Below are 141,098 nucleotides of genomic sequence, written 5' to 3' on the forward strand. Positions count from 1 at the left end.
CTCTGTAGAGCCTGTCTTCTCTCTTGACGGAGACTTGCAGACAAGTTGAATCTGAGTGTACAATGTAGAGCCAGACATCCAAGACACCATAAACATCAGACATCAAGTATTCCAGCTGCGTGACCTAAGCAGATTTCTTAACCTCTCTGAGACTCAGACTTTTTTCCATAAATGGGGATAACAATTCCTACTCATGGTCGGGCATGGTGGCTCATGCCTGTAATCCCAGCACTTTGGGAGGCAGAGGCGGGCAGATTACTTGAGGTCAGGAGTTCAAAACCAGCCTGGCCAATATGCTGAAACCCCATTTCTACTAAAAATACAAAAATCAGCCAGGTGTGGTGGCAGGTGCCTGTAATCCCAGCTACTCAGGAGGCTGAGGCACAAGAATCACTTGAACATGGGAGGCAGAGGTTGCAGTGAGCTGAGATGGCACCTCTGCACTCCAGCCTGAATGACAGAGTGAGACTTCATCTCAAAACTAATAATAATAATTCCTATTCATGAAGAGTTTAAGTCATGCACGTGTGCCTGGCCCATAGGGAGGACTCATTGACTACTATTGCAAATCTTTACCTTCTCTCCCCAGTACACAGCCTAAGTCTACCACTGATGCTCATAGCTACGGGTGACCTTGAGCACTAAAGAGGCTACCAGACCTTGGCCTGCTCCTTGGAAGTCGCTGTGAGGTTATTTGCAGACTCTGTTAGTCGATGACTTAATTCCTCAAACAGGGCCCACCCCAATGAAATGCCTGCCTGCTCAGCCTGTTTTAAAGAATATTTACCACCATTGGCAAGGTTCAAAGCAAGGACCAGTTAATGACTATCCCTAATGGGCCTTCAATCTAAGGCAAGTTTCATCTTGCTATGCAAGGAATGGAGCTTCCCTTAGGTGAGGTTGCAGCAAACAGCCTCGCCTTGCAAGGAGCAGTTTGGCTTAAGGAATAGGAAGCTCATGGGAGCCACACTGTCTGTGTCCTGGGTCCCCAGGCTCAGCACTCTTACAGCAGAAATATGCAGTCAATGTATGGACATTTGCTACAGGGCACTAATAAGTCCCATCATGAATTTAGCCTGTTAATTAATTGGAACCACATGCCCACCCTCAACCATCACTGGGAATGCTACCGGTTTGTGATATATATTATTGAAGCTTTTTCTACTCACACAACACTCTTCAAAAATCCTGCTATTTGTGTAAAATGTTGAACACTACATGACACTGAGGTCCCATCCCAGCCCACGTCCTTGCATAACTGAAGATTCCCTTGAAATGGCAGGCGAGTTGGTTCAAGGTGTTTGGAAGTCACTGGGGTATATAGGGCCTGGAGCTGGTCCTTCTGTAAGAAAAGGGATCTGAGTGGTGGAATTGAAGCACCTTGTCTGCATTTGACGTTTTTGTAAAGTGCACTGCATAGCATCATTATCTGTGCAATTGTCTCCTCTTCCAGGCTGAACTGTAAGCTTCTGGAGGGCAGGATGGGTCTCCTCTGAGGCCCCGTATGCTTACCAGCTGAGTACTTTGGCGAGCTTCTTTCATTTCCTCATCTGCTAATTGGCATCCTAATGGTTCCTGCTTCATCAGCTGCTGAAGCGTTTAGTGACTGCTGCCTTCATCCAGGCTGTGTCCTGCAGGGTGTCTGAGTGCTTGACATGCGTGACCTCATTTAATCTGGGCAATATCCCAATGAGATGGGTACTACTATTATCCCCATTTAGAAATGTGGAAACTGACACAGAGGGAACCTAAACAACTTGCCCAAGGTCACAGATCTACCAAGTGCTGCGGCCAGAAATGAACCCAGGCAGTTGGTCACTGGAGCCCAGCTTTCTGACCCACATCCCACTGCTCCCTGGTTCAATGTAGAACAGATGTGGAGATGTCCCATGGCCTCTGCACCCAGCCGTCCATCAATGGTAGCCATCTGGCCATTATTTATGTCCTCTACAGTACTCAACACATATCATAGGTTGTCCAATAATTTAATATTTAGTGAATGGCTTAGTGCCACTATTCACCAAATCTTGATTGAGTTCCTACAAGGCACCAGACAACTCGCTATTCTAGACACAGGGAAGGAAGCAGCAAAAGACTTGCAAAGCCTCTGTCCCCCTGAAGCTGCCACTGCCGGCAGCACCCGGAGAGTCAGATGTAACATCAGACATCATCACATCATGTCAGAAGGTGATAGGAAGAAACATAAAGCAGCCCAAAGGGAAAGACATGGACAGGAGTTGAAAGGGGAAGAATTTACGGTTTGTTTGAAATGTGTTATGTTTTAAAGTGGGAGGAGGAGTGAGAAAAGCCCCAAAGGGAATGTATTTGCGAGTTTGTCATACTTTGGTAAAATTAAATACCACCACACAGCAGTGAAAATTATACTAGGGTTTTGAAATGGCAACCGAAAGAGATGGCTGATGAGGTTGCACTGGGGGTTGGAGTGCTTATACCACATCCACTCGCCCCAGCTGTTGGAGCCTAGGGCTCAACGTGAGGACCAAGGCCAGGCCCCTGCAGGGACTCCCCACATCCCCCTCACCAGCAGCTTAGCTGACTCAGCAAGGGGCCTCTTGGATGTGTCTTTTGCCTATTTTTGGGTGAGTGGTAAAAAGATCAGCACAGCCTAGTATGTGAAGTCGTTCATCTGTGACCAGCACATAAGAACCCATAACCCCAAGATGGAATCTCAGCAGGGTCACAGTGGGGATGCTGTACCCCTAGGAACGGCAGCCAGACAGCCGGACACAGTGAGAAGCTGACCCATACGGCAGTTCACAAGCATGTGATGATAGGGACAGCTTCCCTCGTTGCATGTATTATGCAAAAGAGGGTGGGAGTTTCAGTGTTGCAGATAAATGGATAAGAAGAAAAGGGAAACAGGTCTCTGTGCAATTATCTCCAACACTGAGTCACAAGCCACACAAGTCCCTTGCCTGCTGGAGGCTGTGACCTGTGGGCTGATGGCCCTGGTTGGTGACCTCAGATGCTGCCTCTCGGCTTCTCTGTCTTCTTCGAAGATTCCCAAGATTTCAGTGGTGACTTCATTAGCGTCCAGCTCCAGTGCTCCAGGGGATTCAGCTGTGCAGTGTCCAGCTTGAAGTTGGCTAAGGAAATCTGCATGGAGAGCCAGAGCTGGGATTTAAAAGCAATAGAAACAGCAGTTTCTGACTCAGGGCTTCCCCTTGGGCTGTGGATAATGTTAAGATGGTCGAGGATCTCACCAGGGGTTCCTTCCCCCAATTCAGGTACCTCACCCTCCCCTTCACAAACTGATGGGTTGAAAAGACTCTCCAAGAGGGTAGGGGCTATCCCCACCATTTGCTGTCCCAGTGATCAAGGTCCTTTTGAGCTGGCACCAAGATTGCCTGCAGAAGTCATAAGAGGAAACTGACAGAAACATAGCAAGAAAGTCCAGAGTGTTCAGAAATAATCAAAACACCCCCAAGGAAGTTGGATTTCATGTGCAACTAACAGGCCCCTCTTCGTACGCCCTGCCCTGAAGACGGAAGTGTCAGCTGCCATAGCTGAGTCCCTAAGAACGCGTCATGTTTGTCCTTTTGCCTCTAAAAGCTGAGCATGTGGCTCACTTGGCTGTCCCCAAAAGAAATCCTTCTTGACAAGAACATTCTAATTCTATTAGTGAGGGGTTTGAGCCAGGGGTTCTTGGCTCTTCCTTGTCTCACTGGGGGAGTGCACCAGGACCAGCCATGACACAGTGAGGCAGAGGGCTGAGGCCAGCGCTGGGCTCTCTAGGAGCTGGTGGGGCTCCACGCAGCAGGATTTGTTGATGACATGAAAATGCTCCCCACCACCCCACAAAGGAAGCATCAGGGCTCCTGTCCTAGGAGAAACCCTCTGAATAAGATGAATAAGCTCTGCAGTGTCTAAGCCTGGCCTGGATTTAAGTCCTGGCTCCACCACATTCTTGCTGCAGACCCTTGGGCAAGTTCCTTAACCTCTCTGAGCCTCAGTTTCCTGGTGTTTAAAATGGAGATAATAATAGTACCGACCTCATATGACCTTTATGAGGACTCGTGGGATAATGCCCATTGAACTCCAGCCAGAGCCTTTCCTGTTGTAAGTGCCTCTAACCGACCATTAGCCTTACTCAGTCACCACAGTGAGGGGCTTCCATGTTCTAGCGACTGCGCAGCTGTCATTTATCAAGCTCTCAGCGGCACTAGGAACTGTGCAAAGTGCTTCATACACATTGTCACCTCATTTAATTCTTTTTATTTTTTGAGATAGGGTCTCCTTCTGTTGCCAAGGCTGGAGTGCAGTGGTGCCCCAGCTCACTGCAGCCTTGACCTTCCAGGCTCAAGCAGTCCTCCTGCCTCAGCCTCCAGAGTAGCTGGGACTACCAGCTCACACTACCATGCCTGGTTAATTTGGGGGGGAGTATTTTTGGTACAGATGGGCAACCATGTTGCCCAGGCTGGTCTCAAACTCCTGGGCTCAAGCAATCTACCCACCTCGACTTCCCAAAGTGCTAAGATTACAGGCATGAGCCACCCGGCCTGGCTGCCTCCCTTAATTCTTACAAGGAATCATGATGTAGGACTGTTATACATCAGTCAGAATGAATCTAACAGTAGATCACAGATCATGCATTAAGTGGATTGGACAATAAGGACAATGTATCTTCTCCCGGAATGTGATGTCCCATGTCCATGCAGTCCCAGCTGAGACCAGTGTCCCCATAAACTCTTCAGGGACCCAGGCTCTTTCCATCTCTGTGCTCCCCCATCTATGCCACCAGCTGGAGCCCTCATGGTAACAGGGTGCTGCTGCAGTTCCAGGAACCACATACAGTCTGGACGACATGCTGGTGGAAGGTGTCTGCTCCTGGATGTCTCTTTCTTAGGGAGTGAGCCTTTCTCCGAAGCCCGTGGTACACAGGCCCTCAGGTCTCGTCTGCTGGGATTGGGGCATATGCCTCGACTCGGCCCGGCCCACAGTTCACTAGAAAGAAATTAGCCGGAGCACTCATCTTCCATGGTGGGAGTTGGACTGACTTTGCTGGACAAAAAAGAATGGGAAAAGGCAGCAGTAGATTTAGTTTTCCAAAATGCACACTCACATTCTACCCGTTGAGCACAGAGAGATGAAGAGCATGTCCAGTGTGACATTGCTGGTAGGTGGCAGCTGGAGTGACTCACAGCCGCAACACACAGCCTGACCACTATCTTCCTCACCTTTCCTACCTGGAGTATTCAAGAAATCCTTCCCTCCCCGAAAGTCATATTCCAACATTTTCTTTTTGAAGTTTTGGTTTTCATAGACAGAAGAAATCCTTCCTTCCCCAAGAGTCATATTTTCCAACATGTTCTTTTTGAAGTTTTGGTTTTCATACACAGGTGTTTAATCCATCCTGAATTGAGTGTTGAGTATGATATATGGCTGGAATCAATTTTTTTAAGGTATGGAAAAATAGTTGTCCCAGCATTATTTTTTGAAAGACCCATTCTTTTCCCTTGTCCTCAAGGCCACCTGAGTCACTGAGCAAGTTCCCATTGTTTCATTCATCTATTTCTCGATCACTATTTCAATATCAGCCTCTCTCAATAACTAGAGCTTTGTAAACAACTCGATGTCTGGTATGCCCTCCCTTCATGTTCTTCTCCAAATTGCCTAAATTATTCTTCGCCTTTGTTTTTCCATATGAGTTTTGGAATCAGTTTGTTAAGTTCCACTGGGAATGCAACATCCTGGCTGGCCCAGGATGTGCCGTGGTGTTTACAACTAATTGATCACAGCCGGTTACAGATTTATTTGTTCCTTCCCCACTCCCACTGCTTCACTTGACTGGACTTAAAAAGAGAAATGCAACATCCAAAAGTAATTGCTGCAATTTCAGTGAACTTCAGTAAATGTGGATACATTCTTATCTTTATAATATTGAGTCCTACATCCATGAATATGGCCATGTAGCTCCACTTATTCTGATCTTCTTTCATGTCCTTAAATAATGTTTCGTGATTCCCTCCATACAGGTATCATCAATATTTTCTTAGCTATGTTCCAAAGACCCACATTGGCTTGAACAGAACCTTAACAATTGTGTGATCCAGTGGCCCTACTTACAGGTGGGAGACCTAGACAGCAGTTGGCTCTCAGTAGAAGATTCCATCCAAGTGCCCACAGGAATGGTGGTGAATCACTGGGAGCTGTGGGCATGAGAGGCAGGGGTAGTGAGGGTGCAGAGGACCTCATGGACAACGTCATCCCCAGGAACGAGCAACACTCATCAAGGCAGAGGATGGGAGGCGGCATTCGAGGTGAGGGTGCAAGGGTCTGGCGTGGGAGATCACAGGCAATGGATGATAAGTGTGTGGCATTCTCAAACTCTAGGGAGGCAAAACTGAGTTGACAGTTAAAATCCAGGATTGTGAAAGGGAGTGAATGTAACCTTTGGCCAATACAGACAGATCTTTTTATCAAACTGATGGAAATGGACAGACAAAAGATGTAAACAGAGTTTGAGCATGTGCTCATAGTGATGAGCATTGTCATCACAACTGAAAGACAAAAAGCAATAATAATAATAATAGCAATCATGATGGCTAATGTTTACGAGCACTTAATATGTGCTAGGACCTGTTCTAAGCTTCTTGCATGTATGAACTCACTTAGTCCTCATAATAATCTTGAGGTGGGTACCTTACCATCAGCATCTTACAGATAGAGAAACTGAGACCCAAGAAGATGGAGAACTTGCCTAAGGCTACCAGCTGGTAAGAGGCAGAACTCAGGTGTGAATCAGGCACACTGGCTGCAGATTCTATGCCATTAACCACCAGGAACCAAAGTGAGTTTTCTGTAACTGGGAATGGGAGTTAATCTCAGGGACTCTCGAGACTGCTGGTCTCGTCTGCTGGGATTGGGGCATATGGGATTGAGGCCTGAACCGATCTTTTGAAAGACATACCAAACTGACTCCCCATCAAACGTGGTAGAAATAAAAGCGGCTGATCACTGGAAGCCCAGTGATTGTAGGACAATCATCCCAGAGGTCTCCAATCAGAGGTTTGGTGACTACTCCCCTCTTCCCTCTGTTTTCTTTCCTGAAGTTATCCTGTCTCAACAAGATGCTAATGAGTTAACTGAGAAGGTCTGAATTGCTGATCTTTGGCTCTCCTTCCAGACACCTGTGACTTGCTTTGGCCAAGCAAAAATGTGCATGGAAGTGACAGGTGTCACTGTGTGACATACCACTCTCCCTTTCCCCTGATGTTGTGACTGCAAAAGTACAAGTAGAAGTGGAGGCTGCCTCACCCTGGGTCTCAGAGCTGATAGTGCTTCTTAACCCACTTAACCCTCAATAGAAGAGCTGGCACTAGCAGACAAACTCGAGTGACAGGAAACGTGCAGGGATGCAGAGTGTCACTGGGATAATCGAGTTCAAGGGGTTGCCCAGCTGCCAGCACCACCTCCATATGTAGAGCTAATAAAATAATTACAAAACACATGGATATGGTTTTCAAGGTAGTCAGAAGAAAGCAGTATGGGTGATGGAAAGGACACTGCTACCCCCAAACAGAAGCTCCGGGCATGATTCCCACCTGTGCCACTAAATCAGGCAGCATGGAACTTTATTTAAAGACTGGTGGGCTGAGCACTTGCATGGGGCACATGGAGGGAAATTCGCAGAGCCCTTACAACAAGACCATAACCAAACCTACCAGACCCATTGAACTCTGTTTTTATTCAGCAGCAAATCAGGAGTTCCAAAGACGCCAGTAACAAGGGTTTCTACTTTAAGAACCCCCAAACTCTTTGAAGCTGAGTCAAGGGAAGTGGGAAACAAAGTCATAGACATACAAAATTTCTTGTGGACCCCATTACATGAAGCTCACACCTCTTTTGCTTCTCCTGATTACAAAACAACCTCTACCTTATAAAATAATTTAAGTATCTCAGAAATATGGAATGCAGAAGGTGAAGTCCCCACAATCTAACCTACTAATGTGGTATGTGACATAACCAGCTTTTTCAGCCGACGTACCTCCAGGCAATATGGTGGTTCTGTTACCAGCTGTAGAGTTTTCCACTGCAGTCACAGGGAGAATTGATTGAGTCAATTTTGTATTGTATCAGCGAATATTTGAGTGTTTGCAATTTTTTTGCTTTTCCAAATAGTGAAGCATGAATAATATTGTGCCAACTTCGATGGACCCCAAACACTTTAGAAGAGATGTTTGGTGCCTCCAGAGTCCTCAGAAATGATGGTTTCTACCACTGATGGAGCACTCACCACGTCTTTACATAGTTGATGCATTTAGCCCTCAACCCTATGAGGTAGGAATGGTCATTATTCCCACTTCACAGATGAGAAAACTGAAGCTCAGAGAGGCTGAGAAACATGCTCAGGGGGCACAGAGCCAGTAAGTGGTGGGGCTGAGACCCGAACCCAGGCATCTGTAGAGGAAGCCCCTGCACTCTTCTATGTGATTGTTGCAGCAATTTGGAGAAAAGGCAAGGAGTGGGTGGAGAGTGACAGACAGAAACCAGGGAGAGGTTAGGGACAAGCCTGGACAGAAGTAAAAGCATTCACAGGAGGAAAACATTAAAGTTTGCCTTCTTTTCTGGGCTGGAAAAACAGAATGCAATAAACTATTAGGCAATAAGGCAATGGCTTGCATTATGTCCCCATTAAGGAGCTTCATAAAGTCACAGCAGAGGAAGGCAGAGCCTGCTGACTTGCTGAGGGGTCCTGGGCACAGTGACAATGGAAATTCATGCCTCTTTTGCAATGCTCTGGATGTACAGGTCAGCAAAGAGGTAGAACAGCCTTGTGGTTAGTGTTTCAGCCTGCAGATCTGGATAACCAGGGCCTCAGCTTTTCCTGAAGACTAGCAGCACCTTGGAAAGTATGATCACCTCCAGATTCCTCCTCTGTTCAATGGGGATTCCAACAATGCTTGTGACCATAAGAAGGCGCATGTGCCTCCCTTGGCACCGTGCCTGGTGCCCAAGAACTAGAGATACTTTTATTATTTTCTGCCAGTGTTGCTCTTCCCTCTGAAATGCTCACCAGGCCCTGTCTCCACTTCTGTGCTTAGACATAGTGACCCTGCCCTCTTGGTACTAAGCGGCTGGGTTGGAGAGCCCCTCAGAGGTAGGTCAAGAGGTTGGCTCTGCCCACTCACTTGCTGTGTGACCTTGGGCAACTGTCTCGACCCCTCTGAGCCTCAGTTTCCTTATATGGAAAATGGGGGTCATATAGACCTACATCCCCCATAAGGTTGAGACAAGGATCAAATGAGTAAATGCACGAACAGCTCTTAGCATGGCAGCTGGCACGCGGTCAGTACCCTTTGATATTAACTGTTCATACTGCTCTTGATTCATTTGACTAACACTTATTTGAATGCATATTGAATGCCAGGCAGTGTTCTAAATATTGCAGGCAAACCAGTGAACAAAACCAGACAAAGTCCTGCCCTCAGGAAGACCTTATTCTAGGGGGAAGCGAGGGGACAACAGCTAAATATCCATACCGTCAGGTGGGGAGCAGCACAGGAAAGGCATTAAAACAGGGTGGGACTGCTTATTTAGGGTGACTAAGAAAGGAGGTGACACTGAGCTAGTCACTCATGTTTTTGGCTCTCCTCCCAGACACCTGTGACTTGCTTTGGCCAACAAAGCGTGCATGGAAGTGACAGGTGTCACTGTGTGACTTGCCACACTGCCTTTCCCCTGATGCTGTGACCATGAAAGTGCAGATGAGTCTGTGGCAACTTGGGTCTCAGAACCCCCTAGAATGAGGTTGGAGGTGTTGTGTGTGTGAGAGATAAACATTTGGTGTGTCAGGGCATGGAGGACTTGGGGTTGTTTGCTGCTGCAGCAAAACAGAGTCTGATACAAGTCCTGTGTTTTAAGGTAGCACTTGAGCAGAAACCTAATGGAAGTGAGGGCCAAAAAGCCACGGGGCTGGGGTGGGGAGGGTGTCACAGGGCTGGGGTGGGGAGGGTGTCACAGGGCTGGGGTGGGGAGGGCGTCACAGGCTGCGGGAACAGCAGGTGTGCAGGCCCTGAGACACAAGCATACCTGGTGTCCTTGAGGACCACCAAGAAGGCCTGTATGGCTGGAGCTCAAGCAGAGATGTCATGAGAGAATCACATGTGTACCGGGGAGAAAGGGACCCGATAAACTCCTTAGGCTGTTGCAAGGTTGATTGTAATGATTATTGGTATTGGGGAGGGGAATCTCCAAGCCAACCAGTCCCTCTCCTCCCAGACCTGTTTCCAGTACTGCATTTTATTTTATTATATATATGTATATAAATATATATATAAAATATATATGTAAAATAGAGTCTCGCTCTGTCACCCAGGCTGGAGTGCAATGGCACAATCTTGGCTCACTGCAACCTCTGCCTTCCGGGTTCATGCCATTCTCCTGCCTCAGCCTTCCGAGTAGCTGGGACTATAGGTGCCCACAACCACGCCCGGCTAATTTTTTGTATTTTTAGTAAAGACAGGGTTTCACCGTGTTAGCCAGGATGGTCTCGATCTCCTGACCTCATGATCCGCCCGCCTTGGCCTCCCAAAGCCAATACTGCATTTTAAAAACAGCAAGAGGAAAATGTAAGAGTCAGTGTGCACCCCCACCACCCCTACAGGCTGGGGCATCCTGGGCAATCCCCCAGCCCCAGTGGACCCATGGCTCCAGGGGGCCTTGTCCTTGCTGGCTAGGGAACCCAGGTGGCTTCACGCTTGGCTGCAGGCCTCGTTTGTTTGGGGCTCAGACAGACTTTCCGAGCCACGTCTGTTTACGGAGGTGACTCTTGCATGTGCCTCCCAGGGCTGCTCCGTTTGTCCAAGCATCTGTTCAGCTGATTTTCTCTATTTATTTCTCCAGTAAACAACCAGGTCAAAGGCAGGGCTCTGTCATAGTTCCACAAGTCCCGTTGCCTGTGCCAAGACCTAATAGGATGCAGAGATAGGGGGGTGACCTGAACACAGCAGAGCGCGACGCTCTGGAATCTCCAAACTGTGTCTGAGTGCAGGCACCCACGGCACCCAGAGGTGTGGACCAAGCTGGCCATTCTCAGGGGCATCTGCTGCTTTGGCCGCCAGCATCTGCTTCCTCTCTTGCTGCAGGTGGCACCCCAGTGACCCCATAAAGGACCACTCTCCACTTTCACAGTCCAGGGGGTTTCAGGGTGGGCCTGGAGCCCTCTGCCCCACTTGCCTCCTGGAGGAAGTGCATGGCCTAGGTCCAGCCATTAAATGTATTCTCCCCACAGCTGCCCACCTTTTGTGATTGGCTTCACAGTGACCTTGTGACCCAGCTGGGCCAAGGCATGTCATCTCCAAGACTTTTACGAGACCCATTAAGAGAAAGGTGGGGGTCTTTCTGCCTGGATCACTGGGATGGCAGGGTGAAGGCAAGAGCTGCTGGCGACCATCCTGGCCACCGTGTGGGGAGCCCTCCTGAAAACGCAGACACACAGAAGAGGGCGAAGGGCAGGGATGGAAGGACACAGGTTTCCGAAAGTAATAGTTGAGTTCCTGGATCCAGCTCACCCTGAAGTCCCTGGATTTGGAGGATAAGTACTTTGTTCTGGTTTCCCATCCCCTGCAATCAACAGGGCCTGACTGACTCACATACACACATCAGTTGATAGACGGATAAATGTAAGGAAGTGGGCTGCGGTGGTGGAACAAAAACTCGGCAGGATGGAACCTGCGAGAAGGCGAGTGTGTGGCGGAGGGCCAGGCGGTCTGAGAGTCACACATTTCTGGCGGCTTCCCGCCTCCCTCAGCATAAAAGCCAAAGTCCTCACCACGGCAATCAGTCCCTCCCAAGCCTCATCTCCGCCTTCTGCCCCTTGTGCCCCCTGTCCTAGCCACACAACTTCTATATTTGTTTTCTATGCTGTGTAACAAACTGCCCCAGATTTAGCAGCTTAAAACAACACCTGTTTATAAGTTCACGGTTCTGTAGGTCACAAGTCTAGTGCAGTGCGTCTGGGTTCTCTGCTCAGGCTGAAATTACATATTGCCAGCTGTGCTCTTACCAGGAGCTTGAGTTCTCTTCTGCGCTCATTTCTCTAACTGCAGGATCCAGGTCCTTGTGGTTACAGGACGATAGTCCCCATTTCCTTGGTGGCTTTCAGCCAGGGGCAGCTCTCAGCACCTGGAGAGGCCAGCTGCATTCCTTGTCTCATGGCTTCCTCTATCTTCAGCCAGCAAGGGCCCCTGGAATCCTTTTCGTGCTTCCAAACCCTCTGACCTCTCCTGCACCAGCCAGAGAGGTTCCTCTGCTCTTAAAGGGCCCCTCTGATTAGATTAGGGCCATGAGGATCATTTTCATATCCTAAGATCAACTGACTTGGGACTTTCATTTCAACTGCAAACCCTTCGCAGCAGCACCTGGATTCCTGTTTGGTTGAATAACCAGAGAATGAGAATCTGGAGCCAGCTCTAGAGTTTTGCCTACCATGGCTGCCTTGGTATTCCTCAAACGCCCCAATCATGCCACCATGCAGGCCTTGTGCGTGCTGTTCTCTCTGCCAAAAAGGTTCTGCCTGCAGCTGGCCACGTGGTTCGCACCCTCACTACATCCCTTCCTGTACAAATGTCCAGGTCTCTGTCCAAATGTCCCTTCCTCGAGAAGCCTCCCTTGACCTCCTTACATAAACATCACCCTACAGCCCCTTTACCTGCTTGATTTTTCTCCCAGAGCTTATGTGATGTTGCAAATCTATTTGCTGTCTCCCCACACTGGACCAGAAGCCCTGGGAATAGGGACTTTATTTTGTTCACAGAGTCTGGCACAAATAAGTATTTGCTGACTGAAAGAATGAATGTAGTTCTTCAATTTCTTGGCAGTCTCAGTAGTCACCCTGGGGTCTTTCCCATGTTTATTTGTCAGCCCCTGGCCCCAGGGAGAGAGAGTGAAGCTCAGATGGAGAACCTAGGCATTGGAACCAGACTGCCTGGCTTCATGTCTTATGGGCCAGCCCTTTACTTCTCAAAGTCTGTTTCTTCCTCTGCAAAATGGGGATTATATGGCCGGGCATGGCGGCTCACGCCTGTAATCCCAGCACTTTGGGAGGCCAAGGCGGATGGATCACGAGGTCAGGAGTTCAAGACCAGCCTGGTCAACATGGTGAAACCCTGTCTCTACTAAAATACAAAAATTAGCCGGGCATGGTGGCGGGCGCCTGTAGTCCCAGCTACTCAGGAGGCTGAGGCAGGAGAATCGCTTGAACCCAGGAGGCGGAGGTTGCAGTGAAGTAAGATCGTGCCATTGCACTCCAGCCTGGGCAATAGAGTGAGACTCTGTCTCAAAAAAAAAAAAAAAAAAAAAAAAGGATCATATTAGTATGAACCTCACAAGGTGTCTGCAAGTGCTAAATAACATAATTCAGATAAAGTATCTGGCATCCAAATCAAAACCATAAGGTGACATTGTGTCATACCCACCAAATGGGCAAAAAGTAAGAAATTATCAGGGCTTGGCAAGAATGGTGTGGTGAAAACTCTTCCACTGGAAGTGTGCGTTGGTTCAACTGCCTTAGAGATTCAGTTGGCAAACTCCAATGGAGGTGAAGATGCGTGTATCCTACGTCCTGCCCAGGAGACAAACACAGGAATCTTCATCACAGCATTGCTGGCAACTGCATCTACTGATCCACATACTGCTTACATCAAGGAGATCTCACAATGCTCACTCACAGATGCCACTAGCAACAATACGGCTTCAACCAGCTGACTACTAGGCACTAGAGCAAGCACTTTACAAAATAATCCCATTTCATCTTTATTCCCATTTTACAGGTGAGAAAATGGAGGCTCAGAGAAGGATAAATCACTTCCTCAAGATCAAACACTTGGGAAGAGGCAAAGTTCTCATTGGCATCTAGGACTACAGGGGGAACGGGGGAGAGAGAAAGGAGAAGGGGAAATGGCAGAGCAAACAAAATGCCAGCATCCACAAGCCTCAGAGTGCTCTCTTCTGTAAAAAGCTCAACACCGAGCTCACCATGTGACCCAGCAATTCCACGCCTAGGTGTCTACCCAGGAGAAATAAAAACATGTATCCACACTGCAACTTGTACCTGAATGTCCATAGCAGCATTATTTATAATAACCCAAAACTGGAAACAACCCGTGTCCAGCAACTGATGAACAGATGAACTACATGTGGTCTCTCCATGCAGTGGAATAGCATTTGACCATAACAAGGAATGAAACACAGATCTATGCTGCGTGGCAGCATCTTGAAAACACTACACTCAGTGAGAGAAGTCAATCACAAAAGGCCACATACTGTATGACTCCATTTATGTGAAATGTCCGGAACAGACACATTCATAGACAGAAAGTAGATGAGTGGCTTCCAAGGGCTGGGGGAAGGGAGAATGAGGTGAGACTACTAATAAGTACAGAGTTTCTTTTGGGGGAGACAAAATGTTCCAAAATTAGATTGTGAGGATGATTGCACAACTTTTTCAATATACCAAAACCCATTGAATTGTATACTTTAAAAGAATGAATTTTATGATGCGTAAATTAGATCTCAATAAAGATGATTTTAAAATGTTTTCTGAGGGGCTGGGTGCAGTGGCTCATGCCTGTAATCCCAGCACTTTGGGAGGGTGAGCTGGGTGGATCACCTGAGGCCAGAAGTTCAAGACCAGCCTGGCCAACATGGTGAAACCCTGTCTCTACTAAAAATACAAAAATTAGCCAGGTGTGGTGGTGCACGTCTGGATTCCCAGCTACTCGGGAGGCTCAGGTACGAGAATTGCTTGAACCCCGGAGATGGAGGTTACAGTGAGACGAGATCACGCCACTGCACTCCAGCCTGGGGGACAGAGCAACACTCCATCTCAATAAATAAATAAATAAATGTTTTCTGAGGATCCCTGGTTTTCAGAGTGTTCAGGGAGTTGGTGGGGGTGGGGGACGTGTCATGAAAATATAAGTTTAGTGAATGCAGGCTAAGCAAGTCCAGCAACAGTTTTGATACAGGTCTTCTCAGAGACTTTAATTTGTGGATATAACTAGTGATACTCCCAAAAGGAGTATGTACTAATACCAGATAATGCTTATTGAGTATTCGCAGTGTTCTAGTCATCTATTAGCTTATTTATATGTATATTAACTAATTTACTCCTCACATTAGCCCTCTGAGATGGACCCTATTATTCCACTTTAGAAATGGAAAAACTGGGGCACAGAGAGGTTGAGAATCCTGCCCAAGATCACACAGCTAACAAGAGGCAAAGCCAAGATCTGAACTTAAATAGCCTTGCTCTGGGATTCACGCTAGACTGCTTATCTTGGTACAGTGTACAACATTTCCAAAACATGTTTGACCATAGCTTACTTGAATAGGAACAATCTCAAAGGATCTGCCTTCTCTCCATCCTTGAGGTCTGCCTCCTGGATCTAGAAGCATCTCTCACTGAGACAAGTGCAACATCTTCCCCATCTCCTTACCTCCACTCTCCCTCCCCACACTGCACTCTCCTTTTTTAACACACACGACATCCTTCCCTTGCTTCAGACCCTCTGATGGCCTCCCACCACTCTTAGACCAGCGTTTCTCAACCTCAGCACTATCAATATCTGGGACTGATGAGTTCTCTGTGGTAGGGGCTGTCCTGTGCTTTGCAGGACATAGGCAGCATCCCTGGCCCCTTCCCACTAGATGCCAGGAGCAACTGCCCCCAAATGGGTGGCAACCAAAAATGTCTCCCAACATTGCCAAATGTCCTTTGAGGGGCAAAATCGCCCCCACTGGAATCACTGCCTTAGAACAGAGTCCTGTTTCCTCACTGTGGCCGATAGGCGCCCCCGCTCATCTCTCCATCAACGTTGGCCTGCTCTCTGCCCTTTAAGTTCTCCCAGTGAATCTCTCCGCAGGGCCTTTGCATAGTTCCTCGCTCCCTCTGCCTGGAGCTCGTCCCCTCAGATCTTCTTCATAGCTAAGGCTTTAGATCCAAGGTCCTCACCTGAGACAGGTTTCTTCTGCCCTCCTCTCTCCCACCTTCATTGCACTTTCCTGCCCAGTCACCCACTTTCCTACCACACAGATTGTTTTTCCCTCTAACACATTGTGATTGAACTTAAATTGTGTATTTTTTTTCCTTCTTGGTTTTTCTTTAGACATGGGGTCTCCTTCTGTCACCCAAGCTGGAATGCAGTGACTTGATCATAGCTCACTGCAGCCTCAACCTCCCGGGCTCCAGTGATCCTCCTGCCTCAGCCTCCCAAGTAGCTAGGACTACTGGCATGAGCCACAATGTCCAGCTAATTTTTTAAAAAAATGTTTTGCAGAGATGGGGTCTCAATGTGTTGCCCAGCCTGGTCTCAAACTCCTGGGCTCAAGTGATCTTCCTGCCTCAGCCTCCCAAAACGATGGGATTACAGGCATGAGCCACTGTTCCTGGACTTTTTTTTTTTTTTAATCTGCCTTCCCCAGCAATGTGTGTGCAGGAACTTGGTGATGCCAAGCTTGGTTGAATCTCCAGTACTAAGAAGGGCCCTGGGAACCATGAAGGTGCTTAAACCATTTGTTGGATGAATCATAAGCCTGCCAATGTGTAAATTGGGCAGCCCTTCTGGTGTGTGCCTGGGAGTGGAAGAGACAGAGATGTGGAAAGGAAAACACCTTTTGGGGTTTCATCGCCTTGGGTTTGAACACTGGACATGCCTTCTGGTCCTTTGCAAAAGTGCCTCTTTCTCCCAAAACCAGTTGCCAAGAAGTCTTAAAAAATGGAAAACAAACAATAAAAAAGAAAACGAAGAAGCGAAGGGAGAGAAGGAAAATTACTTCAGTTTTAAAAGTCTCCTTAAATCAGAGCAAGTCTCTGTTTAATGTTGACTGATTTTCAAATAAAGCAGAGATGAGGTTTTGGAGCTGGCTGGAAAACACTTGTGATGGGGTGTCTCTAGGTCAGGGCCTCAGGATTCCAACCAAGGGGGAGGGTGGAGGAGAGCAATTAGCAGCTCAGCGAGGGTGTGAGGAGGAAAGAAATAAAAAGCAGAGAGGATGAGTCAGGCTGGGCTGTGGCACAAAGCCACCCTGCGTGCTAGCAAGCAGAAAGCGAACCAGGTCGGGGAACCTCCCCTGCAAATCCCCAGGGCGACTCAGTGCAGCAGAGGGAAGCTGCTTTTTCTAAAGCCCTCCTCAGCTTTCTCCATCTGGGCCAGTAGTCTGTGAAGGGATTTTGCAGGCTGCAGAGATTTTGCTCAGCATGACTTATCCTCCCAGGCTTGGCTGCTACTTCAGTGAATGAGAGGCTGAGATTGAGGCTAGCTCTGAAGTTCTCAACCTGGAAGCCCCAGCCACAGGAGTTCTGGAAGGTTACAATGGAGGTTCTAAATATTTTAAACCTAGGCCGGGCACAGTGGCTCATGCCTGTAATCCCAGCACTTTGGGAGGCCAAGGTGGGCGGATCACCTGAGGTCAGGAGTTCAAGACCAGCCTGGCCAACATGGCGAAACCCCATCTCTACTAAAAATACAAAAATTAGCTGGGCATGGTGGTGGGTACCTGTAATCTCAGCTACTCAGGAAGCTGAGGCAGGAGAATCACTTGAGCCCGGGAGGCGGAGGTTGCAGTGAGCCGGAGATCACACCACTGCACTCCAGCCTGGGCGACAGAGCAGGACTCTGCCTAAAAATAAAAAATAAATATTTCAAACCACCTACGAAATATTTTTATGAAAAAAAAATCAAACCAGAAACAGTTAAGCCTCCAAATTCAACTCTCAATTTATAAGAAATACCTGAAACAGAAAAACATAGTAAATTATATCACAGGGATGCAATCCCCAAACTCCTAATTGCACAAAACTCTCTGGGACTAATGACTCAGTTTCTTCAACAAGTAAATTGCAAGGAAAGAAAACTGGAGAAGAACCTATAGAATTTAGGAGACTTAAGAGTCATATCAACCAACAGCCATGTGTGGATGGACCTTATTCGCATCTTGATGAAAACAAACTAAACAAACGTAACAAATGCCGCATGGTCTCGCTTATATGTGAAATCTAAAAAAGCCAAACTCATAGAAGTGGGAGTAGCATGGTGAGCAACAGAGTGGGGGCTAGGGGACTGGGAAGATAGGGGTCAAAAGATATAAAATTCCAGTTAGACAGGCTGAATAAGGTCAAGAGATCTACTGTACAACATGGTGCCTAGGTAGTTCATGACAAGCTATTGTATTCTTGAAAATCGCTGAGAGTAGATTTTAGGACTACCTGTGTGTGTTCTCACCACAAAAAAATGATAAGTATGTGAGCTAAGGTGTATGTTCATTAGCATGATTTAGCTAATCAAGCTAAATATGGATACAGATTTCAAAACAACATGTGGTATAGGATAGATATACACAATTTTTATTTGTCAATTAAAATAGATAACTTTTTTAAATGAGAAGAAAACAATTGCTGAAACAATTGGGGCAATTTCAACAGATAGAATACTTGGTGATATAAAGAATGATTGTTAACATACCTTTTAGTATGAGAATGGAATTATAATGTGTTTAAGAGTCCTTTTTTTTTTTAGAAACATGCTGAAACACTTATTAATAAAATAATATGATTCTTGGGATTGGTTTCAAAATAATCTGGTGTGAGGGTAGGTAAGGAGGTGGATGTGGGTGACAAAATGTTGGCCATGAGTTGACAGTCATGGAAGCTGGTGTTGGGTCCACAGTAGTGCATGACAGCACTCTCTAAAAATAAGTGAACATCCTGCTTTTGTTAATAAGATGACCCATAGGCTTGCAAATATTTTGGTGATCTTCTTAACATTAGATTTCATTTTATTCACACCAGGATATGATCTGCTTTACATCACACATCCTGGTACATGATCACTAGCTACAACAAGCAAATTAATTCATCAATACTAAGTTGCCTTGACTTTGAGGCAATATCGTATAGCGGCTTAGATCAAAGAAACCCTTCCTGTCAGCACCTTATCACTTGCATCTCTATGAAACCCAGAAATTTTTATACTTCTTGGTACTCCACTTTCTCTGCTGTAAAATGGGAGGGGGTAAATGAGATTTTATGCCTGAAGCACTGGGCCCAGTGTCTGACCGTCAGCGAACCTTAGTTCCTATTATTACCAGAAGCAGCAATACCAGTCTGCAGAGTGAAGTCTTACTCTGGACACGTTGCTAATTTGGGCATGAATAGAAAAATGCCTGGGATAAAATACAAGGAATAGGTAACAGAGGTAACCCCATGAGGAGTCACTCATTCAATCATTCCATGTGCCACGTGGAGCTGTGGGCACATGGTAACCAGGAGTCAAGACACAGGGGTGTAGCCCAGGAAGATGTTCAGAGGGCGATCTGAAGGCTGCAGGAGAGTTAGCCAGGTTGGATTTGGGAGGGGAAGGGAGGGGAGTAGGGAAAGAAAAAGGACAAGGGGTCCCAAGCTGCTAAGGGAAAGGCAAGTGCAAAGGCCTTAGAGCAGGAAGGAACAATTCCAAGATGCAAAGGTTGCAGCGAGAAGAGCAGACCAGACCAGAAGCAGTGGCTCACACCTGTAATTCGAACACATTGGGAGACTGAGGCAGGAGGATCGCTTGAGCCCAGGAGGTCAAGGCTGCAGTGAGCTTTGATGGCGCCACTGCACTCTAGCTTGGGTGACAGAGGGAGATCCTATCTCAAAAAAAAAAAAAAAAAAAAAGGAGGACCCAAGAAGGTGGAGCCAGTGCAGCTGCAGTGATGGGGAGCGGGGAGGTCTCTTTCTCTTTCGCTCACATCTCACACATTTCTGAATTATGTCCATATCTTATGAGAAGCATGTAGCAGTCTCACAATTTTCGAAAGCTAAAAAATGCAAAGGAAAAATGGCTATAAACCCTCAAGAAGTAAAGAAAATATTATGGCCTTTTCTCTACTTCTTGTCTAACAAGAAGCTACCATATATTTTTCTTTTTTCTTTTTTTTTTTTTGAGACAGGGTCCGCTCTGTGGCCCAGGCTGGAGTGCAGTGGCGTGAATCTCAGCTCACTCTAACCTCCGCCTCCAGGACTCAAGCGATCCTTCCACCTCAGGCCACCACACCTGGCTAATTTTTGTATTTTTTGTAGAGACATGGTTTCACCATGTTGCCCAGGCTGGTCTCAAACTCCTAAGTTCAAGTGATCTGCTCACCTCGGCCTCCCAAAGTGCTGGGATTACAGGCCTGAGCCACCGTGCCCTGCCATGAATCTACAAAATGTTAAAATTCACTTACATTTGCTAGAGAAGCCACCTTGTTTAAATGTAAGAAGTATGCTATCCTCTCCTGTCTGGTTTGTTGAAAGGGCCTCCCCATCCTTGCCTCCCTTCTTTCCCTTTTTTGGATGTGTTAGAGGTGGAACAGATCTTTGCACCTAATTTAAACAATACTCCTTTCCAGCCTGCACAAAGATTTTGGCCCTCTACTGTGTTTCTGGGACTGAGTATGAGTTTGGAGGAAACACCGGCTAGTAGGGTTTGCGGGGAAGCTTCCTGGCCCATAGGGAGAACTCAGTATTGAGACTGCCCTGCAAGTTGGCATTTGTCAGTTTCATTTGCAATGTGTTGCTAGGAGCAGAATATGTTTTTCTGGTTCTTGCTCACAGCCTGGGGCTGGGACTGTTGACTTTGATGTGAAGGTGGTGCACACAGCTGCTGGGGGAGGGCCTGCGAGTCCTGCCGTGGAGCAGGATACCTGCAGGGCACAGGCAGAGCCTAGCTGCTGGAGGGTGAGCTGCCCCTCCTGCTTTTGTCAGCGCAGTGGGAATCCCAGCCAAGTCCTTTCAAGTCGCACCTTGCACTTTGCGGTTTCTCCTCTTAGGAATGCCAGGTTTATTACGGGTTTGCTCACTTCACTTCACTGTTCTGATCCTCTCCTTGTGCCCCCACCCAGCTCAGGACCTTTCATTCTGTGTCAGATCTAGCAAGGCTGCTGGCTTCTGATTGAGTCTAATGCTAAGTGATACCAAAGGCTGTGTCCTCAGGGGACAGGGAAAAGTGGACAGAAATGTTTCTAGTCCCAAGGGAGAGGCACCTTCCAGCAGACAAGCCTTGACAGTGTCATTGACCTCCTGGCCTGCAAGATCCTTTCATTTGTTTGTTCCTCTTTGGGGATGATGCATGAGAACCCACCTGCCGCGCACCCTCATTTGAAAGATGAGAAAACTAAGACCACCACCAAAGAAGCCCCCAGAGAACGATGACACACTCCAAGCCAGACCCCCACAGGTGCCTCATATCCACGCGGTTAAGAGCATGAATTTGGAGTCAAGGTTTAACTCTCAGCTCTGTCACTTACTGGAGGTCCAATCTTACACAAAAGGGTTAATTTCTCCAAACCTCAGTTTCTTCATATGTGAATTGGGTGTACTATTTTTCACCTCTTAAAGTCACTGATTTATTTTCAGTGCATTTCTTACCCTGCCAACTTAATTATGTAAGAGTTCATCTGGCCAGGTGCAGTGGCTCACGCCCATAATCCCAGCACTTTGGGAGGGTGAGGAGGATGGATCACCTGAGGTCAGGAGTTCGAGACCAGCCTGGCCAACATGGTGAAACCCCGTCTCTACTAAAAAATACAAAAACCTAGCCGGGTGTGATGGCACTTGCCTGTAATCCCAGCTACTCAGGAGGCTGAGGCAGGAGAATTACTTGAACCCAGGAGGCGGAGATTGCAGTGAGCCGAGATTGTGCCACTGCACTCCAGCCTGGGAAACAAGAGCGAAACTCCATCTCAGAAAAAAAAAAAAGTTCACCTGATTGCCTTTAGTTCTCCCCTCCTTTTAGGCTCCGAGCTCCCTAAGAGGAAGGGGTTTACCTGCCTTGTTCACAGCTGTGTCCTCGGTAATAAACCTTGCCCGGTGCAAGGTAGGCAGTGAGGAAGTATTTGTGATTAACAGCAATGTAAAGCCATCAACACAGTGCTTGGTACATGCAGAACAGCCATCAACACAGGCAACCATCCCTGTGAACAGAGGGAGCGCATTATTTATGATGGGAAACTAGTTTTAGTTGGAAAATTATCAAATTACCAGGAACGGAAAGAACAAAACAGTTCTCCCAAGTAGCTCTTCTGGGGCCAAGCCCCAGCACCCCACCCATGCAGGACCAGGCCTCCAAAGGCCTTGGAATCACCTTGTTCCAGGGTCTCGCTCCACTGTCCTCTCCTCCTTCCCAAAGTCAGGACTCCTTTCCTTGGGCTTCAGAATTCCTATCTTCTGCCCTAGAAGGCTTGGAGCAAGTGGGGGAAAGGCACCACTCACCAAGTCCGTCAGGGGACGACATGGTATAGAGGGAGAGGAGCTACATAAAATACAAGATGCCAGTTAAGTTTGAATTTCACATAAACAATGAAATAACGTTCCTTTCTCTGCCATCGTGGTGTGTGCTTGACTCCACTCCTCGCCATGTCTTTCCTACAAGACTTTTGGGATTAAGCAATTCCTGGCCAAGAAACAAAAGCAAAATCGTCCCCAGTGGATTCGGATGAAAACTGATAATAAAATCAGGTACAACTCCAAAAGGAGACATTGAAGAAGAACCGAGCTGGGCCTATAAGGAATTGCACATGAGAGGGCGCACATATTTATGCTGTCTGAAGGTCACAGTCATGTTACCACATCAAGCTGAAAATGTCACCGCTCTCTGGAGAGTTGTACATGTTTTATTGAGAATATATTTTTTCTCTCTGAATCTGTGATGAATGCGTTGGTTGGCTGGGTTCAGTAATAAATATGTGAGACCTTTCACTTAAAAAAAAAAAACACTATTTTTTTTTTTTTTTTGAGAAGGGATCGCCCTGTGTTGCCCAGCCTGGAGTACAGTGGCTATTCACAGGCACAATCCTAGCGCACAGCAGCCTTCAACTCCTGGAGCCTCTAAATCCATCCTCCCGCCTCAGCCTCCCTAGTAGCTGGGACTAAGGGTGAGTACCACTGTGCATGGCTACAAAATAACTTTTTAGTAAAAGTATATCCCAAACTTTATATGAGACGTAGTTACTCTAAAAAAAAAAAAGGATTTGCTGTTTATCTGAAATTCTAATTTAACTGGTTGTCCTGGATTTTCTTTGCTAAATTGGTCCGCCCTACAGAGTGGGAGGGCTGGGATTTTAACCCAGGCCTGCCTGCTCTGAGCGGACCTTTCCTGGCTCCTGCAAAATTCGGATGACACGTTAGGAACTTCCTGGGGTTCTTAAGGGAATTAGAAGAGGGACCTGAGTGCAAAGGGCTTTGGAGGCATTCAATTGCTATGAAACGTTAGTAAGGACAGGGATTGCGTTCACCTCAATCACAGCTGAACCCAGTGCCGAGAACTGTTATCCCACACAGCTGGATCTTCATCATTATGTGTTTTAATGAAAAATCGCTGATATTGCTGTCCCTAAATAGCCAACCCCCAAAATAATTAAATCACCTCAAGGGACTCTAGGTCCAATATCCGCAGCACGCCACACAAACATCTCTCAGCTCAGCCACGCAGGGCCGCTGCCTGCGCGACCCACACTCACGGAGGCGCCCGCCTCAGGGCCTCACAGGTGGGTCCGCGCCTGAGAGCCCTGCGCTTGCGCACTCCACGCCGTGCTCTACGCATACGCCTGTCCAGCCCCGCCTCTGGGTGTGTGGCGTGGGCACGCCGGCCGCTCAGAAAGCGCGGGAAAGGCACGCAGCCACGCCCCAAGGGCGCAGCCTAGGACAGGGGCTTCTGGAGCTTCTGGCAGCCGTCTGCGCTCATGGCCTTTGCACCTATGGGGCCCGAGGCCTCGTTCTTCGAGGTTTTGGACCGACACAGGGAGTCCCTGCTGGCTGCCCTGAGGAGAGGTGGCAGGGAGCCCCCAAGTGGGGGAAGCCGCCTGGCCTCGAGGTACAGGAGCTGGTGCCGAGGCGCGACGCAGCCACTCTGTAGAAAAGTCGGGCGCTCTTCCTGGCCCCGGGCTGCCTCCTAGTGTTGAGGCTGAGGAGGCACCCCTTGGCGGGCCAGCCAGGAACCCCCAAAAAGAGCCTTCCTGAGTACCCGCGACCTGCTTTGAACCCTTATTTTGAACTCAAAAAAGAAAGCCAGGTGGCAGCCCCCCTTCTGTGGCTTCTAGGATGTTCCCCTTCTAGAACGTTCCAGAGGCTCCCTGCAGCTGGGTTGGAAGGTTTCGTAAGATCCTTATAGGTTGGGGAGTTTGGGGTACAGTTAGCTTTGTATTTTTTAAACGTTTTTTGGGATAAAATTTTAGGTTAAACTTTAAGGGTTTTTTTCGTTTTTTATTTTTTGGTTTTTTTTTAGAAAGAAAATGAGTTGTATGTCTTCTCTCAGTAAGCGAATGGTTTTCTCAGAATTAACAAGGACATCAACACATTTTAAGTGGTTTATAATAAGACAACATGTTTAATTGTTTTGCAAGTGGAGAGAATGTACATATTTTAAATGATTTATTTAAAATCAATTACAGGAACCCTCCAGCTATCCATGTTAGAATTAACCACAGAAAACATGACTACTTTATTGACCATTTTCACTTAAAAATACTTTATTTTGTTTCCTCGACTTGCTTTCTTGGTTGATTGCTCAGCAAAGTTTTTCAGCCTTTTATTTTTAAGCCCCAACCAACCACCAAAAAATCTGAAAAACCTACAAGCAAACCAATTTTTACAAAAGAATTTATTTTGAGGGAGAACTTGGGAGAGTGAGGGAAAAGGAGAGTGGCAAGTCCCTTGTTAATATCGCAGATGTAGACGAATCTGATTGGATCTTAAAGTTGGTTACAGTATTATCCTGCAACACTTTTTTTCTCCAAACTAGGAAAAATGAGTATTTGGGTCAGTTTTTACCTCCCAATATTAGAATAGATTAAATGTTTTAAAATTCATTTTCTGAAACACAGGTTTTCAGTAAAAACTCTGAAGTTCCTGTGGAAATTAAAACTCTCAACATTTTGCCCGTTTTCTAGAGTGCATTTTATTTCTCTTCCTAGACAATAAGCTAATGGTGTTTATAACAGAACAACATTTTTTGAAGCTGATGGCTTGTGAAATTAACAGTCAGCTGACAGAAAACTGGGCTTAGTCTTCGCATTTTGCTGTAGAGTGGCGTAATAGCTGCCAAGTCAACCGTTTGTTGCAGAACTCACAATTTATTCTTTCCAGGGTAGTGATTAAACGTTTTCCTTTTTGTATCGCTAAATTTCAAAAGAGCCGATTTTAAGGCATGAGATCAACTAGGGTAATGTGCGACCACAAAAGGTGTTTCTTTTGAAATTTTTGCATTGCATTTTTGGGAAAGAAATTCAAAGCCAATATTGTATCACTTTTTAATTAAAACATATATCAGTAGTATGTCAAGTCTAGTTTGTATTCAAGTTCAGCTAGATTACAGTAGGTTAATATGAAGTGTAGATAAAAATACAGTTGTAAATTTAGTCATTAATGTAAAAGGGAGACCTTCATTGGTAATTGCTTGAGAAGTAAAATTACAAGCAAATGAAATTTATTTGTAAATACAGTTGTTTTAATGCAGTAGTAAAGGTTTAATGGGAGAGATAATTATTGACATGGATTACCTAGTCTTTTTTTTTTGTCTTTTTTTAAAACCCCACCCCAATTACCTAGTCTTAAAAAAGAATAAAATAAAAAGTTACTTTAGTATTGATCTGGGAAAATCTTACATATTATAAAGTCAAAATTTATGATTAAGATGGAATCATGCTGTGTTTATTGTTTCAGTTCTGAGGTTCTTGCATCTATAGAAAATATTATCCAAGACATAATCACAAGCTTGGCAAGAAATGAAGCACCTGCATTCACGATAGACAACAGATCAAGCTGGGAAAACATAAAGTGGGCATTTTGCATTTTCATTTTTTAAATGCAATATCTATGTTATTATTCAAATTATTTGAGTTAGAGTTCTGGTCATATTTTTTTCATTTTATTGCCTTTACCTTGCCCAAAAAAAAGGATTTAGGAAGTTCACAAAATACATACCATACTGAGAGGTTATGTAAACTAGAAGTAGGTGTGAAAGATGAGGCAAAGGAAAACAATACTAGCACCAACAGAATGGAGCACCAGAAGAGGTTAGAATTCCAAATGCATGTGATAAAGTCTCATAATTTTGCTAAGAATAGGCACCATACTTGGAGCTAAGCTTTCTAGCAGTCAGAGGGGGAGATGTCATGGGTGCAATTCTCACATATGCCACAAAAGCAAACCACTTGCTCAGGGGAAGTATAACCAATCCTGATACCAGACCAAAATAAAAGTATCCTGAACATAGAGCACATTTAAGGCTTTCTCCTGACAGATCTTCTGCCCCTGCTAAATCATGTGTCCAAAAAGGGTAAAATCAGCAAACAGCTTTATCAGAATTCTTGAACCTAGTTATACAGGTTTTTTCCAGCCTCTCATATTTTTTAAGAGATACAGAAACAAAATGAAAGGAATTTTGAGTCTCCTTCATCACTGTTGTTTTATGATCTATATAAGTAATATAAGCTGTATACTTTTCAGTCATGTTTTGAAAGATGGATTTTATCTAGCTTTGAAGCAGCTTACACCTGACATATCCACCTGGTGCCTTCTGCCACCTTTAGGGGAAGCTTGGCAGTTCAACTTAACAACCTAATAAAATTGTTATTTTATGTAATGTAATTTTGCAGGTAAATCAGAAATGAAACATTTCAAAGCTTATTAAATTGAGTAAAATTATTAAATGAGTAGGTTATTAAAATGAGTAAAGTACTAATTGTGAAATATTTGAAAACATTTTACATACACTAAAAATCTTCCCAGTAAAAAAGTATGCACACACACACAAACACACCCCCACACCCCCTAATCAAAGGTGTTAGCTCATTTATGTTAAATGGTTTATCTTAGTGCCTCTGTATGTCACAAACCTAATTTCCTAGTTATCACCTGGAATGATCTATGCTCTCAAACCAGTTGATCCTAAAGCTTTAGTGCTTAAATTGAGAAGAAATGTGGGTTTTAAATGATGTGCCGAAGACCATAAGTATATATTGTTTGGTGTTTAGAAGTTGTCTTTTTCACTTTATTCCTTTGCTTTAAACAAAATGACAGGTTTGAAGATTCTGTGGGTCTTCAGATGGTATCCCATTGCACCACCAGAAAGATCAAAAGTGATTCACCAAAATCAGCTCAAAAATTTGGTAAGTTAATTGTTCTTAGCTTTTGGTAATAAAGGATAAATAAATTTTGTTATCTTCTCAATTTTATTTGTTCCTAGTTAAATAATTTTACCTGTTTTTAATAGATCACTTTCATACATAAAATAAATTTCTAGAATTTTTCATTGTCAATAACTATGGAAGTAGGTTATCAACATAAACATTTTTCAAGGTATATGGTTCAGTGCATAATTATCCTCTCAGTTTTGCTGTCCATAGAGCAATTAATTTTAACTGATTCTGCAGGTAATTGTTCTGTACTTAACCCTCCCATTTTGGAAAGATAATTTTTTAAATGTTAACTAAAATTAAGTTAAAATCCTTGATAGCAGTATCTTTTGAATCAGTAAGAGAAATGATGAGTAACTTGTTTGTTGAATTTTATTTTCCAGCTCTAATCCTTAAAATATTGTCCATGATTTATAAATTAGTACAGAGCAACACTTATGCAACCAAAAGGTAAATATATTGTTCTAGTAAATTACTCTTCAAAATGTAATGTGAGAAATAGTTGGATTAACTTTTATTATATGCTTTGAAAAGTTACATAAGACTAAACTATAGCTCATAATTTACTTTCTTTATATGTTGTGTTTTCATCCAGTTAAAGCTTTCTTCAATTAACACTGTAATACTTGTCATATTCAAAGAGAATATGGTTAATTAAAAATATGTATTTTAAATTTTCATAGGGACATATATTACACTGACAGTCAACTCTTTGGTAACCAGACTGTCGTCGACAATATTATCAATGACATTTCTTGCATGTTAAAAGTGTCAAGGAGGAGTCTACATATAGTAAGTAGTACCTAATACAAAACATTTTATTTTAAAACAAAATGTTTGTATAAAACATAATTTTTTTTTTTTTTTGAGACGGAGTCTTGCTCTGTCGCCTAGGCTGGAGTGCAGTGGCGCGATCTCAACTCACTGCAAGCTCTGCCTCCTGGGTTCATGCCATTCTCCTGCCTCAGCCTCCCAAGTAGCTGGGACTACAGGCGCCTGCCACCACGCCCGGCTAATTTTTTGTATTGTTAGTAGGGACTAGGTTTCACTGTGTTAGCCAGGATGGTCTCGATCTCCTGACCTCGTGATCCGCCTGCCTCGGCCTCCCAAAGTTCTAGGATTACAGGCGTGAGCCACCGCGCCCAGACAAAACATAATTTTAAAACATAATATAGTCTTCTTTTGCTATTATTTGATGCTTGCATTTTTCACACTATAAATTTAAGTAATAGATTCTCAATATATTCCTTTGGGTGAATGGACCAAACTGATGAATTACCAAATATTTTTAATTCCTAAATCCCTTACATATTTTCTCTTTCATCTCTTAAATTTCAATCCAAGTGAAAATGCCAGTAATTTAGCAGATGAACACAAGGAGTGACTTAGTAGCATAAAACATATTCGTGAAGCAGGTTTCAAATATGTCTATTATTTTTTGCAGTTATCTACATCAAAAGGTTTAATTGCTGGCAACTTAAGATATATCGAGGAAGATGGCACCAAAGTGAATTGTACCTGTGGTGCAACGGTAAGAAGCATCATTGAAGTTTTCACAGCTTTAACTCTTCTAGCTCCTTCAGTTTTGAAGCATAATTTTATTTCTTGCTTTATTATGTAACCTAGAGCTTAAGATTTCAAAATAAAACTGAAAGATGGATAGGAATATGCTTTACAGAACTGTACATTACATAGTTTCAAATTATGCTAATTGTCAAATGTCAGATTGAAATAAACATACAAATATAACTCTTAAAAATGCACTATTATTTTCAGATAAAGTGTGGCTTGGTCATTTTAGCATGTTATTTAGTAATCTTCATAAAATTTTCTGGTTCTGAAAGTAATATTTTTAATACTAAACTATTTGCTGGGCTTTGATACAAAGAGAGCCCACAGTACTAAACTTAGTACCCCTGTTGGGAGAATTGCTGTGAGTCATGTGCCGGTTTTCTTACTGAGGGGTAAAGCTGTTTTCTACTATTTTTTAACAGAGGAAGAAGTCTCTGATGACTGGTATGGTCAAAGAAAAATAAAAACAGAGGGCTTTGTGATAAACTAAAAATGTGGTTATTTTGCTTTTTATGTAAGATAAAAACTTTTTTTTTAAAAGGCTGTTGCTGTGCCATCGAATATTCAAGGAATTCGGAGTATCCTTTAAGTGGGAAAACTATTTAAACTTTTGGAATGTTCATTCATTCATTAATTCCTTTGGTAAGCCAAGCCTTCATAATGTGTAAGGAACAAGTTAGGCCCTGTAGCAGTCAAGATGAACACACCATGGTCCCTTCTTTAGGACTCTTTTAGGAGCTCGCCATCTAGTGGAAGAGACAGATATCTGAATATATGAATAGATGTGTTTATATGTTTGAAGGTACAAACTAAAATGTTCTATCTACAGCTGCTTTTGAATTATCTATATGGCACCTTAATTTAGTTGGTGATTAAATTGAAATACTCTTGCTTTCAATTTATCAGCCTTAACTTCACAGATTTAGTTACAGATGCAAAGTTTGTATTAATTGTAGAAAAAGATGCAACATTTCAGCGGCTCCTAGATGACAACTTTTGCAACAAATTGTCTCCTTGCATCATGATTACGGTATATTATCTAACTTTACTACAATTCCAAGACTAATGTATACTGTTATGGTGATTGGTAAGAGGATTTACAATATTATCTACACAATGTCCTGTTTTCAATATAATGCATCCTTTGGGATCATAGAACGGGAATTTCCAATGTGTTTATTTAAACATCCTCAAAGCTGGCTATCACCTCAAGTTCATTTTTTTTTTAATAGAGACAGGGTCTCGCTCTGTTGCCCAGGTCGAAGTACCATGGCATGATCATAGAGCACTGTAACCTTGATAAGTTCATGTTTCTAAAACCACACTCAAAAGCTTTCTTCCTTGAAAAGCTGAGTGTTCCTGCCACTTGTCCTGTGGCTATCAGTGCAGACACTGCAATGAGGTCCACACGTCAGAGTCAGTTTGACTTACTCCTCACATCCCATGGTCACCAAGTCCTTTTGAATTGGCCTTGGGAATCTCTTTCATTTCAGCCCTTTCTCCTTAATCCTTCCCCTTTCATTCTTACACAAGACAACCACCTGGTAGCCTCCAGACAGGCCCCTGACTTCAATTATCTCTCATCCCTGCCACACCAGACTTGTCATTTCCCTCCTTGCCAGTTCAAAAACTTTTGGTTTTGTCTGATACTTCTACTCCAAATCTGGATGCCTCTGTGGAACTGGTCAGCCCTTCTAAGACTCCATTCCGCCTCCTCTCCAGGGCAGCGCTCCTCACTGCCTCCATAAACATCTCTCGCAAATGCCTCTCAAGAAGAGGCTGGGACTCGAGGGCCATATTAGGAAGAGCCATTTTTCACCAGGTCCTTTAACCCTGTTTGACTCCTCTACTGTGTTCATGTGCTATTATTTTTCCCAAAGAACATTATGAAAATACACTAAATACTCACGATGAGCTAGGACCCCTGCTAAGCACTTGACATAGTAAGAGTTCACATTTACTGGTGTTTATCACATGTCAACTTGTATAGGCTCTCAATGGCCTTAGGAGGTAGGTACTAACATCATCGTCACTTTAATAATGGGGTACTGGAATGCAGGAAGGTATTTTACCACGTCTCTATGGCTATTCAAAACCAGGACTGGATTTGAATAGTTGAAATCCATGTTGCTATAATACCATCACTTGGTGTGATAGGCATATTTATGCTGATTTTATAGATAAAGCCATGGCCTAAAGAGACTAAGAAACTTGCCCAACATCACACCACTGATGATGGGCAGAGAGGGAATTCAAACTCGGAGCTGTGACCCGAAGCCCATTCTGAATCTCTAGGGCTACTCTGCGCTCTTCCTCTGCTCTCTGTTTCATTTGGTTTTCTGCTTTTCTCTAACATTGTTGTAACACTCTTCAATTTACTTTTCTACATAATTATTATTTTAATGACTTCATAATATTATCCCACCATTTAAGTTTTATTAAACCCTAAATTTAAGCCAGGTACTCTTCTAAGTGCTTTATGATTATTAAATAATTTAATTCCTATAATAATCTCATATGTTGTTACAGAGCACCAAACCACAGAGTGGTTTTGTTACTCATTCAAGTTCATGCTGCTAAGAAGTAGCAGAGCTGAGATGCGAGCTCAGGCTGCCTAGCCCCGCAACTGCTGCAGATCACCACTGTACTATGCTGCCTCTCCACATCCCTGTTGTTAGATATTTTGGCTATTTATATTAGTTTGTGCCATTTTAAATAACACTTCAGTGAGCATCTTTAAATATGTAGGATGTTTATTATTTCTGTTTTTGCTGAAATATTTCCTTAGGACCATTTCCTAGGACTGGCATAATTCCCAGTCCTTCACTCTGTTTGTATATAATGTACATTTTTTTTCACAGTCAACACCAGTCTTTCAGCACCTGAAATCCAAGGTAGGAAGATGTAACCTTTTTTTTTTGGTGCTGTGACTCAGATATGAACCAGGGTTGCTGTGGCCACATGCAGAGTACTAACCGTTGTATGAGCATAACCTATAATTTATTGTTACTATTACTATTATTATTATTATTATTTTGAGGTGGAGTTTCACTCTTTTTGCCCAGGCTGGAGTGCAATGGCATGATTTCGGCTCATTGCAACTTCCGCCTCCTAGGTTCAAGTGATTCTCCTGCCTCAGCCTCCCGAGTACCTGGGATTACAGGCGTGTACCACCACACCTGGCTAATTTTGTATTTTTAGTAGAGACGGGGTTTCACCACGTTGGCCAGACTGGTCTCAAATTCCTGACCTCAGGTGATCCCCCTACCTTGGCCTCCCAACGTGCTGGGATTACAGGCGTGAACCACTGCATCCAGCCTAACTTTTAAATTATTAATAAGAGTATAGTTGTAACCATTTTATTCTACTAAAGTTAAAATTCTTAATTTTCATCTTGCTTTTAGGGAAAGGGAGTTCCTGATCTAAACACAAGACTTTTAGTCAAGAAACTGTGGGATACGTTTCATATTCCTGTTTTCACTCTTGTAGATGCTGATCCACATGGTAATTTATCACTGGACTATTTACAACAATAGTCATAACTAAATCATATTTGTTGTTGTGTTTTCTTCTTTTTTTTTTTTTTCTTTTTGAGATTGAGTCCTGCTCTGTCACCCAGGAGTGCAATGGCACGATCTTGGCTCACTGCAACCTCCACCTCCTGGGTTCAAGTGATTCTCCTGCCTCAGCCTCCTGAGTAGCTGGAACTATAGGCACATGCCACCATGCCTGGCTAATTTTTTATATTTTTAGTAGAGATGGGGTTTTACCATGTTGGCCAGGCTGGTCTCGAACTCCTGACCTCAGGTAATCTGCCCACCTCGGCCTCCCAAAGTGCTGGGATTACAGGCAGGAACCACCGTGCCCAGCCTGTAGTTGTGTTTTCTACTCTCAGGACACTTTTATGAAACATTTTAAAAGAAAACGATTACATTAAAATTAGGTCTATAATTATTTGACACAATTTATCGTTACTTTGTCATATTAAACTGAGAATGATAAATTTTTCACTGGTGATGTCCACAAAATTAAAATTATGGATAGATAAAATTCGAGAGTACAAATTAACCTGTAATATGTAAGGAGACTAATTTTATAGTTAACTTTCTTTTAACAGGCATAGAAATAATGTGCATCTATAAGTATGGATCTATGGTAAGTATAGAAAAGCAGTTTTCCTTTTTTATTATTTAGACATTTTATATTCATTGAAGTGATTTCTGCATTTATTAATCACCCCCAAGTAGGCTGAGAGCGCCCAAAGTGTACCTGAGGGCCTAGTATCCTATTCTAGGAGCAATCTGTGTGTCGGTGGCTGTGACTCCAGCTCCCAGTATGACCAGTGCAAACACAGATGACAGAGTGGGATTAGCTGTGGGCAAGCGGCATTATTATCCTGCACTCTCTTGGCATACTGAAGGAACTGTGGGGCTCTGGGGTAACAACAACGCTGTCTGATCACCAAATATACTCGAAATATTATATAGAGCCTTGAATTCTGACTTTTCTAATCCCTTTTCTCCCACCATAAGGAGAAATGGAAACAATAAATGTCACCACCAGTGTCTACAATTACCATATACCAGTGGTCTCACAGTGTGGTCCTAAGCCAGGAGCATCAGCATCATCTGGAAGATTCTTAGAAATGCAAATCTCAGTCCCCATCCAGAACTACTGAGCCAAAATCTCTAGGGGTGGGATCCTCCAAGCATTCTGATGCATGGTGAAATTTATAGCAGATGAAAAGGATGGTGGAGCAGGGTGTAAGATGGGGAATCATGAACAATAAGAAATGTAGGTCAGAGGGCTTCATTTATAGTTTGCTTTAGAAAATTAATACAGAAACACTATATAGAAGTTGTGGTTGTTGTTTTGTTGCTGTTTTGAGACAGGGTCTCACTCTGTCATCCAGGCTGGAGTGCGGTGGTGCAGTGACAGCTCACTGCAACCTTGGACTTTTGAGCTCAAGCCATCCTCCCACCTTGGTCTCCCAAAGTACTGGGATTACAAGCATGAGCCACCGCACTTAACCCAGAGAAGTTTTAACACCTTCACTAAAAGTCCAGCTTAGCATAGCCCCTGATGGTTTTCTTACTTCTGTGGGCTCTGGGCATGTGAAGCCAGCTTTAGTACTTGTCCTTCTTAGTAAGTGAAAAATTTGACTGAAAAACAAGAATGCTAGTTTTCTACAATTTAGCCTCACCTAATATACTTTTGTTCTTTATTTTAGTCTATGTCTTTTGAAGCTCATCATCTCACAGTTCCAGCTATTAGATGGCTTGGTCTTCTCCCTTCTGATCTTAAAAGGTTAGATAGTATAGCAGAACTAGGATATTTAAAATGACAGTTCATTGTCATATGTAACAATAAGCCTAAAAAGTCACTACAAGGGAAAGCTCTTAATGTTTTTTATTTATATTGTCCATGATGACTTATGATTATATAATTATGAATTAAATTCATTAATGTTTCTGTTTCAACTACTAAAATATTTAACACATGAATTTGGTTAATGTGTTACATTTTCAGCTAGCTAAAACTTTTTGTTTTACTTTTATGGTTAAGACATTTTATACACTTTTTATACTTAAAAGTACAATACATTGTAGGCCGGGCACGTGGTGGCTGACGCCTGTAATCCCAGCACTTTGGGAGGCCAAGGTGGGCGGATCACTTGAGGCCAGGAGTTTGAGACCAGCCAGGGCAACATGACAAAACCCTGTCTCTACTAAAAATGCAAACATTAGCTGGGTGTGGTGGTGGTGTATGCCTGTAATCCCAGCTACCAGGAAGGCTGAGGCCCAAGAATTGCTTGAACCTGGGAGACGGCAGTTGCAGTGAGCCACGATCGCGCCACTGCACTCCAGCCTGGGTGATAGAGCTTGACTCTGTCTCCAAAAAAAAAAAAAGTACAATACAGTAAATCCAATTAAATTGTAAGTGTTGACAACATCATTTGCCATATGAATCAATTTTGTCATAGATTTAAATTTTTAACTTCAAAAGAAAAATATCATTTTAAGAGTATTAAAATTTGGGAACTTCAAGTTTGGCAAGTTTATTATATATGTTCATTATAGAAAAAAATATTAAGCAACAAGTTAAATATCACCTACAGATCAGCAGCCTTACCTTTGTAGATTTTTTTTCTGTGCATAGCCATAACTTTTTCACAAAACTGAGATCATACTGTTATTTTATAATCTGCTTTTTTTAAAACACAACAACATAATGTGATCACTTTTCCATGTCAATAAAGTACATTTCTTATTTTAGCATCTTTTGTTGCTGAGTTTTAACTCTAGATGTGCTAGTGTTTATTCAGCCATTCCCTCATAGCCATTTAAGTGGTTTCCAAATCTCTATTCTGATAGGTCATGCTTTGATGGAGTCTCTTGTAACTAAATCTCTACGCACATCCTTAATTAGTCCCTTAGGCTGAATTCCCAGAAGAACTGGTGGGTCAAAGAGGATCCCCATAATCAGGGTTTGACTGTTGTCTGGATAGATTAAGTTTCTTGCTTTCTCTGAAGAGTAAGAGTCCACCTGTCCCTCAGCTTATGGCATTAACATTTTTTTTCACCTCTGCTAATGTGATATTTTAAAATGTTTTATTGTTGTAATTGGTCAGTAAGAATGAATTTAAACATGTTTATTGGATTTCTTTAAGTGGTGAGCAATCCTTGATAACAGTTGCTTATTTCCTAAATATGGAATGTGAACAGGTTTTGAGTGATCAGCCACTTCCTATAAAATGAGGGTCCAAGAGGAAACATTTCATTTTTTATTTTTGAATATTCACACTCCACTGGATTAACATGTTCAATTTAGTGTATGTGTGTCATGGTCAGAATCCCTTGGGGGTGATCTGTTTGTATAAAAACAATTTTAACACAAATTCAAGACATATGATCTGATAATTAGTAAGGTGAATGGCTTCAAGAAACTCTAGCTGCATCTCATAAATTCTATCAGTGCACTAAAAAGCCACTCCAAATGAATATACGATCAAAGGAAAAACACTATGGTAGCTGCAGAAGCCAGGCTGCAAGGGAAATCCTCTAGGCCTCCCTTTCAATCAAATTGTCACCCCCATCCAAGAATTGCCCCTGGCAAATGGTCATAATTATGGACACATTGAAAAAGACTCTCCTGGGAAATCTAGGATTTGTGACTTCAAAAGGTAGTCCACACCATAAATCCAGGACCTCTCATGCTCTATTTTTAAAACACATACCATGATAAAGTTATATTCCACGTTTTTCAAATTTAAAACTAGATAGGTAAGAATGTGTTTGTGTGTGTGTAAAGTGATAAAAAAGAGTGTGCGTGTGTGTAAAGTGATAAAAGTGAGACACTAACTTCCATGGCCCAGAATCTTCAAATGAATTATGAAGAATTAAATACTCAATGGAACCTAAAGTCCCTCAGTGAATCTCAGCCGTTGGCCATGCATATTGGATCTCACTGCCAGAAGAGTGTGAAGCTCTGAGAGGCTTAATGTACATTATTAAGCTGCCCTGGTATCTATATACCTGATGGTAGTGCTATTGGCATTTGTTTAATAACCAATATCGGTCTTCCTGTCATCCTGTCATCATCCCACGAGTGTGACATGAAGGAAAACAAAAACTTTAGAATCTTACTGTGGAAACACAAACTTCCACTATGAACTTGAAAACTTGCTGGTCTAAGACATGACAGATCCCTTCAATCCTGGATGTAAGAGGTAGATCTGTACTAATTTTCTTATTTCTGAGTTTCTTGAAGTAGTACCATAAATACAGGCAAAATACATGACATTCAAGTTACAGAAACACTTTTTTACTGATTCTTTTCACCTACTTTTTTCCAGATTAAATGTACCTAAAGATAGTTTGATTCCACTGACAAAAAGGGACCAAATGAAACTTGACAGTATCCTGAGGAGACCTTATGTTACCTGCCAACCATTTTGGAGAAAAGAAGTATGTTTCCTTTTACAACTCAAATGTTGCATGTTTAATTGTCTTTTACTTTAGTAGTGGCTATTCACATCGTATTTTGAAAATATCCCTCTTGAAATTTTATATGACACGACTAACATAAGTGTTGTTTGGCAGTAAATAGTTGTTGAAATTGAGTCATATGAATGCTAATAGATGAGATCAGTGAATGGAGCTGGCCTGTTTGTATCCTTATCATGGTTATATACACATTCTTGATGGCTGTATCATAGTTTGTGGGATTAAAAAAAGGAAGAAGAAATCATAAAGATTTCAGACTATCCCTAATTATTGAAGACAGCATACAGAGTACTCTCACTCCAGATATTTTTAGCTGTAGCAGCTCTGGAATATTCTGGCTGACCCTTAAGACTATTGTCCCTGGTTTTGGAGAATAAAGCAATTCTAGATTACTAGTTTGTTGAATTGACAGAAATGCAACTAAGAACTCTGGTATGAGTATATTTTACTTTTATTGACAGATGGAAATAATGGCAGACTCTAAAATGAAGGCAGAAATTCAAGCTTTGACTTTCCTCTCATCAGATTATCTTTCCAGAGTGTACTTACCTAACAAATTAAAATTTGGAGGATGGATATAAAAATAAATCAGAAGAACTTCTGATTGCCAGAGGCTTTTCATTAGTTTTGTTTTGATTGGCAAATACTATTGTGGAAAGAACATATATTATATTCTTAATTCTGTAAAGGTGAAATAAAATAACTTTCCGTTAATTATATTTTTTTTGTCAAAACAAATGCTGTACTCCAATTTTCTTTACAGGGCCTTATTCTTGCCTCTATAGAGACAGATTTCTGTCCTATCTTCTAAAGCAAATTATAAAAGAATATGTTATTTTGACCCTTAAATTATTTTTGAAAAAATAATATTTTATACATGTCATCAAAGTCTACAAAACACTTTATTTACCTTCTACGATACAACTAATGTTAACGCATAAAGTATCTTCCTGGTAACAAAAATCATAATGATCTGAATTTGAGATGTTGCAAATGAATTGTGGTGTCCAGTAGTTTCTTCTTACATTTTCCTTTGCCTTTATACTTTAGGGGTCTTACTCCATTAATTCATTTGTTACATTAGTAAAATTCAGTATGAATAAATATTTGGATTGATGTAGTCTTCAGTGTTTTGCTTTATTTTGTATTGAGCCTAATTTTTATTGATAATATTATTTATTTGAAAAGTTTCTCGAAGGTCTTGAGTGCTTCTCTAGTCTGTCTATAGAACAAAAAACTTCTTCAGTTTTAAGATCTACAGAAGCCTCAGATTTTAATAAGGTACTTCTCCAACAGTAAATATGTGACCTTTTCCCTCCATAAACCTATCTTAATTTTGCCAGAGATGAGTTTTATGATTTTATTCTGTACTTTCAGTAAACCTTTAACTGCACTGAAAGTTTCTTGTGCTTGCAAGCAAGAATAAGAATTTATAGAAGCACGGAAATATTAGGTTAGCTATTTTATAAAGAGAAATGATAACAATAATAATAATATATACCATTTCTGAGAACTTACATGTGCCAATCACTGCTGATTCAGTATCTCATTTAATTCCCCCAAGGACCTTGTAATTACTGGGTAACTACACCATAGTTTTCAGGTGAGAACACTGAGGATGCTATTTGTCCAAAGCCACAATAATACCAGGGGACAATAATACTACCTACCTCAAGAAAATGTGGGTCTCAATGCAAAATGTAAATGTGGGATCCCTTTTTATTAAGAATTTCAAGATGATAGCAGCAGAGAATTAAACCAAGCACAGGCCCTTCTTAGCCTGGGGTCCTGGGTGACTGCACAGGTGGTACACCTGTGAGGCTGGGCCTGCCCAAGAGGTTGTATGTAGTAAGGATTGAAGAAGGTAATATAATAATAAAGGAAAATACATACATAGCACTTACTATGTGCTAGGTATTTTTGTAGGTACTTTGTAAACAATAACTCATTGCATCTTCACAGAAACCTCATGAGCTAGGTACTTTTAAAAAATCACCCCCATTTTACAGGTGAGAAAACAAAGGTACAGAAAGGTTAAATAATTTTCCCAAGGACACATAACTAATAAGCAGTGGAGCTGGGACTTCAAACCAGAAAGTGTGGGTACCATGGCGCTAGTACAGGTAAAGTACTTCACGTGTGGTCTGTGTCCTCACTGCATGGAAAGGTCTGCAAGTCTTATTGTTGGCTAGTGTCAAATCAAGATCCCCCGATACCATATCTACAATTAACAAATATGTTATATTCCCTGGTCACATAGGAACCACACATTTCATTTTGGGAACATTCTGGTATGCTGTTAATTTAACTTACTCATGAGACTATCAAAAATTCTAAAAACATTTTTATAAATAAGAAAAAATTTCCTCTGAATTTATACCATCCTTACTCCTTTAACGTGTAACAGTGTCACTGAACTTTGGTATGCTTTGTAAAGGAAGAAATTACTAACTTAAAAATATGTTTAACCCACGACACATCTGGCTTAGGATATACTATCAAAATGGGAAGGAGTGACAAATCTACGATAGTCATTCAAATTTAAAAATAAATTTGAAAAAGACAGATACCTCCAGTTTGGATAATTAAGTCATCTCAAGTTTATTATTGCAAATTTACTTAAAATAATTTTCAATTATTTGGGAAATGAAAATGGAAAGAGCAAAATACACTATAGTTTGACGTTACTACCTATCTTTATTAGATGAAAATGAAAAATTAATGCTAGTAGCTATTTGGGAACCATCTAGAATTCTAATTCTAAAGATTTCTTTCTAAAAAGGATTACCATAATACTTAGCATTTAAAATGGTAACTGATAACAATAATCTCATCTACCATCATCTACTGTATCTAATTTGGATATTTCCATAATTTTAATCAAGAAAACATTAGATTGGAATCTTTATAATTAAAATGTATAAAAACTAATACAACAAGGCTGGGCACGGTGGCTCACACCTGTAATCCCAGAGCTTTGGGAGACTGAGGCAGGAGGAGGATTGCTTGAACCCAGGAGTTCAAGACCAGCCTGAGCAAAATAATGGGACTCCCATCTCAATTTTTAAAAATTAGTTGGTTATGGTGGCACATGTCCATAGGCTCATCTACTAGGGAGGTTGAGGTGGAAGGATCACTTGAAACCAGGAGTTCAATGCTTCAGTGAGCTATGATTGCACCACTGCACTCAGGCCTGGGTGACAGAGTGAGACCTTGTTTCAAACAACAGTAACAACAAAAACTAGTACAACAAAAAGGTGCTCAGAGACTCTTAGTTTTCCCTTAAGGGTTCATAATGACCCTAACAAACTAAAAGTTGCTTGTAGTATCCCCCGTTTTCTGAGAAATTTGATTATAATAATTGGTGATACTAAGTGATTTCAGAAGTTATGAGTTCATAGGGAAGAAAAACCATAGTGCACTTTATAAAAATAAGGAAAACCCTCCAGGGTTTCCATCTATGACTTCCTTACTGAGTGTCTCAGTTGAGCTGCTAGTTTGATGTAGATAATCTGTTCAGTGGTGCTGAAAAGAACAGACTCTCTAAGATATATATACATGTACATTAAAAGATTTTCAATGAAATGTTTTTGTAGTGAAATATTGAGAAACGTGCACTTCTGTTTGCTAAATGAACTTCTGTTCACTGTTACTCAGATAGGTATCCCAAGGAAACAATCCTGTAGAAACAAGCCAAGGTCGCCCTCTGCTGGCAAACGCTCATTATTCTCTCAACTCCTTCCACTATTTTGGGTGGAAATTTCTTTGAAATGTTTTCAAGTCATTGTCTTAAGGAATGGGGTGAAAGAGTCTTGAGTCATAACAAAAGAGTTTGGGGAAAACCAAGAGGGTTTCTGTGTGATACACTCAACAGGAATCCGCCTTGTTAATCAGCTTTGGATGCCCCAATTCCCTGTAAAGCTACACTTAATGTGTGCTTCTTTGCAACCAAGCTATTCACAAAACTTTAAGCCAACATATTACATCTCTTTTATTAAAAATTCAAAATGAAAAGTAACATGCTAAGAATATAGGCATGTTCAGTTTCTATTCACCTAGCAATTAATAGAAACTGTACTTATTCATAAATATTCCCTGTGTAAAAATGGCAGAAAAGTACCAGTTTGAATGACAGTCACTACCAAAATTTAATTATTTTTCTATTGTTTAATTATTTTCCACCTATATTGTATGGCTCAACAATCATACAATCATACCCAGGGATAAAATTTTACTGATCTCGCAGAGCACGGTAGCTCACGCCTGTAATCCCAGCACTTTGGGAGGCCAAGGTGGGCGGATCACAAGGTCAGGAGTTCAAGACCAGCCTGACCAACATAGTGAAACCCCGTCTCTACGAAAGATACAAAAATTAGCCAGGCATGGTGGTGTGCACCCGTAATCCCAGTTACTGGAGAGGCTGAGGCAGGATAATTGCTTGAGCCCTAGAGGCAGAGGTTACACCGAGCCGAGATCGCGCCACTGCACTCACTCCAGCCTGGGCGACAGGGCGAGAGTCCATCTCAAAAAAAAATAAAATAAAATACCGCTCTCCCTTTTTGTTTCTAGGAGGGAAAACATAAATCAGCATAATCTGCCACCTGTGGAAGTGTAGAGTTAGGTTTTGGGGCAGGCTGCTTGCATTCCAATTCTACCTCTACTCCTTGCCTCTATGGCTGGGACTAGTTACAACCTGATCTCAGTTTCATCAACCATAAAATGGGCATAACAACAATAATAATGACTTGGTAGGGTCATGGTGAGGATTAAATGAGATTATTCATGTAACAAGAGTCTTGGAATATCAGCTATAATATTTGGGCGAGCATACTGCTCCTCAGTGGTTCCACTGATGGTATATGCAAAAGCAGTTTGTCAACTACATAATCCTAAACAGCGGGAAGAGTTTATAGAGCATGCTGAATAACCAGGATTATAGAGGAATCTGTATCATAATAGAGGCTTCTGGAAGATACATTGGGCATTGAAACATAAAATGCAACAAGTATTAATAACGAACACATGTAAGATACTCTGCTTGGTGCTGCAAAGCATATATATGGAAGTAGATACAAGTTTTAAATCTAGGAATCTAGACAAGACAAATACACTATTTAATGAGGCAGAATATGCCTCGAAACCCTGAGAGAGCTTTGGGAGGGCTTTTGAGAGTTTAAAGGAAAGGATAGTAAGAGGAGTTCCATTGAAGAAGGATAAGAAAATGTAGTTGAAGCACTTCTCAGAGATGAGTCCGAAGCTTTGCTGGTAGGAGGGTCAGGCACAGGACAGACATCATGGACCTACTGTGTATCAGTTGTGTGAGCTCTGGTAAGTCACATTGAGAGGTGACAGCGTGCTGGCAATCCTCACAGCCCTCGCTCGCTCTCGGGGCCTCCTCTGCCTGGGCTCCCACTTTGGCGGCACTTGAGGAGCCCTTCAGCCCACCGCTGCACTGTGGGACCCCGTTTCTGGGCTGGCCAAGGCCGAAGCCCGCTCCCTCAGCTTGCAGGGAGGGGTGGAGGCAGAGGCGCGAGCGGGAACCGGGGCTGCGCGCGGCGCTTGCGGGCTAGCTGGAGTTCCGGGTGGGCGTGGGCTTGGCGGGCCCCGCACTCGGAGCAGCCGGCCGGCCCTGCTGGCCCCGGGCAATGAGGGGCTTGGCACCCGGGCCAGCGGCTGCGGAGGGTGTACTGGGTCCCTCAGCAGTGCCAGCCCACCAGCGCTGCGCTCGATTTCTCACCGGGCCTTAGCTGCCTTCCCGCAGGGCAGGGCTCGGGACCTGCAGCCCGCCATGCCTGAGCCTCCCACCCCCTCCATGGGCTCCTGTGCTGCCCGAGCCTCCCCGACGCGAGTGCCATCCTCTGCTCCACGGCGCCCAGTCCCATGGACCACCCAAGGGCTGAGGAGTGCAAGCGCACGGCGCGGGACTGGCGGGCAGCTCCACCTGCAGCCCCGGTGCGGGATCCACTGGGTGAAGCCAGCTGGGCTCCTGAGTCTGGTGGGGAGGTGGAGAACCTTTATGTCTAGCTCAGGGATTGTAAATGCACCAATCCACACTCTGTATCTAGCTACTCTGGTGGGGCCTTGGAGAATCTTTATGTCTAGCTCAGGGATTGTAAATACACCAATCAGCACTCTGTATCTAGCTCAAGGTTTGTAAACACACCAATCAGCACCCTGTGTCTAGCTCAGGGTTTGTAAATGCACCAAAGGACAATCTGTATCTGGCTACTCTGGTGGGGCCTTGGAGAACCTTTGTGTCTAGCTCAGGGATTGTAAAGGCACCAATCAGCGACCTGTCAAAACAGACCACTGGGCTCTACCAATCAGCAGGATGTGGGTGGGGCCAGATAAGAGAATAAAAGCAGGCTGCCGGAGCTAGCAGTGGCAATCTGCTCGGGGCACTTTCCACAGTGTGGGAGGTTTGTTCTTTTGCTCTTTGTAATAAATCTTGCTACTACTCACTCTGTGGGACCACACTGTCTTTATGAGCTGTAACACTCACTGCGAAGGTCTGCAGCTTTACTCTTGAAGCCAGCGAGACCACGAGCCCACCGGGAGGAAGGAACAACTCCAGACGCGCCGCCTTAAGAGCTGTAACAGTCACTGCGAAGGTCTGCAGCTTCACTCCTGAGCCAGCGAGGCCACAAACCACTAGAAGGAAGAAACTCCGAACACATTTTAACATCAGAAGGAACAAACTCTGGATGCGCTGCCTTTAAGAACTGTAACACTCACCGTGAGGCTCCGCGGCTTCATTTTTGAAGTCAGTAAGACCAAGAACCCACCAATTCCAGACACAACATCCTCTGTCAGCTTCACTTTCCATATCTATAAAATGGAGATAATCGCAATACCTATCTTTTAGGGCTGGTCTGGAAACTACAGGAGATGGAGCATTTAAAGCGTTTAGCATAGGGTGATGCTCAAAAGAGCTATTATTACCATCATCATCTAGACTAGAGGTTCTCAGTCTTGGCTGCATCTTAGAATCACCGGGGGAGCTTTTAAAAAATATTAATTTCCTCTTTTCTAGCCCAGACGTACTAAATCAGAATCTCTAAGGGTGCAGTCTAAGCATCACAGTTTTTAAAAAGCTGCCCAGGATTCTAAATGATCTACAGCCTTGGTACTTAACTGTGGTTCACGGCCCAGCAACCTCTGCTGGGAATTTGGTAGAAATGTGGATTCTTAGGCCCATCCTAGACCTACTGAATCTGCATTTTATAAAAAGATACCCCAGATCCTAAACCTCCCTAAGAAGGTCAAGGCACGCAGACCACACTGAGTAGTGAAGGAGAGAATCCAGGGTAGCTACATAACCTCACGAAATCCCTTCCTTGTGATTTGTCTTTTCCTTCACTTCCTTCTTCAGATGCTCCTAAAAGTAGGGGGTGGGAGGAAACAACCAACTGAAATATTTGGAGTGGGCATGTGTGTGAGTAATAAGAATCCCTTAACATTTCTACGGACAGTTCTATTAGTAAGAGTAGTTCATGTATGATTTCACTTGACCCTAATTAGGAACAGCCCTGGCATCATTTTCCCCACCATGCAGCAGGAAACTGAGGCCCAAAGAGCCCCGAGGTGGGCTCAGGGTACCCCAGTGGGCAAACAGGGAGGCCAGGGTCGGAAACCCGTGGCCGACCTCACCTCGTTCGGAGTCAGCGTTAGAGCAGCTTCTCGGAGGTTGGCCTTGGACGTGAATTGGAAGCAATCAGAATCTTTTAGATGTTTATACATGATAAATGCAATAATTAATTCACAAGAGAAAACAGCTAGCTACCTTGCACTAGCCCTAGTTGCGGATTGATTGACTGATTTGAGATGGAGTTTCGCTCTTGTTGTCCAGACTGGAGTGCAATGGCATGGTCACGGCTCACTGCAACCTCCACCTCCTGGGTTCAAGCGATTCTCCTGCCTTAGCCTCCCAAGTAGCTGGGATTACAGGCACCCGCCACCATGCCCGGCTAATTTTTGTATTTTTAGTACTGACGCGGGGCGGGGGGGGGCGGGTCGGGGCGGTTCACGATGTTGGCCAGACTGGTCTCGAACTCCTGACCCCAGGTTATCAGCCCGCCTCGGCCTCCCAAAGTGCTGGGATTACAGGCGTGAGCCACCGCGCCTGGCCAGTTGCGGATTTATAAAAGCAGTCGCTTAGTAACTTGCAGCGGCTACATCAACTTTGGACCAATTCGCAAACTGCTGGTGTACAGCATTTTTGCGCATGTGCTGTCGCCTTGCGGGAAAAGGAGCCTTTTTCTTCGACGATTTCCGGGCGACGCAGGAAGTGGCTCCAGGGCGCAGGCGCGTTGTTTCCGCGGTAGTCAGGGCAGTTTCTACCGCAGGCTCAAGGAGGCTTCTGGCTCCTGGGATTTCTGTCCGCGCTCCTGACCCTCGTCCTTCGCGCCAGAGCAGGTTCGCAAACTCCTCAGACCCTTCTGCTCCCGGCCGCCGCTTTCCGCCGGGGCGAGACCCCCCAGGTAGGCCCCGTGCCGCGCGCGTCCCGTCGTTACCCGCCGCCATGGCGCCCGCAGAGGCCGAGTTGCCTCCCGGGAGCGCGCTTCTGCGGGATGCTGGGGCGCGAGAGGGACTGTTGACTAAGCTTCGTTACTGGGCCCCGGAAGCGAGGTCAGAGCTGGAAATGGCCTTAGGGGTCACCTAGGGTCTAATCCATCGTTTTTCTTGTTGGGGAACTGAGCCCCTGGGAAGGGTCACATTGCGTTAATGCAGTGTCTGTCGCCTCTGTCCCTCCCCCTTACACGTCTGGCGTCTCGTCAGATACATGTCAGCTCCTGGGATAAGCTTTCCCTGGCCGCTTTGCAGAAGGGCGTCCCCTTTTAGCCTCTTCCACGTAAACCTGCTCCATTTCTTTCGTAGCAGTTACCACTCTCTGAAACTAAGTCTGTTTCTGTCTTAGCCCGCCAAGTATTTATTGTATACGTATATAGGTGCCACTGTACAGGCAGTACTTCTCCAGGCAGGTATTATTAAACACCAGCCGCCCTGGGCCAGGCATTGTACTGTGGGACCCAGTATGCATTAAGGGAAGAATCCAGGCAAGTGGCTGCCCTCTTGGAGCCAGCATTCTGCGGGGGAAGAGATTGAGTGTAAACAAGAAATTCCAGGTCGTGACTGGTGCTGTGAAGAAGGCAAGGGGATGTGATGGAAGATTAGATATGTTAAAGTTGGCAAAGAAGCGTCTGAGGAGGTAACTTTAAAAAAGAATACGTGTGACAGCTTTATTGAAGTATAACTTAAATAACATAAATTTCAACCATTGAAAGTGTATATTGTGAGTTTGGAAGTTTTATGCAGTTGCGTAAACATGGCAAGTTCAAATTTGGGACATTTTCATCACCCCAAGAAGTTCGGAGGAGGCAACTTTTGAACTGGGATATGAAGATTCAAACTGAGGTAGCTGTGGGGAGGGAGAAGCAAATCATCCCAGGCTGAAGGAACAGCACTAGGTTTGCTCCAAGGCAGGGATGAGCTTGTTGTGTTCAGGAGAAAAAGGAAACCAGCAGAGCTAGGAGGGCTGGGGTGCAGCAAGGCGGGAGAGAGCGGGAAGAGATTAGGTGGGTCCCACAGATGACTGTGCCTTCTGAACTTTGGAAGCTTCCCAGTGCTCAGCATAAGGTGTGGTCCACACTGACTAACACGAACGATTCTCACCTACCATGTTCTTTTTCCTAAGTTCATCCCTAATGGCAGAAATGTTCTCTCCCAACTTGAAGGTTGAGGTAGAGGAATAGAGTGAAAGTAATATTTATTAAGAACCTGTAGTGCTTTAGGCTGTGTGTGTGTGTGGCTTCATTTAGTTCTCATAACTCTGTGAAGTAGATATTAGTGTCTCTGTTTTACAGATGAGAAAATCAAGGTTAAGTGACCTGTCCAAAGCCATGTAACCAGCACCTGGACTGATTGAAGAAGCCGTGTCATGCCTTTGTTCGTTCATACAGTTAACTGGTGTTTCAAGTACCTCTGCATTTGAGGGCAGAAGTGTGGCCGGCAAGCACCACATCCCCTCACGTTCACTAAAATATACATGTGCTTGTAGCTGTTGCTCTGACCTTTTGTTCTGCACTTATTTTTCATGAAGCTGAGGAAACTCAAATGCCTTCCTCAAATTCCTTGCAGTTTCTCCGTTCTGTGTTGTCTTGTTAGCAAGGATGTCACTCAGCCATTTGGCTCCCTTTGGAGAGGTGACTGGTATGGAGGACTTTTCAGTGTAACAGGTAGTAGGATTGAAATGTGGTTTCAGTGTACGTAACTCCTCGGGGAGTTGGAAGGAAAAAAGAAGGGAAAAGTCGTTTATTGTACCCACTATGAACTAGACACTGCATTTTCTACATAATCTGATTTGATCCCCAGAGCAGCCGTGGAGAATGTGTTAATGTTCTCTGTGTTTGCAGAGCAGGATAATGAAGACTGGTGAGATTAGAGTCCCAACTCCTGAGTGGCAAGAGGCCCTGACCAAACCCTGGTGGGCCTGTTAGATTATGATATCCAAGAAAAAACCCAGGGTGGGAGAGGTTCTTGCTGGGTAAATGTCCAAAACATGATGCCCGACCTTTTTAAAACTTTTACGAAGAAATTGCTGATTCGCTTCCCGGACTGGTTGTTCTAGGTAGTTTCATGCGGATGCTGACCTAAACTAGAATGTAGAAATTAGTAAGAAAGTGAATGGCCCACTAGGTGGAAACCTGAAGGCACGGGGACCTGCGATCTTGTTTACTGTTATATTCCTGCTGCGCAGCTCAGGGTCTCTATGTAAAAAATGAGTGAATTTATTTTCTAGCTGGTGACTACAAAATAATCTGCAATGTATCCATACTGGTTTATTAATGGTAACAAATGAACCGTACTAATATGAGATAATAGGGGAAACTAGATATGGAGTGTATGGGAATTCTATCTATACTATTTCTGGAAACCTAAAACTACTCTAAAATAGAAGGTTTATTTTTTGAAAGCACTCTGCTCATTGCACTTTTGTCTGAAAAGTGAAGTCTGGCCTCAAGCCACTTTGAGTATTTCTCTTCTGCCAGTTAATTATCTTACCATTGCCTCTCAGTGATATTACTTAAGAGAAAACCCATCCTTAACATTTTTCATTACTTTTTAGGGTCAAAATGAGCCTGTTTGGAACAACCTCAGGTTTTGGAACCAGTGGGACCAGCATGTTTGGCAGTGCAACCACAGACAATCACAATCCCATGAAGGTACCACGAAAAGCTTCCTGGGGCTTGTAGGAGGAGTTTGGGCAGAGTTTCTCCCATTAAGGACAGAACCCGAGATGACTTGGGAGCCTCCTTTAGGCTGAAAGCTTTGAAACTTTGTCTAACTCATGTTTCTGAAACACTGGAGCACAGAAAATGTGTCCCCGTACTTGTGTCCTGTTCTTCCTGGCCTGCCAGGTCTCCAGAATCACCCAAGGTGCAGATTCCAGTGCAGATTCCCAGGGCCTGGCCCAGCCAGGACTGTTGACTCAGAATTCCCATGGTTGGAGAGAGGGGATGGCAGGTGAAAACTGTGCTGTAGCACTGTGGGGCCAGAGTGAACTGGTCATTTAGAAAAGAAGACCATGGGCATTTCATTAGCAGCTGCTACTGCTAGTCCTGGTGGTGCTGGTATTTTCTCTAGCTTATTTTTTACTCCTGTCTTTGATCAAAGTAAGGAAAGGTCTAATTCAGTTAGTTCTTGTACACAAGGAAAGGCCACTGTGAGGTAATTAGTGAGAAAGAAAACAATTTGGAATGAAGTTGTGAGTGTGCATACATTTTAACATTGACTTTTTTCCCGCAGGATATTGAAGTAACATCATCTCCTGATGATAGCATTGGTTGTCTGTCTTTTAGCCCACCAACCTTGCCGGGGAACTTTCTTATTGCAGGATCATGGGCTAATGATGTAAGTGCTCCTTAAATACGTGTTCTAGAAATCATCTCTCTTTGTATGGCCAAGGTTAGCTTTAGCTCCGTTGTTTCCCAAGTAAATGAATCAGTTGGACTTATTTATGGCCTTTTTTGAGAAATCAATTTAGGGGGTGTGAACCCTTCTGAATGGCAGACATTATTCTTACACCCGTTTTTGTTAGGAAAGCACAATCATATGTGTTGCTCGAAATTTTCTACTTTAGTTCAGTCTCTTGAAGTTTATTCCCAAATCAAATATCATATTCATCCAGAGTGAACATTATATCCAGTGGCACACACCAACAAATTCCCCTTCTTGGCATCCTGACAGTGTTCCTCAGGCGTGTATGAAACTTTTTCAACATTAAATAATAGCACAGATCTGCCTAGATACTTACTCATCATGTATAAAAAGAAAGACAAAAAAATTACAGTTTACTAAAAGAAAGAAAACTCTGGTAGAAAAATAAGCAAAGGGTGTAAAGAGGGACTTCACAAAAGAAAGAATAAACCTGAACCATTCGTCCATACTTGTAATCAGATAAATGCAAATTTAAGACTTTTTTTTATTAAATTAACAAAATTAAAAGTTTAAAAGAATAATAATGCCAGCAAGGATAAGCTGAAACCCTGCATGTATGGCTGGTAGGTATGTAAGTTGGCTTTTCCACAGGATAATTGGCAATAGTTATCAAAAATCCTTCAGCTTATACCCTTTATCTCATTGATACCCTTCTGGGACTTGAGTAGGAAATCTGATAATGTACTTCATCTGCATTATCTAAATTCACCTTTATAACAGCCAAAGCACTGTGAGCTTGTGACAATTTTGAAAATTTTAATATCCAGTAGTAATGGCAATGTATAGTATGTTTGTATGATGGAATACCATTGTAAGTTTTTGGAAAAGCTTTCGAACTGTAGCCTACAGCACAGGGGCAGCAGGGGTTAGGAGAACAGGAGGGAGGATGGTAGTCAAGGTTGAGCAAGCTTGCTTTCTACATGTAATTTTTAGAAAGATTTCAGATGATTTGCTGCTTAAAAAAAGGATGTTTCAAGTTGAACAGGCTGGTGATGCAGGTGAGGAAAGCTGTAGCTGCAAAAGTGAAGACACTGTATAATCTAGTGTCTTCCAGAAAATATGTGTACATGGAAAGAAGACTAAGAGCACACAGAACCATTAGCTGTGATTGTCTGTGGTGTGATTAGGGTGATTTTTATTTTTTTGCCATATTTACAAAATCTCTGAAATGTATTACTTTTTTAACGGAGGGGAGATTATATGAAGTATTCAGAAAAGAGGTAAGTTTCTACTTTGGTCTCGATTCTCTGAATGGTAATGGGTAAGTGATATTCTACTTTAGAAGACATATCTCATAGATGCATTGAGAAAATTATCTGCAATTTTATGTGTAAGCAATAGAATTTGTTTATTTTAGTAGCTTAGGCGAAGAAAACAGTTGCTTTCATAGATATTTTAATTCCTTTGTTCTTGAAGTTAGATAATTAGGTTGCTATGAGAAGTCTATGTATGGTTAAGGTGTACCCCATTAGTTTTTAGGTGTTAAATGCAAGCAGTACATCGTAATTGCTTTGTTTGCATTGAATTTTTTTGTTACTACAGGTTCGCTGCTGGGAAGTTCAAGACAGTGGACAGACCATTCCAAAAGCCCAGCAGATGCACACTGGGCCTGTGCTCGATGTCTGCTGGAGTGACGTACGTTCCCTTCCATTTCTCGTGTTCCATTTTACTTAAAGTACAGAATGATTTAGAATATTTAATAATCCAAACACAAATAGCATATATGTGTTCATATTGTAGGAATTCTAAGTTTCTGAACATAAATATAGTCATTTATTGATGTTCTTAATGTTGGCTTTAGTTAGCCACTTTCTTTGAAAGCTTTTCTTGTATTAAATTTTGTGTGTGTGATTAAGGAGAGTTTAATGATTAAGGGATAATTTATGAAGAAGCCAGCAGGGAAGGTGAAACACCTGTGCCAAGCTGCAGTGGGCGGGCCTCCTGGAGCACAGCATGAGCTGCAGCTGTAGAGGGGCTTCCACCTGGCGCGGGGGAGCCAGGGGATGAACAGCTGTAGACGGGCCTCGGCGTGGCGAGGGGAGCCAGGGGTTGAACACCCCAGCCTGTCTCCTCCCTTCTCCTGCCATTGGTGCTGGTGGCTGAACCCAACAGTAGTGAGAATGTTAAGGGGCCTGGTGACAGGCAGACACACTGCAGTGCTGAAGAAGCTAAGCCTTGAGGCCCCTTCCGAGGCCTTGTACCTGTTCCTTTAGTCAGGTTTATTGAGTCTGATTTGCCTGCTGTAAAACTGAACCTTTTTGGTATACAGCTCTGTGAGTGTTAAGAAATGCATAGAGTTGTGTTCAAGATATAGAACAGATCCATCGGCCTCCAAATTCTCTTCCTTCCTTTTGTCGTCAAATCCTTCCCAGCTCGCAGCCCCTGGAAACTACTCATCTGTTTTTTTGTCCCTATAGTTTTGCCTTTACAAGAGTATCATCTAAATAAATCCTATAGGGTGCAACCTTTGTGCTCAGCATGTTGCATTAACGTATGGTGATTGTTTTGTCAGATATATTTCCTATGTTTGGGGTGGGATGCTGGAAATTAGGACAAGCATTGAGATATAGCATCTGCAAAATGCTAATGTAAGTGGTAGGAGTTTTCTCATAAAAGATGTACGAGTTGGTCTTAGCGGTATTGGGGGTATGCCGTTCGAATTTGTAAGGAGAGTGGTTTAGAAGGGTCTTGGTAATTAAATTTGTGGTATAGAGTTCTGGTAAATATACAGTGTGTAGTGCTCCTAGGAAAATAGTAGTAGTTAGGGCATTTATTATGATAATATTCATGTATTCTGCTATAAAGAAGAGGGCAAATGAGCCTGCGGCATATTCGACGTTGAAGCCTGAGACTAACTCTGACTCTCCTTTTGTTAGATCAAAAGAGGCTCAGTTAGTTTCTGCTAGTGTGGAGATAAATCATATTATGGCTAGGGGCCATGATGATAGGAGCAGTCACAGGAACTCTTGTGATGAGTGTGTGTAAGTTAAATGAGCTGCTTATCAGTAGAACTGATAGCTGGATAATAGCTAGGGTGACTTCATATGAAATCCTGTGGGCCACAGCTCATAGTGCACTGATGAGTGCATATTTTGAATTAGATGTTCATCCTGATCATAGAATAGATAGACGGCTAGGCTTGATGTGGCTAGTATAAATAGAAGGCCTACATTAAAATTAGAGGATCTGGTATAGGGAGGGGGGTTCATAAGAGGAGAGCGATAGAGAGGGCTAGGATTGGAGCAGTAATATAAAGGGTGATAGGAGATGTTAAGGGCCGCAAGGGTTCTTTGGTGAAAAGTTTTATTGCATCAACAAATGGTTGAAGCAGTCTGTAGGGACCTACAATGTTGAGTCCTTTGCATAGTTGTATATAGCCTAAGATTTTTCATTCGATGAGTGTAAGGAACGCTGTCGCGATAAGAGTGGGGATAATGAGCAGGAGGAGGTTAATTACAGGCATGTTGTTAAGAAGAGGAGTTGAACCTCTGATTATAAAGTGTTAAGTTTTATGCAATCGCTGGGCTCTGCCATCTTAACAAACCCTGTTCTTGGGTAGGATGTGTGATGATTTAAGAGATTGGGATGGCATCATCTATGGAGTGAGGGCACTTTATGAAGTGGGCCCTATTTCTCTTGTCCTTTCGTACTAGGAGGAATGTTAAGTAGGTAGAAACCGACCTGGATTACTCTGGTCTGAACTCAGATCACATAGGACTTTAATCATTGAACAAACAAACCCTTAATAGCAGCTACACCATTAGGATGTCCTGATCCAACATCGAGGTCGTAAACTCTATTGTCGATATGGACTCTAGTATAGGATTGCGCTGTTATCCCTAGGGTAACTTACTCCGTTTATCAAATTATTGGGTCAATGTGTAATAACTCACTTAGACTAGTGTGGTCTTAGGTTGTTAGGAGGTTGAATTATGCTCCGAGGTCACCCCAACCAAAATTTTTAATGCAGGGATAGGAGGCTAGGGCCTGTAGGCTTGTTGGAGTTTTTATTTGCATTGATGAATTAAAGCTCCATAAGGTTTTCTCGTCTTATTTGTTTATATCCGCCTCTTCACAGATAGATCAATTTCACTGGTTGAAAGTAAGAGACAGCTGAACTCTCGTGTGGCCATTCATTCAAGTCCCTATTTAGAGAACAAGTGATTATGCTACCTTCGCACGGTCAGGATACCACAGCCGTTGAATATATGTCACTGGGCAGATAGTGCCTCTAATACTGGTAATGCTAGAGGTGATGTTTTTGGTAAACAGGCGGGGTAAGATTTGCTGAGTTCCTTTTATTTTTTGTAATGTTTCCTTAGAGCATGCCTGTGTTGGGTTAACAGTGCAAATAATACGGTATTTATTATATCATTTATTAATATTGGGATGTTAACTGTCAGTGGGTTACTCCCGTCTGATGTAAGCTTATGCAATGGAGAATGTCTTCATCTTAGTTATATTAACATTACTGCTTCTGTTAAGTAATAGATTAGTCCAATGTGATGTTAGGAGTTCAGTAGACTGGTTAGAATTTAAGATAGTTAGATATTGAGCTTAAATGCTTTCTTAATTAGTGGCTGCTTTTGGGCCAACTGTGGTGGTAATGTTTTTTACTCTCTGTAGGAAGGGTCTAAAGAGCTGTCTGTCTCTCTAGACTAACAGTTACAGGGAGTTTAAGTAATTCTGTGGGTAAGTTGAAAGTTGAACTAAGCCAGCCAGCTATCACCAGGCTCGGTAGGCGTGTCACCGCTACTCATGAATCTTCCCACTGTTTTGCCACATAGGCGAGTGTGCTCTTTCAGCTGTTCTTGGGTAGCTCGTCTGGTTTCGGGGGACTTGGCCATAGTTCTCTATGTAAGGTTATTTCTAGTTAATGCATTATGCAGAAGGTATAAGGGCTTGTCTTTGCTTTTTAGTCCTCGATACAGTTCTTTCATCCTTCCCTTACGGTACTGTGTCTATTGCACCAGGGTAGAAATTTCTATCGCCTATACTTTTGTTTAAGGTAAATGGTTTGATTAAGATAGTTTGATAATATTTTTAGCGAGGTTTGGGGCTAGAGTTGTCTGAGTGGTCAGGTCATGATGAAATCTTCTGGATGTAAGCCAGATGCTTTGGGTTAAGCTACACTTGGGTTTATCCAAGCGCACTTTCCAGTACGCTTACCATGTTACAACTTATCTGCTCTATACCTGTGTAGAAAATTATCAGTAATAGTGATTTCTAGAGTAGTATTTGAGGAGGGTGATGGGCTGTGTGTGCGTGCTTCATGGCCTTATTCAACCAAGCACTCTGCTCTTGGTTTACCGCTAAATCATCCTTAAGCCCTTAGCTTTCATAAGGCTGTCATGAGATTTTCTGGACATAGAAAATGTTGCCCATTTCTTGCCACCTCATGGGCTACACCTTGACCTAACGTTTTTATGTGTATACTTGTGCTTACTCTATAACCTTTTTAGGGTTTGCTGCAGATGGGCATTATAGGCCAGGGGCAAGAGGTGGTGAGACGTATCGGGGTTTATTGATTATAGAACAGGCTCCTCTAGAGGGATATAAAGCACCACCAAGTCCTTTGAGTTTTAAACTGTTGCTTGTATACTCTGGCGAATGGTTTTGTTAATGTAACTGTTAGGGTTTAGGGCTAAGCATAGAGGGGTATCTAATCCTCCCAGTTCTTGTCTTAGCTACTGTGTCTTCAGGGTATTAAAGCTACTTTGGTAGTATGTTTTATTTCAACTGGAGTTTTTTACAATTTAGATGGAGCTTAGCACTCTTTACGCCAAGTTCTATTAGCTTGGGTTAACTGTATGGCCATGGTGGCTGGCACGAAATTAACCAACCCTAAATATTAGTATAGCTTAGTTAAACTTCTGTTTATTACTAGATTTAACACTGCTGTTTCCTGTGGGGGTGTGGTTGAGCAAAGTGTTTTGAGCTGCATTTGTGCATGCTTGATACCTGCTCCTTTTGATCCGGGTGATCTAGAGGACATTTTCACTGGGGTAGGGGTGTTTGCATGTGTAATCTTACAAAGAACTAATAAAAAGGTCAGGACCAAACCTATCTGTTTATAAGGTTTTGTGGACCCATCTAGACATTTTCAGTGTCTTGCTTTGAGTGGTTAAGCTACATTAACTGTGTAGAATACTTAAGTGGAAAATTAAAGTATGAGAAAGAAAGAAAGAAATAGAAATAGTTGCTTACAGTTCTGGAAATTCAGGGTCTTTAAAGTTGGATTGGCAGAGGTTTGGCTGAGAGGGTTATTCATAATTAGAGTATGGTTGATTTAGGGTTATGGTGTACTGAGGCAGCACTTTCAGAGGGTTATGCTCAAGGTATCATATCAGTATTAGGGCAGAAGTTTAGTTAATCTATTATACATAGTGGAGGATTTATTGGGTAGGAGGAGCCTTAAGATTTTTTAGAAAATTACATCAATCGAGGGGTAGCTGTTGGGGTGTTCGTGGTTAAAATATGTCTGGGCTCTGACTGGGTTGCATTTTAGTCTCTTGTGTTTGGGGTTTGGCAAAGGTATGTTTACCTAGGTTGATGGTAAAGTCAGATTAGGAGAGGGGGAGTTTGCGGATTTATTCGGAAATAGTTCTTGAAATTGAGCATACGTGCATGCGTGAGCATCTATTGATTAATTGTTAAGTCCTTCAACCATGAATTAACACCTTATGGTTGTTATGTCGGTCCGGAATATTCAGTATAAGTTCAGCTACAATGGATTTGGCAGGAGTCAGGCTGTTGCCATGCTGAGTCACAGCACCCCAAAGTTAAAAAATACCAAATGCATGACAGTGCTCCCGTGACTGGCTAATAGGGTGGTAGTGATTAATCCATCAAGATGTCTTATTTAAAGGGAACCTGTGGGCGATCTTGATTTTATGGCCATACGTTAATGCAGGGGTCCCCACCCCCCAGGCTGTGGACCAGAACAGGTCCATGGCCTGTTAGGAACTAAGCTGCACAGCAGGAGGTGAATGGTGGGCCAGTGAGCCTTACTGCCTGAGCTCCGCCTCCTGTCACATCAGCGGGCGGCATTAGATTGTCACAGGAGCTCGAACCCTGTTGTGAAGTGCACACGTGAGGGATCTAGGTTGTGTCTTCCTTATGAGAATCTAATGCCTGATGATCTGAGATGGAACAGTTTTATCCTGAAACCATACCCTCACTTCACCCCAGTCTGGAAAAATTGTCTTCCATGAAACCGGTCCCTGGTGCCACAAAGGTTGGGGACCGCTGCTTTAATGTGATCTTATTTAGCTTATATATAAGAAATAATTCTGTGTATAAACATTGTGACATAGTTTAGGGGCCACAGTTGCTCCCATTTTATTCATTAGCAAGGATCAGCTTTTCTGAGGCATTTTTATCATCTGTAAAATGTCTTCCTGACATACCTGATCAAGTTATTGTGACACTACATTAATAGATATATGAAAAGTTTGAAAAGTGAAGCATTCATTTCATATGCAACTTATTTTTAGTTTACACACAGAAAAGTAGCAGCATGAGTAGATTTGAAACATTTCTAATGTATTTTGTCTGTCTTTACTGATCGGGCAACGGGTCAGAATTAGAAAGTTTCTTATAAAGTACGGCAAGAAATAGAATTAACTAATGCAGGAATCCTTTTGCTCAAATGTTATCTAATGGCTATTGGAATTTATAAAACGGAATCTAAGTTTCATACCATCTAGTGGGAGGATCAGACACAGGAATGAGAGTTGTACGTTCTGAGGGGGAGGCAGGATGAACTGGTGCTGGGTGGGAAAAACAATACAGAAAGCAGCTGTAAAGTTTGGAAAGGCTTCTGTGAATGCTTTACAGAAGACAAGAATAGAGGTAAATTTTTGTTTGTTTGTTTGTTTTTGAGTGTTGCTCTGTAGCCCAGGAGTGCAGTGGTGCGATCTCAGCTCACTGCAACCTCCACCTCCTGGGTTCAAGTGATTCTCCTGCCTCAGCCTCCCAAGTAGCTGGGATTACAGGCGCCCACCACCACACCCAGCTAATTTTTGTATTTTTAGTAGAGATGGGGTTTCGCCATGTTGCCGAGACTGATCTCAAACTGCTGAGCTCAAAGTGATCCACCCGCCTTGGCCTCCCCAAGTTCTGGGATTATAGGCATGAGCCACCACGCCTGGCCAGCAGAGCTGATTCTTGAAAAGTAAACCATTTGCCTATAGCTTTTTAAGCATTGTCTCATCCAGTTGAGGCCTGGGTTCAAATTTCAGCTCTGTCTCTTCCAGGCTTTTGACTTTGCCAAGTTGTTTAATCTTTCTAAATTTGTTATCTTGTTTAGGAAATGAAGGTAGGCTGGGTGCAGTGGCACTTTGGGAGGCTTGGGATGAAGGATAGCTTGAGGCCAGGAGTTTGAGACCAGCCTGGGCAACGTAAGGAGACCCGGTCTCTACAAAAAATAGAAAAATTAGCCGGGTTTGGTGGCGCACACCTATAGTCCCAGCTACTTGGGAGACTGAGGCAGGAGGATCACTTGATCCCAGGAGACTGAGGCTGCAGTGATCCATGATGACACCACTGCATTCCAGCCTGGCAACAACCCTGTCTCAAAAAATAAAAAAAATTATCTGAGTGTGATGGCACATCCCTATAGTCCTAGCTACTCAGGAGACTGAGGTGGGAAGAATCCTTGAGTCCAGGAACTGGAGAGTACAGTGAGCTATGATTGCACCATTGCACTCCAAGCTGAGCAATAGAGCAAGACCGTGTCTCTAAAAAAATAATAAATAACAATAATAAAGTAAATAATAAAATGAAGGCCATAACAGATAATAACATTATTAATTCAGCAAATAATTGTCAGGCACCTATTGTATGCTAAATCCTGGAGATAAAGTGGAAATCAAAGTAGGCAAAACCTACACTTCTGAAACTCATGATCTCTTAGGACAAACAAGAAGAACAAATACAACTTCTCGATAGTGGAAAATTGTGATGACTAGATTAAACCTACACGGAAGGATTAGCACAGTGCTGTCACAAAGTGGTTAAGGAGCTTGCCTGTGAGAACAAAAGTGAGTGGCTGAGCCTAGGCCCAGACCTTCCTGGTGATGGAGCCCATGTGCTTAGCAGCCTCCCTCATGGAGCTTTACAGGAAGAGTCGGAGCTACCCGGGAGAGAAAGACATGTAGGTAAAGGCACAGGGGCGCTAAAGACCCAAAGTTACCTTGGAGGCATAAAAGCCAAACTTGGTAAAGTTGAATCTTCAGTACTTTAAGGACATGGTTCAAACTCTGCGGCTGAAGCAGGTAGACTTAGAGCAGCTGGTGGAGCATTCACACATACTCTTTCTCTCCCCAGTGTTTTGCTGGATTCTCCTTTATGTCTGCACGTGTCCACTGAGATTGGCATGCTCTGCTCCACAATGCTGATGACGTGGTGGGGCTGGCATTTTGAGATTGAGAGGCCAGTGTTCACTTGGACTCAGGGCAGCCCTCTCCATACACTCATACCTTTCCTTTGCTGTGTTTTCAGGGATTTGTAGAATTACAACCTCATTAAAAGCATGAGGAGCAAGTTATATCTCTTCTTTCAAATGAAGTCACTTCAATGGAACAAGTTTTTGCTAGAGGAGAATGGTGGTCAATTTTTGAGCTCTGGAACCAAAAATGAAATATAGACTAGGCCAAGGTTCAGCAAACTATGGCCCATGAGTCAAACCTGACCCATTGTCTATTTTTGTAAATAAAGTTTTATTGAAATGCAGCCACACTCATTGACATAATATGTCTGGCTGCTTTCAAGCTGCAGTGACAGAGAAGACCTACTTTGAGTTCTCTGTGTGAATATTGTGAAACCATCACACAGTGACCACTAATTTTTAAATCTATTTGACAAGTTAGATAGGACCAATGACTGTTGTAAATTGGCATAGCTTTATTGCATGTACTTGGAAGTGTTATTAGATAGGGACTGAATAAAAGTAATTGTGATTATAGTTATGTGTTTTGTATATAGAGAGAAAGATAAATGTGACAGAATGTTTACAATTGATGAATCTATGTGAAGTGCTTATGGGTATTTTTTGTATTTTTGCAACTTTTCTGAAGGCTTAAATTTTATCAAAATAAGAAAAAAATTTTAAAGTGGTCCATGGTTGCTGCTGAGAGGAGACCTGGGATCAGGGAGAAGAGAAAGAGTTTGTTTTCACTAGTTTGTGATTTCTGATTTTTAAAATCCTGTTTATATGTTCTCGCTTAGAAAAGTAAGTCAATCATGAAATAGATGAAAATGAATTTTTTGTATGATGCTGTAGTTTGCAGTACACTGGTCCCCAAACAATTGGAAAAATAAAGATTGCCAAAGTTTGCCTCAATATGTTCAACGTAGTATCTAAATATATATATAGTTAAAGATTTAATTTTTCTTAAAATGCAAAATTTTCTCCATTTTATTTTAGGATGGGAGCAAAGTATTTACGGCATCGTGTGATAAAACTGCCAAAATGTGGGACCTCAGCAGTAACCAAGCAATACAGATCGCACAGGTAACAGAAGCCTCTGCAGAAAGGCTAGGCACAACTGGTACCCAGGACTGTGATGGCTCTTTAAGTGAAATAATTATTATAATTATAATAAGAAACGTGCAGTTAGACTCTGTCAAATCAATTAGACAATATAACAGAAACCTCTTTAGCACAAAAATAACAATTTTATAACCATTCTCATTCTTAACTAGTGTTCACAGATTGTCTTGTCATGGATCTTCATATATGTATGGATGGAGTCATAAGGAGTTAGCGACATTAAAATCTATGAAAGACAGGTCATAGGTGGTCCTTGCCATTCACAGGTTGGACGTTGTGACCTCGTGCATGGCTGGTCTTCTACCAACTGCATTTGGTCACTTACTCATTCAGCAAGTGTTCTGTTTATGGGCCAGTAATAGAGCAGCGAGTAAGAGGGGCATTTCCCCACACGTGTGGAACTTTTACCATTACTCAGGGACCACTGGCAGGTACTGTGTGAAGAATGCCAAGGGCAGAAGTAATGAAGATAAGAGAACTTAGAACCAGAGGGTCCAGCCTGCTAAGGGGGCTTCAGGAAGAGCACAGTGCTGAAACATTTTCAGGAAGGCACTGCATACTCAGGTCACAGGGCTGTGTACTAGAAACATCTCATTGATCTCTTAATTCCCGTCACCTCAGTGAGTAAAACTGTGGTGGAATCCCCTGCTTGTTATTTCTGAATATCTCCCTAAGGAGGAGCTTACTTTCACTCGCACATATGTCTTAATTATGAGTAAAAAAATTAAAGTTTGCTAGAATGGAAGGTAGATATATGTTTTTGTGTTAAATTGACTGTTTCGATTATGGGTGTATTAGTCCCTTCCTGCATTGCTATAAAGAAATACCTGAGACTGGGTAATTTATAGAGAAAAGAAATTTAGTTTGCTTATGTTCTGCAGGTTGTATGAGTATGGTGCCGGCATCTGCTCGGCTTCTGGGGAATCCCAAGGGAGCAGGAGACGGAGCAGGCACATCACATGGCAAAAGCAGGAAAGAGAGCTATGGGAGAGAGGAGGTGCCATACTTTACAACAGCCAGATCTCAGAGAACTCACTATAGTGAGGACTGTGCTAACACAGGAGGGATCCGCCCCCATGACCCAGACATCTCCCACCAGGCCCCACCTTCAACACTGGGGATTACATCTCAACATGGGATTTGGTGGGGACATGCAAACTCTGTCAGTGAGGAAGGATTGGTAAAATGCTAAATATCTTTTGGTTTTTGTTTGGTATGGCCCCAGTATTTAAATTAGTTTCTTCCCTTTGAATTGCCACAACTAAAGCTGTTCAGCACATTCTTACATTTACCTTGATCTGTTTTGTTTTTGTCTTGTTGAAAGCATGATGCTCCTGTTAAAACCATCCACTGGATCAAAGCTCCAAACTACAGCTGTGTGATGACTGGGAGCTGGGATAAGACTTTAAAGGTATAATGTGCCGTTGAGGCATTGTTTGGCCCCATCAGGATTGTCATTTATTTTTGCACCATTTCGACTTCTGCTCTGAATGGTCACATACTGGCTTCTCTTTTTTGCTTTTAGTTTTGGGATACTCGATCGTCAAATCCTATGATGGTTTTGCAACTCCCTGAAAGGTGTTACTGTGCTGACGTGGTAAGGGATTTCAACTTAATATGTATTTACTTTAAAAAAAACAAAATAAGTATTCTCACCTTGTGGCGTCCTGCAGTTAGTGAGTGGGTAATATAAAAATCCTGCTAGCTTTAGTAATAGATATAAAGGATCGAGTTGAGATTGCCTCAGTCGTCTCCAATTGGGAGATTTTTGTGCTGCGTTTCTTCTAGAAGTACTAAATGCTGGATGTCAAGTTTTCCTGCCACTCGTTTGAACATATGCAGCTAGCTACATGCCATCTCTAGTGTGACATCTATCATGTCCTTTCCATGGCAGTAGGAAAACTTGCAGTAAGTTTGTGAGGTGGTACCAGGTCTTTGGGGACTGTTTCTGAGTGGGATAGAAATGGAACTTTCTCGGCCAGGCATGGTAGCTCACGCCTATAATCCTAGCACTTTGGGAGGCCAAGGTGGGTGGATTGCTTGAGGTCAGGAGTTCGAGACCACCCTGGCCAACATGGTGAAACCCCATCTCTAAAAATATAAAAATTAGCTGGGTATGGTGGCGCACGTCTGTAATCCTAGCTATTCGGGAGGCTGATGCATGAGAATTGCTTGAACCCAGCAGGTAGAGGTTGAAGTGAGCTGAGATCACGCTGTTGCACTTCAGCCTTGGTGACAGAGTGAGATACTATCTCAAAAAAAAAAAAAAGGAAAGAAAAAGAAATGGAACTTTCTCCATTTGTTTAGTCACATCTTAAAGTTTTGTACCAACAATCCCGTAATTCCACTTTTAGGAATTTATCACAAGAAAATAATCATAGATACAGATGGTCTTTGTTTTTTTGTTTGTTTGGTTTTTGAGATGGAGTCTCGCTCTGTCGCCAGGCTGGAGTGCAGTGGCATGATCTCAGCTCACTGCGACCTCTGCCTTCCGGGTTCAAGCAATTCTCCTGCTTCAGCCTCCCGTTAACTGGGACTACAGGTGTGTGCCACCAGGCCCAGCTAATTTTTATACTTTTAGTAGAGACGGGGTTTCACATGTTGGCCAGGATGGTCTCGATCTCTTGACCTCATGATCCACCTGCCTCGGCCTCCCAAAGTGCTGGGATTACAGGCGTGAGCCACCATGCCCGGCTGGTCTTTGTTTTATGTAATATAGTGAAACATTGGAAGTGGCCTAAGGGGCCACCAAGACACAGATAAATAAACCCCGTGGTAGGTTCATTTGAGGGGACGTTAGAAGCCACTGCTAGTACTTGAAAAAGTGTGTGACGTGGACCTTATGAAACATGTTTTGAGTAAAGGATATGAACTGTACAGAAATATGCTACATACCAAGTATAATGCTGAGAACAAAGGCTGGAATAGTGACAGCAACTGAAGGAGTGGTGTAGGGGATTTTTATTTATTCTTAGTTCCTGAGTATATTTTCTAAATATCCATATATTTTATAGTTAGTTTTAAAACACGAGACTTTTTAAAATATATGAATGTTCTACTTTCAAATACTATTTCTCTAGGTTTTAGTGAAATATAATCCCAGGATTATGAAAATCCAGACTTAATGTTGTAACCAAAAATTGATCAAATACATTAGTATAAAAACAGCACACTCCTTCACCTGAAGCGCGTCTCTGTTTTCTTCCATTCCCTAGATATACCCCATGGCTGTGGTGGCAACTGCAGAGAGGGGCCTGATTGTCTATCAGCTAGAGAATCAACCTTCTGAATTCAGGAGGATAGAATCTCCACTGAAACATCAGGTGTGTCATTAGTCAAATCAAGAAGTATGTATTTAGCACCTGTTGTATGCAAGATTGTGCTCACATCTGGAATACAGTTGTACTTTGTAAAACCTGTAAGTATGTTCAAAGAGGGGTGAATTGAAGGATATAAACACAAATACTTAGTGAGTGAATATTAAGTAATACTAAGGTATCCCTGGGTGAACTGAACTTATGTCTTCTCCAAACATGCCCCTGGATGGCTGAGTGCTACTGAATTGTAGGGGCCAAGGGAAAACTTCTCCTTTGCCCTCTGAAGGGGTTCACTGAAAAGCAGCTGGTAAAAGACAGATTAATAGGAGAAATGGCATACAAATGTATTGATGTGCACAGCGTCTTACAATGATCTTAAAGGCAATATGGTTGATGCTTTCATACCATCTTGAGGTCACAGAAAGAAGGGGGCTCAGGGCATGGCCCAAAACAGGCTTTCATGGTAAATTGGGTTCTCGTGGCAAGACAGGTTATGGGAAGAAGAGAAGAAGAGGTCTGTGTAGCAAAGGTGGTCTTGTTAATGTGGAGGAAGCCCCACAGGTAGCACCCTCGGAGAGAACTGAGACCTTTAACGGCATCAGACTGCAGTTAATCTTCCCTAAATCAGGACAAGGGAAGGGCCTTGGAGAAAGCCTGGCTGCATCAATGCCGATTTTCTCTGCACATGCAGATCTCCCCACCAAAGATAGCTTTTCAGCTATTATTTCCAGCCCTTCTGTATAGCCATCTTGAAATATGTCAGAGAAGTCTATTTTGGGGCAAAATATTTTGGTTTCCTTGAGAATAAAATTACACATCTGGATGGGTTGGTTCCATTGTAAATTCCTAGCTTCCACCTTCAACTCTGTCTGCATCATGCCTAGATGCTTGCTAGCTTTTTCTCCTTAGCTCAATCCTCCACTTGCCACGGGGCTGCTGGGCCTGCACTCTTGTCAGCTTCTCCTTCCTTTAGTCTTTGTCTCAGCCGATCAGATTAGCTCTTGCTCAGAGAAAAAAGAAGCTAATGGGAACTTCCTCCTCTTTCTCCTGCCGGATCTAGAAATCTGCCCGTGCTTGCCTCCTCCCCTGCCTTTTCCCCCATGAGGTGGAAACCGTCCTGCTAAGGCCAGTTTTGTGGTGGGACCCATGCCCTCCAGCCTTCTCAGGAACCGTATGCAGAGTATCACCTCTTTCCCATACACCCGTCTCTCCTGCCGCGTAGTACTTCTCCATTAGCACTGACACTTGCTCAAGTCTAGTTGATCCTAGGAAACACACCTCCCTTGATCCCCACATCCTCCTCCAGTACTACCCGCGTCCCCTTTCCTTCCGCAGTGGGGCATCTTGCATGAAATGTCCTTTATTCCCTCACCTCCCACTCATTTCTAACTCAGTGAGACCTTTGCCCCCATTGTTCCACCAGAACTGTTTTTGGCGTGACTACCAGTGGCATCCTCATTGGTAATTCCAGGGGACCCTGGACACCCATCCTCTTACTGGAACAGAGCTTCATTCACTGTTCTTACAAGAAACATTTCCCCTGGCTGCTGTCTTTCCAGCCTCTTACCCGCTACCTCTGTGGCTCTTCTATCCTTGCTGGCTCTTGGCTGAATGTGGAGGTTCCACAGACTTCTCCCTAAGCCACTGCCTCCTCCACCCAAGCACAACTGATCTCCCATCCACTGTCGCTCAGCCACGCCCTGTGGACTGGAGACTCGTACCTCATTCCTGTGCTCCTGACATGGACACCCAGTCGGACAGCTCCTTGGTGTGTCTCCCAGGCATCTGAGCCTACAGTATCCCACACCAAACCCAAGACTACATTCTATAGCTCTTTATTCACATGTTACCCTTGCCTCAGGATTCTCCCTTGCTTCTGCCACCAGTACCATCTATTTTATACGTATGTATGAACGTCATGTACATACTAAGTATTTCACTTTTTTTGCCTACTAGAATGTAAACTCCATGAGAGCAGAGATTTTTGTTTGTATTTGTTGCTGCCTCCCAGCACTTGGAGGAGGGCCTTAAGTGTAAAAGGTGCTCTGTAAATATTTGCAGAGTGAACATTTGATCTGAACCTGCCCCTCTCGGCCACCACCAGCCTGTTGCTCCTGATGTGCTTCACAGCCCATTCAATGGGACCTCCATCTCCTTTGTTATAGCCAGAAATCTTGAGGTCACCCCTGATTGAACTTTCCCTCTCCTGTCTCACTAATCCTCAGTCTCCTCCCCTCTACCCTGAAATTATTTGGGAATCTGTTCATTTTTTCTCCCTCCCTCCTGCCACCACATCTAATTCAAATCTTGGAAAGCACTTAGATCAGAACTCTATGACATTGGTCTTGCCAGTAATTTCTTGGATATGACACCAAAAAGCACAGGCAACAAAAGCAAAAATGGCCAAGTGGAACTGTGTTAAACTAACAGCTCCTGCACAGCAGAGGGAAACATGAAAAGAGTGAAAAGGCAGCCTGTGGAATGGGAGAAAACATCTGGAGGCTATTTCTGACAAGGGATTGATTTCCAAAATACGTAAGGAACCCCTGCAATTCAATAGCAAGAAAACTGGTGACGTGAAAAATGGACCAAAGACTTGAATAGACATGTCTCCAAAGAAGACATACAAATATCCAGCAGGTGTATGGAAATGTGCTTAACATACTAACCATCAAGGAAAGGCAAACAAAAACCACAGTGAGATACCATCTCCTAGCTGATGGGACCACTGTTACCAGAAAGCCCCAAGATAACAAGCACTGGGGAGGGTGTGGGGAACCTGGAACCCTCGTGCACTGTTGGGGGGATGCAAAATGCCACAACCGTTACAGAAAACTGGAGGCCTCAAAACATGAAAAACAGAATCACCATACGATCTAGCAGTTCCACTTACAGGTCTTGATTCAAAAGAATCAAAATGGGTATTTTGAAGAGAGACCTGTACTCCTAGTGTTCCTTGCAGCACTGTTCACAATAGCCAAGTGAACAGATAAAGAAAATGAAGTGTATACCTGCAGTAGGATGCTGTGCATGCAGCCTGAAGGAAGGAAATCCTGCCATTCGTGACAACGTGGGTGACCATGAAGGAGATTATGCAAAATGAAATAAGCCAGACACAGAAAGAAACTGCATGGTTCCACTTAAATGTGATATCCAGCATAGACCCACAGAAGTAAAGGGTGGAATGGCGGTCATCAGGGGATTGGGGGAGAGGGAAATGGGGAGCTACTTAATCAATGGGATGAAATTTCATTAAACAAGATGAGAATGTTCTAGAGATATGCCGTACTACATGGTACCTGTAGTCAACAATAATGTAGACTTAGAAATGTGTTAAGCGGTGGCTCTCATGTTAACTCTTCTTACCACAATAAAATAAGCACTTAGACCTTGGCCCTCGTTCAAGGCATCCTCCGGAGGTGAGGCAGGGGCTCTTGTAAGTGGCACCACTGGCCTTGCCGGACCCCAGCCTAAGCCCTTCCCTGCCTCCCCATTTCCTTTTGGTTGAATCCAGAAAAAACCTGGTCCCATCTGGCTTCACTTCCTGCCACCCGGTGCTAGCGCCCTGGCCTCTCCGTTGTTGAGAGCTGATTGCCATCGGCCTTTGCACAGGGCCAGTGCATGTGGCTCTTGGTGCAAGTGGCACCCCTGGCATTGTGCAGTTCCTGGTGTGCCACACAGTAGACCCTGTGCTGACGACCAGCCATGGCCTTTTCTGTCATTTAAGAACTTATAGATGTTTGTCAGTTTGCTTTACTTTTTTTCTTTGTACTCACAAAAGTAATGGTCTGGCAGTTTTTTAAAAGGCAGGGGAGCAAACAGTACAGGAATGAAAGAGGAGGCCGTTTTCCTTCGTACTTAGGAAACGTGCATCCCCAGCAGCTGTCACAATGCCAGAGGCTGCTTCTCCCTTCGTCTTGCCTGGCCCCTGCCTGGGTCCTGCCAGGCTTCCCCTGAACTCACACGGAAGCTCAGATGACCAGCTTAGGCAGGGTGGATGGCCTTCCAAGCTTTGGCCAGGTTACCACGACTGGAAGGAGGAAGTGGTAACTCCAAAGTTGGCTTCTCCTCGGGGTGGTCGGCTTTTCTGCCCAGGAGGCTGGGTAGTGGAATTTCTGGGTTCTTCTGTAGAATAGAGACCCGCCCTTGGGCCCTCAAACTCAACACTGGGCGAAGTGCAGCGTGTTGCTTGTGTGTAGCATGGCCACTGCACCCACCGTCCCCTTCACCCTGTTTCCCTGTGAGACGGGTGTGGCAGAGCCTGCATCCCTCCTCCAGCTGGGGAGGCAGAAGCGCAGAAGCTTCGGGTGACCTCCTGAGGGGTGTCTGCCTAGCCAGGGACGTCTCCATTCCCCACGGGCAGGGCCGCTGTCTGCCTTGCAGCCCATGGGGCTCTGCTGGCGTGAACGCGGCCTTGCAGGGTGGCAGAGGGAGAGCGAGCAGCGGGGGCAGGGGAGGAGCACAGGGTATGCAGTTCGGTCATAAACTCACTGCTTAGATGGAGTTACTAAGGAGTTAGAAAGCAATGCTTACTGCTGTATCATATTTGAGTGATTTTTTCTGGTTCTTCTAAAACCTAAACATGGGGTAAAAATGACTTACCTTCACGTTAGTCATGAGATCTTATGCTGTGATTATGTCTCTTTTTTATTTTAACTGTAGCATCGGTGTGTGGCTATTTTTAAAGACAAACAGAACAAGCCTACTGGTTTTGCCCTGGGAAGTATCGAGGGGAGAGTTGCTATTCACTATATCAACCCCCCGAACCCGTAAGTGTGACTCTGTCAGCTTGCAGATTTCACTGGACTTTTTTTTAACAAAGGAAGACTTACATGAACCTTTGTCTTTCAGCGCCAAAGATAACTTCACCTTTAAATGTCATCGATCTAATGGAACCAACACTTCAGCTCCTCAGGACATTTATGCGGTACGTTTTTAGACACTTTAACTGTGGTAATACATCTGGAAACCAGACTTGGAGGTGGCTGAGGAATTGTGGGATCAGAAAAGACTCATCATTGAAGAGCTTGTGTGTTCATGTCCGGAGATAAGTGGCTTATGCTGTAGGCTTCAGGTTTCTGTGGATTTTTGTTGTTGTTTTTGAGACGGAGTCGCTCTGTCGCCCAGGTTGGAGTGCAGTGGCGTGATATCACCTCACTGCAACCTCCGCCTCCTGGGTTCAAGCGATTCTCCTGCCTCAGCCTCCCAAGTAGCTGGGACCACAGGCGCCCAGCTAATTTTTGTATTTTTAGTAGAGACGGCGTTTCACCATATTGGCCAGGCTGGTCTCGAACTCCTCACCTTGTGATTTGCCCGCCTCGGCCTCCCAAAGTGCTGGGATTACAGGCGTGAGCCACCGCACTTGGCCTTGTTTTCTGTGTTAACGTGCCGCCTGACTAGCAGTGTTGTGTATTTGTTTCTGAACATAAGCTTAGGATGTTTTGCCGAGAGTCTTCTCCCTCCCTCAGGGGCGCTGGTAGACAGTTCACACCCACAGCTCAGACTGAGAAATCTGTTTGCTCAAAAGAAACGTTTTCCTGAGGTCTGCTCCTTGGTTCTTGCTGTCTACATGCTCACTTTCTCTGGTGTGCAGGCCTCACAGGAGGCAAGATTGGATTCTGGGCTGGCATTTGATGGAGGAAGCCTGGATAGTTTCTCTTGCTATCAGCGGGCAGCAGCTGGAAGGAAATGTACCTGTGCGCTTTGTTTCCTAACTCAAGCAGAAAGTGTGCGTGGGTGGAACCTTCTCTGCGTCCCTCTGCCTGGCTTCTCATTGTGCATGTCAATCCTTGCAGGTAAATGGAATCGCGTTCCATCCTGTTCATGGCACCCTTGCAACTGTGGGATCTGATGGTAGATTCAGCTTCTGGGACAAAGATGCCAGAACAAAACTAAAAACTTCGGAACAGTTAGATCAGCCCATCTCAGCTTGCTGTTTCAATCACAATGGAAACATATTTGCGTACGCTTCCAGCTACGACTGGTCAAAGGTGAGAACTCCTGGGCCTGCTCTGGGTGCTCCAAGGCAGCAGAGCCAGGCTCTGGGTTCAGAAGGCCTAGGCCTGAGTTGTGACTCTTCTCAGGACTCACATGTGTCCTTGGGCAGGTCACTGTCCCCTCCCTGTAAGGGGAAATTGCAGGACTTCCTCAAATGGTTGTGGGGATTCAGTACAGCCTTTGGCCAGAACCCAGCACACAGGAAGTGCTCGGCCAGCGTGAGCCATTACAGGCTGCTCTGTTCCTGGGCACAGAAGCACAGGCAAGCCGGGGGCTGCACTTTATGAAGGGGTTGGCAGGGCGGGTCATGGAGCTTTCGCCTGGGTGCTGTTGGTTGCTTGGTTGGCTGGTGGTTTGGGCATGGGGAGTTAGGAGCTGGCAGGAGTGGGGCTGCATTTTTGAGGCCTTTGGGCATGATGGTGAAATGTGTAGACTCGGGTACTCTGCCCAACCCCATGGGAAGTGTGTTGGCTTTCAACCAGCCTGCGTGTTTCTCCACTGCTCAGCTCTTCTGGAGAGGTTGTCATCATTGTATTTGTGGTTTTCATCATTCTTCTCCCACCCCACTCTGCCCTTTGCCCACAACAGCCTTCTAGACTTTTCCCTACCCTGCCCTGGCTTCCGATGGGGAGGTCGCCTGCTTCACATAGGAGGGGCTTCCAGTGGCCTGCACTGTCTTTCCCGCTCACCTCATGTCTGCCTGCGCTGACCCCGCCTCCTTCCACCCTCATGGCTCTTTTCTGGGCCTTCTCCCACTGTCTTCTGTCCCCGTCCACCAGCTCCTCCCCTCTGTCTAAGCATGGAAGGCTCGAGGAACCATTTCCGTGTATATTAAGGCTATCGAGAGAGTGGTGTCGGCACCTACCCTCTTGGTTCTCTGTGCTCTGGCCCCTCCTCAGTCCACTGCCAGGTACTTTCTGGCCTCTTGCAGCTGTACTCAGAGTCCCTGTGGCCACGTTCTCCTCATCCAGTCCAGAAGCTTCCTTTCTGTCTGTGCCGGTCACTCACCCGTCCCTTCCTGTTCCATACAGCTCTCCTCCCTGCTTCTTGGCCATGTCCTGGTTTATTCTGCTTTGGGCTGTGGTTCCCGTCCTCCTGCCAGCTCCTGTCTCTTGCCCCTCTTGCCTTGCTGGCCTCCCCCTATCTCAGCCTGGGGGGCCACCACAGGGCTCTAACCAGTGCTTTGCATTCCCAAGACACCTGCTGCCACACAAGCCAGTGACTGGAGACATCCCTTGGTTCGGGCCCTGCCCGCTCCACCTTTAGTATTTCCCAGTCTCAGTAGCGTGGCTGCACCTGAGTCTCCCTGAGGCCCCGAACTTAGACACAGAAGTCCAGCTGATTGCCTTCCATCCCTCTGACCCTCCAGGCCTGCTGCTGCTTCTGTGTTTCCCTGTTTGAGGGTTTGCTGTGTGAGCCATGAAGCTGCGTTCTTTTTTTAAAGCAACTTTATTGAGGTACAATTGAAATACAGTCATTGTTTAAAGTATACAATTTGATCAGTTTCAACATCTGTAAATACCCATGAAACTATGACCATAGTCATCTCCCCGAAAGGTTTTTGTGTATATTACTGTAATCTTCCCTTACGCACACACAAAACCATGGATCTGTTTTCTGGCATTATGGACTAGTCTGAATTTTCTAGAATTTTATGTAAGTGGAGCCCTACGCTACATTTTCCCCTCGCCCTGGCTGCTTTCCCTCAGCATAAGGATTTTGAAATTCACCCATGCTGTTGAGTGAATCACTTGTCTGTTACTTTTCAGTGCTGCTTAGTATTCCCGGGTGGGGTGTGCCATTTGTTTATCCATTCACCTGTGTAAGCCATGCACTCAGTTTTGTGACAAGAGTGTACTTTTTTGGTTCTGCCTGGCTGAGGGTGGACAGGCTGTGGCATGTGTGGAGCCCGAGGCCTCAGCTCCCACCTCGGGCTCTTCATTGAATCTCCTCTTTGCATACTCATCCCAGCAGCTACATCAAAATTCTGCATTTTAACTTAAATGACACGCGGGACTCTATACATTATACGCATTAAAAAATGTAGTAAATTGAAAGCAGTGAGAAAGGTAATTGCTTTGAGTGCTGTTTAAAAATTGAAGTAAAATCTCATTCATTTAAACAGTTAATGTCAGCTTATTGTGGGGGTTACATAAATTAGCATCTTTTTAGTTTAAAAGAGAAATTTGCTTCAGGGGTTTTTCATTGTTCTTTGTTCAAGGACAGTTATCTCCAGTGCAAAGTCATGATCACGTATGATTGATGTTATGAGCTTGCTGCTTGAGTTACTGTTCAGAAAAACTACACTTTGTGTATTATGAGAATTAGTGGTCACTGTTGAGCAAAACTTCTAGAGCTTTCTTGGCATGCCTGTTGGGAAGAGAATAAAAATGTGTCATCAGAGTACAGGTGACAGAGTGCACCCAGCGCCATGCCCCACCTCCCTCTTCCAGGTCTTTGGCCCACCTGCGGCTCCTGCCTGCTGTCTTTCTTCCGGATCATCTGCCTGGCCCACCCCACTCACCTCTCTTCTTAAAACTTAAATGTGATCACATCACTGACCTGCCTACAGCCTCCTTTTCCCTGGGGAATAACGTTCAAAGGCCTCCCTCTGCCATTCACAGCCCTGTAGTCTGGCCTCATCCTGATTTCGGGGGTCTTTCGATGCTGTATAGCCCTGCATCCCCTCCGGTGTGGGCCCGGGCAGACGTGCACACCTCTGCACACGCCTCTGGCTCACTCACCACCGTTCATGCCTCTGCTGTGCTCCGTGTCTGTTGCTCCTTCCATGTGGGGCGGGGTGTCCTCCTTCATCCCCATGATACCCCGCAGGTCAGATGTCCTCCTTTCTGTGAAGCATTCTCAGGTCAGAACTAATTCTGACCAAGGGACCCAAGGCAGTTGTCCTGGCGTTAAAGTCCTGGGGTGTTAAAAGGGGGCTCAGTGTTGAAAATGAACCTGTGAAGACTCTCTCAGTAGGACATTGATGACACACTGGTACCAACCACATCCTTAGGCCTTTCTCTGAGGACTGAAGTTCTGCTTCACATTTGACTTTATCTTTGTTGTTTTATTTCTCTGAGAGATTATATGTTTCCAGTATTGTAGCACAGGACTTCACCTAGAAAAAGCACCTACAAATGCTAACTTTCTTTTGAATAATAAGATCATTGGTGTTTTTTGCTCTCTTTAGGGACATGAATTTTATAATCCCCAGAAAAAAAATTACATTTTCCTGCGTAATGCAGCCGAAGAGCTAAAGCCCAGGAATAAGAAGTAGTGGCTGGAGACTCTGGCTCAGCCAGAGTTGTTTCTCTCCACTCTGCCTCATCTCTGTACGAATTTGGGTCCCAGCCTTGTTGGGTTGTCAGCCATGGACATGGATTTCAACCCCTGGAGAAAATGATGTCATTGTTCAGCAGCTGAGAGCCCAGGCGTCCGCGGCGACTTGCCGTCTCTCCATTCCACTGCCTGTTGCAGAGTTTTTCTGTAACTAAGGGGGTTGAGGTTATTGTAGACGTTAGATTGCGGGCACCGCCAGGGATTTTGCAGCGCTTCAGTGTACGTGTTAGAGAATATTGGAAAAGCGTCTGTGAGCCCCGTGCTGTATTTTGTAATAAAGTCTTTTGCAGATTGCTTTCCGAGCTTCCTTTGTCCTTTTCTCTTGCCCACCCTGTAACCTCAGGAACGTGCGTCCTGCCCAGCATCAGCGTGGGGTTTTGAGTTGAGATTTCAGACACCCTCTGGGAAATGCAGCAACCTTAGGGGAAAGGGAGTCCCCAGCTGCGCTCACTTCTGCTGCGCGGAACGGCAGCCTCTGTGAGCCCTGGTGGGCAGAGTTTGAATGTGTTTTTCCTTGCTTCCCTCATTCCCATCTTCAAAATCCCCAGTGCTTTCTGGCCTTGCTGCTCAGATTTCCGAGTGACTCAAATGGGGACTGTTACTTGTGCTGGGTGACAGGCCATTTGTGGGTAACCTCCTAAGGCCCAAGTGGGTGACACTTGCGTGACTTTCAAGTTAGAACCCAAGCCCCCTGCATGGGAATTGCCCTGAACTCTTACCCACCCCGGTCCCCTGCATGGGAATTGCCCTGAACCCTCAGTAGTGGTTGTTTGGCTGTTCTTTTGTATTTTGTGTAATTTTAAATTCCTGGTTGGTAAGTATTCAAAATGAAATTCAGCTGGCCTGAGAAAAAATGTGACTTTTGGGTCTATCACTATATTTCTCACCTGTGATCTCAAACGCTTCTTAGGCCTTTCTGTTTGGACTAATGTGTGAAGTCTGACTTGCTGAGTGTAAAATTCTAGTATTGATAGTGTTGTAAGATGTGTTTGCCTACTCATAAAAAACAATGAAAATAAAATTTTCTACTGGAAGAGACCACCTGCACTCAGTGGTTTAAATTCTTTGGTAGGTCACAAATGAATTCAGACCCACCCACTCTCCAGCCCTGTTTTTTTAGCCCGAAAACTTATTTTTTAGAGATAAAAAAGCAGGTGCGCTAGAAAAATATCTGAATTTTCAGGTTAACGGTTTCCAGCTCATTTTTCTCTTCACTTTATGAATCAAGCCTGTGGTCTTATCAACGTGGGGAAGATCTAGCAAGCATAAGACTGCTGTGAGGGGAGATTGAAGCTTGATTATCTCAGCAGCCAACTTTCATATTCAGCTTTAGCTTAGCCGGAGTTTCATTGTTTTTACCACCCCTAGTGACGGGCTAGGGTGGAAAATGAGTCTAAATTGCAGGCCTTTTAGAGTGCGCTTTCCCAGGATGGGACCTTGCCACCTCCCCAAGGGGATAGTTTTTGTAATTGGCAAATTTAAAACATTTTCATAAATCCAAGATTGGACTTGGGCTGTCAGAACCTGGGAGGGAGCTCTTTGCTGCCACCAGGATGTGAACCCTAGATGAGGCCCAGGCTCGTTTCTCTGCTGCCCAGGACCTAAAGCATAAAAGCACACTACATGTTTGCTAATGAGGATCTAGGAAATATTCACTGAGATCGTTAAGCTTCTTAAAATATTTATGTTCATGTTTCCTAAAATGCATATGAAGTCTTAGAGGAACTCTTCATCTTAAACTTCAGCATCTTTGCAGGCACCTGTAAGTTGCATGCAGTAGGTGCTCATTAAGTATTCATAAGTTTGATGGCATCTTCTACTTCAAAGAGATACTAGTGTAATCTTGGCTCTTTGTTTTACTAAATGTCAAGTCGTCCTGCCATTAAATATTTACTGCACACCCTGTTAGAGCTGCTTTCGTTGAAAGTAAAGTATATAAACCTCATGGAGAAGACAAATTGTGTTCTTTCACTTAATTTTTTCCAACATATTATGAAAATTTTAAAACATACACAAAAGTGGAAAGGGTTTTGGCAGTGAACATACACCTGCCATCTGCCTGCCACCAGGATGCCACCGTGAACACTCACCTTTCCCTTGATTTTCTGCTTGGTTTTGCCTGGCTTTCCTCCCAGTCTTTGTTGTAACATCGCTTCCTTGGTTCCTCACTGTGGGAACAGGGCCTCATGGGAAGAACTTTGTGTAAAGATGCTGCTGAAACAAGGTGGCAGGGATTTAGGGTGGGCACAGGAAGGTGCACTCGGTTCCTGTCATGTTTGGTTGGAAGCAGGATGGAGCTGTGGTGGGTTTGTGTGAGACACCTGTCTGTGAGCCTGTGCTCACGTGTGTGCACGTGTGCATGTGAGCCTGCCTGTGAAAACCCTCTCAGTCAAAGGGGCCAGCTGAACCCGCCTGCCTCACCCCGTTTTCGGGTTAGCTTCACGCCAGAGATCCTCTGGCAGAGGAAGAACAAAGGATGCGGCAAGTGCCTGGCCTGCTGGCAGTGAGCTTGCTTTCACCAGAAAATCACCACCAAGAGAAGGTAAACAGCAAGGGCCAGGCGTGGTGGCTCACGCCTGGAATCTCAGCACTTTGGGAGGCCAAGGCGGGAGGATCACTTGAGGCCAGGAGTTCCAGACCAGCCTGGGCAACAAAGCAAGACCCTGTCTCAAAGAAATTTTATTGAGTCGTGTAGGAAATGTTTGTTTTTCTCATTCAACCAAAATTTTCGTCTCTTTTGGAGGAGAGACTCTAAAACATGAACTAAACACATGTTCTTGAACACTCGGGAGTGCCTAAGCCAGCCTTTTCCGAATTCACTCATGACCCATTCGTAGGTTGTGAAATAAACGTAGTTGTTGCAGTGAGCGTTTCTTTTAGTGGAGCCACACAAAGTCACAGAATCTATGTATGTATGAGATATTTTCATATCCTGGGGTGGGATTCTTCTTTGTGCCTGTCACTTTTTGTATGGTTTAGGATGAGTTCTTAGCTTCGGTGACCTCAAGTACTAGCCATAACTGCACTCGAGGTCTCCCCAAAATGGGAGGGATGATTATATTAATTATATTTGAAATAACCATATAACATTGCAATTAAGAATAGGGGGCTGGGTGCGGTGGCTCATGCCTGTAATCCCAGCACTTTGGGAGGCCGAGGCAGGCGGGCCACTTGAGGCCGGGAGTTCCACACCAGCCTGGCCAACAAGGCAAAACCTGTCTCTACTAAAAACACAAAAATTTGCTGGGCATGGTGGCACATGCCTGTAATCCCGGCTACTGGGGAGGCTGAGGCGTGAGAATTGCTCAAGTGCTTGAGCCCAGAGAGGTGGAGGTTGTAGTGAGCCTAGATCACGACAGAGTGAGACCCTGTCTCAAAAAACAAAAAAACATGTACTTGAAATTGGACTGCCCACCTTCGATTACAACTCTGTCACCAACTTTGCTAACATGTGATTTACCCTTTGTTTAAGCCTGTGATTTAAACCTCTGAGCCTCAGTGACCTCATCTGTAAAATGGGAGACATTAAAAGTAGCTATCATAATGGTTGTGTGAGTAGTCAAAGAGTTAAAGCATAAAAGTGCCCCCGTGGCTGGCCCGTGATGTAGAGTTTGAATGTAGCTGCTACTATAAGTGCCAGTGAGGATGACATCCATGAGAAGTCTCCTGCTCAATGGGGCTGTGCTGTCGGTATACAGGCGGGACAAAAAGGTCCAGAGACCAAGTGACTGGAGATCTTGCTTGTCTCTTAAGATTCTTTCCCCAGGAGCCGGGTGTTGTGCTTAAGGTCTGGCCAGCAGATGGCACGAATGGCCCCAATGCCAACATTGGAGCATGTGTTTCTGTGTTCAGTTTCACAGACTTGAGTTCATTAAAAGAAATGAAGTGTTGGCCACCCCCCTCCATTTGCTGTTGTTGCTAAGCTTTTAGGATATTTGGGAAGTAGAATCAAAACATTGCTTATGCTGTCAGAAGAATCGTCTTAAAAATAACACACTTAGATTGAAGGCCTCCTTGGAAAATGCTAAAGGAGATAATTTGTCAGAGGTGGGACCCTCAATTTTCTGTTTCAAACTTAATGTCCGCGATGGTTTCCTCGTGGAACACTGAAGCCTTGGCGCCCGCGGTGTGGGGGCCTCTGAGCACTCCCGTGCCCCATAGCATCATCCCTGCCGTGATTTGGGAAACACAAATCCCTGGTGGTGGCAAACAGGTCACTTTAAGACTCGTGTTAGTAACTTTGAGGCTCTGTGGCCCGTTGGAATTGAGATGTAAACCTAAAACAGCAGATTTGAAAGGCTTAGCGCCAAAAAAAATGAACTAAACACATGCTCTTGAAATTAATGTAAATGCCATTAATTTTCATACCAATTACACATTCAAATGATACTATTTTGGATAATTTAACTTTCCCCTGCTTATATTTGTTAAAATGTGGCTACTGGAAACTGTAGATTGCATTCATGGCTCATGTTGTATTCATCTTTCTCTGGGACATCACTGCACTAGGTCCTCTGACTTTTGGAGGTGTCACCCACCACTCCACACCAAATATTAAAATGCACCCACATCCTGCTTTACATACACATTGTTTTGAAGGCAAATTCTTTGAAAAACTTTCCTATTTTACTTCTGAAATGATTTGGCCGTAAGTTAGCGTACACTCCATGTTGATTTCTTAATCATCCCCTCGAATAATAGGGAATTTCTCACAAAGTGCAGCGTTTCCTACAAAGCTACAAATTGTTTTCAAATCGATTGGATATTAGAACACTAAATAGTTCGTGAGGTCTCCAGTATTACATTTGTAGGCCTTTACTTAAACGGATTAATTTGGGGATTTTTCTTGTTTGTTTTTGGGTTTTTTGCGGGGAGGATAGCATCTTGCTGTATCGCCCAGGTTGGAGTGCAGTGGTGCAATCTCAGCTCACTGCAGCCTCTGCCTTTCAGGCTCAAGTGATCCTCCCACCTCAGCCTCCTGAGTAGCTGAGACTGCAAGTGTGCACCACCGCACCAGGCTCTGTTTTTTTTGTTTTTGTTTTTGTTTTTTTGTATTTTTGGTAGAGACAGGGTTTTACCGTGTGTGCCCAGGCTGATCTCAAACTCCTGCACTCAAGCAGTGCTCCCGCCTTGGCCTCCCAAAGTGCTGGTATTACAGGTGTAAGCCACCACACCCAGGCTGGGGTTGTTGTTTTTAAATATCTTCAAGCCAGTTCTCTTTTTCTTTCTTTCTACCTCTCTGCCTTTCAACATTTTTGTAGGCTCTTAAAAAGCTGTATAAGCCCCAGACCCCAGGGCCTGGCTATAGTGTTTAGGAAAGGCAGTCTCAACACAAGCATTGTATTTCCTTGCAAGGTACTGGCTTGTTAATCAGAGCCTGGCAATGTTTCACAGCTCTGCGAGGTCTTCCTGCTCACTGCGGTTCCCCTGTTTCACGGCCCACATTTATCCCACGGAGATGGGAGAAGCCAGGAGAGGTTGTGGCTGCACCTTTGAGGGTTTTATTATGACAGGTGTTAGGTCACTGTAAGGCAAATATGGGCAGTGTAAACAGTTTCGTAGCCGACTGTGAGTTTTTACACTTTATTGAAGTGTGACATATAAAAGGCTGTACATATTTAACTTATACAACTTGATGAGTTTGGAGATAAACATACACCCATGAAACCATCACCACAGTCTAAGAGCCTATTGTGAATTTTGCATCAATCTATTGAAAAATATTTTTTAAGGTGAGGGCTGTTTCCAAAGCCGATGAGAAACACCTGTTGCATACTTGCTTAAAATGTAAATCGGCTCCCGAAAAATAACTGACCTGCATTCTTAATCTTTTATTCTTTTTCCCTCCTGACTGTGGTGCAGAGGAGGCAGTATGGGAGGAGACAAAGCTCAAAGAAGGCACTGACAATCCCCAGCATCCTACGGGCCCGAATCCACACCGCGGATTCCGTCAGCTCACTGGCGGCAGCACTCTCTGGTGTCTTTTTTTTTTTTTTCTGAGACTGAGTCTCGCCCTGTCATCCAGGCTGCACTGCAGTGGCATGATCTCAGCTCAGTGCGCCCTCTGCCTCCCGGGTTCAAGCGATTCTCCTGTCTCAGCCTCCCGGGTAGCTGGGATTACAGGAGTGAGCCACTGCGCCTGGCCTTCTCTTGTGTCTTTTGTCTTTCATTTCTCTTCTTCACTACCCGTCAGCATGATAGGTTTCTTCCTCCTCTTATGAATCCCAGTGTCAAGATACAGCCTGATCGCCCCTTAATACGGTGCCGCCATTACTCCAGACCCCTCTGCAAGCATTGGTCATTCATCAGCTTTCACGAGGTGAACTGGGGACGAGGCAGGGGCTTGGACCGGCTTCCTGGCCAGGACTCACTGCCTTCCTCAGCTGAGGAGACTGCATTTCCAGGTTGAACCCTGACCCCCACTGACTTTGGGCATCTCCGTGTGTCCTGTGTTTGCCAGCCTTTCCACTCCCTTGTAAATCTTTCTGCCTCCAGGGCTGGCTGCTAAAACAGGTGCACTGGAGGCTGCTCCTTGTGTTACTTGAAGCATGGCACTTGCCACTGTCTTCGGTGAGGGGGCGTTTCCCTCTGGTGCTGGGGAGCCAGGGCATCCATTTGGGGCTTCATGTCATCTCTTGGGACTTCACGTACCTCGAATCCAACCTGTGGGCCCCTTCGGTGGGGCTTTGCTGTGAGAGTACCTTGACTGGTGTGGAAGGCCCAAGCATGGTTCTGCTTAGCACCTGACGGTTGCCTACAAAAGCAAAATCAGTATTAATATTTGTTATGGGCTGAGCTGTCATCCTCCAGATTCATATGTTGAAGTCCTCACTCCTAGTACCTCAGATTAGGACTGTATTTTGGAGACATGGTCTTTAAACAGTCAATTCAGATAAAATGAGGTCACTAGGCTGGGCCCTGGTCCAATAGGTCTGGTATCCTAGACCAGGAAATCTGGACACAGACAAGGACAGAGGAAGGGCCGCATGAAGACACAGGAAGAGGGCGAGGCCCGCACACCACAGAGAAGGCCTTGCAAGGAGCCAGCCCTGCAGACATCCAGATCTCAGACTTGTGCCCTCAGAACTCTAAGAGAATAAACTTCTGTCGCTCGGTCTCCCGGCCTGTGGTAGTTTGTCACAGCAGCTCAAGGTGACCACTACAGTCTTCCGCAGTGGCCACTTGCATTTGGGCTGCATGACCTGGTGTCTGCAGGATCCACAGCACTGGCCACCGCGCACCGGGCTCCCAGGGCAGGCAGTGTTGAGCGTCTTGTAGCGGCGCTGGTGGGGGCAGGATCTCCGGCCTGTGCCACCCTCACAGCCACTGCAGAAACAAACTCAGCCTTCCCCAGCGCCACGTGCAGCTCACAGCTCGGGGATTCGCTGCAGGCTTCCCTTCACCTGCTAACCTGCAAGGTGCCAGAAAGCCAGAAGCAGTCGCGTCCCTGAGAGAGTTGGGGCGTTTGTGCCCCACGTTTCCTGCCAGCAGTGGCTGCTTTCCTTGGCTTGATCAAGGCGCTGCCTGCAGCTGTCCAGCTTCTTACCTGACATCTCGGCCGCCCAGCTCAGCTCGCAAGAATTCTTGTTCTTCGTGGCACTTCCTTTTCCTAGAGCTTTCATCACCACCATTTTGTTTGTTTGTTTGTTTTTGAGATGGAGTCTCCCTCTGTCACCCAGGCTGGAGTACAGTGGTGTGATCTCGTGATCTCAGTGGCGTGATCTCAGCTCACTGCAACCTCCACCTCTTGGGTTCAAGTGATGCTTCTGCCTCAGCCTCCTGAGTAGCTGGGATTACAGGCACCACGCCCAACTAATTTTTGTAGAGATGGAGGCCAGGCTGGTCTTGAACTCCTGACCTCAAGGGATCCACCCGCCTTGGCTTCCCAAAGTGTTGGTATTACCCACCAGCACCCAGCCTCTCATCACCATCTTGAAGCCAAAGGATGAGGGGACACCGAGCCCAGGGGCAAGTGCCATCATGCAGGCTGGCGCCAGCACCTGCCTAGGCCCCCTATGCAGCCCCTGCCCTCGCAGACACACCTGTCCACACTGTATAGCAAGGCCACCTCCCTCTTCATGAGAAAGATCCTGGGGCAATGAACAACTTTTGGCACAGGAGACCAATCAGGTCATTTGGTTATTGACAGGGAGTAGCAGGCTCTTCCCCACTTTCTCATTCTTCTGCACCCCCAGTTTGCCACTTGGACTACACTCCTTTCCCTAGGGGATGAGGGCTCAGCTTTCAATGTGAGCTGTGTTGTTTCCCGAGGTTGCAGTAACAAATGGCCACACGCTTAGTGGCTCAGAACCACAAAAGTGAATCCTCTTATAGTTCTGGAAGCCTGACATCCAAAATGACTGTTAGGGGACTAAAATCAAGGTGGCGGCAAGGCTGGTTCCTTCTGGAGGCCTGAAGGGAGGATCCATTTCTTGCTTCTCCTGGCCTCTGGTGGCTGCCAGCAACCCTTGGCTTGTGGCTGCATCACTCCAGCCTCCTGTTCTGGGCTCACATCTATTCCCGTTCCTTAGTCAAATCTGGAGCCGTCCTCAGATGGAGACTCTTGTGATTTCAATGGGTCCATCTGGATGACCCTGGATACTCTCCTCACCTCCAGATCCTTAGTCACATCTGCAGAGTCCCTGTCACCAAGTAGGGTGCCATGTTACAGGTTTCAGGGATTAGGATGCAGAAGCCAGGATTCGGCCATGCACACAGGCCAGTGTCTTTCTGTCTTTGCAGCTGAAACTGAGGCATGTGCACTCTGCTGCTCCAGGAGCTGTCCACCAATGCTGCTGGGGCGGCCTGTGACAGCATCGACTGAGCCTGTCATTGCCACCTGGAGAGGGGCTGAACCTTTCCTCTCCCCAGTACCAGTGCCTGCTGGTGCATTTTGGCCTCTGTGCCCAGTAGTATGGGGAAACTTTTTTTTTTTTTTTTTTTTTTGAGATGGAGTCTCACTCTGTCACCCAGGCTGGAGTGCAGTGGTGCAATCTCGGCTCACTGCAACAACCTCTGCCTCCCAGGTTCAAGTGATTCTCCTGCCTCAGCCTCCCGAGTAACTGGGATTACAGGCACGCACCACCACACCCAACTAATTTTGTATTTTTAGTGGAGACGGGGTTTCACCATATTGGCCAGGCTGGTCTCGAACTCCTGACCTTAGGTGATCCACCTGCTTCGGCCTCCCAAAGTGCTGGGATTCCCAGGCTCACTGCTCTGCACCTGGCAGATGAAAACGGCAACCCGGGGCTCCCATGGATTCAAAGGAGCTGGGCTGCAGGGTGGGGGTGTACAGGCACCTGCACCAAGCTCAGCCCAAAGCTGAGTCCCCGAAGGGCCTTGATATAAACACCAACACGACAAACAAAAGGAGGAGGCCCAAGAGCGCGGGGCCTGAAGACTCAAACCAGAGCCCTGCCTGGATGGGGCTGTGCTGTTTCAGATCGCAGTGGCCGGCCTCCCCTGCTCCTCTCTGCGCATCCTCATCAGGGTAAACTCACTCTCCCTCCTCTGCAGGGCAGCTGGAGCCACAGCTGGGAGCAGAGAGCAGGCCTAGGCCAGGCAGTTCTGCATTTGTGCCCTGCACACATCACACATTTGCAAGGGAGGCAGGAGAGGACCTCTCTGAGCATCAGTTTCCTCAGCTATATAATGGGCATCATCGTAGTCATCTCTTCCTAGGGCTTTTGTGAGATGAACTAAGATAACACACAGAAAGTGCTGGGCTCATCCTCACATTGAGCAGGAATTCCGCGTTCCAAGCTCCTGCAATTTCCATTTTCTCACCCAGCACACACAGTTGCCAGTCCTCCCTCCCGCTCCCCAGTGAGGCCTGAGGGACCCAAGTCACCTCTGCCCAGCCTGGCTCCCAGCCTAGTCTCACAAAACTGTGTTCCCTTTCCAGGGGCCCTTTGTGGGCCATGGAACCCTTGGCAGTCAGCTGATACCTAAGGTAATAGTATTAAACACTTAAAATGCTTACCAGCCAGGCACGGTGGCTCACACTTGTAATCCCGGTGCTTTGGGAGGCGGAGGTGGGAGGGTTGCTTGAGGCTAGGAGTTTGAGACCAGCCTAGACAATAAAGGGAGACCTTGACTCTACAAAAAAAAATTTAAAAAATCAGCTGGGCGCATGCCTGTGGTTCCAGCTACTCGGGAGGCTGAGACTGCAGGGAGCTATGATCACACCACTGCACTCCAGCCCGGACAACACAGCAAGACCCTGTCTTTATAAAAAATAATAATAACAAATAAAATAAAATGCTTAGATTAGCAAAGGAAAACAATCACATTAAAATATAGGCTGGGTGTGTTGGCATGCACCTGAAGTCCCAGCTACTCAGGAGGCTGAGGCAAGAGGATCAACTGAGCCCAGGAGTTCTGTATCAGCCTGGGCGACATAGAGAGGCCCCATCTCTAATTAAAACAAATAAAAACGGCTATGAAAATATTTAAAAAACAAATATGTGATGTAGCAATGTAGACAAGCAATGTCTTCCTCATCAATGCGTTCAACAACAAGGTCAAGTAGTGGCGCTGATGAGACTGTAGTTTTTTTTTTATTTGAGATGGAGTCTTGCTCTGTAGCCCAGGCTGGAGTGCAGTGGTGCACATAAATGTGTGTTTGAGGCTGGGTGCAGTGGCTCAGCCTGTAATCCCAGCAATTTGGGAGGCCAAGTCAGGAGGATTGCCTAATCCCAAGAGTTCCAGACCAGCCTCTACACAAAATATAAAATTATCCCGGCATCGTAGTACGCACCGGTAATCCCAGTTACTTGGGAGGCTGAGGTAGGAGGATGGCTTGGAGCCCGAGAGGTCGAGGCTGCAATGAGCTATGATCGCTACACTCTAGCGACAGGGAGAGACCTTGTCTCAAAAAAAAAAAAAAAAAAAAAAGTGTGTGTTTGGGTGAATGACTGATTGTCAGGCAGAAGCTGGTGACCCGTGGAGACATGGGGCCGCCGGAGGGGCGGAGAGATTGGTGATCCAGATACCCAAGGGGGCCGAGGGAGGGGCGAAGGAGTGCGACTGGACCCGCACCTGGGCAACCGCGTCTCCAGCCTCCACGGCCCTGTCCCGCCCCCTTCCGGGCAGGCAGAGGCCCCGGGGCTGCCCTGCCGCCTGGGCCCGGCCCCCGCGGCAGCAGCCGAGCGGCCGCACCCCTTTGTGGGGCTGTCGTGCCGGGAGGGGCGCGGGCGAGGCGGGCCCGGGCGGCGCTGGGACTTGTAGGCTGGGAGCCCGGGCGCCTCCGGGCTGAAGCCCGTGGCCACGCCACCGACGCGGCTCCAGCCTGCCCAGGCAACGCGACGGCTGGGGACAGCCTTGGAAAAACTGAAGGGGAAACCGAGGCCTGGTGAAGGGATCCAGCTGGCCCAAAAGCACGCGGCCGGGCAGTGGCCGCCTCCCCCGGCCTCTAGGGGGCAAGTGAAGGTCACACTTAAATGAAAGTTTTCAAAGTCGCTTCGAAGGGCCTCCGGCTGGGCCAGAGCTTTCCCCCACCCCACCTTGTTCCATCGTGGATACACTCAACAAACACATCCCAGAGCCCTCTCCTTGCCAGGCCCTCCAGCTTGGGCAAAACATCCCAGGTCCCTGTTCTCGCAGCGCCCAAATAGCAGGGGAGGGGCTCCAGGCAGGCGAACACACAGGCCGGGGAGGTGGGAAACTCCGCGAAGGAAGGAGAGGAAACCACGCGGGATGAAGGGCAAGGGGGGCCGCAAGCGGGGACAGGAGCGCCAGGAACGAGGAACGAAGGGGGAAGGGAGGAAAGGACGCCCAGGCTTCCGGAAGACTCGGGGGTCCCATCCCCACTGTGCAGAGGGCTAGAGCGGGAGCTGGGGGCGGGAGAGGTCAGAGGTCAAGGCTGCCGCGTGGAGCGTGGGCCGTGGAGTGGGGGAGGGGGCGGGCAGACTCCCCCCCGCCGGCAGCCAGGGCAGAGGGTGCTGGAGGAAACGCGGGGAACTCCTCGGTGCTGGAGGAAACGAGGGGAACTCCTCGCCGGCCTTGCGGTCCCCCACAGCCCACGGAGTGCCACTCCCAGTCCCCACAGACCCCACCTGCGTCGCCCTGTGCTGAGAGGAGGCCGCAGGGCTGGGGCCGGGAATGACCCCAATTAGAGCTGCTGTTTCCCAGCTGCATAGGTCCCAACCGCGGGGTCTGGAGATGAGGCGGGCTTGAGGCCCCCAGTCCCGGCTTCAGAGGTGGAGGGTGTGACCCGCAGGTCCGGGATCCCGGGGCCTGTGCAGTCACACGGCCCTTCCCTTCGCTCAGGAAAGCCCGGGGCTGAGTTTCATGCTCAACCGCTGCCAACTTGAAATTCCTAGCTTTTGAATAAGGGGCCCCGCGTTTGCATTTTGCACTGGGCCCCGAAAATTCTGTGGCTGGCCCTGCCTGGTGTGAAGCTCACAGAGCCCCACTATGCGCCGCCTTTCTATGGCTGGGGGCCGGATGAGGGACCCGGGTCTGCTCTTACTCGCCCCAAGGGTCCCTGACACCAGCCCAGAACGGGGTGGAGCTGGAAAGAGCCCACACCTGCTTCCTCTGCCCACCTCATCTCCCGCGGGGCCTCTGAGACCGCCCGGGACCCGCTTCTATCGCGGCACCGTGGTGTAGCTCCCTCCGGGGTCGTATGCTGTGTGTTTACTGGCCGAATTCTCAGTCCTGGACGCTCCGTGGGGCCAGGGAATATGATCCGTGCTCCGCTGCAGCCTTGCGCCCAGAGTAAATATCGGTCGGATGAACTAATCTTACATATAAAACAGAAATCATTTCACTTTTTTAATATGACACGTGGCTCTTCCCTAAGTCGCCCTGGGTTAAATACCGACTCAATTAACAAGATGCTAAAAACCGTTTACGTTTTTTTACGTTTTTTACGTTTAATTCACCAGACGGTGCGCTCCACGAGGGAAGGGGCCTGGCCTCCCTGGTTCAGGGTTGTGCTTAGTGCCTGCAACCGGCCGGGCCCGCGGGGGCAGCCAGGAGAGAAAGGCGCGCCCAGCGCCCCCAGGCCCGGATCCGCCCTCAGCCCGCGTGCGCTCCCCTCCCCCCTCCCCCTCCCCCCAATCGCCGCGCGCCCGGGTGCGGCTGGGCGGGGTTGGGACTACGCTTCCCGGCGGTCCCCGCGCGCCCGGGGCGGGGCGGGGCCGGCTGGGGGCGGGGCTGAGCTGGCGGGGGCGGAGCCGGCTACAAAGCCCGGGGGCGGTGCCGGGGCGCAGAGTCCCCGCAGCGCCGGTCGGGAGCGCAGCGCGGCGCAGCTCGGCGCGCACGGCGGGAGCGGCGCGCGAGTGGTCGGGCCTGGCGGCTGGACGGGCGCCCCTCGCTGCCCCGCGCGCTCCCCGCCGCCCCCCATGAGCGCAGCCCCGCGCGGCCCGGGTCCGTAGGCGGCGGGGCGCCCCCCATGCTGCTGCAGCCCGCGCCGTGCGCCCCGAGCGCGGGCTTCCCGCGGCCCCTGGCCGCCCCCGGCGCCATGCACGGCTCGCAGAAGGACACCACGTTCACCAAGATCTTCGTGGGCGGCCTGCCGTACCACACTACCGACGCCTCGCTCAGGAAGTACTTCGAGGGCTTCGGCGACATCGAGGAGGCCGTGGTCATCACCGACCGCCAGACGGGCAAGTCCCGCGGCTACGGCTTCGTAAGTGGCCCCCGCGCCCGGGCCCGCACCGCGCCGCACACCTTATCGTGGCCCGGGCGCCGAGTCCACTCCGGGGCACACGCCCAGCCGGCCCGCTGCCGCCTCCGCCCCAGGCGCCTCCAGCCGGCGCCCGCACCTGCCGCCTCTCCCGGGCGCGCTCCTGCCGGTCCCGCCCCCACCACCCCAGGCCCCGGCCCCCACCCCCACCTCCACCCCCACCCCCGGTTTAAAAGGAAGAGCCGCTGTGTTCAATTAGGACTCCTAAGTTGGTGGGGAGGTTTTGGAGCCAGAGGGCACTCGGGATTTCCTGGAGCAGCGGGGGGTGAGGAGCAATGGCTCCACCCCGGGGTGTTAGGAGCCCTTCGGCCTCCCCCATATTTTTAACAGCCCTCTCAGCCGCCCCAAATAAACATCAGCTTAAGTAAAAACGTCTTGAAGACACTTTCCTGCTTACCTTCCAAGCATAGCGTCTCACACTCCTTCTCAGAGGAAAGTCTCGGCCCTCACTGGTGGGCAGTCCAGGCGGCCCCCCAGGCTCCCTTCGAGGTTCATTTTTGCCCTATCCCCGCAGGGGATTATTTTTGTCCTTGAAGGCCACATTTCCCAGGCCTTGAACTTTGACGGGAGGAGCTGGAATCCAGGAGGCATCTTTGTGGGAGAGCCCCAGGTAGGGGTCAGAGGGGCTTTGGTTCAAGGACCCTGGGTCACAGGCACCCTCAGAGGAAGGGAAGAGAGGGGTGGCAGCATCCGGTGCCAGGGCGGAGCCGTCTGCCCCTTTCGCCCCTGGTTCCCCCCACGGCAGCCCCTGATGTGTCTCTGCTCCACCAGGTGACCATGGCCGACCGGGCGGCAGCTGAGAGGGCTTGCAAAGACCCGAACCCCATCATCGACGGCCGCAAGGCCAACGTGAACCTGGCATATCTGGGCGCCAAGCCGCGGAGCCTCCAGACGGGTGAGAGCTTGTGTTTTCCTGCCTGGCTCTTCTCGGTTTCTATATTGGGTGTCGGTATCTGTCGGGTGGAAAGAGGCCCCCCCTCCTCGCCCCAGCAGTGGCAGTCGGCTATCATGTGCCTGCAGAGCCGGCACAGGGCAGCCATCCCCGCCTCGAGGATCTAGACCCCTTCTCACAGCGTGTGGCCCAAAGAAGGGGGCGGGGGGGCAAGGAGGGTACTGCACCCCAGTTGCCAGCTGTCCTCGCAGGAGGGAGGAAGTGGCCATGGGGCCTGGAGGTTGGGAGTGCCGACACCAGTGGCTGCTGACACCTGCGTCACTCACTGCCACACTTCAGCGGTGTGCCTTGGGGTTCACAAGGGGGAGGCCTGGGAGGGGAGAGGAAGCGGATGATCCCTTTTGACTAGAGGTGTGTGGCTTGTGGGATTCTGCCACCCTGTGTGCAGCCCTTGAGACGTGGCTCGTGCAGCAAGGCCAAGTCCCTGATTGTTCTCTCGTTTTAGGCTTTGCCATTGGGGTGCAGCAGCTGCACCCCACCTTGATCCAGCGGACTTACGGGTGAGTGGACATGGCTGGCTTGGGGTGGGTAGTCCGTGGAGATGAAGTGGAGAGGGCCTTGGGCTTCCTGGGTCTGGAAGGCTGGGGAAATGACAGTTTTCAGACATTTGATTGCGTTTAAGCCAAGGGAGTGAAGAGAAGGCAGATTGCACTTCTCCATCCCTGGCAGAGGCCATACCACCTAGGGGATGGTGAGCCTTGGAGCCTGCCTGCCTTGGTACACACCCCAGCTCCCTTCGCTAGGTGTGTGGCCTCAGTTTCCTCACCCGTAAAATGGGAGTGGTCACAGCACATCTGAGTTCTCTGAATGGAGGGCCTAGGGTGGGCCTGGTGCAGGTAACGCCCTCTTGAAGTGTTTGCTGATGACTCTTAGGGACTGGCAGGCTGGGTTCTTCCCCAGGCGCTCCTCTCACCTGTTCTAGTGCTGGGGCAGGTGGTGGCAGTAGGTCATTGCTACCAAGGTCTGATGTTTGTGAACGTTGCTGTAGATACGATGTGTTTGGGGTGGAGGCCACCTGCCTGAGTGGCCTGGCCTATGGGCTTCTAGTCTGACTCATTTACAAGCAGCGCAGCCCACTCTTCTCCATCCTAAAACGCCTCCCACCTCCCTGCCCTTTTTTAAAACATCTAGTAAGTCCTGGCAGCTGCTTGGGGAGGGACACACACACTTAAGGGATACAAAGAGTCCTGCCTTGCGGCCTGCCTCCCCACCCCCATGATGGATGGGAGCTGTCTGCCCTAGCGCCGTGGCATATTGATGGGGTTGGAGTTGGAGGGGAAGGCAGCTCAGAGACCACCACCCCTTTCAGGGCATTGGCACTTCATGAACTTTCTGAATCCAAATCCCTAATGCCAGTTGATCACGTGTGTGTGCTCACGCATGTGCGCACCACGTAGATTCCATTGAGAGAGACACAGCTTGACGAGTAACCTGCCTGACTGGGGCAGTGTGGACAAGGATCCTGTGGAACCGGGCTGAGCCTGGCTCCCAGGTGAATGGGTCAGAGGCCCCAGCAGAAGTTGCTGTGCCCACTTTTTGGGAACGCTTGGGGTGACTCGGGGGCTCCCTGCCGGCTTCCGTGTGTATTGGTGGATGTATGCAAGTGTAGCAGTGGGAGGAGCCGCTGGCTGAGGGGTGCTGGAGGGTGGCCGGGGCCCTTCTAGCCTGTGCGAGTGGCCAGGCAGCTCAGGTTCCTGCCGGGGTGCCTCTGTCCTCCTGGGAAGGGAGCGTGTAGGGTGGTGGGAGCAGGCGGCCCTGTCCGTCTCGTCCTGGAATCTGTTTTGTAGATGTCTAGAGTCGTCTTAGAGGGTGTTTGGGGACACTCTAGCCTTCATGCCTTCACCAAGATTCTTCCTATGGGGTTCGGGCCACATGAAGAGGGTGTTCCTTGTTTTCCAGAACCTTGGCTCCATTCCCCAGGCCCACAGCAGGCGCCTGGGGGCATGGACTGGGTGGGAGCAGCTGCCCAGAGGTGAGGGTGTGTGCCTCCAGTGCCTGCAGCTCTTTTCTGCTTACAGTGGGATGAGGCCTTCCCACCTGCGTCTGGGCTCGCTCTGATCCACACAGCTACCTCTAGGACTCCATACCCATCAGTGCTTGGCCTCTGGGGCCTGCAGACGTGGGTTCGAATCCTGACTTTGCCCCTTACCAGCTGGGTCTGTCTTGGCAGTGGCATCCTCATCCGGAAAACAGGAACATTAACTGCTTAAAACAGTGCGCAGGCGTGTGGGCTGGGTGCTCTGGCCTCCTCAGAAGTCCTCTCCTGTCCTCATAGCAGGCCTCTGAGGATGGGACTGAAACCATTCTTACTTTATAGATGGGGAAACTGAGGCAGAGAAAGGCTAACCACCTGTCTGGGCCTGGGGGCGGGTGGCGGGGCCGGGGTGGGGAGGCGTGAGGTAATAGACGTCCGGGAGGAGATTGGAACACAGGTGGTGGGTGCCTGAACGCATGCTTTCTTGGTGGGGGACGGTGGGAAGGGCCCTGGCCCGACCTTTCCCTTGCTGTCCTGGAGTCCTGTGAATACCACCCATCCAGAAGCAGTTGGGATCGGTCACAGAGTTTGCCACTATGCCCCCGACTTCAGGCGACAGTGTTTTGTAACTAAATCTGCTGGCTGGCCATTTAATACTTGTGACGATGAAGAGGCCGCAGACTCTATTTGTTGGTTGCCAAAGGGTGGAGACCCAAACAGGGACGGTGTCAGAGGGACCATCCGCTCTTGGCTTCCTGGGAGATCTGAACTCAGGCCTCTGAGAATCGCGCCGCCTCCTGCCCCTGCCTGGGCCTTACTGAGGTGGGTAGGGGGAGGCTCCCGGGTGCAGCTCCAGGGAGGCAGCGGGGCAGGCTGCCTGGGTCAGCTGTCTGCCCCCAGCCCCCGCCCGCTGACGGAGCTGGAGAGCTGGGCCGTCAGCGTCCCTTTTGTCTTTGTGAACAATCAGGCCCCGGGAGCACAGCCGGGCCTGACTCAGCGGCCAGTTTTGTCGGCCTTGGGCTGGCAGCGACTTGCTGTTGGCTGAGGGCATGGAGGGAGGTGGGAGCCAGGAGCCCGGGCAGCTGAGGGTTGTCCACCAGTTAACCCCTTCCGTGCCTGGCTGAACTCTTCCTCAACTTTCTGACCCCGACCTTTTATACCTTGCCCTGGACAACTCTGAAGATCCCACAGCTCTGCTTTTAGGCAAGACCCTGTGGAATCTTCTTCGCCTGGCTGGGTCTTAAATGTTAGTTTAGAATGATTTACCAAAGAACTTTACACTTTATGCTATTTGCCGGAGTTTCCTTGCCTCTTTTCCTTTTTTTAAGTTGAACAAGCTCTGTGAGACCTAACTCACCTGTGCATTTCTGACCTAACTGTATGTGGCCACTGTCCGCGGTTTGGAGGAGCCTTCCTCGGCAGTGGCAAGCGCATGGTAGTCACAGCAGGAGCCGGTGGCCGTGGCCCACCAAGGGTGTCTACCAGCTGAGTGTGTCTGTCACCTGCCGGTGGGAGGGGAGGTGCAGCGGTCTGGAGAGGGTCTGTGTCCAGGCAGAGCTTAGTCTGGCCTGGAAGGGTGCCCTGTGTCAACGGGTGTCTGTCCATTCTTGGGCTGAGGGCACCGGGAGCAGAGGTTTGTCCTGGGACTAGCTGCACCCAGAGCCTCTCCCTGGGTTATTTTTGAAGGGCCAGCTGCTTCCCTGGGTGTGGGTCTCCCTGTCTGTTAAGGGGGCCTGGCTGTGGCCTTGACTCCCGTTCACAGAGTGCCTCATATGTACATTATAGAACGTTTGAAGGGGGTGGAATATCCCTGGCCTCCACCCCTAGAAGCCAGTAGCATTGCCTCGCCCAAGTCATGACTACCAAAAATGTCTCCAGACATTGCCAAATGTTCCCTGGATTTAGTGGCATGAGGACCAGTATCTGTGAGTCTCTTGGACCTTGCCTCATGGTCACAAGATGACTGCCACGGCTCCAGACATCCCACCCACGTTCAGGGCAGAAAGGGCAATAAGGGACAGTACGAACTGCCTCTGTCTTTTTTAGCAGAAAAATGGAAGTTTTCACGGAGGCCTCAACAGGCTTCCACTTAAGTCTCACTGGCCACAACTGGGTGACAGGACACGGCCACCACAGGGGCTCTGAGATGAGAAGACAGGCTCCTCGGACTCCGGAGTGTCACGTACAGGCTGTATCCAGGAGCAAGAGCCCTGGGGGTCTGCCTGGGCTTAAGGCCAGGCCCAGCCTGTCTCTGCAGGCTCCTCCCCATCTGTGAGTGAGAACGGTAACACTGCCTTCCCTACAGGGCCAACTTGACTGTGTGTGGAGGGCCTGGCCCTGGGAAGTCACGGTTTGTCAGTGACGCATCTCTTGCCGGCCCTGCTCCAGGGTCTGTTGATTGATTACCTGTGCAAAACCGAGGCTTAGAGCAACTGAGAGACTTGCTGAGTTCACACATCCCGGGATGGTGGGGCCTGAGCTGTGGGCTGCGAGACTCTTGTCCCTCCCACAAGGACTCAGCGCCTCCCTCTGGCTAGATGGCAGCTCTTGGATGATTCAGAGCACAAGGCCTCGAGACTGATGATGACCGTGAGACCCTCTCCCAGGCATGTGCCTGCCCCACTGCATGTATAGTTTCAGGGACCCCTACGTCCTTTGTGTGAAGGTCTCTGGTGCCCACTGGGTAGTAGATGGCTGCCCTTACCATCACGGGGCCTTGGTGTATGCACGCCACGGGGCCTGGACAGAGCACCTGGGTCCCCAGAGCAAGAGGACGGACTGGGGAGGCAGTGATGGGAAGATGTCTGTCTCCTTGAGAGCATGGGATGCACAAGCTGGGGAGAACGTCAACAGCTACTCCCAGCATCATTCATTCATCAGGTGTTTATTGAGTGCTTGCTGTATGCCAGACCTGGTGCCAGGGATCCTTTGAATAAGAAAGACACGGTCCCCGATCTCGTGCTCACATTCTGTTTGTGCACTCGTGGGCCCGCATGGTGATGCGTGCAGTTAAACAGGAAGCTGGCGGAATGAGTGCCTGCGTGGGGACGGAACAGTTCCGCGTCTCGAGTACAGTGGTGGGGAGATGTGCCTGTGTGTGTGATAAAGCTTCACAGTTTGTGTGTAACTACACATGACATGTAAGAAGGTTAGTGTGTGTAGAAGATGATGCAGTGTGCTGAAGGCCTGCAGTCCAGGTCATAGCAGTGTGCCTGGGTTAGTGTCCTGGTTTTGCTCATGTCCTTAGTTACTCTGATGTGCCCTTGGGGGATGGAGGAGGCAGGGTACACAGGATCTCTCTGTACTGTTTTTGCAACTTCTTGGGAGTCTTTTATTATTTTATAATACAAAGTGAAACAAAGCCAGAGGAGCTGTTTGCAGGTGATGGCGTGTGTGTGTGTGTGTACGCATGCACGTGCACGTGTGCGGGCGTGCTGGGGAAGGCTCCACTGAGGATGGGGGAAATGGGCCCTGTTGGCTTCTGGGGAAGAGCGAGCAGCCCAGGCCCAGGGTGACAGGCCAGCCGCAGGTCGCCGTGGCGGGCACAGGGTGAGCACCGCAGGGCAGGGGCAGAAGCTGAGGTCAGAGCCAGGCGGCATGGGGGCTGGGAGGAAGTGACTCCCCCCAACACTGTGGCGTCACGTTTTCACCCTCAGGGTGTCTCGTGGTGGCCCCGCCACCCCCCTGCCCCCCCACAAGGCTTCCTGTTTGGCAGCTCATCTGGAGCCAGGCGTGGGCTGCGCCGTGGCCCTCCTGGGCGGGCGCCCGTGCCGCACCTGTTGTTTGTCCTGTCTGCTGAAACAGAAAGCAGCCTTTGGGTGGCGGGGGCTCTTCTCCGAGCATGAGTTCTCACCCTGGCTTCCTGCTGGGCTTGGGGAGCCTCTTCTGGAAGCCTTGGGCCAAGGGGCACAGCTTCGTCTCAGGGTAGAGGCCTGATCACAGACCGAGTGGAGGCCCAAGCTCGAGTTTTCCTCGTTTAGCCTCAGTTTCACCTTGTGTCCAGGGTGGACAGGCTGATAACTCTGCAGTGTGCTTGCGGGCATCAGGACCTTCCTGCTGATCTCATTTGGGTAGAGTAGGGAGCTGGACACTGGGTCAGCTTGTCTGACAGATCTTTGCTTGCTTTGTGCCAGGCTGGGGATGCCTGCCATGGGGGTGAGGGGAGACCCGGTCCCAGCTCCTAATCACAGTGCTTTCTGCAGCGAGGTGCTGAGAGGAGGACAGAGACGAAGGAGGTCAGCATGCCTCAGAAGGCGACAGGAGCTGGGGAGGGGAAGGGAGCAGCCGGGGAGGCTCAGGGCCCGGCAGGGTAGCCTCAGCTCCTAGAGGACTTTGATGACCCAGGGAGGCACTGCTACATTCCTCCAAGTGACACCGGACCACGCAGGCTCCGAGCGGAGGAGGGATGGGTCAGTCTGCATTTTTGTTTTCAGAGTGTTTTTGCTTCTGGCTGCTGGGTTGAGCCTGGACTGCCGAGGGTATTGTGGTGGTTGGAGGTCCTTAGAGGATGCCCAGTAATCCAGGGATGAGACGAGGGTGCTGCCTGCACCAGCGGCCCTGGTGAGATACAGTGAGATTCTGGGTGTCTATTTTAAAGAACCTGGGAAAGAAAGAGGAGTCCAAGAAGATTCTGGAGCTTTGGGCCTTTGAAATGGGAGATGGGCTTGGCCCTGACTGGGGTGGAGGCAGCTGTGCAGTACAGTTTTGGGGAGAAGGTCAGGAGTTGGAGTTTGGGCCGGTTCAGGTGGAGATGCTGTTCCGGGCCTGGCATTGCCCCACAGAGAGGGCGTTCGACCTGTGTCCTGTGGCTGGCTGCCCCACAGAACTTGAATGTCCCTAGACCTCCCGACCCTCCCCCTCACAAGTCACTGGGGATTCCCGGGAGGCAGGGCCGTGGCCTGGCTTCCTGCCTGCCAGGCGCCTCGGGGACCTTCCCACACCCAGCCAGGCGGGAGTCAGAACCCTAAGAGCTGCGGTCCGTCTCTGCCGAGGTGGGGCAAGGCCCCTGGAGAGCAGGGAAAGTGAAATGGGCTCATTTGCCTTTTTCATTTTTATTTTCAGAGGCGACTTTATGTTCAGAAAATGAGTCCTCCTGGGCCATGGTCAGTTCTTTTCGCTGCGAGTTCTGCTTTGAGTGTGGGCAGCATGTGTCCCCGGCACCATCTGTACTTCTCTCACCCGCCCGCCACGGGGTTCTCAGACTGCCAGAGGCCCAAGCCCTCTGTCTTGGGGGCAATCTGTTGGACTCTGCAGCATCCTTAGTTTACAAATGGGGAAACAGAGGCCGGAGGGGCTGAGTGATGGTCCATGCGACTTGGACAGGCATGGCCAGGATCCGGGCTTGGGGCTCTTCCTGCCCTTGGACCCCTGAGTCTCCGTGGACAGAGTCAGCTGGGGTGCTCTTGACTGTGTGCTGACCCTGGGTGTGTTGGGGTACAGATGCTGCCTGGGCCACGTGTGAACGGGAAGGGAGGCAGGCACCTCAGATTTCCAGTCTGGACCAGGCTCGGGGTCCCCCTGTCCTCTCCTGGGCTGTGGCAGAGCCAGCTCCTCCTGCATGCCCAGCCCTCCCGGCATGGCCTGGCCTTTCCAGCCCTAATGGTGGCCCGTTTCAGTGGCTCCATGATTTGGGGGTTTGGTGTTGCCCAGGCTCCGGCACTAGAGGGAAGCAGAGAACCCCTGAGTCGTCCTTCCGCAAACACCCCGGACCCCAGCTAGGTGCCTGTGCTCAGTGTCCAGCGTTGCAGAGGGGCTTGGGTGGCATGTGGGGGGTCTGTCCCACCCATTCCCATGGTTTCTTCCTTGGCTCTGCCTGGACTTTGCACACGTGGTGGGATTAATTCTCTGGGAAACAGATCCGCCTCTGATTGGTGCAAGACCCTTCTCTGGGGTCTTGGTGGGAGGATAGAAGTTTTCTGCAGAGGATGAGGAGGCACAGACGCCCGGTTGTTCTGAGGCCGGAACTTGGAAGGAAACTGGAAGGGAAGGAGGCTCCTGCCCTCTCCTGTGAGGTTACAGCTGGGCTGTGGCTCTGCAACCCTGGGGAGCGCATGGGACTCCAGCGGCGGCCGTACAGAGGGCCGATTCCAAAGTGGCTTCTAGAGGAGGGAGCAAGTGCCGTGTGCCCGAAGAGGCCGGTGGGCCCTGGTCAGACAGGAGCAGCCCTGATGAGCATTGGGTCCCCCGACCTTTGGGCTCCTACCTGACTGCGCCTGGCCGCTGGTCTGTTTTGCTCACCAAGGGTTCTTGGCTGCTGCCCCCTGACCTGGGGCTGAAAGTCCTAGGAGAGGGAGGGCCTCTGTCCCTCCCAGCATTCCTCAGGCCCAAGGAGGCGTCGATGCTGCTGAAGTCTCTGGGGTGCACAGAAGCAATAGATCCTCACAGCAGCCCCCTGGGGCGTGTGGTTCCCCAGAGGCAGTGATGAGGTCACCTGGGGCCGCCAGGCACCTGGTCGGGGAGCAGAGGCTGGCGGGCTGTGCCTGTCTAGCTGTGACTTGCTGGGTGGAGCCGTGCCTGCCTGTCCCTCCAGCCTGCCCAGCCCTGGCTGCTCAAGGCTGAACTGCTTTCTCTGCCTTCTTGGGGCAGGGACTCTTGGCCTGGGAAGCAGAGGCCATTCCAAGGTGGGGCTCTTTTGCCTCCCAGCTACCTGCAAAGCCGGGGCCTGCCTCAGATGCTCAGCACTGGGCACCTGCTGTGCTGGGGCACTTGGGACGCAGCGGCTGAGACCCTGCTCTTGTGGGGAAGACATTGTGCAAGGTAGATGATGAGGGGGCTTCCGATCATAAGGAAACAGAGCCGCCTGGGTGGGCCCCTGAGGGGTGAGCTTTGAGCTGTGGGAAGAAGCAGGTGCATAGGTGCGAAGGTCCTGTGGTGGGAAGGAGTCGAATCTGGGAACAGAAGGAGCCCAGGGCAGTGGGAGTGTGGCCAGGGAGGGCGCAGTGCAAGTGGAGATGAGTTAGACGAGGTAGGTTGAGGCCTAATAACGCAGGAAGCCACAAGGGAGCAGTTTGGGTTTTCTTCTGGGTACAATGGGAGGCAGCTGGAGGGTTCTGCTTCTGGAGGTGATGGGGTGTTGATGTTTTCATTTGTTTGTTTTTTGAAACGGAGTCTCGCTCTGTCGCCAGGCTGGAGTGCAGTATCTTGATCTCGGCTCACTGCAGCCGCCGCCTCCCGGGTTCAAGCCATTCTCCTGCCTTGGCCTCCTGAGTAGCTGGGATTACAGGCACGCACCACCACGCCCAGCTAATTTTTGTATTTTTAGTAGAGACGGGGTTTCACCGTGTTGGCCAGGATGGTCTCAATCTCCTGACCTCGTGATCCGCCCGCCTCGGCCTCCCTAAGTGCTGGGATTCCAGGCGTGGGTCTTGATGTTTTTAAGACAGCTCCGACTGCTGCTGGGTGAAGGATTCAGGGATGGAGGCAGGTCTCCACCACCACCAAGGCAGGGCCACGCCACTGCGCCCGCCTGGAGAGTCGGTGATGAAGGATGGGAGAATTGAGGGATGGAAGCAGGGAGCTCCCTGTTGGATGGTGTGGGCATAGGCTGCAGTGGGGGTGAGTGGGCAGGGCAGTGCCTGGGTGGCCTGGTGGGCTCTTCACTGAGGTGGAGAGTGCAGGAGAGTCCCACCAGGGCCAGGCAGACACGTGCCCTGGCAGGCGAGCCTGTGCAGGGGACACACTTGGTGGGTGGGGCGGCGTGCAGCTACCAGGCCGTGCCCTTGCGTGCAGAGGCTGTGGCACCTGACCTTTCTGAGCATGGGATGTGAGTGGGGGTGCTGAGGAACCTGCCTGGTGTGTGCACCCACTCCCCATTGCCAGGCAGTGAAGCCTTGGGCCTGCGGCCGGGGCGGGGCCCCCCTTGGACAGTGCAGGGCTGGTGGTTTGGCTGCATTTTTCTTTCTCACCTGACCACTCAGTGGGTTCGCCCATGCCTGCGTGGCTGCATGAGCCCCTCTGTCTCTCTTTGCTCCCACCTGCCTTCTTTGCGGCCGCCCGGCGTGGGCACCTGTGGTCAGAGTAGCAGTGAGGATCCCTTGTCTTTGCCCTTCCCCTTCCCCATGTGGTTTCTGATGGTCCACAGTCGGGCGTCTCAGCCTTGGCACTGCAGACCTTTAGGGCGGCATCGTTCTTTGTTGTGGGGGCACCCTGAGCATTGGAGGAAGCGGTCAGCACCCCTGGCCTTGACCCCTAATGTCAGCAGCACCCCCACCCGCACCCCATATTCCTGGTTGTCAGTTGTGACAACTAGGACCGTCCCTAGGCATTTTCCAGTGTCCCCTGGGGGCACAGTTGTCCTGGTTGGGAATCGCTGTTCTAGTGGCACCTCTAGGCCTCACAGCAAGCTTTTGAGGTCAGCCTCTGTAGGACCCAACTTACAGATGAGGAAACTGCACCTTGGAAGTTTTGAAACCTGTTTGGTAACTCAGACAAGTGCAGGGGCGAGGCACAACCCTAGGAGGGAGAGAAGCTGCTGGAACCCAGCTCCTGCCTGGCGGGGCTTCGTGGCTGCTTCTACCTTAACTTCAGCCGGTGTTCTCACTCCCCCTTGGGCCTTGAGGTGTGGCCCCTGCTGTGCCTTCCTTTTATTTTGAGCTGAACCTGGGGCCCCAGCCAGTCCTTGCAGGCACAGCTACCAGCAGCAGGCCCCACTGTACCAGTCCCTTGCTCTGCGATGGGGCAAGTCGCTTGGGGCCTCTCTGAGCCTCGGATTTCCTCTCTGGGAGATGGGCTAACACTAGCATCTTTTCTGTGGCTTTTTTTTTGAGACAGAGTTTTGCTCTTTCACCCAGGCTGGAGTGCAGTGGCACGATCTCGGCTCACCACAACCTCCACCTTCTGGTTTCAAGCGATTCTCCTACCTCAGCCTCCCGAGTAACTGGGATTACAGGCTCCCGCCACCACACCTGGCTAATTTTTGTATTTTTAGTAGAAACAGGGCTTCACCATGTTGGCTAGGCTGGTCCTGAACTCTTGACCTCGTGATCTGCCCGCCCCAGCCTCCCAAAGTGCTGGGATTACAGGCGTGAGCCACTGCGCCCAGCCTTCCGTGGCTTTGAAAATACTTCGTAAGTTATCCCAGGCCCTTTACGTACAGAAAGATGAGTAGATACCGACATGCAGTGTCTGCAAGGGTCAGGAAACAGGAGAGCCCCGCCTTCCTCCCCAGCCTAAACATTGCTCACCCACGCTTGTGTTTGAGTGTCCCTGAGTAGGGCAGCTCCTTGGTGGCCAAGGCAGTGCTCTGGCCCCAATGATGTGGGGCATCAGAACCCGATAGAAATGACGCAGCCCTCGAGGTGAGTGTGGCCGGAACCCAGCTGCCCCACAGCCCCAGGCACTTGTGTTCTGTGTCCCTGGTCTGGGCAGCGGTTCTTGAGTGCAGCTGTGGATCAGGACCCCGGGGCCTGTTCTTGCACATTCCTGGGCCCCATCTGCCTTTGCAGTCTGCATGGGATCCACATTTTTAGCAAAACCTTGCGGGGAGGTGTCTGAGGCAGGGGCATCACTGCCCATGTTTGGAGAAGGTGTGTGGGTTCAAAGCTTCCATAGCCTCCAACTAAGGAATGTTTTCGAGGTTCTGAGAGCTGGGTCGGGGGGGCACTGATGATGCCAGGGACAGCCTGCTGGGCACAGCCCCAAGACAGTCCTTGCTGTGTCTCCACTCGCCCCCTTCCCGAGGGAGGCCTCCGAGACCCTTCTGGGGCCCCCTGCCTCCGCTGGCCAGAGCTCCTCATCTTTCTCAGTGGGGTCTGTGCCACCCACCGGGCCTTTGTTCCGTCAGCACCATGTGCCCAGTGCCTCCTACAGGCCTGGTCCTGGCAGAGAGCTGGGGGTCCAGACAGAGCCATCTCTCTGACAGAACGCCATCCAGTGGGGCGTCGGGCAGCGTAGCGAGGTGAGGGGCTGGCCTCCATGTGGGGTTGGGCCTCGCCAGGTTAAGGGCTCCAGGCAGAGGCATTGGCAGGTGCCAGGCCCAGGTGGGGAGGATGCGAGGGATTGAGGCGCTGTGGGGCATGGGCCGGCACCAGGGTGGAGCTGGGTGTGCAGTGGAAGCCAGGGGTCAGCAGGCCCGGCCGCCCCCATGGTGGAGGTGCCACGAGAGGGTTGTGCACAGAGGCTGCCGGCTGCCCTCATCCACTCTTCAGACGCTCAGACTGGCGCCTGCCTCCGCCCTTGTGCCGCCATGCTGCTCCCCTGTGGCCAGCTCTGCCTCATCGTGAGGTCTCTGCAGGCATCCCCTCCTTCAGGAAGCCCCCCTGGCCTTTCCCCCATCGCTGTCCACACATCACAGCCCTCTGCTGTCTTGACTTCCCCTGAGCCCCCGACTCTGGTTTATGGGTTGGTGCATTGTGGTGCCTCTCCCATCCTAGAAGCTAAGCCCCTCGAGGGCAGGGGCTCTGTGGTCTGCTCCTCTCTGCATCCTGGCAGATATGTGAGAAAGGCGTCACAGCTCGAGAGTCAGAATTCAAACCCAGGCCTGGCTCCGCGCAAGGCTCTTGTTCCCATGGAGGATGCAGGGTGGACAGCAGAGGCTTCTAACCTTGGGAGAGGGACAGGAGGCACCGCTGCGGGGTTCCTGGCAGGAGCTGCCTGGGCCTCTGGACAGATGCTGTGGAGGGCTGGCCGTGTGGGCTGCAGGTGTGGCCACAGCAGCCACTAGGATGGCTCAACCTTGGAAGGTAAACAGTAGTAGAGAGGGTGACGCAGTGTAGAAACTTCCCACACACTTCCCAGATGGGGTGGGGGGAGCAAGAGGCCCTGTCGTCCAGGTTTTCCTGGTTCCCACCGTTGCTGTAGGGCTGCAGGATCCACTGAGTGCACCTGCCTTTGTGCTGGAAGCCAGGGCTCCTTTCTGACCCTGAGGGTCCCTGGCTCTGGGGAGGGAGCTCACAGGGCTCCTCTCTGACCCTGAGGGTCCCTGGCTCTGGGGAGGGAGCTCGCAGGGCTCCTCTCTGACCCTGAGGGTCCCTGGCTCTGGGGAGGGAGCTCGCAGGGCTCCTCTCTGACACTGAGGGTCCCTGGCTCTGGGGAGGGAGCTCGCAGGGCTCCTCTCTGACACTGAGGGTCCCTGGCTCTGGGGAGGGAGCTCGCAGGGCTCCTCTCTGACACTGAGGGTCTCTGGCTCTGGGGAGGGAGCTCGCAGGGCTTCTCTCTGACACTGAGGGTCCCTGGCTCTGGGGAGGGAGCACCATGTTTTCAGTGCCCACATGTTGCCAAACCGCGCTCCAGAAAGCTGCCCAGTTTCTGTCCCTGCCAAACGCAGGAGAATGCAGGGAAGGATGTTGTACTTTTCCTCCAGAGCTGCTTCCCTTGAGGGGGGCCCCTGCCTACAGGTGCAGAAGGAAGCTGAGGTTCCAAGTCACCCCCCAGGCGGGCCTGGTCTGTGTAACACGCAGGCATGCAAGGCAGAGGAGATACTGATGCCCAGGGCACAGTGCCGTGCCCTGGAAGACCACTCCATGCCTCGGACTCTGCAGCAGCTTCTGATGCCGCTGAGGTGGCTGTTCTGTTGCAGACGGGAAACTGAGGCTTAGCGGCTTGCCCCAGGCCACCGAGCAGCTGGTTGGCAGAGCAGGCACACGCCAGGAGAGCTGCCTCCCTGAGCCTCATTTCCCCCTGTGCTGAGGGCTGGGCATGCTGTTGTATGGCCAGCCCACAGCAGGCAGGAAGTGTTGGCCTCAATGCGTTTCCACAGTGGCCTGCCCAGGTAGGGTTAAGAGCACAGCTCTGAGGCCGGCTGACTCCTGGCCCGTCCACCTCATCAGCTGTAGGACCTTGGGCAAGTCACCTGGCCCCGTGTGTGAAATGGGCCTCATGATGGGAAGACCAAGCCGACGGGGTGACGCACCCAGTCACAGTACGGGTCTCCCCCCAGCGTGGGCGCTGGCGAGTATGGCAGCTGTTGGCGCCATCATCTCTGTGGTCACCGCCATTGGACTCCTTTGCTCCAGCATTCACGCAGTCACTCTCACATCCTCACGGAGCTGCTGCAGGCCAGAGTCCATGCTGGCAGGGACAGAAAGAAACCCTGTGAGGGCTGGGCACGGTGGCTCACGCCTGTAATCCCAGCACTTTGGGAGGCCGAGGTGCGCGGATCATGAGGTCAGGAGATCGGGACCATCCTGGCTAACACGGTGAAACCTCATCTCTACTAAAAATACAAAAAAATTAGCCGGGCGTGGTGGCGGGCACCTGTAGTCCCAGCTACTCAGGAGGCTGAGGCAGGAGAATGGCGTGAACCCCGGTGGTGGAGCTTGCAGTGAGCCGAGATCCCGCCACTGCACTCCAGCCTGGGCAACAGAGCGAGACTCTGTCTCAAAAAAAAAAAAAACCCTGTGAGGAGCGGGTGTTGGCTGGGAGAGCAGGCGTGTACATGAGCCGAGTGTGCAGTGTCACTTGGTGGGTGGTGGGTGTCAGGGAGATGAGCAGGGAAGGGGGACAGGGCTGGCCTCCCAGACATGCAACCAGGACATTCGTACCGGGCCCTGCTCTTGATCACATGCTCTGCCGTCTTGGCTTCAAATTCTCAATCATTTGAAAACAACCATTCAAGATTTTTATTTTTGCACCAGCCCCGGGGATGTGGGGTGTAGGGCTGGGATGCGGGGGTGCAGTCTGGGAAGGCCTTGCTGAGAAGGAGACATGGAGTGGAGGAGGGAGCCTGGTGGTTAGTGCAGACAGTCAGTGCGAAGGCCTTGAGGCGGCAGCATCTGGCCAGGTGCTGTTTCTGTGCCCATCTGACCGATGAGGAAAGTCGGGGCTCGGGGTGGGGGGCGGCACGCATCGTGTACCCCACTGTTCTCCCAGCTGTATTCCCCAACTCCGTTCTGGCCCTAACCCGCTCTGCTTGGCCCCACAGGCTGACCCCGCACTACATCTACCCACCAGCCATCGTGCAGCCCAGCGTGGTGATCCCAGCCGCCCCTGTCCCGTCGCTGTCCTCGCCCTACATTGAGTACACGCCGGCCAGCCCGGCCTACGCCCAGTACCCACCGGCCACCTATGACCAGTACCCATACGCCGCCTCGCCTGCCACGGCTGCCAGCTTCGTGGGCTACAGCTACCCGGCCGCCGTGCCCCAGGCCCTCTCAGCCGCAGCCCCCGCGGGCACCACCTTCGTGCAGTACCAGGCGCCGCAGCTGCAGCCTGACAGGATGCAGTGAGGGGCGTTCCTGCCCCGAGGACTGTGGCATTGTCACCTTCACAGCAGACAGAGCTGCCAGGCCATGATGGGCTGGCGACAGCCCGGCTGAGCTTCAGTGAGGTGCCACCAGCACCCGTGCCTCCGAAGACCGCTCAGGCATTCCGCCTGCACCCTGGGACAGTGGAGAGACGGCTTCTCTTTAATCTAGGTCCCATTGTGTCTTGAGGGAGGACTTTAAGAATGACTGAGAGCTATTTAAAGACGCAATCCCAGGTTCCTTGCACACCATGGCAGCCTCTCCTTGCACCTTCTCCTGCCTCTCCACACTCCAGGTTCCCTCAGGCTTGTGTCCCCACCGCTGCATCGTGGCGGGGTGTCACAGACCCTCTGCAGCCCCTGGCTGCCCTGGACTGTGCAGAGATGCCTGACTCCAGGGAAACCTGAGAGCAAGAAGTTAATGGACTGTTTATTGTAACTTGATCCTCCCGAGCTGTGAGCGCAGTCTGAGGTGTGAGGACACGGCCTCCTGTTGGAGTCCCATTTTCTCCATCAGGGCACGTGGGCGGCTTCCTCAAGCCCGAAGGAGCTCGCAGGCGCACAGGGGCCGCCGGTAACAGGGGCAGCCGGCCAAAGGCCCCTTTCCAGTCATAGCACTGAAGTTGCAACTTTTTTCTTGTAATTGTTTTGCTACTAAGATAATTTCAGAAGTTCAGTCTATTTTTTCAGCGGATACTGCCGCCACCAAGAATCCAAAACCTATTTTTGACTTGGAGAGACTTGCTTTTGTTGGTTCCGCCCGTGGAGACGACGATAGTGTTTCTGTATAATAAAGTGTCTGCCGGCTCGCGGGCCAGGATCCTCTCGGTGGGATGGGCACCACAGACAGGAGGCCCCTCAGGCCCGTGCGGGCCACTGTCTGCTGCCGCCTGCAGGGGTGGCAGAGTGAGTTGTCTCAGGACCCCGTCACTGCGACGTTGACACTCCTCTCACTTCCCTTCCTCCCCAACTCCCCAAACACTGTGGAAGGGGAGAAGGAAGTGATCCACAGCATTCAGGCCACTTGGGGTCTAGACCATGGTGGTGCCAGCCTAGGGGGGCAGGGGCCCTCAGCTCTGCCCGCTGGAGCGGTTGAGTGCAGAAGGGTGCGCCTCTTCCCTCTACCCCCGCACCACCTGCTGTGTGCCAGCCTGAGACGGTTCCTGCCTGTCTTGGGGGTTGGTGGAGGGTGGAGGCAGTTCTGCCAGCCGTGGCAGGGCTGCTATGGGGCATCCAGGGCTGTGGGGGTCTGGAGGAGGGGACATGAGGTGAGAGGTATCCTGGCCGAGGACGGGGGGCAGCGGGGGGTCTCCCTCCGGACCTACCTCAGGGAGCTGAGCGTGCAGGCGCTCCAGGGCAGGCCTGGGACAGAGTCAAGGCCCAGAGAATAAAGGTAGCTAATCTCATAATAATATTTTTATTAGAATGTTCTGATGATAAAAATAAAACTTGTTTTCTTTAAAGAAAATGTTGGTCTAATTTTTCTCAAAACACAGAGCTCCCCTCGTGCCTGTGGGCATCACCCATGCCCCGCCCTCCTGGCTCAGGAGCCCAGAATTTCACTGGCAGCCGTGCATAGAGCGCCTGGCCTGCACCGGCTGCTGAGCCTCAGTAGCAGAACAGACGCAGCCCCTCTTCACACCCGCTAATGCAGGGGAGGCCTGGCGTCCCAGCCGCCGTGCATCATCCAGCATCAGCTTCAGACCCGGAGAGGACTGCGCTTGGGTTACTTCTTGGCGCTGTGGCTGGGGAGGGGCCTGGACGTGGATTGTGATTGGCAGCCCCACCAGATCCCTGTGGAATAGGAGGACAGTTCCCCAAGAGAAGGGGGGTTGCCACCAGAAGACCCTGAATGTGGGTTCCTGAGAGGACGATGGCAGGTGTCCAGGACAGCTGCCCTTAGGGTAGAGTTGGGAGGGAAGCCTTGGTCTGGGGCTGGATAGTCCCAGCATCTGGAACTCAGAGCTGGGGAAATCACAAGGCCTTCATAGAGGAGGTGTCAGGGCTGGAAAATCCATCAACTCCTTCCTTGAATTGCTCACTCACTGTGTCATCCCGAGACGTGTGCTGGGTCACACGCAAAGCGCTGGGGATAGAGCAGACGGGGCTGCCCTTTGGGTTTATCATCTGCTGGAGGAGACACAACAATGCCCCAGGGTGATGGAGACTGACATGTTTCCGGCAGGGAGGGGATAGGGATTCTGTGGGGGTCTGCACTTCTTCCCAGGCCCTGCCGGCCGGCCCCTCCCTCCCACTGTCTCAGTTTGCAAACGCTTGTGAGGGGTCAGGGAGGGCAGCATGGGGCTTTCAGCCCGGAGGAGGAGACTTGCTGCAGCTGATAAGAACTTGGGGATCCACGGAGGGGGGCTACGGGTACTGCCAGGGTTATCGTGAAGGCCACTCGCAGCCTGCAAGTTTCCTGTCACTATCAGCTGGTGGCAGCCTCTGGGACAGGCCTTCGGGAAGGCCCTGAGGCCTTGAAAACATCTCCTGGGTCCCAGGATTGAAGGCTCTGGATAGTGACAAACCCAGGAGAGGGAATTTCTAAGTCACCCGAGTTGGGTGGGGAGAGGGGCCGGCTGAGGGCAGCAGGGATGCAGAGCGCGGCCACCAGCCCCGGCAACAAGGGTCGTAAACCCCAGCACTGCAGCACCAACATCTGCGGCCACTGACTCAGGTCCACACGCTGTGCCACGCACTTTCGTGGATGGTCTCAGTTACCCTCCAGGTATCCCCATTATCAGACCAGTGAACTAAGATGCTTAGGAGTGGAGCCCACATTGCCTGGGCCCCCAAGAGATGCGGTGAGAGGGGCTTGCCTGGAGCTGAAGGGCGTGGGCCTGATTGAGGTGGCCGGGGTGTGCCCAGACGTGCAGGCTGAGCCCAGCCAGGTCCTCCCCGGCCTTGAGCCTCACTGTGCAAGACGGTCGCAAGTGTCCTCCCAAGGCAGGGACTTTCTGTCCTACCCACTGTGTTCCTAGCAGCCGGCACAGGCCTGTGCCCAGAGGGCCAGATGTCATACACACATGCATGCAGATGTATGTTTGTGTATGTACACACGTTAACACACATTATCCCAGACCCCCATATGCACACATAGACACACACACACACACTGATACAGGCATACCTGTGCATAGATACACATATCCACATGGACATGCATCCACAGACACATTAGCACAAACATGTATGTGCTACACACACACTCCCACTCAATGGTATTCAGAGATACATGCACACAGAGAAACAGACACACACTCAGACACACCATCACACATACACACGTACACACCCTGGCTCCCACACAGTACATGCACATGCACATGGAGACACGCTTGCACACAAAATTACCTTCAAGGCACACACAGATGTGCACACACAGATGTGCACACACATATATACATGTGGAGATAGATGTGCACACACACCCCCATGTACCCACACAAAGATACACACATATGTGCACCCAGACACATGTGCACACATGTGTTGAGTGAGAGTACGGGACCCACCCCCATCGTTTGGCTCCACAACAAGTGAGGGTGTTGGGGGGGCAGCAGCCATGGTTTTGAGGGTTCATTGGCTTGGGAGAGAGGGAAGTGGAGCAGGTCCAGGCCGGAGGACTCGGGGTGAGAAGAGACGGGCACAGTGAGGGAGTTGCCGTACCTGGCCGCTCACTTGGCTGGGCGGTAGATGTTGGCTGCCAGTGTCCTTTGGCGCGGGGGAAGACCGCTCATTGCCAGCCCCCTAGTCCTCGAGAGGGTTTCTGTCTGGACATTGGCCCAGGCTCGGCCAGTGCACAGGCAGGCAGGAAGGGCCGGGGAGCTAACACCCCAGGGCAGCCCTCAGCAGGCCAGAGGGCAGTTAGGGGATAGACGCCCCTCCCTTGCCGCCCTCGGCAGTCACTCTGGGGTGTGTGCCCTGCGCTGGTGCCCTGAGTCCATGACTCCCCCTTCTCTTCACTGCCTCACGTCCTCGATCCCCTGCTGTGCTTCCAGGGATCCCCTCCTGAAGCAGCTGCCTGTGGGGTTTGCACACCCAGCTGAGACGGCCGTGAGAGACCTCAACGACGGCAGCGTGGGCCAGGCACTCACCGTCCCCGGGAGTGGGGTGCCCAAGTCCTGTGGGGCCTGGAGAAGCGCCTGCTTCCCCTTCTTCAAGGAGTTGACAAAGCCCAGAGAGCCTCAGCAGTGCAGCCAGGGCCATCCCACCAGCCGGGCTTTGCCCACAGGTTGGTCCACCTCTGAGCTGTTACCCTCCAAGCAGGCAAGAGGACCAGGCCCGGGAGCAGAGGCTGAGCACAACTTCCGGGGCACGTGGCTGCTGTGTGAGCCAGCTGGGGGCTGGGAGAGGCACGCAGGATCCAGAGGGGCCTGAGACCCCACCCCGCCCCATGGCATTGATTTGGAGACTTCTTGCTGGGGAGGGGCAGTGGTGAGTGAGAGGTGCTTCCCTTAGAGCCCCATTTTCATGCCACTTTCCAGTTGAGCAAACTGAGGCCCAGAGAGGAAAAAGGGGCTCTCCAAGGCCATTGGGCTGTCACTCCCCTTCTGGGGGTGTAATCACAGAGGGACTGGGCTGGGACAAGGTGTGGGAACCACAGCCACCGCGGCCCACAAGAAGAAGCCACACAATGGTGAGGTCACCTCCATGTCACAGCCCTGGCTTGCTCTGCTCTGCCCTGGTGGGGAGCTTGCCTGGTTGCCATCCTCCTTGAACCTCACCTTCTTCCCTGCATGCATTGAGCTGACCCCTGGGTAGCCCTGCAGGTCCTGCCGGCCCAGCATCCACTCCCTTCCTGGTGACAGCACCTGCTTTTCCTTAGGGAGCTGCCCCCGCACCACCCTCAGGCCAGGTGGTTCAATGGAGCCACCTCTACCCCTGGCTCTGCAGCTCAAATAGTCAGCATATTCTACTCCCCTGGACCCTCAGAATGGTTCAGGGATAGACGTGTGACCCAGTGTGGGTCCATGCGAGTCAGTCCTCCTGGGGGAGGAAAGCTGTCCCTCTGCTGAGGAAGCCAAGCTGGGAGCAGATAAGCCTGGAGCAGCTGGGGGCAGAGAGGAGTTTGTGCTTATGGAGAGGCTGCCTGAGAAGGAAGCCAGCCCAGGAGAAAGGAGAGCTGAGGAGGAGAGAGGAGCAGAGATAGGGTCTTGGGGACATCTCTGGGGGCCTTTGATCCAGCTATGCCTGAAGTTAGATCCTGGACCTTTTTAATTTGAGAGCTAATGCTTTCCCCCTTTTACTTAAGCCTATTTGATTTGATTTTTTTTGTCCCTGGCAACCAAGACTCTGGACATATACAACCTCAAAGGGCTGGCATTACTTAGAATTAGGTTCAGCAACTGCAATAGAAAGTCCAAAATTAGGGTGGTTCTTAGCTACCTATAATGCATTTATTTTTCTCATGTAAAATAAGTCTGAAGCAGGCAGTCCAGGGCTTGGATGACAGCTCCACAGTCATCAGGAGCTTAGGCCCCTTCCATCATCCCAGTGAACCATTTCAATGCATGGCTTCCTTCCTTAAGACCATCTCGGGGACCAAGATGGCTGCTGGAGCTCCAGCCATCATGTTCAAGTGCCAGGCAGCAGAAGAAAGAAAGGGGAAGGCTAGAGTATCTCAAGCTGAGACTTCTCGAGGAGACTTCCCAGAAGTTGCACACAACATTCCTCTTCCATTTCGTTGGCCAGAACTTAGTCACATGGTCATACTTAACTGCAAGGGATGGTGGGGAATGTCGGTGTTTAGCCGGGGATATAGCTACCTGGAACACAGAAAGCCTTCTGCTACCAAGGAAGACACAGGAATGTCCTTATGCAGACAACCTGCAGTTTCTGCCTCAGGTCCTTCCAGCAGTAAGCTTTGAGTCCATGAGAGTCATGTCCCATTCGTACGTGCTTTATGGAGACTGTTATTGACCAAGTCTGTTACCTCTTTACCTTCACACCAGTGGGGTGCGCTGGGTCTATCCTTATGCCCATTTCACCCAGGGGGAAATCGAGGCTCAGAGCGCTCACTGCACATGGGCTGAGGTCACCTGGTTCCTTAGGGGCAGTTCCAGGAAGACAGCTCGAGCTTCTGCCTCAGTGAGGTGTTGGAAGTTTGGCAAACAGTTCTCATTGGACATGGCTGCCCACGTTCCTACAGGACTGGCGGCCCAAGGTGCCTTCGCATTCATGGTCCTTGAGTGGGAGCTGGGCCTGGGGCCACCAGGAGGTGCCCTCTGATGTGCTCCAGCGTGCTGGCTTGGTTCCTTCTCCTTAGCATCCTCCCACGAGGAGTGGAGTCATGGTCCCATTTTATAGAGGGGAAGACAGGCTCAGAGCGGGGAGGTGGCCTGGTGAGGAATAGCTGACCCATCCAGGCTTTGGGCCCGGGTTGGTCTGCCTCCAAAGCCTGTGTTGTTGGTCTTTGGCTATGTGGCCTCTGGGGAGCTTGCATGGAACACCTTGACCAGGGCTCAGTCCTGTCTCCTAAGCCCCACCCATGCCTCCTTCAGGGGTGCAGACCCCCAGCCTGGGCCAGCTGCAGGCAGGGCCAACAAGGGGCAGCAGGAGGGGCTGGATGCTCGGGCCACCTCAGGCGATTGACTGAGCCCGGATGCTCCGGCCACCTCAGGTGACTGAGCCACGGTTACATCACCTAGAAATGGGTTAATAACCAAGGTCCTGCCTCCCAGGGCTGTGGCCGGGATTACAGGGGATGAGTTAGGTAAGGTGCCCCGTGCAGCCCTGGTGTGGAGTAGGCGCCCCTCAGGGAGCCCTCAGCCCCCACTGCCAGCAGGGTAAGCGAAGCGATGGAGGGTGGGTTCGAGAAGACCCCTGATTCCTGGAAGGCCACCCGCTGTTTTTCAGGGTGCTGCCTGAGGATGACGGACCCATGCTGCCAGTCCAACAAGACAAACCCTCCTGCTTCAGTCTCCCCACCTCTGGAACCGAGGTTGTCCTCAAAGCCCCAGAATGCATGAAAACTGGCATTTATTGGAGACCTGCCATGGCTTTACACCTGTCATTTCCCTAAACTCTCCCAGCAGCCTGTGGGAAGTTGACTGTGCCCATTTCACAGATGGGAAAACCAAAGCTGAGCAGATTTGGCCGCCTGCTCTAGGCCAGAGAGCTGGACAGTGGCAGGGCCAGGGCAGAGCTGGGGGTTGGACCCATGCATCCTGAACCTGGAGCCACACGCCGCTGCACCCTGAGGACTGGGTTCTGGCCACCGCACCCATCCTCCACCTTCCTCACCCGAAGCCAGCCGGGCGTCCTCCCCACCCCTGCCCTGGCTGCTGAGTCACACTTGTGTTTGTTCCCCAGAGATGTAAACATCCAACCAGGAGCCCCCTGGGCAGGAGGTTGGGAGCCCTCCAGATGCTGAGCGAATAACAGGGGCAGCTGCCCAGCGTGCCCCGAGGCTGGGTGTTGCATAGGGCACAGCCTGGGGTGGGCACCTGGGCTTCCAGATACCTCCTGGGCCTCCCGCAGGGGCCGATAAGTGCCTGGCTCTGCTTATCAGCCCCGTTGCCCTGCCTGCTCCCGCCTCAAGTCCTGGTGTACACATTGGGGTGCACGGTGGCCTGGAGATCATGATGGGGTGAACCACCCTCCGCCCACAGCCCGGCCCACCAGACAGCTGAGCCTGGTGCAGCAGAAACAACTCAGAGGGTTCCCGGGTGCCTCCTGCTGGCTCCCTGCTCCAGTGACGGGGGCGTTTTTAGAGAAATTAAAATAAAGATCTTTTTTTTCTAAATTATAAAATTAAGACTGTTGGGGGGAAAATGTGACTATTTCCTTTAATTTATTAAAATAATCTGCATATGTGTATAAAAAGAAGTGGAAGGAAAGAGACCAGGTGTTAATGGTCGTAGGAGGACAGGAGGCTTTTATTTTTTCGTAACACGGCTCTCTATTTTTCACAGCTGAGAAATGAAAGCCAGCGAATGAGGCTTGGCGTTTGGTCATTTGCTCTTGCATCTGTGTGTGCGCACTCCAGACGCTCCAGAGGTTCCAGTGGGTGGTGTCTGTGCCCCTCTCTTCTGCTGACTTTCTGGGTTTCTCCGATAGGCCTGAGCCTGCAGCGGGGTGGGGTTGGGGTCCAGGCGCTTGTCTATGGGAACCTGCTCCGTCTTCAACCGTGTGACTCAGAACACAGTTTCCCAGCACACACACAATCACACAATACAAGCCCTCTGTGACTCTCCACTAAATCCCACTTCCTTGCACAGCCTCCACGGCCAGGGCGAACTGGCCCTGCCACCTGTCTGATCCTGAGAGAGAGAGAGAGAGAGATGGAGGGAGTCACTCTCTCCTTGTTGTCCCTGAACCCTAACTCAAATGTCAGCCTTGGAGATGCCTTCTGGGACCTCCCTATCTAAGCTATCACCTCCAACCCCATCCTTGTTCTCTCATTTGTTTTTCTTTCCAAGCAGCTGTCTCTGGGATAAGGGCCTGGCCTCAGAGCGTCCTAGGCATGAGTCTGGGCTGCCTCTTCTTCCTCCTCCCTGGGCCTGACAACCTCGCTCCTGGGAAATGGGCTGAGCCTGGGGTTCCTACCCTCCCACGCAGTGGCAGGACTGTGCTCCCCAGCAGCCAGCGTGCCTTGGGATGCCTCGCCCTGCGCCGGTGTGGACAGCCTCTGCCCAGCTTGCAAGCACAAGCCCTCCTGAACCACGGGAGAGTGGAACGTCACCAAAGGCTGCTTGGCTCCCACAGGCCTAGGTGGAGGTGTGGCCCGTGAAGGCCACAGTCCTGAATCTCAAGCTGAGGTTCAGCAAAAGCCTGCAAGGTAACCAGGGGCGTGGGGAGCTGTAGTCCTCATCCTCAGGGTGGGCAGGGCAGAGAAGCCTGAACTTATCCAGCACTGGGCTTGTGCCAGGCCCTGTGCCCACCACTCAGCAGCATGGGCTCATCAAATCCACACAACAACCCACTTTATAGATGCAGACACTGAGGCTCAGGCTAGTCAGGGAGTTTTCCCAGGGTCACACAGTGAGTAGCTGGCAGAGCTGGGCTCCAAACCCCGGGGGATCTGATGCCAAAGCTGCCCTCCTAACCTGCAGCTGGGGTCTCCATGGGAGGAGACAATGACCTGTATTCTGGTGTGGCCACAGGGAGAAAGGCCACAGAGCCACTAAGAATGATACTGTGGAAGTCTATTTCCCGACACGGAGAGATGGCCACAGAGTACGGTGGAAGGAAAAAAGCCACCATGAACAGAAGCTTCTCACAATGCTGGGCCCAGAGTTCCTCACAGCAGCAGTGACACCCATGCTCTCCAGTTTGCTCCAGTCCCCACCAATCTTTACTGTGCCTCTCATTGAACCCTGGCAGGCTTTTTAACTTGTCGGTTAGGAGTCATGGGAGAGCCAAGTAGAGGAGGAAGCAGGAACCGTGTCAGATACACACGTGCTTTATCCCCCTTGACGTCTTTCTAGAGGACAGTTATGCAATTACGTGACAGATGGAGGGAGGGAGGGACTGAAGAAAGGGAAAAAGAATGGGTGGAGGAATGGATAGAGATGTATGGATGGAGGGTGAATGGGAGGATAGATGGATACATGAATGGAGAAATGGATGGGGAATGGATGGAGGGAGGGAGGGTGAATGGGAGGATTGATGGACAGATGAATGGAGAAACGGATAGAGGGAAGGAGTATGAATGGGAGGATTGATGGATACATGAATGGAGAAATGGATGGGGAATGGATGGAGGGAGGGAGGGTGAATGGGAGGATTGCTGGAAGATGAAATGGAGGGAGAGAGGGAGTGATGGATAAAGGAAGGGATGGATGGGGGGATGAATGGAAAGATAGAGATATCTTCAACCTTGGTCCCTACTCCAGCAGAGTTAGCTTTGCCTCAGGGGATGGTCTGGTACAAGGGTTAATAATTCAAGTGTTTGGAATCAGACCTGAATGTGAATCTGAGTTTCTTTCCTGACAAGCTGTGTGACCTTAGGTAAGTCACTCACCTTCTCTGATCTTCAGTTTCCTCATTATTAGAAAGGAAATAATAATACTAGATAATAATAATAATAGAATAATAATCCACATTCTATGGATTTGCCTATTCTGGACATTTCTTAAGAATGTCCATGCAATATGTGATCTTGGGGGTTTGGCTTCTTTTATTTTGCATCAGGTTTTCAAAGTTCATCCATGTTGTGGCATGTGCCAGCCCTTCTACTCCAGCAGAGTTAGCTTTGCCTCAGGGGATGATCTAGCACAAGGGTTAATAATTCAAGTGTTTGGAATCAGACCTGAATGTGAATCTGAGTTTCTTTCCTGACAAGCTGTGTGACCTTAGGTAAGTCACTCACCTTCTCTGATCCTCAGTTTCCTCATTAATAGAAAGGAAATAATAATACTTTGTAGTGCCTCCTAGAACACGAAGTAGAACAAGCACTTAGGGCCAGGTTTGAGGGAGAAGTTGAAGGTGGGCCAGCCTTTATTAGGATCAGTGCTGCTGCTACGGTCCTATCACCCCTGCCCTGAGAAAGTGCCCTCTCTGCTTCCGGGCCCTTTGTGTTGAGCTGGTTAATCGCTTGGGAGACGCATTGGGTTCCCCACCTCCCCACCCCCAGCTCTGAGGATCTTGGGATCTCGCTGGACTGGTGTTAATACCAATAGCATCCCCTTGCTCACTGCCTCCAACCTCAACCGGACTCTCAGACCCCGCCCAAAGCCACAGCCGCATCTTCGTGACCATGACCCTGAGAAGGCTCCTTGCAGCCCTGCCCCAGAGCAATCCTGTTATCAGGGCTTCCAGCCCTGGCTGCACCTGAGAACTGAGCTGCAGGAGCTGCTAAAAGCAATGCTGCCTGTGCCCCACCCGGAACCCAGTCTTTGGGAGAAGCGCCTGGCATAGGTATTTTTTTAAGCGCTTCTGACTGATACTAAGGCAAAGCCTGGCCTGAGAATAAAAGAAGCTCTGTGTTTAGTTTCTTTTCTTTTTAAAATGTTTCTATTTTTTCTTTACTTTTCTGTTTAGTTTCTTCGGCAGTGAAAACAGACTCTGCTGTCTGTAGTTGGATGAAGAATTCACGTGTGTTTTCCTTTCAGGGTTTTGATGAGTCAGTGTAAAATATGTTTTTTGTTAATCCCCTTGGGTTACAGCTGGTTAGAGTAGGGGGTTGGGAGCCCCTTCCTCTTACTTTACAGGGCTCCAAAATCCTCCACAGAGTACAATGTGGGGCTGAATTTTATTATAAGGTAAACTGGTTTAAAAGAATAACACTAAACACAAATCAAAGGAAAGAGATGAGCTACCACTTCGCATTCACTAGGATGGGATGAAAAAGTCAGAGAAACTCAGGTGCTGGCGAGGATGTGGGGGAATTGGACCCCCCCACACACTGCTGCTGGGAATGGAAAATAGAAAACAATCTGGCAGGTTCTTCAAATGATTAAACAGAGAGAGCTACCATGTGACCCAGAGAGTCCACTCCTCAAAAAACCCAAGAGAAATAAAAGCTTCCACACCAAAACTTGGACACAAAGGTTCTTTTGTTTGTTTGTTTGTTTTTTTTTTTTTTTTTATACTTTAAGTTCTAGGGTACGTGTGCACAATGTGCAGGTTTGTTACATATGTATACATGTGCCGTGTTGGTTTGCTGCACCCATTAACTTGTCATTTACATTAGGTATTTCTCCTAATGCTATCCCTCCCTCAGCACCCCAGCCCCCAACAGGTCCCGGTGTGTGTGATGTTCCCTGCCCTGTGTCCAAGCGTTCTTATTGTTTGGTTCCCACCTATGAGTGAGAACATGCGATGTTTGGTTTTCTGTCCTTGTGATAGTTTGCTCAGAATGATGGTCTCCAGCTTCATCCATGCCCCTGCAAAGGACATGAACTCATCCTTTTTTATGGCTGCGTAGTATTCCATGGTGTATATGTGCCACATTTTCTTAATCCAGTCTATCATTGATGGACATTTGGGTTGGTTCCAAGTCTTTGCTATTGTGAATAGTGCCACAATAAACATACGTGTGCATGTGTCTTTATAGTAGCATGATTTATAATCCTTTGGGTGTATACCCAGTAATGGGATGGCTGGGTCAAATGGTATTTCTAGCTCTAGATCCTTGAGGAATCGCCACACTGTCTTCCACAATGGCTGAACTAATTTACACTTCCACCAACAGTGTAAAAGCGTTCCTGTTTCTCCACATCCTCTCCAGCATCTGTTGTTTCCTGACTTTTTAATGATCACCATTCTAACTGATGTGAGATGGTATCTCATTGTGGTTTTGATGACAGAAAGGTTTTAACAGCACTGTTTGTAATATCCAAAAAGTGAAAACAACCTAAATGTTCCCCAGTTGAAGAATGGATCCACAAACTGGCATATCCACGCAATGGAAAATTATTAGCCGTAAAAAGAAATGAAGGACCGGCACACACCACAACATGGATGAACTTTGAAAACCTGTTGCAAAATAAACGAAGCCAAACACCCAACAGCACATCTTGCATGGACATTCTTATGAAATGTCCAGAATAGACAAATCCATAGAATATTTAAAAAAAAAAGCAACTGAAGTCACCATGGGAAAATCAGAATTCTGTGGGCCTTCCCTATGCGTATGTATAGCTTAATATCTCTTTTATTTTGGATGGTGTGCATGGTGGGGTGCCTCATTCTTCTCCCTGTTTGTCCCCAGAGTCTCCACTTGGCAGGAATACTGGGTTGGAGGTGACCAGGGGCAGGCGCATCCCGAAGCAGGGAGTGAGCCACCCGGCGGTGCCCCCGGGCTACGCTAGAAGCCTTGACTTCCAGTTTTACCAAACTGGGGAAGAACTCAGCCAAGTTCACGTGAGCAGCAGGGTGCTGGGGGCGGGAAACTGAGAGTCCGGTTGTGCCGTGCTGAGTGTGGGCTGGTGGGCAGCAGGCGGTGCCTGGAGCATGAGCTGGGCTCTGGGAGGGTGCAGGCTACAGGGGCCGAGGGTGCTGCATTGAGCGGGACGGATGGGTGATGCTGCCACAAGCAAACCCCCAGGGCCCAGTGGCTGAAAGCACACAAGCTGGTTCTCATCCAGGACACGCCTGTGGAAGCTGGAGGCCATTCCGTGTCACTGTGGCCCTCAGAGCAGGACCCCGGACAGGCTGAGCTGGGGCTGAAGGGAACAACGTGGTCATGATGGTGGAGGGAAGGCACACAGTGGCCTTCGTGCCTCTGCCTAGAAGTAAAGCACTCATGTCACTCAGCCCACGTGTTATCAGAGCCAGTCATACGGCCAAACCTCACCTCCTAAGGGCTGGAGGTGCAGCCCTCCGGTGTGCTGAGGGGAGAGAGAGCCCCCAGAGACCACTCCAGGCATCTCCAGCAAACAGAGGTTGTCACCACCCTCAGCCGGCAGAGACTGCCTGTGGAATGAGTGCAGGTGGAGGAGAGGGGAAGATGATCCCTAGCTGGGACCCACCCTGTGTGGGGCTCTGGAGGGAAGGAAACAGCCCTGGTCCCAGCTCCTTCCAGAGCCGCTGACCCAGCCAGGTTGCACTCTGTGGGAGGTGGCCCGGGAGCCGTACTGCCCCTAACCTCACCTTGAAGCTGGTCCTTCCAGGAGGGGCCGCCTCCTCGGAGAGAGGAGGAGCCGTGGAGAGGCCAGGGAAACCGCCATGGGGCCGTGTCCAGCCCTTCTCCAGCCAATACTCACCAGAAACGAAAGAGGTTCCAGTGTGATGTGATTGGGGTCTGTCTGCCCTGCTAGACTGTGAGCTCCAGGGGCTCAGGGCCGGGCCAGGCTCTGCTCACCACCATTGTCACTCCAGTGCCTGGCACCCTGCCTGGCATGCACTTGGCACTCAATAAATGTCTGTGGAAGGAATGATGCATGAGGAGTCCTGAGTGCACAGGTGGCCCTGCTGAAACTCCTTCCCACCGCGGGGCCTTCGCACATGCCGTGTCCACTGCCTGGAGCGCCTCCCTGCAGGTGTTGATGTAGTGCCCTCCTCCACCCACCCTCTGACACTGCCTGCCTCCTCCAAGCGCTTCTCAGGGTTTGTGCCACTCAGTGCCTTTATTCATTTGCTCATTTTAACATCTGCCTCCTTCCTGAACGTGAACTCAGGAGGCAAGGGTGTTTCCGACCCATCCATGACAGTGCCCAGCCGCCCGTCCAGTGTCTGGCACAAAGTAGGGAACTTACAATAGTTGCTGCTCATGTGAGTTCTAGAGAATTTAAATTAAACCACCTTCCAAGCTTCAAAGTCAGCCGAAGCAGCATCTGCCACCCACAGTCACCTGCGTTGGGTGAGTCCTCATGAGACAGTGCACTGGGGGATAGGAATGCTGCAGGCACAGACTTGGGCCCTGCCTGGAGCTGCCCTGGGAAAGGCCTGTGGGGGTGCAGCCGGGCCCCCTCCCCTGTTCCCTGCTCCTGGGGAGTCTTCCAGTAGAGTTCAGAGATGCCCGTGGGAGGGTAGGATTTGGAGGCCTCCCTCTGAGATCCTCTTGGGACAGCCTTGCTCTCCTTCAAGGGCCACAAGATTCAATTTTGACCATATTTGCCTCAGAGAAAAACAGCCACCCCGTGGGGTCGTGGTATAAATACCAGTTTATTTACTCTGATTCCCAGCAAAGCATGCTTCCAAGGAGCAAAGGTTTCCTGCTTGCTAGTGTACAATTTTGGAAATGTGGCCCTGGGACAGGAGACTGTGGCAGGCTCAGCTAAAGGCACAGTGGGGGATGGGGTGCAGCGTCCAAGAATGGGGGTGCTGCTCCACCCAGGTCACCTCACAGAGTGCCTTCCCTCTGGAAAGTAAGACAAGGAAAATTCAAGAATAGACTCCCTGGCCCTCTGCACTGGGGCTTCCGAGGCCAATTACCAGACAGCCTGGAACTGTGCTCAGGTTTTCCTTGGGGGAACTCTCCCTTCTCTACTCCAGGTCCCTGGCCTCAGGTGAGTCCAGTTCTACCCTGGCCCTATGGGGGTGGGCATGAGGCCCAGGCCTAGCCAATAAGAACACTGGATGCCACTGGCCTCAGTAATGAACTCAGGAATGGGCACATCATCCAGTTGGAGCCAATGAGATACCATAAAGTTTATGCTGGGGTGGCCGGGAGAGAGGCAGGACCCCTTTTCCATGGACATTAACCTGGGGCGTTAGAGTCTGAAGCTGCCAGGATGACCCTATGAACCCTGAGCATGAGGCTAGTTTGGGGGATAGCAGGTGTGGGAAACAGAGAAACCAAGTCCTGGTGACAGTGTTTAAGCTGCTGGATCCAGCCATTCCTGAAGCCAGGCCAGTGAGAGAGCAAGTCAGTTCTCTTTTTTCATTAAACTAGTGTCTTGATTTTCTATTATCAACTTATCACCAACTTAGTGGCTTAAAAAAACACTTATCTGGCCAGGCATGGTGGCTCACACCTGTAATCCCAGCACATTGGGAGGCCAAGGCAGGCAGATCACCTGAGGTCGGGAGTTTGAGACCAGCCTGACCAACATGGAGAAACCCCATGTCTACTAGAAATACAAAATTAGCAGGGTGTGATGGCGCATGCCTGTAGTCCCAGCTACTCAGGAGGCTGAGGCAGGAGAATTGCTTGAACCTGGGAGGCAGAGGTTGCGGTGAACCAAGATCGTGCCATTGTACTCCAGCCTGGGCAACAAGAGCAAAACTCTGTCTCAAAAACACAAAAAAACAAAAACAAAAAACCCCACTTATCCATTATGTCACAATTTTGTAGGTCATGCCCCAAAAGGGACCTTGGCTTGAGGTCTCTGGAGGCTGAAATCAAGGTGTTGGTGGTGCTGGATTACTTACTGGTGGCTCTGGGGAAGAATCTACTTCCAGCCTCATTCAGTTGCTGGCTGAATTCAGTTCCTTGCATTTGTAGCACTGAGGTCTCCCTTCCTTGCTGGCTGGGAGCTGGGGCAGGTCTTTGCTCTGGGGGACTGCCAGGTTCCTTCCTGCACTTTCGTTTTTCTTTTTCTTTTCTTTTTTTTTTTTTTTTTTGTTAAGATAGAGTCTCACTCTGTCACTCAAGCTGGAGGGCAGTGGTGGCATTGCAGCTTACTGCCTCCACCTCCTGGGTTCAAACAATTCTCCTGCCTCAGCCTCCTAAGTAACTGGGACTACAGGTGTGCGCCACCATGCCTGGTTAATTTTTGTATTTTTAGTAGAGACAGGAGTTCGCCATGTTGGCCAGGCTGGTCTTGAACTCCTGACCTCAGGAGATCCACCCACCTCGGCCTCCCAAAGTGCTGGGATTACAGGCATGAGCCACCGCGCCTGGACCGTTCCTGCACTTTCCATGTGGCCCCACCAGCAACAGCAGGTGAGCGCCTCTCACACTCAATCTCTGCAGCTTCCCTTTTGCTACCCACCCGTCTCTGCCTCCAGCTGGAGAAAGTTCCCTGCCTTCATGGGTTTATGGGATTAGATTGGTCCCACCTGTATAATCCAGAAATCATCTCCCTATCTGGAGGTTTATAACCTTAATCACATCTGCAAAGTTCTTTTGCCATATGACTTATTTACGAGTTCCAGAGATTAGGACATGGATGTCTTGGGGTCATTATTCTGCCCACCCCAGCAGTTTGACTTGGGGTTTCTGTCATTTGGTAGGGAACCCGGGAACAGCTCCACCTGGACTGGCTGACCCTTCCTGGAGAATGGTTGGACTGGATTGGCTCATGCGGCTATAAAGTTCTGGCAGGAATGACTGAATCCAGCAGCTTAAACACTGTTATAAGGACTTACATTCTCACCATTCTCAGCCAGTGCTGGTTCTGTGCCAAGGCTCTACAGGTGCCCCTGGCTTTCCCACTCCGGGTTAGTCCACAGGAAAGAAAATGTAACTTGCTTCCATTGGCCCCTAAAACAAATTTAACCCTTTTTATCATGCAGGGCAGTCTTTTTTTTTTTTTTTTTTTTTTTTTTTTGAGACGGAGTCTCGCTGTGTCACCCAGGCTGGAGTGCAGTGGCGCCATCTCAGCTCACTGCAGGCTCCGCCACCCAGGTTCTCGCCATTCTCCTGCCTCAGCCTCCCGAGTAGCTGGGACTACAGGCGCCGCCACCACGCCCGGCTAATTTTTTGTATTTTTAGTAAAGACAGGGTTTCACCGTGTTACCCAGGCTGGTCTACGATCTCCTGACCTCGTGATCCACCCGTCTCAGCCTCCCAAAGTGCTGGGATTACAGGCGTGAGCCACCGCGCCTGGCCTATTTTTTTTGTTCTAAAACTCTCCATCCTGGGTTGGACTCCGGCTCTCCCTTTGATAAGCCTCATAACCACTCAATATTTTCCCCCTAAATGACACTGCATTAAGCCCCAAAGAGTCTCCTTTTGTTCTTTCCACAAATGAACCTGAGCTGCTCCTCTGGGGGTGGGGGGAAGCAGCAGGGAAGCAGTGAGAAGCTGGGCGTGGCTACTGTCCTCTGGGAACTCACTGCTCAGCCCTGAGTTGCAGAGTGTGAGGAGGGCTGTGAAGGCAACAGGCAGGTAGGATGCTGGAGGGTCAGGAGGGGCCAGGTGGGAGGCAGGGCCAGCAGAGCCTGGGGAGAGGTCCCACAGTAAGGCACAGGGGAAGAGCATTGCGGAGGAGGTGGTGGCCTGTGTAAATGCCTGGAGGTTGGACATGCTCGGCTACGCTGAGGAACTGCAGGGAGGCCGGGAGGGCAGGAGCGTGGTCAGGGAGTGGAGGCTGAGGCAGCCAGCTGGGGAGGGGCCCAGATGGGGCCGCATGACTTCATATCCTCCCACCCTCTTACAACACAGACACTGCTGGCGGCTTTGGAATGGCAACTCTCTGGGGGTTGGAAGCAGGGGGCCTGACTCCTGGCAACTTCCTCCCCTCCCCCAGCACAGCTGCACTTGACCCGGAGACCATCCTAGCGTGACTTCCAGTCTCACTTGCACCCAGTCTTCCACAGAGTGCTTGAGACCTCCCCGAATCTCCCCCCTAGCACCCGGGCGCTACAGACTGCCTCCACCACACCCTGCGCCCTTCCGCTCCCAGAGGAGGGGGAGCACCATTGTTCTTAGTGGAGAAGTAGGTGCTGGGATGGTTGGCTTCGTGAGAAGGGGGAGGACAGATAGTTCCCACTGAGATGGACTCCATATCCCCTGCTTTGCACCCTAGCCTCTGAGCTATCCAGCCTTCAGACATCAGCTTCCTGCTGCTAATGGTGGTGGCATTTCAATTTTTATTTTTTAGAACGGGGTCTCGCTATATTGCCCAGGCAGGTTTTGAACTCCTGGGCCCAAGCTGTTTTCCCGCCTCTGCCTCCCTAAGAGCTGGGATTACAGGCATGAGCCACCTTGCCTGGCCCGGTGGTGGCATTTCAACAGAGAATGAGCCCAGCTTCAATTCCCTAGGTATTGACAGGATCCAGGAGACTGTCGTGGAAAGTCTCCCTCCCATCCTGTCCCTTCCAATTCTCTTCTCCTGAGGCGTGCAGCACCTCCAGCTGGGGACACTGGAGTCTGCACAGGTGGATGTTTACTCTCCCCCGCTTCGAGCACAGGCCATTTGCTCTGCACGGCACCTGTCTCTTTCCCACTAAATGCATCTTGACCAGGCTCCTTAGCACACACGGGGCTTGCTCTTTCTTTGCCGTCAGCTGTGTGCTATCTGTGGCGTGCATGGGGCAGGTGGGGTGGGCGTTCCCATCCCCAGCGATGGAGGCAGGAGCTCTTTCAGGCTCACCTGGAACACAGTCGCATGTGCTGGTCTGTCGGCATCACCTCGGCAGTGAACCCGTCTGTGGGCCGTCATTTCATCTGCACCTTCCTCCTTACTCCTCCCACAGCGCCCCCAGGAGGGCATGGTGGGATGCAGAGACACTGGATCTCAGGCCACACTTTCCTGAATTTTTCCCCAAATTCAGTGACCCAGCAGGACCTGTGCCTCCTGACGTGGTTTCACTGTTATTTCTAGAGTCTCCCAAGGGGGATCCCCTAGGCCTCCAAACCAGCCTCAGAAGCCACTGTGGGTCCTCGGAAGTCACCGTGGGTCCTTGGAAGCCACTGTGGGTCTTCCCTGCCCTCTTCCCACTATGCTCTCACTCGCCTGTGCCTGCTACCCCAAGGCTCTGGAGAAGGCTGCCTGGGGCCCCCATCCCAGGACACCAGTGTCCACACCAAGGTCTCTACCTGCAGGCAGCTGCAGAGCTCTGGCCCCTGGGAAGGTCGGGGAAGGGAGCCTCCTTCCAGTGTGCAGTCCTGAGCCACCTCCCCGGGTCCCTACTGACCATCACAGCACCCACCTCACTGCTACCCACCCCACAGCAAGGCCTCCACGGCATGAATGGAGACAGTGGGCCTATGGGGGAGGGGGTTAGAAACAGCATCATCTGTTCCAGCAGGAGCTGGTCATGCTGCAGGGCAGGCGCCTCTGACAACTTCACCAGCCCCAACCTCTCCCTCTAAACACATTCATTCAACCAATCTTTCCCCATTTACTTATTGAACACCAACCAAATACAAGGTCCTGGTGAGAAGACAAAGATATAAGTCATTTAGCCGGGCATCATGGTGCATGCCTGCAGTCCTAGCTACTCGGGAGGCCGAGGCAGGAGGATCACTTGAGCCCAGGAGTTCCAGGCTGCAATGAGCTATGATTGCACCACCGTACTCTAACCTGGGTAAAAGAGTGAGACCTTGTCTCTTAAAAATAAAAAAGCCATGTAAGTAATCTCTGGAATAATGTTTAATTTCCGTCTGATAAATGCCACAGTGAAATGCTGAGCCTGCCCAGGCAGTGTCCCTGCCTCAGGCCCTTTGCACGTGCCCTTCCCCCAGCCTGAATGTTCTTCCCCTAGGTGTCCACACGGCTCACCTCTTACCTCCTGCAGGTCTCTTCATCTCACTGGCTGCTTGGTTCAAGTTGCAGCCCCTCTCCCCGGCCTGCTTGACTTTTCTCCATAGCCCTTGTCACTCCTCCTGGCCTTTGCTTGCTCTAGGTGCTGCTCACTTGTTGCTTGTGTGTCATTTATGTGTGTGTGGATTGCCGGTCCCCCCAAGGAATGTGAATCCAGGTGGCAGGCATTCTGTCTGTCTTATTTGCAGCTCTTTCTCCAGTACCTAGGCAAGTCCCCAATACATAATAGCTGCTCAGTAAATAGCTGCTGAATGAATGAACCACCTCAAGGCATGTGACCTTTTCAGTGATTCAGCAGCTCAGGAGGAAGATGTCAGGGGACATTTTCCCACTATTGGGGACAGACTCAGGTTTTTGTTTTTTTAGTTTAGTTTTTTTTTTTTTTTTTTGAGACGGAGTCTTGCTCTGTCACCCAGGCTGGAGTGCAGTGGCGCAATCTCAGCTCACTGCAACCTCCACCTCCTGGGTTCAAGCGATTCTTGTGCCTCAGTCTCCCAAGTAGCTGGGATTACAGGCACCCACCACCACAGCAGCTAATTTCTTTCTTTTTTTTTTTTGTATTTTTAGTAGAGGCAAGGTTTCTCCATGTTGGCGAGGCTAGTCTCAAACTCCTGACCTCAAGTGATCCACCCGCCTCGGTCTCCCAAAGTGCTGGGATTATAGGCGTGAGCCACTGCGCCTGGCCCAGGCTCAGGTTTTTCAAAGCCTGAAGTTATGTCAATTTTGGACACAATCTTTAAGAAAAAGAGATACAGTTACATGTACAGAATTAGGGCCAGGGCCTTTCCCCTAAGCTAAAACTTGGACAGCCTCAGGGTGAACCCCATGTGAGCTAACACTGAAAGAAAGACTGGCGCTGATGACAGGAACCTTCTTCCAGGCAGGGGGAACAGCCGCGGAAAAGCTTCGAGGTGGCAAAGAGCCGGGAGAGGTCTGTGTGACTGCAGCTTGGCAGGGGATCCAGGAGAGGCTGGAGGCCCAGTAGGCCGGACCAGGAAGTGCCAGGTATGACATAGTGTGGCCTTGGTCTCTCAGGAGTCCAGAGGGCAAGCCTGGCGAGATGACCCTTGGGTTCCAGCAGGACTGAGCCCTCTGCCAGCCGACAGTTTTCCTACTTATTCCAGTGGCCCCAGCCCTCCCTGTCGGCTGCCAGGAATGTGTCACTCCTGCTTTGGGGTCCCTGCTGCCCCCTGCCCCACTCAGAAAGATCCCTTGGGGCTGGTTGGGGAGGCAGCCTCCCCCTCCTCCTCTCCCTGAGCTCTGCTCAGAATAAAAGCTCCCGGGGTCCTGGCTGAGGATGCTGTGCCCTCACCCATCCATGGCCACTGCCAGCCATTTGCATCACAAATGAGGCACAGTCGTGCTGTTGGGCACCAGCCTGGTGCTACCCTCGGTGACTCAAGGACACAGGCCAGGATCCAGCTGCTGAACGTGCTGACTTGCCCCACCCCCAGCCGCCTAAACTGTGTCGCTGGGGAAGGATGCCCCGGTCCCCAGCCTGCCTGGGATCCTCCTGGCCTGGGCAGCTCTCCCCACCAGCCAGGAGAGCAACCATCGTCGGGGTGATAAACCCAACGCCGGGCAAGGAGCGCTCTGCATGTCAGGTGGGAACTCAGCACTTGGCAGACATTCTCTCTGTTAGCTTTCACGGCAGCCTGCTTTACTGAGGAGGAAACTGAGGCTCAGAGAGGGTGAGTGATGTACCCATGGCCGCTCAGCTACTCAGCTATACTTAGTAGAACTGAGGCTTGAACTCATGTCATTCTACTCTAGAAACTGTGCTGTGAGCACTGGCTGTCCCTTCCAAGGCCATCCGTGCTTACCCTGGGCATGCAATAGCTGTGCTCTGGATGAATAAAATTGACCAATAGCTGCGCACTGGGTGAATATAAGTGACCAATAGATGTGTGCTGGATGAATATAAGTGACCAATAGCTGTGCACTGGATGAATATAAGTCACCGATAGCTGTGTGCTGGATGAATATAAGTGACCAATAGCTGTGTACTGGATGAACAAGTGACCAATAGCTGTGTGCTGGATGAGCGAGTGACCAATAGCTGTGCTCTGGTTGTATAAAATTGACCAATAGCTATGCACTGGATGAATAAAAGTGACCAATAGCTGTGCTCTGGATGAATATAAGTGACCAATAGCTGTGTGCTGGATGAATATAAGTGACCAATAGCTGTGCACTGGATGAATAAAAGTGACCAATAGCTGTGTGCTGGATGAGCAACAGTGACACAGAACGAGAAGTGAGAAGTGGAGGGAGTCGGACGGAGAGAGGCAAAGGTGGAGTAGTCAGCGTGACTCAGAGGCAGTCACTCCAACAGAATATGAAAGAAAAGCAGAAATGCAGGCAAGAGAGAATGAGGGAGACAGGCAGGAGAGAGAGTAACACTGAGGTGAACAGAGAGGGGCCTGGGGACAGGGTCTCCTTCTGGGGTGACGGAAATGTTATGGAGTTAGATCATGGTGACAGTTGCACAACTTTGCATACACACTAAAACCCACTAAATTGTATACTTTTGTTTATTGATTTGTTTTAGAGATGGGGTCTTGCTCCGTTGCCCAGGCTGGAGTGCAGTGGTGTGATCATGGCTTGCTGCAGCCTCAAACTCCTGCGTTCAAGCTATCCCTCAGCCTCCCAAGTAGCTGGTGACCACAGACACTCACCACCATGCCTGGCTAATTTTTTTTTTTTTTTTTTGAGTTGGAGTCTGGCTTTGTTGCCCAGGCTGGAGTGCAATGGTGCAATCTCAGCTCACCACAACCTCTGCCTCCTGGGTTCAAGCGTTTCTCCTGCTTCAGCCTCCCGAGTAGCTGGGACTGCAGGCACATGCCACCATGCCCGGCTAATTTTTTGTATTTTTAGTAGAGATGGGGTTTCACTATGTTGGCCAGGCTAGTCTCGAACTCCTGAACTTGTGATCCGCCCGCCTCAGCCTCCCAAAGTGCTGGGATTACAGGCATGAGCCACCGCGCCCGGCCGCCTGGCTAATTTTTTAAAAACTTTTTTTTTTCTCGAGACGGGGTCTCCCTATGTCACCCAGGCTGGTCTCAAACTCCTGGGCTCAAGTGATCCTCCTGCCTCAGCCTCCCAAAGAGCTGGCATAAGCCACTGTGCCTGGCCTAATTTACAAACTTAAAAGAGCAAATTTTGTGGAATATGAATTACATACTATTTTAAAACACAAGAGGACATCAGGCAAACCCGAACTGAGGCACACTTTGCAAAATACGTAATACTCTTCACTATGTCAAGGTCACAAAAGACAAAGAAAGCCCAGGGAAAGGCCCCTGGGTGGTTGCAGTGTGACGTGAGATCCTGGAGCAGAAAGGGACATCAGGAAGAAGCTGTGAGTCCTGAACGTGACCTATAGTCTGATTCATATAATTGCATCGGCCGGGCACAGTGGTTCACGCCTGTAATCCCAGCACTTTGGGAGGCCGAGGCAGGTGGACCATCTGAAGCCAGGAGTTCAAGATCAGCCTGGCCAACATAGTAACACCCCGTCTCTACTGAAAATACAAAAAATTAGGCAGGCGTGTTGGCACGTGCCTGTAATCCCAGCTACTCAGGAAGCTGAGGCAGGAGAATCACTTGAACCTGGGAGGTGAAGGCTGCAGTGAGACGAGATTGCGCCACTGCACTCCAGCCTGGGTGACAAAACAAGACTTGGTCTCAAAAAAAAAAAAAAAAAATTATTGCATCAATGTGAATGCCTTAGTGTTGCTGATTGTCCTGTGGTTTTGTAAAATGCTAATAAGAAAGAAGCTGGGTGAAGGGCGTATGGGAACTCTCTGCACTTACTCTCTTTGCACCTTTTCTTTCTTTCTGGAGATGGTGGTCCTGGCTTGCCAGGGTCAAGCTCAGGGCTTGAGTGGGATTACAGGCATAAGCCACCGTGCCTGGCCTCACCTGCCTATTTATGATTACAGCAATTTGCAGGACCATAGTTTTGTGTGCACCAGTGAAACAGCTCACATGAGAATGATCTGCGCTGTGCACAGTGCTTCGATTTTGTGTTTTCCACTGATGACATGTTGAGGTCCAGGGAGGAGGGGTATAGGTGAGGCCCATTCTTGGAAGAGCAGCCCCCACCCACCCCAGGGCTCAGCCCTGTCACACCCGTCCCCCGAGGACTGGCATTTGGGCATCATCACCTTTTTACTACTTTCATCACCTTCTTCAAACGGGCCATCCGTGGAACTGCAGCAGGGCAGCGGGTCGGGGGTGGGGGAAGCGTGGGCCTGGGCTGGGGGTGGGCTTGGGGGCTGTGCACTGCTCTGTAGGCTCCCCGAGGCTCCTCTGATAGAAATCATCCTATCAGGATGCATGATCCAGGACAGTCACGCAGGGCTCGGAAGCCAGGACAGTCACGCAGGGCTCAGAAGCCAGGATAGTCACTCAGGGCTCAGAAGCCAGGACAGTCACGCAGGGCTCGGAAGGGCCCTGCTCAGGGTTTCCTGCTCTGCTGTTACCATCTTGAAATTCTTCTTTCTTTTTTTTTTTCTGAGACACAGTTCTCACTCTGTCACCCATGGGCATGATCTCCACTCACTGCAACCTCCGCCTCCCAGGTTCAAGTGATTCTCCTGCCTCAGCCTCCCGAGTAGCTGGGATTACAGGCGTGCACCACATTCCTGGCTAATTTTTGTATTTTTAGTAGAGACAGGGTCTCACCATGTTGGTCAGGCTGGTCTCGAACTCCTGACCTCAAGCGATCTGCCTGCCTCGGCCTCCTAAAGTGCTGGGATTATAGGCATGAGCCACTGCGCCCAGCCCATCTTGAAATTCCTGGTAATGTTTCAACAAGGGGCTCTGCATTCATTTTGTCAAACTTCATGTGGACATCTGACAACAGCGAGAGCCTTCGGAGCCCTGGTCATGTGCCAGCTCTGCCCTAGGCCAGCCACAAACACTGCCTCCTTGAATCCTACCAGCCATTCTGTTACAGGCATGGTCATCATCAACCCATTCTGCAGATAGGGAAACTGAGACTCAGAGAGCTCCTGATTCAGGCAATACCAGGTAACATCAGCTTTGAAAATCAAATCTGGCCAATCCCTTTTTTTTCAAACTGAGACCCAGAGCGGCTAGAGTTGGCTCAGGGAGACGCAGCCCCTGTGTCTCACTGCAGGGTTCCCAGCCATTCCCCAGGGAGGAACAAGAGACCATCTGCCCCCCGGGTGCTTTTTCTGGGCCTTTTTGGAAGGCCCCATTGGCTGGGTTCATTTTGCCACATTTCCTTTCTTCCTGGCTGGTGGGGAGGACTGTCTCAATGAGGGGTGAACAAACCCCGGTTTTAATCAGAGCAGCCACTTCCTCTCACCAGAGAAGAAACCCGCCCTCTCACAACCCACTTTCTATATTTAGACCCAGGGCCTCGCCTTGAGCTGGGCCAGGGCTGGGTGTGGCGGGGCCTGCGGCTGCTTCCGGCTCTCGGGAAGGAAGTTTCCACCTGTTTCCCAAGAGCCACAGACACGAAGCCTGCAGGTCCTAGGCTGACTGCAGGATTCTTGAGCCCACAGGGGCCCATAGGACAGTAGTTCCAGCCTCCCCCTCTGCAGCTCCACAGCCATGTGGGGGACAAGGCCCATTTCCAGGACAAGAGAAGCCCACTCCCATTTCATTCATTCCTTCAGGGACCTGGTGTTTTCTGGGTGCCTCCCACAACCCAGGTGCCGTTCTAGACTCTGGGGATACGGCAGGGAACAAGACAGGCCCCTGCCTTCACGGAGCTGACAGTCTAATGGGAATGACAGAAGTAAATACAATAAAAATAAACTCAAAATAAATTAATAAAACAGAAACCGGATATAACTAAGGAAAGGTAATGAAGGCATAAATCAGGCAGATGGACCAAGAGGCGTAGCAGAGTGGGCAACACCAGGGGCGGGGTCCCAGGGCCTCTCCAGGCCCCTGGGGTGTGGAAGGGCCTGGAATGCAGCGACAGACTGAACAGGGCTTAAGGCAGAGAGGACAGAGCGTGCTGATGTCACAGCCAGGGCTCTTGTGCCTGGTGTGGGAGCCAGTCAAGCTGGAGACAGGGGTGAGGTCAGGCCCTGCAGGGCCCGGGCACTAAGGCAGAGGTGTGGATCTCAAATACCAAGAGAAACCACCCAGCGCTTTTGAACCTAGCGTGACATGCATCACGAGCTGTGCGGTTTTTTTAAAGCTCACCCCTACTGTGATGTCAAGAAAGGGAGGCAAGGGGCCAGGGGAGGGAGTCCAGGCCAGTTGGAGGGGGTCCAGGCCAGCATGAAGGGGGTTCAGGCCAGTGTTGAGAGGGTCTAGGCCAGTGTAGAGGGGGTCCAGGCCAGCGTGGAGGGGTGGTACCCCAATAGTCTAGGGCACTGGCTCTCCACTGGGGCCATTCTGCTCCTCAGGGGATGTTGGGCAATGTCTGGAGACATTTTTTCTTGTCATAGTGGTGGTGTGCTACAGGCACCTGATAGGCAGAGGCCAGGGGTGCTGTCAAGCATCCTGCCATGTCCCCACAGCGGAGAAAGATCTGGCCCCAAATGTCAAAGGGGTGGCGGTTGAGAAAGCCTGGCCTAGCGGGAGGAGGTGGTGGCGAGCAGGGCGACGGTGGTGGAGGAAAGTGATGTGCCCCGTTCTGGGATCCAGGGTGCATGGAGGATGGATGAGGAGTCACTTGGCATTCTGCTCTGAGTATTTAAGAGTGACCCATGAGAGCTGTAAACTCAAGTCTCAAGTGTGGGTGACCTCCAACACCCAGGCAAGGGTTCGCCTAGCATGAGCTCCGCTGCCGAGCGCAGTGTCTACAGGACTATTCTGCACGCATCTTTGGCAGTGCCCCCATGTGGTGGCAAGATGCCCCGGCATCAGTGACCTTCGGCAGTCAACCCCCAGCAGTGGGTTAAGGAAGACTTCGGTGTCCTTGGAAGATTGAAAACGAGAGAGGACTCGAGAAGGGGGTTCTGGGCTTCTTGCTAATAGAGAATCTGGGTAGCTGAGTGATTAAGGAGCAAAGGGACACAGTCATCTGGGGATCATAAATTGATGGGGTGGCTTATTCTGACTTCATTAGGAGTTCCCAGGAGAGCCAGGGAAAGGGGAGGAGGATTGCTGGGTCAGGAAAGGCACCTGTCACACGCGTGCCTCACTGACTTGCTCATTGCTCCAAGAACATAGTCAATGCTCCCTCTTCTTTGCATCTCCAGCTTCAGTGCTCTTCAGTTTGTCAGGCGCCTGCAGTCCCAACCCTGGGAGAGCACTCCTCAGCTGGCAGGCTCCAAAATACCCAGGATGAGGGGAAGGCAGGGATGGCGTGGATGGGGCGGGAGGCTTTCCCCATCTCCCCCAGCTTCAAGCCCATGTCTCCCCTTCCTACTTAGAAGATGCTTCCAATGTGGGCCTGCCAGCTCCAGCTGACAGCACCAGGCACTGTCCCAGATACCACCTGAAAAACAATCAAAGGCAGTGAACAAACCATGAATCCCTCAGGAAATACAGACAGTTAAACAGTACACGGAGGAATGCACAGCCTTGCTGATCGAATGAGAAAAAAAAATCGATAAAACAAGCCCAGTGCTGCAAAGGATGCGGGGAAAATAACACATCCCTTTGCTGTAAACAGATTCCGATTTTGAAGATGCTTCTGTATGCATGGAAAAAGCCCCACGCAGCTACCTGATCCCCCGACCTCGAATATTGTCTTGAGGCGGGGTTCTGCATCTGAGGAAATAACCCTCAGCAGGAAAAGCGTTCACAGCAACCTTATTTAAACTGAGAGGTGGAAAAAAGAAAACAACCCAGACGTCCCTTGCTCACACTTGTGGAGCGCTCACACTACGCGAGGTGCCGGACACGCATTAGCTCTTTGATCCTTTCCACTGCTCTGTGAGTTGTGGTTTATGAACCTCCCATTTTACAATAAGCAGGGGACACAACAGAGGCCAGCCCTCCCTCCATAGCCGCTCAGGGACTCAGAGCTGAGGCACCTCAGCGCCGCCTGGAGCTTGGGTTCCCCTCCCTCCAAGCTGTTTCTTAGCAACATGAGGCAACCTTGTCCGCGAAAGAGGAGGTGACCGCAGCTCCTGGGGATGTGCCAACTCTGGGATGTGACGGGAAGACAAAGGGCTTCTGTCCCCTTCTGCCTGGCGGTAAGAGAGCCGGCCGCCCGGCAGGCATGCCCCGGCCTGTGGTTCTGGAATGCGGGCGAGCCACTGTCCCCAGAGACCTGTGTTGGTGGCCAGGCCAGCCCACACACCCGATTGGCACATACTCTTGTGCTTGCCCAGGAGCGGAGTCAGACCATTCACGCTGCCTTCATGGGAGTTGAATAGTTGAACTGATGCCCTTAAACCCAGTGTTTCCCTCTGGGAAGACGCCCGGGGGCCTCGTGGTTGTAGGTGCTGGAAGGATAGCTCCAGCTCCAGGCACCTGCCACATAAAGGTAGTTGTGAAATTTCGGACATGCTCTTGGCACAGGGCAGAGGTTGGGGATCTCTTGCCTGTGCGGAGAGGACAAGGGGACAAGGGGACGTGCCTGAGGCTGGTGTGGGTGTTGATGTGACCTCTGCTCTTGGGGTCCAGTCTCCCCAACTCTGGCTGGCCTGGATGAGTGTGCCAGAAATGGGACTCTGGCCATCGCAGTCCACTGGGTGCCCTGTGTGGTAGGCACAGTGTCCAGGGGAATAGCTGTTTCTCTCCAATGATTGTTCTCTCCTTCTTGGCTGAGCTGGGGGCTCATGTGTCTTTAATACTGGCCAACTCCTGCTTACCCTCCTCTCCATCTGAGAGAGCAGGCCCCAGGCTCCTGGCGTGTGCAGGTGGCAGTTTACAAACACACTGTGACAGCATCTGAAATCCTGGTCAATACTAAACACGACTGATGGCCACTGTGCTTATTTTCAGAGTCATCTGCAAAGCAAGTGATACTGGTTTTCCATTTACATTGGTGTAACAGAATTTCCTTTTAAAATAGACATTTATTTATTTATTGTATTTACTTTTTTGAGACAGGGTCTCACTCTGTCCCCCAGGTTGGGGTACAGTGGTGCAGCCTTGGTTCACTGCAACCTCCACCTCCTGGGTTCAAGTGATCCTCCAGCCTCAGCCTCCCAAGTAGTTGGGACTACAGGCATGTGCCACCATGCCAAGCTAATTTTTGTATTTTTGATAGAGATGGGGTTTCACCATGTTGGCCAGGCTGGTCTCGAACTCCTAACCTCAAGTGATCCATAGGCCTCGGCCTCCCAAAGGGCTAAAATAAACATTTAAGTAAAAAAAAAAAACAAAAAAAAAACACTGAGTTATTTTAAAGAAAAGTATGAAACAAATGATAGACCAGATGAGGTGGTCAAGGTCACAGAGGGAGCCTCAGAATGCATGAAGTTTGGGAACCCTGGGCAAGGACCCTCCTTAGCCCCTGGCAAGGTCACTCCGGATGGTGTGGGTCTTACCAGCCTCTCCTCATCCTGGCCTTGTTTTAGTCGCCAGGGCCTGGGTGGCAGATTCTTGAGTCTCTGGGATCTTTGCCCTCCCCTCTGCTTCTCCTTCTTTCTCTCCTCGTTCCTCCTTCTCCTTCTTCACTGATGAAGCTCAAGAAGCACCCAGCAGGTCCACCGCAGACCCCTCCCATCCCATCTTGCTTTGAGGCTTTCTTCATGGGACAGGGTTGGCCTGTCCTGATTGTGGAGTCTCCACTTCCCCACTCAACCCCGCTTGCATCTTCCTTCATCTGCCCAGTGCACCGAGGCTGCTCATCAGAGTCACCTGAGGGGCTCCTAGGAGATGCCCCGGCCTAACCACCTGCCAGTTGAGTCGGAATCCCTGGTGGAGGGACATCCTAACAACTCTCTCCTTCAAGGAGCCTGGCCTGACGGGAGGAGTGTTTCCCTGTCCCTGTTGCCCAGGGGTTCATTTTCGGGCAGATGAACAATGGCTGCAGAGCATAGAAGCCCAGCCCCACTTCCCTGAAGGACCCAGGTTCCTTCCACATTTCTGCTCGGTCACCCTCAGTGTGGTGTCTTTCAGTTGCTTCATGGTCACGAAGTGGCTGCGGCTGCTCAGAGGCTCCTGACATCACAGCAGCTGCACCAGCAGGACAGCAGGGAGACGGCTTGCATCTCAGTGGCTAAAACTGGGTCACATGGCTGCTGCCAGCTGCAAGGAGGCTGAAAGGCAAGTCTCGGGCAGAGGGCAGTGGGATGCCTATGATTAGGCCAGTCCTGATTCATCCCTAGGGCTAGGCATGCGGCTGGCCCAACAGAACTGCTATTTTGGTAGCAAAGGAAGAAATAAGAAACAGCTTTTGAGAGTGCAGCCAAGAGTAAGTGTGACAAGGAAACATAAATATCATGTGCCGGCTGGGCGCGGTGGCTCGCGCCTGTAATCCCAGCACTTTGGGTCGAGGAGCGCGTGGATCACTTGAGGTCAGGAAATTTAGACCAGCATGGCCAACACAGTGAAACCCCATCTCTACTAAAATACAATAATTAGCCATGCGTGATGGCAGGTGCCTGTAATCCTAGCTTCTCGGGAGGCTGAGGCAGGAACCCGGGAGGTGGAGGTTTCAGTGAGTGGAGATCATGCCACAGCACTCCAGTCTGGGCAACAGAGCGAGATTCCATCTCAAAAAAAAAAAAAAAAAAAAATCTATGTGCCTCCCACTGACAGATATTCATTTTTTTGTTGGCATCCCCTACCCTCAGAATATACATTCTAGGTGGGAATTTTTGTCTGTTTTGTTCTCTGCTGTATCTTCAAGATCTACAACCGTGTCTGGCACCGTGTAGATGCCTAATAAGTATTTGTGGAGTAAATGGCCAACCCTACGACGTGGGTACCCCTGTTAGCCTTGCTTTCTAGTTGTGAAACAGGCCCAGAAAGGTTCGGCAACTTGCTGGGGACACAGGGACCTCTAGCTGATGCAGCCTAGAGTTGAGCCCTTGGGGAGCTGGCCCCAGAGCTGGTGCACTCCGCCCTGCAGAGCCCTGCCTCTCCTGCTGGGCTGGGAGCCGAAGCTGGTGGTTCTAGGCTCAAATTCTTGCTCTACGGTGACCAGCTGTGTGACCCAGGGCAGTCTCCACCTCTCTGGGATTTGCTCCTCGTCTGCACAGAGAAACAAGCCTTTCCTCTTAAGGGTGCCTGTGCATTCCAGGAGGCGGTCATAAGCACAGCTCTTAACAGAGTCTGGCACCCAGCAGCTTCCTGGCTATTGCTGGCTATTGTTGCTCTCCCATGTTATAGGGTGGGCAACCAAGAAGCAACCAGAAGACGTTCAATGTCACAGAGCCTGTGGGTTCAAAGGCAGGCCTATGTGAGTCTCCTGCTGGAGGAAGAGCTCTCCTGGTGTGGCCAGTACCTGGGCCTGCTCCTGCGCTCCTCCGGCTTCCCTAGCTGCCCTCTGCCCACCCCCCACCCCCCTGCCCTGCTCTGCTAACCCCCCAGCCTCCTGCCCTGCCCCCCACCCCCCCACCTCCCTAACCCCCTGACCCCTCTGCCCTGCCCCCATCCCCTGACCCCTGTGCCCTATGCCCCCACACTCCCACCCTCCCACCCCCTGACCCCTCTGCCATGCCCCTTCAGCCCCCCTGCCCTGCCCTCCCACCCCCATCCTCCTGCACTGCCCCCCCCACCCCCCATCCCCCTGACCCCTCTGCCGTGCCACCCCACTCCCCCACCCTCCCACCCCCGACCCCTCTGCCCTGCACCCCCAGCTCGGCCCTGCCTTTGTCCTGCTTACCCCCTCGCAGAAGGTGTTGCCCAGGCGCTGGCAGGAGGTGGGGCCAGGCCGCACACTGGGCACTAGTTGCTATTTGCCTTCCTCTCCATGGCCCCGCCTGGTGTGGGCAGAGGTGGCATGGGGCCAGGCGGGTGGTGGGGAGGGCACCTGGCTGTCCTCTCTTCTCTCCCTGAGCTCCTGGTGGTGCTGGCCAGCAACTAGTTTGCCCAGAATTGAGGGCTTTCCTGGGAAGCCTGACTTTCAGTTCTAAAACTGGGAAGGTCCCGGGCAAAGCTGGGTGAGTTGGTCACCATGGCAGCAGAAAACCTGAGCGGGGTGGGGGTGGGGCAGTAGAAGGGACAGCAGGGAGTCAGGGCCAGGATCAGCCACCCGGGACAATGTGCTGCCCCTCCAGCACCAGACAGAACCGAGGGAGGATCCCTGTCCCCCTCCCACATCACTGATTCTGGGAGCCTTAGTTTCCATTTTGGTAAACTGATGCTAGAGATTCCCCGCCTCACAGGGATGAGGGATGGGGAACTGGGTGAGGAAATGAACATAGAGCACTTAGCAGATGCAGACATGTGATTCATGGGGGATCGCATTATTAGGTCTCCGGCTTCAAACCCAGCTTCCCGCTGCTCAGAATAAAATGTGACACCCCACAGACCCTGGAAGCACCTGCGATCTCAGACCGAATCTCCCCAACTCCACTGCTCACTCTGCTCCAGCCCTGTGGGCCTCCCGGCTGCCTGAGATTGGGCCAGGCCTCGCCCTACCCCAGGGCCTTTGCACACGCTGTTTCCTCTCCCTGGAGCACCATGCTGTTCCCCCTCTCATCTTTGGGCCTCAGCTTCAAGGTCACTACACAGAGAGGCCTTCTCTGTCCCTCTTATTTGAAGGAATATCTGTCTCCTTGGGGAACAGTCATCTCTTGGCCGGTTGAGTGGCTGCCCTGGGCCTGGTATGGTGCCCCACCCAGATCAAAGCTCAGGATGTGGTTGTGGAGTGGAAGAATAAATGAATATTGACCTGTGGAGGTCCCAATGGGCTGGAGAAAGAGCCCAGCGTCTTAAATCTCTTTCCTCCTCTGAGCCTCGATTTCCTCATCTGTCAGCAGGCATGAGAGGAGCTTCTGAGTCCTTGGTCTCTGTGAGGCATGAATGAGGGGACAGAGATGAAGTCTGTTCAGTGCACTTGGCCAGCAGCAGGACTTGGGGCCTGGCAGCTCCCCTGATGGCACCCCGGGGGCACTCCTCCCCACTGTTTCCTCCCTGAGGCCTGAGGACCCCATGGGCGGTGGGTGCTGCTCCACGCTCCACACAGACCAGGAAGCCAAGCTTGGGGCCACCCCCACTGCCTTCTCCCGGGCACCACTGCCCACAGCTGGCCTCTCCTCAGGCCACAGGTCTGGCCTGGCTGCCCGAACTCTCAGCATGGAGGCAGCTGAAGCGTCACATGCCCTTGGCCAGCCCTCTCCGGGGGGCGGGTTCCCCTCGGGAGACTTCAGCACATTGTCAAAGCTGTCAAACAATTTCCCTGCCAGGTTTTTGCAGGAATCCAAGGCCTCACGCCCAATGCCAAACACCCTCTTAAGACGATACCTCCGGGGCCTGCAGGCCTGCTCAGCAGCGCTGCCTCTCCTCGGCCTTATATAGTCAAAAGCCGGGGAATCCCTGTCCCACCCTGGGCTGGGATCTGATGGAAGCTGCCACAGCCTTGGCCTGACCCCGGGATCTCCCGCCTCCAAATCGGCCATCTCTGGCCAAGGGGCCGGGTGAGAGGCCTGGCATGCGCACAGGCCTGCGCGGGGCTCTGGGTGTCCCATCAGCTGGCAGCTGGAGCGGCCAGGCCAGCACAGGCTCTTACCAAATAAGGCCTGGGCAGCTGGGCTTGGCCAGGCTCGGACGCCGGCAGCTGGGCCAGCGGCAGCAGGCCTGCCTGTCTCCTCCTCCCGCGCTGCCCTGCCTGCCCAGCAAAGACTCTGCAAACTGTGGTCCCCTCGACTCAAGGGAGAGCTCCAGCCTCAGAAGCCCGGGTAGACGGTCCTGGATCCCCTGCCAGAGGCGCTGCCATGAGGAACCTCTGGCAAATTTCCACTGGGAACCTTGAGGGAAGGCAAGGTGGAGAAACATTCCTAGGACTCCTGCTGCTGCAACGGGAGCCCCGAGCCAGGCCAAGAAATGACCTGTCCCTCCCCCAGGATGCCGCTCCCACTCCTGCATCCCCCAGGGTGTTCCGATTTGGATGTTGCTTGTCCCACCAGTCAGCCCCTTCCTGGTGCCTGGTCTTTGGGGCCAAAGGGCAAGGCTGGCCAAGCGGTTTGGGAAGGGGGCCTGGGCTCAGGAGCACACTGAGGGCCCTTGGGCAGTGACCTGCCCTCCAACTGTGGCTACGATGAGGAAGGGGCATGCGTGCTGGTTGAGGAGGGAAGACCCCCCATGACCATGAGCCAGTGTGGGCAGAGGAATGGGCAGGGGGAGGGGCAGGGGGCAGGTCCTCTCTTAGGAGCCACTACGGGGCATGAGGCTCCTGTGTCTGCTCACCTTGGTTCCAGCCAGCAGCTTTGGCTCTTGGAGCCTCAGTTTTGCTATCCTTAAAATGGGTGTGATACAAACACTATCTCAGGGTGGCAGCGGGAGTTCAAGGGGACAAGATGCACACCTCTCAGGGCCCTGCAGGGAGTTCCTGGAAGATTGACAGCAGGGCGAGGGAGGGCTCTCTCCTTTCCTCGGAGATGGGGGAGGCAAGGGCTCTCTTTCTGTCCCTGACACCCCCTCCTCAGCTCCTCCTGCCCTCCCTGCTGTCTCATTATCTTAGGTGTGATGGGGGCATGGTGAGGCCTCCCAGCCACTCCCAGTGCTGGAAGTGCAGGCGTGGGGTGACCAGCTATTGCACATGTGACTGCACGGCTGTGTGTGTACGCATGTCCCTCCCAACCCCTATTAGCACAACCATGGGAACGTGACCGTGCAGCCCAACAGCCAGGGCGCGGGATACTCGAGAGGGTGGCCCCGGCCTGGGGATGTCTGTGGTTCTGCTGCTGCTCATTTCTGAAGCCCCTTCATGAGTTCTGGGACTCCCGGGGGGATGGGGCCCACTTATGAGTCCCTCAAAGGCGTTCAGTGCAAAGTAAAAATGCGGCGCCTCCCCCTCCACGTTCAAAAACGACGAAAACTTTTAAGATGACAACAGCAGAGCATTAAACCAACAGGCGGCCCTTCTGAGTGTGAGGGTCCCTCTGCGACTGCACAGGTCACACCCCATGCAGCCGGCCCTGTCCCCTCTCCCCCTCTGCAGCTCAGGTGGGCGGGGCCTGACCACTCCAGCCTGGTCACTCCAGCCTGGCCTTAGACTCTGGGGTGAGTGGTGCCAGGACCTGCCGGTCAGCCTGGATTCATCATAGCCTCTGTTGTCCAGTAGGCTTGGCAAGAAGGGTCTGTGGAAGTTTATAAAAGTGACACCCCCCAGCCCCCAACCTGGGGAGCAGCCAGGAGCCCTATGTCAGAATGTGCGGCCCCTAATGAAAGTGCTCTTCCAGCCACTCTATTTAAGCCGGGTGAGTTTGTTCTCAGGGACTGGAGGCCGGCAAGGTGATGCAGCTGTTTTTAGCGTTTTAGCAGGAGGCAGGTGCTGGCCAGGACGCCTGTGACGCTGTGGGTGACAATGGCCATGACCCGGACACATACAGGTTGGGCGACCTGGGCAGAGCTGGTGTGCCTGGAGGTGGGGGTGGGGGGGGTGCCTGGAAGACTGGTGTGGCCTGGGTGTCCTGAGAACGCCAGAACCTCTCCTTGGGGCTCCCTGGGTGGCTACCACCTTTGACTCTTGCCCTAGGGGCACACACTGCCACCTTTCCAGAAAGTTCTCTGGGATCTACAGAAACTGACCACCCACCCAGGTGCTTGAACATGTCAGCTGGGAACTTGCAGCTGTTCTGTTGGAACCTCTGAGATTCCAAGCAGAATTGCCTAGAGCCTTCCGGATGCCCCACATGACATCTGCTCCCTCAGGGGTAGACAGGGTTCGGCTGCTCATCGGGGTCTCCCAGAGCCTGGGACAGCGCTGGCCTAGAAGCCGTGAACAACCATCCTGCAAAGCTGGAGAAGCAGGGCATTTCCCCGCTGACGCGCTCAGGACCAGGAGCTGGTGTGTGTCAAAGTCAGCACCAAGGCCGGTCCATGGCCTGTGAAATACTCGTCCCTCAAGATTGCATTTCAATGGAAAGACTGGCATTTCCCATTCATTCACCTATTTTTTGATGGAGGAAAAAGGTCTTTCTGAGTGGGGTGGGGTGCTCTGCTGCTTGGGGTGGCCCCCTCATCTTCCTTGCATAACCCACATCTCCAGTGTATCTTGTGCCTTTGCAGTTTCTCTTTCTTTGAAATGGAAGAGAGAAAGAATATGCTCCCAGAGACGGTAACTGGAGAGCTTTGGAGCAGACTTTTATACTCTGAAGTAAACTTGTCCTTTTCATTAATTAACTAACAGAGATTTATTTGGTGTGGACCTCACGCCAGAGCCTGTGCTGGATGCTGAGAACAGAGGAAAAATGAGCCCAGGGAAATTGTGCCTGAGTGCAGCTAGGTCAGTTTTCTGTTTTACAAATGCAGGAACCAAGGCTCAGAGAGGGTGTGTGAATCATCTAAGGCCACACAGCGCCTGTGTGACAGGCTTTGGCCTGTAAGGGGAAAGCTGGCTAGAAGAGATGAGAAAATGGGGTGTCATTCACCAGCAAAACTGGGTTCAAATCCGCCTCTGGGACCTTGGGTAGGACCGGCCTGCCAAACACAAATGCATATCTGATTGTTCCCCTATCCCATTTTGTCTGTGTTATCTTATGTAAAATGCAGATTCCCCCATCTTTCCTTTATCCCTTTTGTTTATGTGGGTCCCCTCAAGCTCTAAGGGCTGTGCTCTGCTATAAGCTAGCCAACTTCTTGGAGCCTCAGTTTCTCATTTGTCAATGGGAACAATTACTGCTGGTTCCTGCAGTCACTCAACAAATATTTGTTAAGCACCTACTATGTGCCATGCAGCATTGTAGGCACTGGGATATAGCTGTGAGCCAAACACCCAGCATAGGGCTGATGTGGGAGTTGATGGGGTGGTGCAGCGGGCCTGGTCTGGGCTCCCTCAGCCAGCCAGGCACAGGGCGCCCCAGGGCAACAGGGCTGCACTGCAGGTAGACTCAGCTTGGCAGATCCCTGGCCCTGGGGGCCGTCACATGGGGGCCAGGCCAGGGGCATGTGGGAGCGGAAAGAGGATGGAGGGCAGGAAGGAGGGAGAAAGAGGGAGAAGAGAGGAGGGCACTCTCCTCATCCCCATCCTTCTCCAAAGAAGAAATGATGGCATCGTGCTCTCACCGACTCATTGTCCTAGTAGGTCCTTAGGACACCCAGCAAGGCAGACCTCCGTTTGACAGATGAGGAAACTGAGGCTCAAGGGTGATGTCACTTGCCTAGGATCACAGAATTCCCGAGGGGGACCCAGGCAGTCTCCCTCCACAGCCCAGTCTCTTCCCTTCAGACGCAATAAAAAAAGAGGGAAGGGGAGAGAATGATGGGAGGGGGGGAGGAGGGAGGGGCAACAGGAGGTGTGGGAAGCAGGAGGGGGAAGAGGACCCTGGGAGGCTTTCTGAGCCCTGCCTTATTTTCCCCTCCCTCCTCCTCCTCCTCCCGCTCCTCCTCCTCCTCCTCCCTCCTCCTCCTCCTCCTTCTTTGAGACAGAGCCTTGCTCTGTTGCCCAGGCTGGAGTGCAGTGGCACGATCTCGGCTCACTGCAACCTCTGCCTCCAGGGTTCAAGCAATTCTCCTGCTTCAGCCTCCTGAGTAGCTGGGACTACTCAGCTCATTTTCGTAGTTTCAGTAGAGATGGGGTTTCACCATGTCGACCAGGCTGGTCTCGAACTCCATCCCCGCTTCTCCAGGGGCTTTTGCTCCTAGGGACTCAGGCTCAGCTGAGCTCCTGTGGCAAGTCCTGTGGGACTGGCATGGAAGACTCCTGGGCACGTGGTGGCTATGACTCTTCCCTGATGATGGTGGCTGCACCTTGGGATTGGCTTCTCCTCTCCGAGTCAGGGACCTGGCATTTTTGGCAGCCCTTGGGGGCTATTTTTAAACCTCACAGCTGGTTTTCATCATGGCTGCTGATATGTACGTGTAGAAACATTGGCTCTTGCCAGCATTCTGAACAAACCTTGAAAACGAGCAGGGTTGGAGCTGATCAAAGTAGGGGCTCAGGGAAACCTGAAGTGGCAGCCAGTGCTTTGTCCCCACCCACACCCTTGTAAGGGTAGGGGATGAAAGAGCATGGCTCAGGGGATGAAAGGAGGTTCCAGGGCAGGAGAGAGCCAGGGATTAGGCACGTTCCCTAGAAGACGTAGCTGAATGTTGGGAGACAAGAGAAGGGCTCTTTAGCAACTCGAGCCCTGTTATCCTCATTTTCCTTCTGGGAGGCAGCAAAATACAGAGGTTGAGAGCATGGATTCTGGAGTCCCACAAACCCGACTCCTGCCTTGAGTCCTGACTCAGCCTTTAACAGGTGTGTGACTGTGAGTGTATCAGTTAGCTACTGCTATGTAACAAATCATCCCAAAACCTAGTTGCTTAAAACATGATTCTATAAGTTGACAATTTAGCCTGAACCATCAGTTGGATGGTTCTGGTGTGGGCTGGGATCCTTCATGCATTTTTGCAGTCAGCTGCCAGGTCTGCAGGAAGCTCTGACTGTCATCTAGGGTGATGGGAACAACTGGTCTCTCATTCTCCAGCAGACCATTCTCCTGATGGAGACAGGGGTCTGAGAGAGAGAGAGAGAAGAAACCTGCAAGGCAGTTTGGGGTCTTAGATTTGGCACAGTATCACTTCCAGCAATTCTGTTGGCCAAAGCAAGTCACAAGACCAACCCGACTCAAGAGTTTGGAAACCACCTCTGCCTTTTGATGGGAAGAGCTGCAAAACCATTTTGCAAAGGGCGTGGATACAAGGAAGGATGAATTTAGGTCATTTTATACAAATCTGTGTACCACACTGGGTACCTATATACCTCTCTGAGCCTCAGTTTCCTCATTTGTAACATGTGAATGGTTTGGCTTGTCAATCGGAGAAAACGATGAGACAAGTCTCAATCATTTTTGGAGATTTATTTGCCAAAGTTAAGGACGCACCTGGGAGACAGGTCTATGTCTTTCTCTGAAGATGATTTTGGGGGCTCCAAATTTAAAGGAGAAAGGGTGGGATATTGAGAAACACACAGTTTTCACATAAACAAAAGGGATAAAGGAAAGATGGGGGAATCTGCATTTTACATAAGATAACACAGACAAAATGGGGTAGGGGAACAATCAGATATGCATATGTGTCTGGCAGGCAGGGGTGACTGCACCTAAATAAAAGCTATAAATTGTTGTGAGAACTAAATAAGGTGAGGTATGTAAAGTCGCCAGCATAGTGCCTCATGCAGAGTAAGTGTTGATTCCTTGAGAGGAGGCTTACTTCTTGTCACCCCCTACCCCACTATCCCTGTGAAACATGACCTAGGAGGTCAGCTGCTCTCTGGAGAAATGCTGTCTAAAAAGGCAATCTGTAGTTGCAAGAAACCCACCAGGACTGGGAGCCTTTTGGTAAATATTTCTTTCACCCTCTGCTTCAGTGATAGAAACAGTAAGTCCCAGTTAAGCAGGATCAAAGTTTATCAGGCATCAGGACACACTGACTGCTGTCTTTCTGTCCTTCAGGCCATTCAGGTGTCTTCGCTCTTTTATTCAACAACATCAAGCACCTACTGTGTGCCAGGTGCCGTATTAATTG

General features: G+C 49.4%; 3 protein-coding genes and 1 long non-coding RNA gene across 13 annotated transcripts; 3 read left to right on the plus strand and 1 right to left on the minus strand.

Annotated features, from left to right (window-relative positions):
• Positions 1 to 23,656: 23,656 nt before the first annotated feature.
• SPO11 (SPO11 initiator of meiotic double strand breaks) lies at positions 23,657 to 37,872 on the plus strand. Of its 3 annotated transcripts, none has more exons than XM_003806159.5 (13): positions 23,657 to 23,852; positions 25,700 to 25,813; positions 27,059 to 27,147; positions 27,558 to 27,624; positions 27,858 to 27,966; positions 28,619 to 28,705; positions 29,288 to 29,324; positions 29,667 to 29,776; positions 32,151 to 32,250; positions 32,864 to 32,901; positions 33,977 to 34,053; positions 36,602 to 36,713; positions 37,214 to 37,872. In XM_003806159.5, exons 1-13 carry the CDS (start codon positions 23,722 to 23,724, stop codon positions 37,331 to 37,333), a joined length of 1,191 nt encoding a protein of 396 aa, XP_003806207.1. In that variant the 5' UTR covers positions 23,657 to 23,721; the 3' UTR covers positions 37,334 to 37,872. The 3 variants fall into 3 exon arrangements, with proteins under 3 accessions (XP_003806207.1, XP_003806208.1, XP_054960859.1); XM_055104884.1 differs by having other exon boundaries at positions 23,703 to 23,852; positions 29,673 to 29,776; positions 37,214 to 37,871; XM_003806160.4 differs by lacking the exon at positions 25,700 to 25,813.
• Positions 37,486 to 45,226, minus strand: LOC117977142 (uncharacterized). Its single transcript, XR_004668117.3, has 3 exons — positions 44,536 to 45,226; positions 44,403 to 44,444; positions 37,486 to 43,580 (listed from the first exon to the last, which is right to left on the minus strand). It is a non-coding gene; the product is annotated as an uncharacterized LOC117977142 (long non-coding RNA).
• Positions 45,039 to 72,257, plus strand: RAE1 (ribonucleic acid export 1). Of its 6 annotated transcripts, XM_034947021.3 has the most exons (13): positions 45,052 to 45,167; positions 47,878 to 47,974; positions 48,558 to 48,662; positions 50,292 to 50,384; positions 59,179 to 59,265; positions 60,629 to 60,715; positions 60,830 to 60,901; positions 62,520 to 62,627; positions 67,284 to 67,390; positions 67,473 to 67,548; positions 68,417 to 68,611; positions 69,988 to 70,075; positions 71,812 to 71,826. In XM_034947021.3, exons 2-12 carry the CDS (start codon positions 47,885 to 47,887, stop codon positions 70,039 to 70,041), a joined length of 1,074 nt encoding a protein of 357 aa, XP_034802912.1. In that variant the 5' UTR covers positions 45,052 to 45,167; positions 47,878 to 47,884; the 3' UTR covers positions 70,042 to 70,075; positions 71,812 to 71,826. The 6 variants fall into 6 exon arrangements, with proteins under 6 accessions (XP_014198590.2, XP_034802912.1, XP_063457161.1 ...); XM_014343104.4 differs by lacking the exon at positions 69,988 to 70,075 and having other exon boundaries at positions 45,039 to 45,167; positions 71,812 to 72,257; XM_008950693.6 differs by lacking the exons at positions 45,052 to 45,167; positions 69,988 to 70,075 and adding an exon at positions 45,317 to 45,960 and having other exon boundaries at positions 71,812 to 72,257.
• Positions 72,258 to 85,175: 12,918 nt separating this feature from the next.
• Positions 85,176 to 103,231, plus strand: RBM38 (RNA binding motif protein 38). Of its 3 annotated transcripts, XM_034947013.4 has the most exons (5): positions 85,176 to 85,599; positions 86,171 to 86,266; positions 86,428 to 86,551; positions 87,054 to 87,108; positions 101,443 to 103,231. In XM_034947013.4, exons 1-5 carry the CDS (start codon positions 85,363 to 85,365, stop codon positions 101,744 to 101,746), a joined length of 816 nt encoding a protein of 271 aa, XP_034802904.1. In that variant the 5' UTR covers positions 85,176 to 85,362; the 3' UTR covers positions 101,747 to 103,231. The 3 variants fall into 3 exon arrangements, with proteins under 3 accessions (XP_034802904.1, XP_034802902.1, XP_057156849.1); XM_034947011.4 differs by lacking the exon at positions 86,171 to 86,266; XM_057300866.2 differs by lacking the exons at positions 86,171 to 86,266; positions 87,054 to 87,108.
• Positions 103,232 to 141,098: the final 37,867 nt, after the last annotated feature.

The sequence above is a fragment of the Pan paniscus genome, chromosome 21 (assembly GCF_029289425.2).
Source record: "Pan paniscus chromosome 21, NHGRI_mPanPan1-v2.0_pri, whole genome shotgun sequence".
NCBI classification, from domain to species: Eukaryota; Metazoa; Chordata; class Mammalia; order Primates; family Hominidae; genus Pan; species Pan paniscus.

Excerpts from the sequence above, each read along its gene's own strand:
- SPO11 (XM_003806159.5), top strand. The coding sequence starts at position 23,722 with ATGGCCTTTGCACCTATGGGGCCCGAGGCCTCGTTCTTCGAGGTTTTG. Across the intron at positions 28,706-29,287 it reads ATTGTACCTGTGGTGCAACG|GCTGTTGCTGTGCCATCGAA; the intron begins GTAAGAAGCATC and ends TTTTTTTAAAAG. Across the intron at positions 34,054-36,601 it reads CTCCCTTCTGATCTTAAAAG|ATTAAATGTACCTAAAGATA; the intron begins GTTAGATAGTAT and ends ACTTTTTTCCAG.
- RAE1 (XM_063601092.1), top strand. The coding sequence starts at position 45,929 with ATGTTAAAGTTGGCAAAGAAGCGTCTGAGGAG. Across the intron at positions 50,385-59,178 it reads TCGATGTCTGCTGGAGTGAC|GATGGGAGCAAAGTATTTAC; the intron begins GTACGTTCCCTT and ends ATTTTATTTTAG. Across the intron at positions 60,902-62,519 it reads GGTGTTACTGTGCTGACGTG|ATATACCCCATGGCTGTGGT; the intron begins GTAAGGGATTTC and ends TCCATTCCCTAG.
- RBM38 (XM_034947013.4), top strand. The coding sequence starts at position 85,363 with ATGCTGCTGCAGCCCGCGCCGTGCGCCCCGAGCGCGGGCTTCCCGCGG. Across the intron at positions 86,267-86,427 it reads TCTTTGTGGGAGAGCCCCAG|GTGACCATGGCCGACCGGGC; the intron begins GTAGGGGTCAGA and ends CTGCTCCACCAG. Across the intron at positions 86,552-87,053 it reads GCCGCGGAGCCTCCAGACGG|GCTTTGCCATTGGGGTGCAG; the intron begins GTGAGAGCTTGT and ends CTCTCGTTTTAG.